Raw genomic sequence first — 105389 nt, forward strand, 5'->3', positions numbered from 1 at the left:
CTGGGCCCAGAGAAGGGGCGCCCCGGGCGGGGGGGCGGGAGCCGGGTCGAAGGTGGGCTGCAGCTCCGCACAGCCGTCGGGGGAAGGCACGGAAGCCTCCCCGGCAGTGTAGGCGTATCCATTGCCGTTGTTGTTGTTTCCGTTGTGGGCAAAGCTGAGCGCAGGGCTGGGGGGACTGTAGTCCGCCAAGCGAGGGGTGGCCGCTGCACTGCCGCCGGTGCCCCCGCCGAAGTAGGAGTCGGTGGAGGCGCTGCCGAGAGAGCTGGAGCTGTCGTTGCGGTAGCTGGAGAAGGGCTTGCGGCCCGGGGTGGGCGTGATGCTGGGGGTAGGCTTGCTCCAGAGGCTGCCCGGGCCGGACCCGCCGGACCCGTGAAGCAGATCGAAGCCCACATCCGTGCCGTTAGCGTGGAAGTCGTTCTCGTCTGTCAGCTCGATGATGCCGCCCGTGCGCAGGGCGATGTGCGCCTCGATCTCCTCCCGAGCGCGGTCCACGTTCTCAGGCATGCCGGTCACCTCGAACACCGGCTCCTTGTCGCGGCTGGGCGTCACTATGTACGTGTGCGTCTGCTGCTGGATGCGCTTGATCGTTGCGCCTTTGGGCCCCACCACGAGTCCCACCACGCGGTAGGGCACCCGCACCTGGATGGTGGTCTGCCCGGGCAGGTTGGGTGGGCCCGGCACCGCGCCGTTGAGCGCCGTGTTCTTATTCCGCGAGGCGCGGATCATGGAGAAGTGCTCGGCAGCAGAGATGATCTCCCTCCGAGCCATGGCCACATCCTCCTTCCTGCCCGTCACAACAAAGACAGGCTCCTCCCCGCGAACCGGGGTCTTGATGTAAGTGTTGGTCTTCGCCCGCAACGCTTTAATTTTACAACCTGGGAGCCAGGGTGCAGGGGAAGGAGTGGGAGAGAGAGACAGACACGCCCATTACCCCGGGATAAGCCAGGACACTTGGGACAGCCCGTGTCCAGGACAGCTGTGCGGCTGGACACTCGAGGGACAGAAAGGGGGCGGCTCCCACCCTGACCCCAGCCCGGGAGGGAAGGGGGTTCCACCCGCGAAGCGCTCGAGGAACAGCCCAGCCCTTCCCCGGTGACTGCAGTCGCCCGGAGCCAAACCCCAGAATCCCAGGAAAAGTCAGCGGGGGAGACGCCTCTAAATCCAGCGGGACACGCCGTCAGCCCTGAAGACGCGGCGGAGGGGTTCTGGGAAGGCAGTCGGAGCTGCGATCCCCCAGCGCTGGGGGACCGCTGGGAAGGGGGGCAGTCCCGGGACCCATTGTTCCTCCTCTGGGCTCCATTATGCTCTGCAGAAATCCAGAATCCTCCTCCATCCGATGCTCACTCCTCCTCCTCCCCCTCCCAGTGGACCGATCAAAGGCCCCCTCCCCCAAGCATCTTCTATTTAAATGATATTTCCCGAGGTAGGTGGGGTGGGGGGCGCCAGGGGAGAGGACAGGGGTTTCAGCAGAAGAAGTGCATCCCGCCGTGGCCGCAGCGTGGGTCTGGGAGACAGCCTGCCTGCACTTTCTTTGTCTGGGGCTCCGGCCCTTCGCGCCGCTCTTCCTCCCTCCCCAAAGCTCCCGGCTCCCGATTCCTTTCGCGCCCTCCCCGCGGGGCGGTGGCCGGAGACCCGCTCTGCTCCAGCTCCCCATCCTTGCCGGACCCACCTTGCCGCCCCACGATCTCAGCAACATGCTCCGAACTGGGCACCGGCACGCACTCGGTCATATTCACGCTCTTCTTGCGGGGCTCGCTGTCGTACAGAGAGGCGCCCTCATCACTGTCCAGCCCCAGGAGGGAGAGCTGGTCCAGAGCGAGCTGTAGGGCTCTTTGGTCGTCCAGGGTCTCTCCCCCGCCGCCGCCGCCGCCAACCCCGCCGCCGCCGCCGCCTCCCCCTCCGCTGCCGTTTCGCTCCAGGTCTGCAAACAGCGAGCTGGGCATCGTTCCGCTGTGCGCTCCGCGCCCCCGCCGGCCCTCGGCTCAGAAGCTAGGGCCACAAAGGCAGCCGGGAAGCGAGCGGTCAGGGGCGGGGAGGCCGGCCGGCTGCAGAGGGTTCCGTGGCTTCTCTCTCGGCGCCGGAAGGAGTGGGTCGCTCCGTGCGGTCTCCGCTGAGCAGTGGCTGCGGGAGCCCCGGCCTGGGTCCCCACCCCAGGTCTGCTGGCGGGTGGGGCGGGGGCAGAACTCGAGTGGCAGCCGCGCGCGCCCCCCGAGTGCCCGGCTGGCTGGCCACAATGCCGAGAGAGAGGCGAGCAGGCGAGCGACAGCAGCGTTTCTTTAAGGAGCCCCTCCCCGGCTCCTCCACTCCCTCCCTCCCGCCCGCCCTCACTCAGCGCTTTTTCCTTCTCTGCTCCCCGCCTCTTGACTGAGCCTCCGCAGCCAGACGGCTCTGGAGGGGGACGAGGGAGGCGCAACGTCACCGGCGGGAGCTGACACTACAATGCTACTGACACTATCGCTGGGGGAGGCGATTGGCGCGCGCAGGGCCGGGGGCGGGCGGAGGCCGCAGGCTGAGCGGAACGCGAGCGCCCCCAACCCCTGCTCGCCGCAGCCCGCCCGTCCTCCCGCCGGCCGCGCCCCGCCCCCACCGCCGCTAACGCCTCTCTTTGTTGTCTAATGCGGGACCCGCAGCCTCGGGACACTCGCTTGTATCAGTGGGGGACAGCCGCTGTCCCCAGGTCTCTTCTTTTTCCTGACCGAGAAGAGAAAACGGGTGCAACTCTGATGCCCGGCTCTAAAAGAGCGGTCCTTAGAAAGTCCCGTTAGTGTCCCCCAAATAAGCCACCCCTAGAACCAAAGGTGCGACTGCGAGAAGGGTCTATTGTGTGCCCAAAAGGGCGGTCCGAGCCCTCGAACTCGGAAAGCAGGACTCGAGGTACTGGTGTACGCGGACAAAGTGTCTCCAGGAGCAGGGTGCCCACCTGCGCGAGAGCGCATAAGACACAAAGGCATCCACTCGGTCGCATCACCACTCGCGCGCGCCTGCGCGCGCGCCCGCAATCCCGTATTCTTGGGCAGGACTTCACCCAACTGGCTCTGAAATTGTGGATCAGAAAGCCAGAATCTGGCCGCAGCCAGGGTCTGGCCCACCCAGCCTCCAGCAACCTCCGGAAGGCACCATGCCGAGGTCCTGCACCAGTCCCGCGTACCGGCCAGGACCCCGCGTGCGCTGAGGCGCGCACGAGCGCCTCCACCAAGGGAACGCCGGCCATAGCACCAGCCAGAGACGCGGGGCGCGCGCCCGGTCTTCGGTCCCTCCCCGCCCCACGGCCGGTCGGGCATGCGCAATGGTCAGGAGGAATGGGGGGGGTCCTTTAAGGCGGGCACCGCGGAGCGCACCAGCCCTGCCGGTGGCCCCACCCCGATGGGAGGTGAGCGCTCGCTGCGCACCGTTCTTTGTGCACTTCTCGGGTGGGGGCAACGGTAGAGAGAAGGTGCGACAGGACAAGCGGACAGGGACAGCTAGCTGCGCCCCCTCCTGGATGTCCCGGGGGCCGCTCCAAGAGACTGCAAGAAGAAAGGCGGCTTTTGAGGGGCAGGCCGGGGCTGAGACGCTGCCTCCAGCCTGCCGCTGGGCCCCCTCTCTGCTCGGTCCCCATCCGCGTAGACCCGGAGATGCCCTCTCGAGCCCGCGCGGGCTCCATTCCTTTGTTCTGGCGTCACCGAACTTGCTGCGCCCCCTACTCCTGGTCTGGCGACAAGCCGCAGAGCAGCCGGGGCGCGGTTCCCCAAGACGTCTAACATCCGCGCAGCCAGACCCCTACGGAAGACAATGAGGCCATGTGGCCTCTACAGCGGATGGGCTTACTCGGGAGACCTCTGGTGCCGCAGGGCGATCACAGGGCTCAAGGGCAGAGAGGCTCCCCAAGTCCGTCCTGCTGGACTGCTGGAAGAGTGAGCAAGCGCCCCCGGGGGAAATCACACCTCCCGACCGAGAATTACGAACGGCGATAGATGAGAGCGCGCTTCGTCACCAGTGGACAGTTATGCCAACGCCTTTACTTTTGGGAACACGAAGGCGTTCCCTTCCTCACTCGCTCACCTGGAGCTGTCTGGGGGAAGAGGTGCTGATTATTTCCTTAGGGAAATGCAGCTCAGAAGCCACTTAGAGCGGCTATTTCCTCAGGATGCTTATTGTGTCACCTTCCAGGAGCCTGGTGTGTTTTTCTTCAAAGGGAATGCCCTTTGTGGGGGGTGGCGGGGGATGGGGTGCTGCGTCCTCCCGGAGAGCCACCACCTCGCTCTCCAGGAGAGAACCTTTGTATTTTTTGACCTGGCCTATGGACTCAAGTCCAGCTCAACTGAGAATGAGGGAGTGCCCTTGAGGATCCCCGCGGAGTGGGAGGATCCTCACTTCGGCGACGGCGGCGAAGGCCACAGGGGAGGCCCAGCTTTCGGCCCCTCCCTCCACCCACTCCGCTGGGACCGGGCCTGTAAGCACCGAGGCAGGCAGGAAACGCTCTTCAAAGGCCTCGGCATTTGCATCTTGCCAGCCCAACAGGCCACTTTCTGACCTGTTTCTAGGAATTTAATAGCCTCCAGATTGAGCCAGCTGAGGTTTCTTTTTTCACATAACACAACGAAGGTGGAGTTATTCCTTAGAAAGTGAGGGTCCTTCCCCACCCCCACCCCAGGGCTGCGCGGGCGGCCACCCCACGGCCCTCCTGCCTGCAGTTGCTAGATACCACACGGGGCTCACTCGACACTCCGACCGCAGTTCACGCAAAGCTGCCAACCGCGAGGTGCCCGAGCCATTCACGAGGCCAGGTCGGCCTCCACAGACCCCGGGACTTCAGGAAAAGCTACGCCGAGATGGGCAGGGTTTCCTGCAGTTGCCCACGGGGCGAGGCTCTCCTGAGGGTCGAGAGGGCGAGGGCTGGGGGGGAAGGAGCTGTGACTCGGGCGGACCCGGGTCCCAGCCCAAGCGAGTGTGCCCTGCCAATGTGAGTGGGTGCCTGCTTTGCCCACAGTCCCTTCTCCTCTGCTCATGTCCAACACGGACTCATGTGTGAATGCTCTTGTAAAACTAATGATCTGAAAATTTTAATTCGCATTTTGTGGCTTTAATAAGCCAAGGCATCATCGAACTTTCAAGGCCCAGTTCTGGTTTTGAATAGACAACACACCCAACCCCACAGTGTCTGGGTGGACTTTCCCAGGCTCCTTTAAGACCCCAGAGCTTAACGACTTTTCCTGACCCAGGACGTGTTCCCCAAGGACGTCCCCAATATGGCCATATTTTGCTTTTTATTAGCACGTGAGAGAAGCTTGCAGAGTGTGGTCTGGTAATTGAGAACTTCAGTTGCCATAAAATAAGAAAAGGTAAAGTCATGCAAAAACAGCTAAGATTAATGAGACCACCTTGTGCTAGTTTCTAGAGGCCTCAAGCTATTTTGCACACATCTTGCTTACTTTTGTAAATGGAGGAGCTGGGAAAAGAAACAAATTCTCATGAAGAACAAGCCTGCACGCTTCCAGCCAGCTCCTTTAACGTCACGGAGCACCTAGTACTTTGTCACAAGGACAGCGGAAAGTGAGAAGAAGAAGTAACGAACAAGGTGGAGGCGCTTTCCCCTGGACCTCGGTCATGTTGCAACCCAGGCACACACCAGGGGGGAACCGCCCCGACAGCAGGGGCCCTGGGACGGTGTTCCAGAAGCCGACGTGGTATCAGCAGGAACTCGGTGTTCACTGAGTCTCCAAGGGCACAATACGGTGTTGTTACTCGTGTTACATGGCAGGAGACTAGTAAGTGCTCATGTTGTATAACTGAAACTTTATACCAATTGAACAAAAAGTTCCCATTTTTCTCCTCCGCCCCCAGCCCCTAGCAGCCACCATTCTATTCTCTGCGTCTGTGAGTGGGATAATCTTCGATCCCTCATAGAAGGGGAATGATGCAGTACTGGCTCTTCTGCGATTTCACTCGGCATAATGTCCTCTAGGTTCATCCATGGTGTCAAAAATGGCAGGATTTCCTTTTTTAAGGCTGAGTAATATTTCATTTTGTATATATACACATTTTCTTCATCCATTCGTCTGTGGACATTTCGGGTTGTTTCTGTATCTTGGCCATTGTAAATACTGCTGCAAAGAGCATGGGAGTGCAGGTTCCGTGTCTGTGATTTCAATGCTGGGATGGCTGGACCACATAGTAGTTTTTTGTGTGTTTTTTTTGAGGAGACTCCATACTCTTTTTCCATAGCAGCAGCACCTTTTGACGTTTTCACGAACAGAGTACAAACAAGGGTCCCAATCCCTCCACATCCTTGCCAACACTAGTTTTATAACAGTCATCCTAATGGGCATGCAGTGATCTTTCACTGTGGTTTTGATTCGCATTTACCTGATGATTAGTGACACTAAGCATCTTTTCATATATCTCTTGTCCATTTGTATGTCTTCTCTGGAGAAATGTCTATTCAATGCATTTGCCCATTTTTAAATTCTGGTCTTGGCAATGAAATAATGGATGTGACACCAAAAAACACACTCAACAGAAGCACAAATAAACAAGTGGACTACGTGAAACTAAAGGCTTCTGCACGGCAAAGGAAACACTCAAGAAAGCGAAAAGGCAACCTATGGAGTGGAAGAAAATATTTGTAAACCATATACCTGATAAGAAATTAATAGCCAAGACATACAAGGAAGTCCTACAACTCAACAGCAAAAACAACACAATAACCTGACTGAAGAATGGCAAAGGACTCGAAGAAAACATTTCTCCCTCATAATCATTATACCAGTTGAATTTTAGAATTACACACACACACACACACACACACACAATGTGTCCCTAACGTATGGTCACATACCATGTATCTAAATATTTCTGAGTTATAAGTCAAGTGACTATGTCCTAACCCCCTACCTAGACAAGTAGTCTGTCATAATGACCTGGAAGGCCAAGGTTAGAGTGTGGAACTCTCAGCCTCCTGCGGTGCTGTCCTGGACCCTGGTCACATGGGGAGAGGTGGCCTCGGCCACGACCCATGACCCACCCACAGTCCTCCCCCCACCCGCTCCAGGCTCCGTCCCACACTGCAAGGGCATCTCAAGCGCATGCGGGTAGACACCCGGCTGCGTCCACACCGTCCCCTGTAAGCAGCGATTACCTTGGCTGTGCTTCGCACCCAGAGGTGCACACATTTTTGGTGGAAGAGCTGGAGGGACTATCAGGGGAGAGGCCCTCACAGATGCGCCGAGGCACTGGGGCCTTGTGGGTAGGGAAGTCCAGCTATGACTTCATCCTCTGGGGAGGAGCACAGCCAGAGGGGGCCTCGAAACCACGGGGCCCGGGGCAGGGCCTCTCTTGTCTGACACACAGAATCACTTAAAAAGTATAAAATGACTGTTTGAGCTATAAAATAGCAATCGTGATAAGCACTATTATTAGCTCCACTTTATAAATGGGAAAAGATGGCAAGCAAACCAATATACTATTCGACAGGAGGGTTATAAAGAGCTCTTGTAACATTTTTCCTCAGTGACTTCCTCCCTTTTTTTCTTCCTCCCTCTCCCTCCCCTCCTACCCTGCCTTGGTTACGCAAATATCGAGAGAGTGCCCAGTGTGCCAGGCGCTGCCTGGCCTAGGGTTCGAGGCAAATGCTGCTGGGGAGTGTGCAATCTAATGAGGAGACTGGCATTGATCACACACAAATCAGCCTATAATTACAAACTGGGACAAGTGCACTGGCTGATAAGCATGTGTTGATCTGTTGGTTGCCTTTGATTTACGGTTTCCTGCTGAGACAGGGAGGAATGCAAATCTGTTTCTCCTTAAAGCCAGGGGCCTTACATATTTTCACAAACCTCTGAGATGGATGCATACCATACAGCTAACCAGAGCTGGGGGTGCTTCCTGCAATGATTTAAGCTAATTGCATTAAGTCAACTCCACTTCGCGAGTAAAACTTGACCAAATATGTCAGAGACACAAGTCCCTGCGGCGTTACAAAGCCGACTGCCCAAGGGTAGAAGGTGGGGGGTTTGGCTGGAGTCCCTGATACCAAATTCTTACGGAAATGCAGAAGGTAGGTGGGAGGGGACCTCCAGGCCCTTGTGAGGGACGACTTTTCCTCCTAACGTCCCTGCATTGCAGCCTGGAAGAGGCGTGACGGCATGGATGCCGCCTGGCATCTCATTACCTGTCTCCCAATCGCCCTGCTCAGGATGATCTCTACTAAAGGAATGCGCACGGGATCGGGCGAGCAGCGGCCACTTCAGAGGCCGGGGAGAACTCAGCGGGAGGCACGGTGGCGGCCCCAGCTCCGAACAGCCCCTCTCCCCGTGTGATGAAACTTTTATGCGATTGTTCGGATCCTCCACGTGGACTCAGGCAGAGAAGGCCTGGAAGCTTTGATTTGAGGGGGAGAATCCTAAAAGGAAAATCAGCCTGTGCTATTCACGCTGGCAACTTGGGCTTCCGGTCGCCTGCTGAGCTTCTGTCTTTTCACTAACAGTTCTCCTGGTTTCCCATAAGGAGTCAGTCAGTCCCCATGCAATTGCCCTTGGGAATGGACCGGTTACTTCTCTTCCATACACTTACAGGTCCATCAGGCAAAGGCTCCCTAAGTGGCAAAGCAACTGATCTTCCCCTCTTCTCCTACCCTGCCCTGGACTGAACATTCTGGCTTTAAAAAATTTTTATTTCCTGCAGAGGAAAACCTTACTTTGGAAACTGTGTGTTAGTACACACGCACCGGCTTTCCAGCACTCTCCCTTTTCAGGTTTGGAGGGCGCCCCTGGGAGGTGGACCCCCTGGGGTGGGTTCCGAGCCGCTCCCCAGTGTCCCTGGCTGACACACAGTCCGGGGGGTTGCACTAGGGACCGGCCTGCCCGGCTCCAGTGACTGAACTGCCCAGCCTGCTGCTGCGTCCTGCCTGTCCCGCCCTCCCCAGCCTGCTGCCCGTGATGTGGTTTCCTCTAAGTCATCTACAAACTGCCAAGGGTGGGCTGCTTTTGTTGTTGTCTTTTTTTTTTCCCCCCTTGGCAGGATTTGGGAAAACATCAAACAGCAGAAAAGGATGAGAACACGGCCGAGGAAGGGAGACTCTCTTGTCTGCAGAGCACCTTCTAGCCTATGAACCTGCAATTTTTTATAAACCTCGTACGCGCCCTCCAGCAGGGAGTGAGTAACCAGCTTGCTCAAGGCCACAGCAGAGAAAAACCAGCCTCCGAAGGAAGCTCCTGGAGCTCCCGGACTTCACCCCCAGCCCACCGCCACTGCGCTGCCATCGCTGCTACTGTCTCCACGAACTGTCCCCTCCTTGCCCTCGTCCCATCGTTACCACTCGCCTATGCTCCTGAAGCGCCACGTACACCTGTGGGCACCGCCGCCGCGCTAGCTGTGCCTGACCGTCCACGGTGCTGTGGGGGTTCCCCCGTGAAATGGGGTGGCAGCAGGGCCCCCTCAGGGAGCTGCTGTCATCGAAGCGCTTTCCCCAGAGCCGGGCACACACAGAGGGCTCCACACATGCCAGCTCTCCGTAACCGCTCCCGACGGAATCGTTTTCCTTCTGCGCTCTTTGGGCTCCACACACGTGCCTCCTCCCCACTGAAGCCCCCGAGACGGAGTCCAGAATTCAGACTGATCACTCTCCCCTTGCGCCCCTGAGCCAAGGGTGAGGGTCCCTGGCGGGCGCCACCTTCCTCCCGCCCAAGGCTCCCATTCCTGGTGCTCTCTCCTCACCTCCCCTGCAAGGCTGCAGTGTGTTGGGGGGAAACCTCCGCCCCACTTTTTCCTGTTACCTCATACCCTGCTTCACCTCTGTGCCTCAGCCTCCACCTCTGGAACACGGGGGTATTAGCTGCATGGTGCTCACGGAGTCGGCCTAAGAACTAAATAAAACTCTACATGTGAACATGCAACAGTCGCTGGCACCGAGGGACCAACCTCGCAGAGCAGGTGCTCAGGTGGTGTCTGCGGGTGACTGCAGGGGCAGCGGACGCATTGTCGGCGGAGTCGCGGGTGTGGGGCTGCGGAGGCCCGGACGGCAGGGTGCCCCGTGTGGCAGCGATGAATGCCGTCAGCAGCTGGGAGGGCCACCCATAGCCGTAACTGTCCCCGCTCACAGGGGGCGCGTCTGCAGTCACACAGATGCCTCTGTCCGCACGGCCCTGCGACCCGGGGGCGGGGCTCCCCAGCTGCAGGCCCCGCTGTGCCCGGGAGTCGCATCTGCTCCAGGGTCCTGACACCACACGCGCCTCTGCCCCAGCACGTGTCGCGGCTTCTCGGGGCCCAGGCGCCACATCTGCAAGGAAACCCAACCGCCTCTCACAGACAGGGGCCAGCTGAGCTTTAAGCAGATTCAGGAGGCATAAACAGGGAGGGAGAGCCAGCCCTCTGAAGGGGCTCTCTCATCCGGCCAGCGGGCGGTCCCCAGCCTCCCCAGGCCCGGCCGCGCCAAGGGAACGCATTCAGGAAGCCTTTCTCCCTGGGACGTTCATTTCTCCCAACGTCGGCTTTTTGTTTGGACATAATTCTGAACTTACAGAAAAGGCGCGAAAACAAGAATCGTACACAAAACACGGATATTCTTTATCTGTTGTTACCGTTTATCATAATTGCTTTATCATTCCCTTTGTAGATCTAGATGTAGGTGTGCCTACCCTCCCCCCACACACATTTCTGAGACATTTGAGAGTCAGTGTGGACCTCGTCCTTTCCCCTAAACGCTTCATCTGCATTTCCTAAGAACAGTGCTATTCTCTTGCAAACCCAAACTACAGTTACCAACGGTCAGTAAATTCAACATCGAAACCATACTTCGATCCAATCTACTGCCAATGCAGGTCAGAATAGAAACGATGAAGTCTCGAATAGAGCCATCATTATTTTAAAATCCTCAGCGTCTGGAGTACATTTTAAAACACACACAACTGGCAGTGCTCGAAGCAGCGCGCCCAAGTTCGCCCGAGAGCCTTTCCCATTCCCACCGCCGCGGTCCGCTGGGCAGGCGGGCGCGGCCGGTGTCCTCGGAAGGGAGCCCGGCAGGCGCCGGGTGCCTCCGGCAGCGGCTGCTGCGGAGCAGGGCAGCCGTCGTCATTCCCTCTTTCAGCAAGTAGCACAGAGTCCCTCCCCCAGGCTGGGCACCGCAGAGGCAGCTAGGAAAGACGGTCGCGGCCCTCAACTTGCTCACGTGGTGGACGAGAGCCCACACTTAAGGGGAGGGCGAATATGGCTGTACCGATTTGTCGTGAGACTTGGGCAGGTCACGATGCTTTGAGCCTCAGTCTCTCGGGCTGCGACCTGGGGGGATAGTGAAGAGCTGCCCTGCAGGGCTGCTACACTGTGCTCCAACGAGGATGTCTGCCCAGGGCTAGCACAGTGCCCAGCGCATGGAACTGCGCACTGAGTGCCGACTCATGGGACGGGTGGGGACAGGCATACACAACACACAAGTCTACTACAATCCGCCAATGGTTATCACGGCAGCCTCGAGCGCCAAGATGTCCTCAGAGGGGGCATTTGAACTGAGACTGGAAAGGGGACATACAGGCGGACCGCAGGGGGTCTAAGGATGTGGCTGGAAGGAAGGAGAAGGGAAGCGGAGGCATCCATGCAGAGGAATCCGCGTGTAGGAAGCACAGATGACCGAGAGACGACCCCTTCCTTCACTGTGGCTGCCCTCGGAGCCGGGGGGGAGTCAGTAGGTGATGAGGCTGGAAAAAGACCAGGGACACTATGGCACAAGGGGTTTGCAGGTAAAGTTCCTGTGAACAACTACACACCAATACAATCAGCCACACTAGCTTCTGTCACCTGTGCATCACCGGCACAGGCCACCAGGCAAGGCGAGACCAGAGCCCGCTCGGCTGCTGTGGGCAGGTGAGCTGGCTCCTCCCTCTTGCTGGTTCAACATACCCAGATGCGTCTGCATGAAAAATATTGTGGTTTTTTTTTTCCTGATGGCAAAATGAATAATGCTCACCATAGATGATTTCAGATCATCTGAAATTTTTTTTTTTAATCTGTTTCCCCACTTTCAATTAAGAACCTCTCAGTCAGTAACAGCTCTGTTCTCCGGCATGGCGAGTGAACGGAAGGCCGGTGAGCAGCGCAGTCAGTCACTGGCCGCCCTGCGGCCTCCCGTCCCACCGCCCCCTACGGTCTGTCTCTGCCCAGGAAGGTCCCCTCCCTGCCTAGCCCTGACACACTTCTCATCCCATCGTTTTCTTCTCTCCAGGGGGGAGAGTCCCCCAGGGGGGCCTAGCGGGCTGGTTTCCCCAAAGATGGCCCATTTTGCTGAGTGTAAAACTCCAGCTTTTCAACGCTACCCAGGAGCGGAGCTCCTTCACGGGAAGCTGGCAGCAGAGCCCCGCGGCGGCTCCTCGGCTCCCCGGGCCATCCCTCCCCTCTCCCACCCGCGTGTGGAAGGCCAGGTGGGGGCTGGGCCGCTGCCCTGGCGCAGAGCCTCCCCTTCGGAGTGTGTTTGTGTCCTCACTTCCCAGGCAGTGAGGAGGGACCCCAGAGGGAACTAGTTACTCGAAAGCCCAAAGCGAGAGTCCCCTCATTAGAGCTCCACTCACCCCATTGTCGCTTTAAATAGCACAGTCTCCTGGGGGCGTAGAACACAGCTCACATTCAGAAAGCAAGTGCTGGTGCTTTCTCTCCCGCACTTCCTATGTGGAGTGAGGCTCAGCTCCACGACCTGGCCTTGACTCGGCTCTGACAGCAATTAGTGACGGCGTCACAAAGCAGAAGCACAAATCACCCAGGTGACCTGTCCTATTAACTCTGTCGTTTGGGGTTTTTTTAAAAATGTTTTTGCAGTTCTGATTTTAACAATATCATCGTATACAAATGCTAACGAAGGTTGTGTTCCACTTCACAAAGGGCGTTAGGAGTACATTAGAGGAGAGCATAGGTTCCCCCCAAAGTCTGGAACTCGAGTTCAGCCAATAATCATGAGTTTTACATAAAATTCTTCAGGAATGTGGCTGTAGTTTACGCATCAGAGGCACAGCTGCCATGGATGTGGCCTGGGAGGCCCACGCTCTCCAGAGCCCACCTTCTGGCAAAAGCAGGTACCAGGCTACAGCCCGTCCCGACAGCTCTGCCAGGCGTGTCCCCCTCCCAGGCTGAGCCTGTGGCCTCAGACCCTGGACACGGCCATGCCTTGCTGTTACATATGCGCATCTCTGCACCCCTTCTCCCAACGTTCGCAAAAGATTACAAATCAAAACATTCTTGAGAAACACCTGACGGAATCCTTAACAGCAGTTAGGAAAAAAGACATTTTTCCCCTGCTTTTGTGTGTTTGTTATGTTTGGTGTTATCTGTGGTTTCTTCATTGCAATGTATCCAGGAAAGCGTCCTTAAATATCTTCAGGCGTCTACTCGGGTATGATGTCATGCCCTCCGAAAGTGATGACATCGCTGTCTCTCTTCCCAATATCATGCTTCGCTTATTTATGTTTCATGTCCAAATACATTGTCAAGTCTTTGCCTTGCTTCCAACACTCATGCAGTTCTAGCAAGTTCAGATGCTGAGTTTCTAAACTAACATTAGATCAGCAGTAACAAACTGGAAATGACTAGAAAGGCCCTAAAAAGAGAGCTAGTAAACAGGAAGTCTGTGTAGAAATCTGGGCCACGACGTGGGAAGACAAATAGCATTGCACACCTCAAGTCCAGAGGGCTCACTGTAAGGCCGTCCTGTGCGCCTGTCCAATCTTTTACCAAGCCCCTACTCTGTGCCAGGCTCCTGCTAGTACATGAGTTAGCTACTGCTTTTCATTGCTAGTTACAGAGACCCAAAATCAGAGCAGTTTAAACAAGCTGTAGGGGGTACTGTTCTGTCACCTAACAGGAAACCCAGAGGTAGGGAATCCAAGATTGGAAAGGTGAGTTCTTGATTTCACTGGTAACTTCCTTCTATCTTTCTGCTTCACCCTTCTTAGCATGCTCAAGGTCACTCCGGCTCACAGGATGACTGCTGCCATTCCAGCCATCACGTTTAATTCCAGTTGGAAATGGCAAAAAAGTCATACTTCCCATCTAAATCAACCTCTTTCAAGCAGCTTTAATGGAAGCTTCACCCAATTTTGCTTAAGCCTCATCAACCATCTCTACCTGTGAGAAAAATGGGAAATGGAGGTTTTTACTACGGCTCCCCATAATAGAGGTTTTTGTTAGCAAGGAAGAGAAGAAAATGAGGTATTGGAAAGACAACTACCACAACCGGGCTCCGTGGCTGAGGCACAGATTACGACATAGCTCTGTGTTCGAGGAGCTCAGGCTTCACGGAGAATAATTTCCTTCCAAACTGCCTCAAATAATAATTATGTCTTGAGACATAAACTTTCATCTCAATGAAGAGACTCCATAATTTAGGACAGCACTTTCCCAGAAGATTCTAGACTACAGAGCCTTCTGCTGAGTTTGTTTTAATTCCATGCAAATTACATTTCTGTCTCTGAAAGCTGCCTGGGCCCTGCTCCCAACCACCAGCATTTTCATTCCTTGTAACTCCATGGTAGGAAACGGGAGAATGTTCTGCTAATAGAAAATGTCCACAGAATTTTTGTCAGCAGATTTCCCTGAAAAACAAAATTACAAGTAGCCACCTCCGATGGTTTTCTGCCCTGGGAAGAGGGGTGGATTTCAGGGTTCCTTCTATTTCTACCTTGGCCAGCGGTGGGGATCCCTCCTAAGCTAGGCGTCGAAGAAACCAGCTCAGACCCCTTCCAGAGCCAGAAGCATGCAGGCTGAGCACTCCACCGCCGGCCCGCTTCACCTCTGCCGTTCACGTACCCCACCTGCCCTCGGCCTGCTCGGGGGCGACCTCCGGGCTCAGTGCAGGGGGGTGTGGTCTGATGGGGTGGCCCTGAGAGGGTGGGGCACCACGGATGGCCTAGGGCAGCACCCAGGGGAAGTGGGGCTGGGGGCACCGCAGCAGCATGAGCAAGGCCCAATCAGACGCTCAAACCACCTCGAGAATGAGTCACATATCGACGCACGTGTGTCCAACCTAGTTGTCATCCGTTTGCCATTTACGAAGAGAACTCCTTCTGCTGGGTGTTACGCCACTCTGGACACGCCAGGTCCCTGCCCCGTGGAGTGGGGCCATGGAAGGTACAGGAGGGCACTGTGGGAGCTCAAGAAATAGTCCCCCAGGAGGGCTGATGGGGACAAGGGCTTCTTGGAAGAGGCTTGCCCAGACTGAGTCCCAAAGGATGGATGAGGCACGCAGAGACGGGTGTATGTAAGGCTGCTGTGCGGCTCTCTGAGCTCAGCCTAAGCTGCCCCCTGGGGGCCAGGGGAGGTGGGGTGGGGCTGGCTTGGCCCGGAGCGGCAGCGGGGCCATGGTTATGGGGCCCCTGTAAAGAAGGGGACACTTGAACTCCAATGGACTCCAAGCCAGGAAGGGCTACAGGCCTGTGTGACTGGGCGCAGGGCAGCTTTGGAGCGGGCCCAGCGGGCTAGGCCGCTGCCGTCGTCACCTCGGCAGGGGCGGAGGGCCTGAACTCTCACACTGGGGCCCGGAAACAAGGGGGCAGACACACAGGCTGCGAATGAGAGAAACCTGAGAAACGCCGGTGAGTGCTGGGTGTCGGGAGGACGTCAGGGAGGAGAGGAGAAAGCGGCCGGGTTTGAGGACTGAGCGAGGCTGTGCCCCAGGCCCGAGTCCTGGCCAGGGGACGCGTCTCACTGAGCGGGGGTTCTGTGGATCAGCTCGTGGGGCACCCCTCCGATGAGCACCGTGTACGTGGATCGGCGCGGCCGGGGAGGTGGCGACCCCACCTGCTCGGCTCAGCCCCATGCGTACCTCTGAAGCGAAACCTGGTCGCCCTGTGGGCAGGGGCAGCATGGGGCCGGCGGTGCGGGGCCGGAGGGGCACGTCGTCGCCCGTGGGCTCTGCAGGGCCCGCGCCGGGCGAGCAGAGGGCCTGGCTCAGCCCGGCCTCCTCACCCGAGTCCCTAGTCACGTGTCTGTGGTCAGGCCCACAGGGCCCAGCGACAATGGCATTTCACCGTGAGCGGCACAGGCAGCAACCCCTCTGTTCCATCTCTGGTGCGGCCCTTGGGACGTCTTAAGATCTTGTTCACGTGATTGCTAGGGACCAGACGTCTTTCAGTTCTAAAGATCAAATGTAGCCTTTTCTTTTCAAAAGAAAGAAAAAATCCCGGCCACAATTCAGAGTAAACTGTTGCTATACAAAGGAAAAAAAATAGTACTTAAAAAAAATAGCCCAAAATATTTAAATATGAAACCATTATATAAATACACATATCCTGTCATAAAAAGAGTGGTTTAAGTGCATGTTTTTTCGCCTCTATTTGTTGAATGTCATTGAAAATCCACCGAAAGCCACGCTGTGGCAAGTGAGCAGGGGTAACGTGACACGGGTCACACCTCTCCCCCGATCGTGGCGGACGACTGTTGGCACGAAGAACGCATCTTAGAGCTGCTCACGGGGAATGGTGGGCTGCTGCCAAAGTTATCCAGCGACCCACCTCCACGATCTAGTGGGAGGCGCATTTCCAAACCCTGAGCACAGCCGGAGGGTGGAGGGCGGTCTGAAAGAGATCGTGCCCAAGGGCCCCCGGAGAGGGCTGCAAGGGGGGAGGGCGTGGGGAAGACCCGGAGGGCGGTGTCCCTGTCATAGGGGCACTGTCCTGCACCTGCCCCAGGACGGGCCCCGAGGGCCGGTGGGTGCGGTCCCACTCCTCCTCTGTGGCGCCCCGAGCAGTTCTACGACACCCCCGAGTCTCTGAAATGAACATGACAATGTCACTCAAAGACGAGCTGTGAGACTAAATGAGAACATGATCATATAGCCAGCAAGACACCTGGGCAGTCACTGGGTCACCCGGGGAAGGGCTGGACACGCTCGGCCCTCGGCAGTAATTTGTTTTTCCTTGTGAAAACAAAGAATTGAGAAGGGGACTAAGAAGAGCCAAGAGCAAGAAGGCACAGAAGAGAAGAGAGCATCGTGTGGCGGTAGGCACGTGCGCAGTGCACCCACTAGGGCGTCGGCACCCTGGGTCCTGGCCGAGGAGAGATGGGCCAGAGGAATACGGTGGAGCGCTGTTCCCTCCCTCGGGTGTTTCTGATAATCATCTCACATGGGGAACGAGGAGCACACCATTCACTCATTAGCACCCCTGGAAAACATCTGTTTTTCTTCTTTCTGGTTGATATTTGGAAAACAGAAATTCCTGAGTAGCTCATCTGCTCATGTGTGTTGGGGGCGGTGGTGTGGGAGAACAGGGAAGCAGCTAAGAGCAACTCTGTTTAAAATCTCCCCGCTACCGCGTCTCATGGCCCGGGCCGGGACAGCGGGCGTAGGCCCCGCTTTCGGGGAGCGGTGGCCCGCTGTTGCTGCTGTTAGGGGCCACTGAAAGGTCTGGACAGGAGGTGACAGGGAGGGATGACCATCTCCACATATTGTGGAATTTCTTCGGTGGCCGGGTGAAGGGTGGCGGAGGGTTCTGGGAAAGCAGGGGCCTTGGAGCACCCAAGGTGGGTTCGGGGGGCTGGTGACGGGGCCGAAGGAGACCAGGAAGGACTGAGGGCAGCCGCAGACGGAGATAAGCCCTTCCGGTGAGGGGAGAACGGGCGAGGACGGGGACGGGGAGAAGGCAAGGGGGCTGACAAAGGGGGAGTCTGTGGCACCGGGGGCAAGCAGAAGACACAGGTGTGCTCTTACCAGCCCCTGAGAGAGCCCACATCTGGGTTGCAGGTCTTGCTCTTTGGAGCCCTCTCTTCTTGCAGGCAGAATCCTCCCGGGCTCCCCTCTGTGGCTGCCTGGCTAGGGCCCCTGTTCTGGCAGGAATGCATGTTGTCAGCAGCAGGGCAGACCCACAAAAGACCGCAAATCCCCAAAGCAACCCTGAGGAAGAACAACGCTGGAGGCATCACACGTCCTGATTTCAGACTACATTACAAAGCTACAGTAATCAGAACAACATGGCGCTGGCACAAAGAGAGACATAGATCCCTGGAACAGTACCAAGAGCCCAGAAATAAACCCACGCATATACGGCCAACTAATATTTGACAGAAAGCCAAGAGCACTCAATGAAGACAGACAGTCTCTTCGACAAATGGTTTTGGGAACACTGGATATCAATATGCAAAAAATTGGAATTGGCTCCCATGTGTCTCTGGCTTGGCTCCCTGGCAGCAGGAGCAGTGCAGCCCAGGACAGCTCCTGGGAGTGAGAGGTGGCCCCGCCTGCCCCCACCCCTCACCCGGGCAGCAGCATTCAACGCCGTCGCCACAGAATTCCCTTGAGACCGGCAAAGAAATTCTCCAACCTGTGATTAAATGTTCTTTTCCCAGATGTGGAGGGGAAGTTATACGAGGATTTATAAAGTAAATTAAGTCCCCGCCCGCCTTTTTTTTTTTTTTTTAAACCAATCCCTTCAAGCACTTGCTTTTGTCCTTGCAGGTACCAAAAAAAAAAAAAAAAAAAGACTGCAGTTTTTTGTGGAAGGGAAAACAGACAACCTTGTAGGATAACCCTCCAGTTAGTAATCCCAGTTTATTTGAAAGGTGACCCTGAGGTTCAGAGCTGAAATAAGCTTCCATCGGCTACACAGCTAGTAACAGACAGACTGGACGAAATCCAGAGTGTGCCTGACTCCCAAGTCCATGGTCCTCGAGCTGCTGAAGCCCATAATGATACCAGAATCACCCCGAGACCGCTGTTGCTGTCCTCACTTTCAGGCACAAAATGAGCCCGAAGGTGTGGAGGGCCCAAAGAAGGGACGTCCGAGTGTGCTGGCCATCTGACCCACTTTCCAGGCGCTCCCTCCTGTCAAAGTGCCCTTGTCGCAGCTACACTCGGCCGTGCCCCCAGACGCCGGGCTTCCTGTGCGCCTCCCCGACTTGTCGGACCCCAGCCATGCAGCTGTTGTAGAGTGAGCTGAAGTCTTCCCAGCCCCATGACAGAAATTTAGAGAAAATAGTGTGAGACCTTCACAGATAACTGCACATTTACCACCACAAATGGCGGCATCACAGAGACAGATATAGAACATTTCAGAACTTGGGAAAATGGCCCAGGAGTGACCCACGCTAAGAATGGGAGCAATTTGGCTGATACATGGCCATCCTGTGATTCGGCAGAGGAAAAAACCCAGTTTCTAATTACCCAGCCACAATCCTGTATTTTGATGTAAAAGAGAGGAAATGCTGAACTCTCTTCTAGTCACAGACACGCCAAGGAGCCAAGCGAAAGCCTCCTCTGCCCAGCCGCGGCTGAGCCCGCGCTGGCCGCTGGCCCTGGCCGCCGCGGCCGCCGCTCCTCAGATGAACCCCCGGAGGCCCACAGTGGTCCCACCCCGCCCTCGGCCCGTTTTGCAGGGGCATTGGCAGTAATTTCCTCCTCAAAACTTTGTCACCCTTTCTGGTGTCAGGGCTGGAGGAAATGCAGTCAGGGAGCTCAGGTAACAACTCATTTACTCCATACTCGACCAAGTTGCAGCTCGTCCCCACGGGGCCTCTCTGCTCGGGCCTCCCACGCCTCCTTTTACGCTGTGCTTTTGGAGGCTCTAGGGCAACCTGTGGGCGTCACCCGTGGCCCAGAGGTCAGCCAAGACCTCCTCTCCTACTGGGCTGTCACAGCAGCAGAGTCGAGCTTCAGTCCTAAGGTTTTTAGGATAAGACAAGCACACGATCTCAGAAACTTGTGAGAAGCCTCAGCATGGCCAGCCCGGCATGAAAAGACGCTTACTTCTCCAGAACGGCATTTCCGCTTGGGAAGCTCTTAGCTGGGCCTCAGTTTCCTTAGCCATCCCAGCAGGTGCGCAAAGGCGAAGAGGACGTCCCCACTGCCTGGAAGGGGCAAATGTTATGGTACTTCCCGTCTTGTCATATAGAACAACGGCTGCGGCTGACAACACGCACGGAAATGCGCACCCCTGCTCCCAGTCGGCGGGCTTTCCGGTCGTTCATTTTATTTTCAGGCTGTGGGCCACAGAAGGAGAGAGACTGGACAGCAGGGAGGAGGGAGAGGAGGAGAAACACGGGGAGGAGGGACGAGGGACCCTCTCGTGCGGGTGGTGGCTTGCCCCTCGACACCACTGACGCCTGATGTATGGTTAATTTGGCTTTTCTCCTTGCTCGATGACAAGATATCATAAAAAAATCAGTGTATCAGAAAATGTGAACATAGGTAGTGGATACTTCCTCCTGCCGCAGCCGAACAGAGCAAGTTCCATTGGGGGCCACATTTCCCCTGCCTCCATGAGAGAGCCCGAGTCCCCGCCACGGTCCCTGAACCTGCTCTCACAAAACGTGGCTGTATCTTGAAGCTAAACACTCGTGGGAGTGCAAACTGATGTACTTAATTCACTTGGAAGAGGTGGGAAAATTGGTTAAAGGGGAAAAGAGGGACTCAAAGAGGAGAATGAGGGGAGTCAAAGGCCAAGGAGGCTGGATTTGGGGACAGCTTTTCCTTGGCGCTGAGGTGAGGAACTGAGGGAAAGCGGGCACTCCCCTCGGGGTGGCCTCGCATGTGGGAACTGTGGTGAACAAAAGTAAGGGAGAAAGAGGACTGGGACTTGAGGTGCTCCCTTGACAGTCTTGTGAAGACATTCAGAACTTGATCCTTGCCCCTCATGGTGCTCATTTATTCTTCAAGACCCTCATCAAAAACCACCTGCAGACATCTTTAAAATGACCTCCTGGGTCTCTGGATTAGAAGTGATCATGCGTTCACATCTACGTAATGCTATAAATATGCACAAAACCCAGCTAGAGCTGCAGAGATAAGCTGTCTATTCTAGCACTGCTGGCTACCATTTACTGAGCACCTGCTGTGTGCTGGGAACTGCAAAGAGGGCAAGGCCACCATGACTCTTAGAGTGAAGAGGAAACCAGCAGAAACCCAGGCAGGGGGAGCAACAGTAGCTGCTATCGCCGAGTGTGCTCACGTACTAGTTGGGGGAGCTTAAATCGGTACACTTTTGTCTGTGCTAATGTGTGCTGCTCAACGCAGTAGACTCAGGTCACAGAGTGTCTCCTGGAACGTGGAGAAGGCATCCCAAGCTGTCATGGGCTTAGGACCCAGGGAGGGCGGGGGGTATTGTGTACAGGAGACTCTTCCAGACAGGAAGGGGAAATGGAGGTCCTGCCATTTCCTCTTGCTGGCCCATGGAAGGAAGGGACGCAGAGCAGGAGAAACAATGGGTCCGACGTGTGCGCCACGGCTCCCCCCCGAGCCCAGCCCCAGCGGCGGGGGTGGATGTTACCACGGCGCTGAGGGAAAACCCAAAGCGGTCGTGGGGCGCCCATGCTCGGCCTCTGAGAAGAGCCTTCCTTGCAGCGAGCCTTTCCCTTTGACATGAAGCAGCCACACAGGATAAAAATGAGAGGCGGAGAGGAGGCCTGAGTTAAAGCGCCCAGCCCTCCCTGGCCGGAGAGGGCCAGAGAGCCAGAGGAGGAAAGCCATGGGACGAGCCCCAGGGGGCGGCCGTGCTACGGTGAGGTGACGCCACCATGAAGGCCACAGGGATCCAGCGGCGGAAGGTGTGTCTGACCCTCAGGAGGCACCACAGAGCGCCGCAGGAGGGGCCGCGCCGCAAGGGAGAGCAGCTGGGCCCCATCAAACCGAGGAAACAAACTTCTAGTTAATTCCCATGCCTGGAGAAGCCCTGGATCGGGGCTGCGGCCTCGGCCTCTCCCTTCCTGGCGCAGCCCAGCCTCTTCTCTGCTCCGTCCAAAGCAGCCGCACTGGCCTCCTCGAATGTGGAGGCCCTGGCGCTGCCACGTTCTCCCAGCCGTGGGGCCTTTGCACATCCCTTTTCTCCACCCCTCGACCTCAGCTTCCCGGCTCCATCACCTTCATCTCCTCCATACTTTCTTTTATAGCATCTGCCATTTTATTTCGTTGTAATGTTACATTTATCTTTTCGTTCTTTGATTAACCCTGCATCCCTGCAAAGATTACAGCTCCATGGACGCAGCCACTGTGTCCATTTTCACCCATGGTTGTGTGTGCAGTACCCAGCAGACACGGGCGAATCACAGCCGGCTGTGCCCAGCACAGAAGGACACGGTGGGCAGGGCGGGGACGGGGCCAGAAGGCAGGCAGGCGGGGCAGGCCCTGCGGTAAAGGGGAAGCAGACGCGGGCGGCCACCTCACATTGGTTTCTCCTTTACCTCGGAGTCAGAGTGGCATTTTCTTTTTCAGATGAGGGACCTGAGGACGTGCAGGGTCTTTTGATTGTTTTTACTCTTCATTCTGGAAATTTTCAGTATATATACAAGGAAAGCAAGGAGAGCATTTTAAAGTAAATTACAGACTTCATGACAATTTACTGTCAAATAATTCCATTTGCATCTCTAAAAAAATAAGGATGCTCACTTACTTAACCAAAACACTGTTATCATACCCAACAAAATGAACAGTAATTTCTTTTTATCATCGATCACTCAGGCATATTCAGATTTTCCCAATGGTCTTCAAGACGGCTTCTATACTCTGTTTCCTGGGTCCAACATCCAATCCAAGCGCTCACACAGGGCAGCGTGTTTTGATTTCATCTTAAATGCTTTAATTTGGACCATATGTTTCCCCACGTGGAACACAGAGAGAATCAGACATCTCCCGTTTGCATTTCGGGAACCTCTGTCCTTTTTCAAAACGGCCCAGCACTGGATGGCGTGCAAGTCCAGGAGCAGACAGCCGCAGAGCCCAGATCTGCGCTCACGGGGCTCCGCAGACATTCCCGGAGCCGGGGCAGCCACGGGAGGAGGCAGCGCGCGAGCCACACCACAGAGAAGGGAGGTGAGTGGGAAGAAAAGTATTTTCTTTTCCCAAATGCTGCCAAGCCTGCCTGGGAAATTTCGCCACTGCTCCTGCCGGCGCAGCCCTCGGGCAAGTCCAGGGAGGCAATTTTGAGTGAGGTCAACCCTTGAAAAGTCATCCACTTGGGGGGACAAGCATTTTCTCTGGTTTCCAGCTCTAATGCAGGCAGCCTGAGGCCAGCCAGAGAGGCTACTGACAGACACCATACCCAAAATATTTGGGGGTAGAGCTGGGGATTCTACACAAGGCTTGGATGTGCCAGTGAGATCTTTTTTTTTTGTATTTTACAAAATCTTGATGAGAATTTTGTGGTTTTCACATTGTCTTGGGGCAGGAGAGAATGTAAACTGGACAGCAGACAGGAGAACCTTGGTTCACAGTCCCCCCAAGTACACAGGTACTGCATTGTCCTTCAGGCAACTCTCCCAGGTTTCCTGAGGGACCGCCGCCTGCCCTGCCCCACCCTGGGCTTCTGTGCCTCCACAGCGAGGGACAGATGCTGGGAAGTGCCATACCAAGCAAGGGTTCCCTGACCTTCCCCTGCAACAGAGGGGTTTGGATAGAATGATACATACAGGACACTTCCCAGAAAAGCGGGAGAACTGGGCCCATCCTAACTGGTTGCCGGGGCCCGTGCACAAGCCCCGCTCACGCCTCTGCCCTCCAGTGCAGCCTGGGCCGTGGGCGCCACCCCGCACATTCTCCTGCACCCTCCACACCCACCAGGCCCAGGTTCCAGTTCCCGACAAGGAGCAGGGGAGCTCAGACAGGGTGGGAAAGCCTCCTGCTCCCCCTCTCTCTCCTGCCCCAACTGGTCTGGAAAATTCTTTGTTGGGGGCCTGTCCTGTGAGCTATAGGATGTCCCAGCAGCATCCCGGCCACCACCCACAAGACGCCAGCAGTGTCGTCGGATGTTGCCAACTGCCCTCTGGGGGCCAAGTCATGCCCAGATGAGAGCTCCTGTTCTAGGTCTTAAACAAGGGACTTGTTTTAAAAAGCCAGAAAGTTCTAGAACTGTGTACACCAGCCAAGTGTTGCACGGTGTCAGGACAACCTCAAACCAGGCATCCCAGGGCTGCCAGAAGTGCCCCGCTGCCCTCCTGTTCCTCGCGTCCCTCCGTGTGCAGAGGAAGCGGTGCCGGAGCCCAGCTTGTGGTGGGAGAGACAGCACTGTCCCTGAGAGAGGACCGACGGGCACGTCCCCCGGCAGCGTGGGCCCACGAGTCCTTTCCAGAGGCCCACACCACGTCCCCACTCCTTCCATTCTTCCTCCCTCTCACACCATGTCCCACAGCCCAGGCCCAGGCCTCTGGCTCCGTCCACCTGAGCCTGACCTCAGGCCCCAGAGCATCTCTGGCCACAGCTAGAATGGCCGTGGGTTGCAAGGTCTGACCAAGCATCTCCCTGCGTGGTCCGATGATGGCCCGAGTCACGACCCACAGGGAGGCGAGGCCCACGGCCAGGCTGCGCACGCGGAGGCCGCCCCGGCCCACTCCGGATCCCAGCGCTCCTGCCACCGGCCATCTCTCGTCACACCCGCGGTTTGGAACACGAGGAGAGTAGATCTCAACTGACAACAGTCAGGGTCAGGCCCCCAAGATAGTCACAGGGACCTTCCTTGGCAGAAGGACAGAACGATGAGACATTCCAGGTCTCTCTGAATAGTAATTTAATTTATAGAAGCCAGAATCTGTGTGATGCTGAGCAAGTTCCTTGACAAAGAGTGCCTCGGTTTTCTCACGTGTCAGAAGGGGCTGTCTTGGGGTGACGGTGAGGTTGAAGGGGCTGATCCTTAGAAAGTGCTCAGACATGCAGTCTGGTGCCTAGTGGGAGCTCAAAAAATATTTATACAGTTTTGTAGGTTGGTTTTTAAAAAATAATCCAACATACTTTGGGTTTCTGTATCATTAAGTAAAGGTCTTACTCAGACTCTTTAATCGCTGTTAAATACACCACAGTTTAATTAAGTGATTCTTCACTGATGGATACTGGGGCTTCCCCTTTGGGGACTGTTTTAATACGCGGCCTTGTTTGCACTATCTCTGTGCACACCTCGTGAATGTTTCTGGAGTCTACAACCAATTTACATTTTAACACATTGCCAAAGCGGGCAGGGCCAGTTCTCAAAGCTGCTGGTCTGTGTCCAAGTCAATGACAGAAAATGTCCAGTTCCCCTCGAGCTGACAGCATGTCCAGTTACCATGTCTCGAGCAGCTGCAGCCTATGGATGGACTCAAGGAAAATACAGCCACTGCTACCAGCATCTGGTAACAAACAATGGCAGCGAGGGTCTCCTTAGAAGGAGCTATGGGCACGACAAAGAGAGAGGCTGAGCTCTTTGTAGGAGATTCTGGGAAAATTCTGGGTGGGAAACACACTATAGGAAAGAGAAGGCAGCAAACACAATGGGTTGAGTGAGTAACAAAAGGAGTAATAATCTGAGTACGGTTAGTGAGGGCCATTTGAATCCGTCTCAGGCTAGGCCTCAGGGGCACCTGTCTGGTCTCAGAGAGATCAGGGTGCCAAGGAGCTGGTTCACGCAAAGCCCCGTAAAACCCCAGGAATCAAGGGCCTGCTGCTTCGCACACAAGTGCAGGCACCGAAGCAGGGACAGCTGAGAGGAGAGGGGCCCGTGGTGCCCGTAGGACAGCGCCCAGAGGAGGCCGGCCTGACCCCGAGCGTTTGCTGCAGCGTCTGGCAGAGCGGGCGCCGCCGCACGTCCTGCATCAGCCGGGCCAGGAGCACAGGGGTCCGTTTGGGCTGGGTGAACTCTGGAGGCGTCGGCAAGGCTCCTTGCATACTACTTATGAAACATTAACCTTTTCTGGGGAAGGAAATGAGGTTTCATAGAGAGCAAGCCGGGGAGAGTCTCAGACGTGAGGGTACTCCTGCTTCTCCAGAGAAACATGTGACCTGTAAGCACGGCCTTCTCTGTATCAAAGTCCATTTCAAATGCTAAATCCTGTTTATTGTGAAAGACCGAAGGGGTGGTGGTGACAATTTAAAAATCACTTCAAAGCCTCTGAAAACAGCCAAGTGAATTCACCTCTAACTGACATTCCCAAAAGCGAAGCTGTTTTAATAAAAGAAATGTCTTTGGAAAGGGTAGCATATAAAATGAAAAGTGTGTATTTTCAATGAGCTCATGCAAAACACCTAACAGAAAAATCTCCCAGCTGTAATTTTTCTAGAAACTCTTACCCCCCCCCCAAAAGATAAAAGATAAAAGGAGAGCAAACATTTTTAACTAGACATCTCATAAGGTCACTTTTTTTTTTTTAAATTAGGGCAAATAAAAAAAAAACCCATCTAAATCTAATGTTCAAACGTTTGCTGTGTGATCCACTCCTCTCTCCTTAAAAGTACATTTATAAGAGCCTCGGATCTTGGAGCTAGTCCCTCCCCTTCTTGTTCCTACTGGGTCTGAAAGACAAATAACATGTTCCCCCGCCCTCCGGCACTCCGACACCAATGAACGCCATCTAGGTGCTCCCTTTCACACTAACTTTTTGCTTAGTTCTCTCTTTTGACTTTTAGACCCCAATCCTAAAATAGGTGTATACACTTGAAAGCACTTCAGAATTTCTGTATCTACTGTCCAAGGTGGAAGAAAATATCCAAATGATACCTGGTTTTACTAAAAATTACATCCAAGATGCATAGTGTGCATTTTCATGTGTAAATCAGGAAGCAGTTAATAAAAATCGCAAGAAATGGAAAGTATAATTTTAAATAAATGCCGATGGAAATCTCTACAGCAGTGGTCCGACTCAGAGCGGAGTGTGGTCAGCAGCACCCGCAGCTGAAGACAGCTGGCCGGCCCAGCGCAGAGTTCCATGCAGGTCTGAGGTGCAGCTGAGAACCTGCCCTCCCACCAGCTTCCAGGGGACGTCTGGGTCCCGCAATTGGGGGCCCACTGCTCTAACACAGGTCCTCCCTATTGGGACCTCTCTCACCAAAGAGGAAGCGTGCCACCCCAGCGCCCTGGACTGAAGCCAGGAGACCTGTGCTCTCAAGGTCCTTCCTACTTACACCTATACAGTTAGCCTGTAATCAATACACGTCCACCAGGACCTGCTGAGCATCTGCTCTGTGCAAGGCAAGTATAAACCACTTTTACCCTCAAGTGGCTTTCCAAGTCAGTGGGGCAGGATGTGTACACAAACCACTACCCACTCGCCAGAACACCCTGGGTGTCATCGGAGAGACAAACGACGTCATGGGCCTCATCAAAAGATAAGCTCACTTCACAGGCAGAGAGGAAGGTGACATCCTAACAGTGACGGCACCGGGCACAGGCTCTGAGGTGGAAAGGAGACTGGACAAGGGCTCACAGCAGCACTCAGAAACGGGCCCCTCCTCGCCATCCAGCTCTGCTTTCAAGCAGCCGCTGAATTCTCTGCTGGCTGCGGCCAGGTGAGGCCAGGGAGGCACGGCAGCCCCAGGGTCCCATCGACCAGCCAGGGACCCAAAGCAAAGATGCTGCCTCTTTATCAAAAGCCTGGCAGCTGGCACTCACTGGAGCCTCGAGTGACGTGTCCCTTCCAGCAAGGCAAGGACTTGAACACACTGCTTGTCCCAGCCTGGGTCAAACCTGCTCCAACCTCAGGGACTTCGAGATGAGGTAGTTTCCCCAAAGAAAAGCAGGGTGCTATTTCTGGAAGGCCTTCCCCATGGAAACTGCAGAAGGAGATGCAGCACTGTCAGGAGGAGGAGCCCAGAGCGGGACCCCAACAGGCAGCCACCAGAGCAGAGGCCAAACTGACAGAACGTCCCTACCTGCCTCTCGGTCCTTTGCCAACGGGCTTGGCACAAGCTGGCTTCCGCCTGCAGACGCGGCCCAGGGCAGCGCCCTGTCCCTGTCCACGCTGCTCTCCTCCACAGCAGCAGGAGCCCTGCAAGGGGAGCCGTTCGACTCAGGGGCTGGGGCGGCCACAGCGGCGGTGGCTCCCCTGGCCCAAGGCCAGGGGCTCTGTGGCCTCCAAGTGTCTAGTCACAGAGGGTCTGTTCAGCCCCCGTGCCGACCTCCCCCACAGCTCTGGACTCCACTGCCACCTTCCGAGAAGGCTCTGGGCCAGCCCTGTCCCTGTGGCTTGTGTTGTGTGCTTACTGGCCAGAAGCAGAGCTACGGCTGCTCATCAAGTCCCTCCTGCTGAGCCCACTTCCACGGGCCTGGGGAAGCGCGTCCCGAGGCTACGGCAGCAGCACTGGCTGCATCTCCGGGCACAGCCTTCCCCAGGGCGCTCCCGCTCGGTGAAGAGGGGAAGGAACAGGCCCTAGCACCGCGGAATCCGAGCAGCTGGAGGGCTGGCTGAGAGGAAGCCTGGGCTCTGCCCGTGAAGGCAAGAGGCTTTGCAGACATGAAAATCATTCTCTCTACTGGCTCAGATTCATGGCTGGTAACTCTATGTACCTACCTACCTCTACACACTCCATAGTCTTAATGGGGTCCTAACAGGAGATGGGCATCTCCCCTCGGGTCTATGGAAACGGACCCAGGCGGCAGGCCCCGCCCAGCCTCCTCCTGGTGCACCTTGCGCTGGGGCCGGCAGGGAAAAGGCAGGAGGCCGATGCTGCCTCTGCCCGTCCCCTGAGCAGGACAGTTGCTTCTGGACGCCAAAGCAAACCACCCTCCAGGAGTCAGGGTTGTGGTCTTGTGGCTTCCTCAACACAGCCTTCGTCACCGCCCGAGGCCCGGCTGTCAGCGACGGCAGGACGCCACCCCTGCCGTGAGAGGAGGGGCGCCCCCAGCCCACGCTGGCACCGAGGGCGCCCTGGCTCCCGCCCACGGAACCCGGCACACCGAGGTCAGGGGCAGGGCGCGGCGCTGGGGCGGGGAGTGCAGAGCTCCAACGACTGGGGTCCCGTTACCAATGAGACAACAGGGAAGGTTACTCACATGGCAGATTAGCTATATCCCTGGGCCTGCCTCTTCGTGGTCATTTTACTGCTCACTACTGTCTCTCCTAAACGTGGAGAAGGAAGAGAGGCAATCTGTCACCTTGGCATGTCCCTCCCCCACACCAGCACATCTGGCCCAACAGAACTGCAGGGAGGGGCCAGCTCCTTCTGGGCCCTGCCTCTTGCTCAACTAAGCTCAGCATTTGCTGATCAAGTGTAGCGTTTACTAAGAATACTTTTAACAGCACATCTGGCACTTTGAATGATGTTACTCACAAACACTATAAATCGATGTGCTGGCTTTTCCTATGTGATCAAAGTTTTCAGATAAACCAACACATGGTAGAACTTCCCCAAATTAATCCAGATATTGGTACCTGTTAAACTTGAACAGACAGTGAGCTATCCAGCCACACTGTCCCCAAACTCTAGGTCAAGGAGACCTAACCAATGACACCAGAGCTCTAAATGTTAAAGGTAAGATAGCTACAACTAGTATTAAGAATCACCTAGTTTATTGAAAAAACCCATTAAAAACATTTCAAAAACAAGGTCTGCTCTGATAATTTTATGCATTTTGAAAAAGAATCCTTTTGTTAGAGACTATAAAATTTATTAGTGCAACATCAAAAATTACAAAATCTATTTTTGACTGAATTGCATTTGCTCCTTACATGGGGACCTCCCTGAATGAGGCAACGAAGATTTCAGAAAAAGATTTACAATAAAGGCAATAATCTTGTCACGTGAGCTAATGTACTGTGTCTAAGAGGAAATAGCCTTGCCTTTTTTTTTTTTTTTAAAGAAAAAGGTACTGAGCATAACTATCATTAACACTTAACTACGAGTGATGCAGTTTCCAAGGGAATGTCAGAACAGGTGAGAAGGCAAACAAATGAACCTCGAAGTGCTTTCCAGACAAACCAACCGTCCGCCGGACCAGGGATGGCAGGGGCTCGGCTGCACTAATTGGAGGTAGCTGGTCCCTGGAGCGCGCGGCCCCTCCACGTGACGCGGCGCGCTGGGACTCGATGAGGGACTGTGAGCCGTGTTTGCAGCACAAGGGCAGTGGGATGCCGATGACAGGCAGAGATGCAACTGCTGGGCGCAGAGGACGGGGGTCCTGCCCCGGCACACACCTTACTGTGGCGGCTCACTCACGGGGGTGGTAAGTCAGCGCCACAGTACTCACGGTAACATCTTGCCTTGTACCAGAATCAATTAAAAACCACTTAGGAAACACGTCCTCTAACGTCCCCTCCCTTTCAAGTACTTCTGTGGGTCGATTTTATTGACAGTGAATGCACAGAGATGATGCAGCAGAAATGAGTTTCCCAGGATCAAGCCCTGGGGGGAATCCTCCTTAATTTATTAGAAACAAAGAATCCACTGACAGTAGTTACTTATTTTTGCTGAGGGTTCTCTGCTTCTCTGCGTGTTCCACAATCTTTTCCTCCACGTAGAGACCCTTCCGCTTCCGCACCGCGTTCATATACTTCCGGGCCTGGTTCTCCGAATCTGCCTTTTCCCCGAAGTGTAAGTACTCTTCCTCGGTGGTCGGCACCCAGAAGGGGTCGCTGGGGATGACCTTGTAAAAGAAGGCCACAGAACGAGCTGGATTAGGCAAATATACTTTGTCAAGGGCTAATTCATATAGTCTTTGCTGAAGAAAAGAGGTTAAGCCACGAGCAGCTAAGCTTGGAGGAACGGTAAAAAACACGAGGAAAACGGGGGTAGGAACCAAGGGAGGCAGGCCCAATGGAACCTGTAACGTGTGTGACTCTTTCCTTATACAGAGAGTACATGCCACCAAGGAAGGAAGAAATCTATTAATTTTGAATAACATAAAAACTTTCTTTCAGTAGGATATACCTGGGTTACAGTGTCTTTCATTACATTTGCCTTTGTGCCCAGCAAAGAGCAACACGTTGAACCCATTCTTGACTACTCTGAGCTTTACCCCAAAATTCAATAGGGCACCTGGGGAGCGGGGCCAGGCGGCCTTTACATTTCGTACGGACCAGAGGCAGACACCGCAGCCTCCTCCCCCGCTGCTCCGGGCTCAGGCCCGTTACTGCTCTGCGGGAGAGGGAGACACACCCCGGGGAACGAGAGCAGTCTCCCTCTGAGGCTGCTCTTGAGGGGAAGGGAGAAGGAAAAGCAGCTGAGAAAGCATTAGTCTGGAAGCCTGACTGGGGTGGGGCTGAGGCCCCCAAGATGACAAGAGGCCAAGTCCTGAGGTCCCAGAAGGTGGTAAACTTGGACACAGACTGTCCTGAGGCCGGTCACCAAGGGAGTGGCTTCCAGGACAGGGCAAGACTGCATCTGCGGACACTCCCTGCACCCTGGTAGGAGAGGAACACCATGAAGGGTCCCACATGCCGGGGGGAGGGGGTGGTTCCATGGGCCCCACGGCTCTGCCTCCTCCCCGGCTCCCCGAGGGAGTCTTACTGATCAGTGGGGGTGGGGAAGGCGGTCTTGGGCAGCCTGGCCTCCCTTCCTCCTACAGGCAGCAAGCTGCCCACAGGAAGCGTACAACCAGCTCTCGCCTCGGCCACTCTGTCGAAGGGCAGACCGACAAGGGCTTCCTAACACAAGGGTCGTCCCGAGTGCTCGCAGTGAGCACCAGGAGGTCAGCCTGCCCACCGCGGCCCAGCTGGTCGCGGTGCAGATTCCTGGTCAGGGGGAGACCTCCCTCTGGGCCCGCTCCCAGGCTCCTACGCCCTCTTCTCCCTTCACTGCGGGCCTTCACTGTGGCCTTGCTGCAGGAAGATACAAATGACTATTTTTCTTTGACAGCAGGCATCCTTGGTGTATTCTTCAGGGGTGTATGTTGAATGAATGAATTGCCGCGTACCTGCCTTGGTTACAGAACGCTCAGCCTATTATTAAAAATGGGTGTTCTCTCCCTTTCTTCCTGAGTACTTGATACCTGTACAAGCAGACAGACTGTAAGCCTCTCAGAACAGCCGACAAGGCACCAGAGGAGAGGGTGATAATGCTCATCCAGATGGTCCCGTACCCTGCTCAGGGGCTGAGGGGCGGGCAGGGCCGGGGAGCAGGACAAAGGCAGCCGTCGGGGGGATGCTGTGGCGGGAGACGCGCAGCTGGTGTGAGAGCACCCTGAACAGGGAGGGGCTGCCCTAGTGGCCTGATGGGACCGCACCGGAGAGGCCACTCGATGGCAAAGATCGGTGGGGCTCTGGAGGGCGCGCGCGGCGTGGAGCTGAGGCTCTCTTGTCTTTGCCCCCAGGCAGGCACAGCAGCCCTCTCCTCCTTCAAGGGGGCGAGGGAGGAAGGCGAACGGTCATTCACCTGGGCAGCCGTCCACAGAGACAGTCCGTCCCCTGAGACTGGTTTTAAGCTGGTTACTGGCACCCTCCCCTAACCAGCTGGACAATAAACTCACCACAGAACATAAAGAAGCTACATGTTCTTAGTATGTCTGAGTGGCAGTGGTGAATAAATTCTTAGCCCTGTTAAAAGAGTGATAAATTTTATAAAAAGAAATAAATGAGGTGCTGGTTGAGAGACACCAGACTCAGACTGTCCAATTTAAGACCAGAGTCCCTGTTTCAAAAATATAAGACCCTGGAGTTTCAAAAAGGACCCAGTTTTGTCTGGGCCTCTGGCATGTGCTTCTGGCGTTTGCTCAGCTTGCTTCCCAAGACTCAGGACACCTTCTGCCGCAGCTCCGGCTGCTGGGGCTCCTCCGGACCAGCTGGAGCCGCCCCTCCTGGCGGTCCTGCCTGCCCCACACGGGCTGTTTCCACCTCCCCACCCCTGCGTCTGTGTGGGCCTCGTGAGGCCCCGCCTCGAGCGTGCAGGACAGGGAGACAAAGCAATCCCTGACCCCCTCCTGCTTGTCTGGAATTCCCTTAGTGACACACCCACAAGGTGACCCCAAAGGTCATCCAGGTTGTGCTACATACAGAAAGGCCCCTAGAGGCTGCGGAGCAGAGTTTGCTAACAGTTTGGAGGAAAAAGTGTTGTTTTTTTTTTAAACTGGCTCACCCAGAATTCGCCCACCTACAGCGGGAATGCCTCTGCAGCCCCACAGCCTGACTCCGATGCCAGGTTCTAATTCACCTGAAGGAAGGCACCTAAGTGTTAGCTGCTGCCCTAGGTGTTTAAAAAAAAAAAGGGGGCGGGGGCTAGAGGCGCTTTTACCATGCTTTCAGCCGCCAGCGGGTGAGAAATGCCCTGTCGAAAAGAAACTCCCCCAGGGCTGCCGTGATCGCTCCCCCTCGTGCCGCCCGCGCCCTGGCCCACCTCTGGCAGCGCTCCGTGTCAGACAGCGACTCCCGGGGTTGTGCCGAGACACATGTACAACAGCACGGGGCGGTACTATTTGTCTTTCTGTGCCTGTTATTAGCTTCCCCCCCCACCCCTTTTCACAGAGGGTAAAACACAGAAAGAGAAATTATGAGATTGCTGACTTCAAAGGTTTCCTCATGGAAAATGCCTGTAATTTTATTTTCTCTGTTTTTTTGAGACACTTTCTCTCAAAAGCTCTTGATTGTAAATTATATGGTATGGTAGAACACAAATGAAAAAAAGTGCCTTGGAGGGAGAAGCCAGATCTCAACAACTGTGTTATTTCTAAACCTCACTATGGGGGAAAACCAAAACAGCCAAAAAATATCAGATCAATGACATTTAATTATAATGCAGTTTTCAAGACTTTCAGAGATGGGACGCTTTTGGGAACAGGACTGTGACAGGTGCCAAGCGGATGGCAGAAGGACAGTATGAACCACGGCAAACGCTTCTAAACTACACTTTCCTCTAAAGTTATTAAGAGATTGATTTTTAATACGTTGTAACTAACCTAGAAACTATTTCTTTAAAAAAACTAGTATGTAAGATTACTTTTCATCTTTATTTTTAATTTTGAGAGGGAAGGAGACTGAAAAACCATCATGGTTTTCACCTTAACAAAAAATGACTATCTGGTAAAAAAAAAAAAATAAAATAAAAAAAAAAATTGCTGTTTTTCAGCTAGTTATTCTGAAATACCCACTTTCTTTTTGTTTGGTAAAAGGTATGTCAGGTGGACAAACCAGGTCACCGAGGCTTGGCACGGCTGGAGTGGGGAGAGGTGGGCACACTTCTTCCATAAACAGGCAGATTGTAAACATTTTAGGCTGCAGGCGGCATATATGGCCTTTGCTGCAACTACTCAACTCTGCTTGAAAGCAGCCATAGAAAACATCTAAATGAATGGATAAGGCTATATTCCAGTAAATTTCATTTACCAAAACAGGTAATGGGGTGGTCTGCTGACTCCTGATCTAGTTAAAGGTTACATTTTCCAGCCTCCGTGTCAGATGAGGCCTGTGCCATGCGGCTGTAGGATTGGTTCTGGGAAATGGGACGAGGTGAAGTGACTGGTGCAATATCCAGTCCGTGTCCTTGAAGGGAAGGCGTATGCCCGCCTCTTCCCGTCCCGTCCTTGCTGCCCGGAGGGCGCACGAGACGGTGGGAGGTGGGGGCCGCTCCGGACCGTGGGGGAAGCCAAGGGTTGAGAAGGACAGCAGGACAGGACGAGCCAGAGCTGTGCTCCCCGGACTCGAAGAGCATCTTCTGCCTTAGCTGAGCCACGCTTTTGTCAAGTCACTTTCAAAGACAAGACTGACTGTAAAATGATGACAATAAAATACATGAATTCAAATATATAATTCTCCCAATAATGATGCCATTACCATTTCCGCTACTTCTTACTGGTTAGTTTTTAGTACAAGGTGAGCACCATAAACCAAAGCCAAAGAGCTAGATGTTTAAATAAGTGGGAAATTACTACCCATAAGCTTGGGATTAACAAATAACTTAAATGCTGGAGCTACTGTTTTCCACATAACGAAATTCAGCAATGAGAGCCATTCAGATATAAGCCAATAACACCATTAAAAACACCATTTAATTTCTAGATAAAGATAAAATGCAAGAAAAATTTCAAAGCAAATCACTGTTAAAATGTAATTTGCACTGACCAAGAAAATAACATAAACAAAGTCAGTACAACATTGCTGTTGGTTCTATCAAGCATTAAGAGTGTGACTTTCTTTTAAGAGAAGCAGATACAACTGAGTGTTCTGAACTAACAGCTTCATGCGTAGATGACATGAATCCGCCCAATTAAAATTAAATGCGCTGTCTGACATCAAGTTGTCTTGTGCCACCTGTCTTCACTATGCCGATTCACTTGATTACAAAATTCACTCTAAAAACAAAGTTCTCTTTAATTATTCCCATTTCCCTTTATTACCTATATTTAAACAGTTCATTTAAAGTTCTAGAGACAAAGGCCAAACTGGCTAAGAAAGCAACAGAAGTGAAAATGGCTCAGCATCAAACCTAAGCCATGAGTTTTGCTTAAATGAGGTAAAAAAAAAAACAAACCCTGGGTTAACTTGTGTGAGGCCGAGTGCAGGTCCACAGCGCCGAGAGCAACCAAAATGCCTGTAACGCTGACTCAAGTGCGCTGGCAAGAAGGGGCGGGGACACCAGCGAGGGCATTCCGTTAAACGCCAAAAAGCTTTATCTCAGGGGCGGGACGCACTCAGGGAGGCTCCGCCATTTGTCAGAATAGGTGGTGGGACTAGCATTAGAACCCAGAACCCTCTGACGCCAAAGCTGGTCCCCCTCCCACTGACCCACGAACGTTCACAGGCGATGTGAAGAATGTGGAGTCACTTGCATTACCTGTGAACAGTGATAAGAACAGCTGCTTTCCCCAAACGTTTCTAGCGACATCCTGTAGTTTAACAATTCTACTCCTGACTCCAGGTTTTGTCTTGAAATATAACCCACTGTTTCCGCGCATGACCTGCTGTTTTTTCTCACTGGCCCCCCCACACCCTCCTGCTCCGGAGCTGCTGGCTTCCACCTCTCTGTCAAGGACTCACCTGCTCAGGAAGGCGGGACTGACTGCCCGGCCCTTGTTGTTATTTCCCCCCTAAGTTAAACACGTGCTCACCATCCTTCTCCTCTCCCCAGCGATGTGGATCTGTGATGTTTTCATTTTTGATCCCACATAAGGGTCCCCTCTAAATGCTGGAAGTACTACTTTTCCACAGGAAAAAAGTTCCTTTAATTTTTCTTTCGAAAATGTCTGTGACTTTCTTTTAAAAATCTACAATATACCTTTGGAAGGGATAAAAAGGATGAAATATTGTCTTAAGTTTTACACCAAATAAAAACAATAGGGGTGTGCGTGAGTGAACTGTAAGCTACGTGTAATCCAAGGCCCCCTCACTCCAGGTAAATAAAGACCATCTGCTCTCTCCTGTCCCTCTGCCGGGGCAGAGCCATCAGAAGGCCAAATGGCACGAGGAGTTTTGTTTGCCACTCTTGGTGTCACCTGCAGGAAGCACATCCGGAGGCGAGAAGGAAGGAACGGGGGGACTTGGGGCCTCACCTCCCAGTGGCTGAACACCAGCTGCGGGCTGGCCAGGCCACTCGTCCTCTTCCTGATCTCGTCAGCAAAGCCGAAGCTCTCGGCCACAGGCAGCACAGCCTTGATGATGAACATGTCCGTGCCTTCTTTCATTTCTTCCTGCAGCACCCGACCTTCTCTCTTTGACAAGACCGCATAGACCCGACCTGCAAAGCCAAAAATCTTTTGAACTCACTGAGCCACACACAAAGTCCTGATTACTCATCCACCCTGTGACAATCTACCAGTGTAGAGACTCCGTTCCCAATAAGTTTGGTTTACAACAGCATGGAAATATTTTGAGTGTTTACTTAAAAAGTAAAGCACATGACAATTACAGAAAAAGTAGAAACAAAAGATAACAAAAAGTGAAATCACCCCAAAATGCATTCTCCAAAGACAATCCCCTCACACAGCACAAGAAATGGGACTTTCAAAGGACCTTCTGATGCAGTATCACCTATGAGCTGCCTTTAGGGATGAAATCCAATGAGATAAATGTGACTAAGATAAATTTAGATACTTCAAAAATTATGAGACATTATTAAAGCCAACTGGCACAATGGCATTTTTACACTAAAAATTAAAGCCACACATATATAAATGCTTAATATTAAAAAAAAAAAAAAAAAAAGAAAACCGAAACTGACAACACTTCAATGGCACAAGTATAAAAGTTTTATTCTCTGAAAACTGATGGTCTTTGGAATTACCAGGCATCAACACCTGGTAAGAATTTCAACCACCACACCCTGAGACTCCCAGAAGTCCCCTTGGTTAACACCGCCGGCCTCCCACGCAGGGGGCGCGGGGGGCATCTCCCCCGACCGGCTCCGGCGTGCGTGGCTGCCTGTGGGCTCTCAGAGGGTCCTTCCAACCAGTGAGCAGAACAGAGAGAAACCGAAAATCAGACAGCTGTGAGGAACTTCGGTAGCTAACAGATACTCACATTAAAGACTCCTTTTCACGTAACATTTAGAAAAACCCATTTAATTATGTAAGTGATCTATGAATACAGTTTCCTTAAACGTGTAATGTACGCAGTTCAGCAGAGGAGTCCTCTGACTCCCACAGTGAGCCCCGGGCAGGCTCCTCCCTCCTCAGTGACAGGGGAACCGGATGGTGGTGTCTGCCACCCGCCTTCATTCATTTTTAAAGTGGGAGCTGAGGACTCCCAAACCGTGGTCCTAGACTCAGGTTCCCCCTTGGTGGCAGTGATTAGGAAGATAAAGGGGAACAAAGGGCAGGAAACCCCTGGTGTCGCAAGGTCTTAAGAATTTTTAAAATAACAAAAACCCTCCCCTGATGGGCTGTCCTCATGCGCAGGTTTAGCTTAAGAACAAATTAGAAATAAATTCCACTGGTGGGGAGAGGCTCCGCAGGCACCCACTGCGCGCTCCTGGCCCCCGCCCCTCCTTGCGCTCAGCCCCACTGTCGTGAGTGGCTGCCCATTTCCTCGCCTTGTGCTCTCCGGACCACGCCACAGGCTGCTCGGGCCCTGTGGGAACTGCTTCTTTGCAATTTCACAATCATGTCCATATTCCTAGCCTAAACGCCTTCTCCCGGCCCTCATTCCCCACCATTTCTCTGCGGTTTCTGGAGCTGCTGATCAGCACCTCCTCCGACAGCTCTCCGACCCTGGTGCCCTTCCTTAGGTCCCAGGCCCCGACCGCCATTCCTCATCTACTGCAGTAATTCTTAAAGGCAGATCTTCTTCCCAGGAGTGTTCCTTGAGGCCCTGTGCTGTTCTCTGAACAAACTCTCCCCTCAGAGAGCCACTTCATGTATCACCTGTGCGGTTTAAAGGACTGACTTTACGCCGGGGACTCCGGACGCTGCTTCTGAGTCAGGCCTCGCACCTGGCCTTCCCCCCGCCGACCGCGGGCTTCTCCAATCCGACAGGCCTCCGAGAGAACACACTCCCTCGGCAGAGGCTGACGCCACTCCCCGCCTCTCTAAAGTCATTTCCCCACCATCCACAGAGTATCTCACTTGCAGTGTCACAGAGCAGTGGGTCAGAAGGGGACTTCAAGGTCAACAGTTCTGCCACAGCAGTCGCTTGGAGTCTGCTTGCACATTCCTAAAACCGACCTCCTCCCAGGACAGCCCGTTCCATTTTTAGATGGCGGCCCTGACTGGGACACAATTCTCAAGCCCCAGATCCGTTGCTCTGAAGTGTCTAACCATTAGTCCGCAGATCAGCAGTTACGCTACTGGGAGACAGCTATCCTGCCTCCTCTTCTCCAGTCTACACAGCCCCCGTCTCTCTGTGGCATCAGCTTGCTTTCCAGTTCCATCCTGACTACTTTCCTATTTAAACTGCTATGATGTATTTCCCTCTCTCTTGAAATGTGGTGCCCAGAAGTGAAATCGGTACTTTCGGCAGTCTGAAAATCTCTGAGAAAAACAGGACAATGATTATCTTTACTAGCCATCTCTTCAGCCTACTATAATAGCTAGTATGTATGAACAAGTATCTTTATTTAGCCTGCTACCTCATTCAAAAAGAAGTTTTAAGGTGGTTTATGGAAGTAAATACAAAACATGAGCGTGTGTGGCAAGAGGTGGGGGTGGAAAGAGTGATTACATTGGGGGAAATGGGCTCTGATGAGGCGGGCCGGGGGCCACGGCGCTTCCCCGGCCTTCAGGGATCACACCGGCGGGCTGGGATCGATAACTGAAATTGAAACTAAATGCAATCGATCATGTAATTTTGAGCTATTCAGTTTTAATTTCACTACAACTAAATCCTAAAAGCAGGCCACAGTGACGGATTACCGATCAAAGGAAAGCAGCCGTCACAGAGCCTTGCAAAGGGGCCTGGCGCTCACGCAGGTGTGCCCGGGGCCTGGGGGCGCCTGCAGAGCCTCTCTCCTGCCACCGCTATCACTGAGGCAGTCTGAAGAGGGATTAAGGCGCTCCTACCGGCGAGGATTTTTGATCATGTGGCCTCTCACTGCAAATACTGTGATAGCCCTTCAGCGGGGCATCTATTCCAACAAACCTTAGTCCTCCTGTTCGTCCACTGACTCAAAGAAGGATCACTGTATGCCCCGCTGTAAGCAAGGCAGAGGGAAGAGATATCCATCAAGAAAAAAAAATGGCAACACAGAAGTCAATAGATTGGAACAGTTTTGATGTGGCCTCCTGTTTGAAAGACTTCCCCGTAAACGTCTCAGTCCGCGCTCAAGGCCCTAAGTTAGGCCCTGGCGGTAAGACGTCACTTCAGCTCCTGTGGCCACCAGACCCGAGAACACCCAGAGCACTAACGAGACTGTCTGTCAGCCAAGGTCAGCCGCGCACCGCCCTCAGGACACAGGAGGCTTCTCCACTCTGAGCTCACAGTCTCTTCAACCTGTGGGTCAAGTCTTTTTCATCATTTTAAGCCCATTCAAAATTAACTTGCTCCACAGTCTCCTGTGATATCCCACAATCAAAACAATCTCTTGATCATTTGGGCTTCATTGGCCCGAATATGTTCTTTGATGGCATTACAGATTCTTGAACATGTATATTCTTCTTCCATTAGAGGCAGGTTCTACAATTTTTAGAGCTAGAAGTTCAGCAATTAAAGTTAGGTTTGTTGTCGGTCCCCCCACCCCCGCCCCAAATTTAGGAGAGGAAACAGCTGTTCACAGCCATGTTTTCTCTAACAGGAAACAACGTGAATTTCTAAGTGGGGGATGACAGGAAGTAAATTATAGCATATCAAACTGATAGGATACTGTGCAGAGATTAAAATGAACATAAGGAATATTAAGTAGCCAAATAGAAGCATGCTCAGAAAATAAATAATAAATGTAAAAAGCGAAACACTAAACTGCTTCTACATAAGATTATAGCTATGTAACATGTACTCTTATGGACAAAAATTGTGTAAGAAAATGGAAAATGGCAGGTAAATTTCCACGGAGGAAGATTTTTCTTCTACCTTGTAGTTTTTGCTACTGTTGGTAACACAACAAAGAAACTGGTGGCACTTCTTATTCTTATAAACCAGGTCACACTAACCTCTCTTCCTCCTGCCGTAGAGCAACCAGACTGCTAAATCAAGCGAATGCGGCCCACAGGATGCAGATGGGCTTCGACCAAGCATGAGATAAAGTGCACTGCGGACATAACGGGGAACGCGGGCTGGTTGCTACCGCACAGACCAATTTGGCTGAGTCTATCGGATGTCAGCAAGTTGCCCCCGCCCGGGACGATGTTGTTAGTGAAGAGTCAGTGTTCTGCTCATGGCTTTGTGTCCTTACTTTGATAATTAGCAATTTAAAAGATTCAGAAGGCATGACAGCAAAGCCACAGTGGACACGAAGCTGGCAGGGTAACGACCCCTCTGACAGAATCAGGATACCTAGGTAGAAATTCAAATTTACCAAGGCACATGTGCACGTGCGCGGCTTTACGGCTGGGGGCGGCCAGCTAAGGGTCCGGGGGCTCTAGGAAGCAGTTCCTAGAAAAACAGCAAGGACGAGGTTTACTTTAAGCTCAACAGTAGTCTTCACGGTTGTGGTATAAAGAAAGCCGACTGAATACTAGTTGCTGAACTTAAAATTATTCTATCCATCAAAGCCCCTTTCAAGGTACTATCACTTTCCAAAAATTCTGTCCTATTTTCAATTTAGTCAATTTCAATTTCTCATAAAATTTCACGGGAAAACCATTATTTATTCACTAAATTCAGGGTTATTTTACTTTCTAGTTATTCTACATAACTAAATTTTGTTGCCTTAACTCATGTCCCAAACTAGGAATCACGCTTCACACAGTGTTGGCATGTACAGCTCAATAGATTTTCTGTTATCTGAATCATGAAATGCTGGTAAAATGTAAAAAGAACCCTAACTACAGAATAAGAGATTTTAAAAAGTAAATAGTGGTACTTATTAAGAATGTTTCTAATACATTAAGGCATAGATGGTCTAACAGTATAAGCATTTATCCCCAGAAACAGATGGATAAACTACAATCATAACTTATTAAAATTTCTAACACTGTCTAACAAAAAAAGATACTTTTATAGCATGAAGTTATTGGCAAAGACAATGAAAACCAAGAATGAAAGAGCAGGTTAGAAGAAATATGCAAAGAGATGATTTACTAGTCACGTGACTATAAAAAAAACACACGCCAACTGTGATGCCCATTCAAGCCCGCTGAAGACAATTTTCATGGGTAAAAGTGGTAACAGAACCAACTCTTTAGGAAAGTAGATCTTACAAGTAAAAAAGGTCATTTTCCATTTTCTTGGGATTACTTCCCCAGGTAAAATTATTGTGAGATGATTACTTTTCTGCAGAATTTCCCATTTCAACCATAAGCAATTCTTTGCATTTACAGGATTTTAATAACCTGTGTACCCAAAATACGGCAGTCACTCCAAACTATACCTCCTGGGTCACGAAAGGCACTCTGTAGCACCTTCTAACTCTCATTTTAAGAGGAAATGCACCGTGAATGAAAGAGGGAGATACCAACTAAGGGTGGACTAACAGAACGTCCAGGGTGTTAAAAACCAGAACAATCTCAGCCCCCCCAATGACAGTGCTAAAGGCAGCAAAAGGGGTCTTTTTTCATTACCGTCAAAATAAAAATGAGACCTTCCTACAACCTGGACAAGCCAGTGCGATGTTAATAAAGAGCGAGAAAGCACAGTTGGTTCTCAACACCTACGACCTCTACTCTCTTCAGTACGGGGAACAGGCACCCACTCCAGCAAGCAGGACACACACAGCGGGGGGCCAGTGACGGCCAAGACAGTGAGAGGCCTATGAGCAAGCACCTGCCTCCCTGCAGGACTTCAGGCCTCTGGGGCCAGAGTTACACCCCAGTCTTCAAGAAATCTGACCTTTTGAGAAATGGTGGGTAAAAATAAAGCCCCACATAACTTTCTTCTTCAGAAGGGGTCCCGAATTCACAGAAGCCCCTTTGTGTTGGGACTACAAGAATGTCGCCTCCCTCTTTGATCATTTTTAGAATGACTCTGGTTACCCAGACTGGTAGGGTTATTCACTTTGAAAAAAAAAAACAACAAAAACCACTGCACAGGTTTAAATGGTAACATATATGGGCCGTTTAAACCTCAGTTACCAGACCTTTCATTACAGCAAAGAGTCTATTTGTTGCAAAAGATCTTTAGTAACCAAGGCCCCCACTCCTCTCAAGATTTCAATATTTAAGGCCTGTGACTTTCAAAGATCTTAGTGCCTTAGTAAATCAGACAACAATGGGGCTTCTGTAAGAAAATAACAGTAAGCGAGGTTAGGCTTTCGGACCTAGGCGAGCCCCGGCTGCTCAGGGCTGCCTCGCTGCCTCCACTCCCTTCCTTACCGAGAACGTCACTCGTCGCCATGATGTCACACGTGTACATAGCCGCCATCAGGCGCTGAGGTTTCACCTGCAGTGCGTAGCGACATGCTTCTTTCATGGTGGCGATCAGCTGCCCCGACAGGGGTCCGTAGCAGTCAGGGAGGGAGGGCTCTCCTTTCTGGGAAGTCCTCCTCTCCGAGGGCCCGGTGTGGCCACCTTGCAGCTCTTGGCTCTCATCTCCCCCAGGACAGGCTGCGCCTTCCTCCTGTCCCTCTTTCATCAGATCCTGATCCTGTTCCTCACTTGCTCCTTGTCCCTCAAATTTACTTAGGTCCCATTTTTCCAGAACAAAACAGACGCCCATTAGCGGCTCCTCGCACATGGGGCCAGCGAGGGCGGCCAGCTGGAAGCCGCTCACAAGGCTGTTGCCCACGTCTCGGTACTTACTGGCTTCTCTGGAGGCTTTGCCAGCTGGGCCTGTCCACACAGAGTTCTGAAAATGTTCACTTTTATTTACTAGTATGTTGGGCCCACATTTTCTTGGGCCAAATGACCAGATTTGGTCAACTGCGTTCCTCCATTTTCTCCCTGGTAGGTGTTGCTCAAGTTTTCCTTTGAATTCCCAAATTTTCTCTTGGGTCTTCTGGTCAATCACCTGAGCATTCTTACCCTCATTCAAAGACGATGTCAGCTGCTCCATAGAACGAATCAAATCACTGTTTTCTTCCAGAATCCGAGTGACTTCTTCCGGAAGGGGCATGGCCCGAATACTGAGTGTGGCTAATTTATTAGGAGTTGTCATGGTGATTAGCCCATCAGAGTCCACCTGGATTCCCTCAGGGATTTTGCTTTGATCTTCTTTTGTTTGGTGTATGACTGCAACTTTCTGTTGTTTGCCTATTTCTTCATTGACCATGTCCACTTTGGGGGGTTTTGTGATCGTTTCTCTGAATGGAATAATGGGTTCAGATACACTGATTTGAATCTTTGCAAACCTACAGAGAAATTCAAGAGAAACATAATAGGTCATTGCAAAAACAGCATAAAAACTCCCACATAGAAATATTATACAATTAAGATTACACAAAAAACAGAGACATAAAGATCATTTTACAATGAAAGATAAATTGCTTTCATTTCAGATCGAAAAGACTAACAGGAACATACCTTCCGGGGGTTCTTTGCATGTAGTAGAATGTCATTGCTTTGTTCATTCTCAAACTAAATAAATCATCTACTTAGATAAGAATGTTCTGAATGGAAAACGTTTTAATAAGATTTGACATATGCAGTCTTTAAAATACTATTTACCAATTTAAAGGTCTGGAGAAGAAAGGCTCAATAATTCTAACACTAAGCAGACACAGAATCACAGAAGTTCGGGACACCTAGTCACATGCTGATGATGCATCTGGCTTTCATGAGGAGGCTCACAGCAAGGCGAGTGCGATCCAGGAGTCTGTCTTAGAGACCGCTCCTGCAGCTACTGTATCAGTATGTGCCCTGCGGTCATGGAGCACTTGAAATGTGGCTAGCACAACGGGGGAAAGAGATTTTTATTTTTACTTAGTTTTAATTAAATTTAAACAGCCCCACAAAGCTACCGAGCGTTTGAAACTTGGCTAAGTGTGACGGAGGGACTGAATCTTTGATTCTACGTGAACAGCCACATGTGGCTAGTGTCTACTGTCCTGAACAGCACATGTCTGGCGCCAAGTTCAGAAAGCCCTTTTTCACATGCTATCGAGTTTAGTTTCATGCTGCGTGTTCTTCCAAACGAGTTGTGAGTTCATAGAGGACGGATTCTAAACACCAGTGTGGAGTGGTCCTGGCGACGATAAAGCCACTCAGTCTTTTGCTCTGTCCACCTCACTCTGGTCTGTATGTGCTATTGGTAATGTGGATAAATATATGTGTAAATGTACGCACGTGTATTTGTGTGTATACATGCATATATTATATGAAATTTTGGGATCTTTAAACAGTACTCTGCCTTGGAAAATGTTACTCAATAAGGGAAATAATAGTAAAAGTTTTTGAAATTCTTTCACTTGACTCTAAATTTATTTCTGCTTTCTACATTTTTGGGTTGTGGGGCAGGTATGTGTTTTATCATTTTATACTGAAAACAATAAATAATTGTCTAAAAATAATGTTACCAACATTTATCTTAGAAAACAGCACTTGAATAGACTATAATGTGTGAAAGAAAATAAAAATGTTGCGGAAAAAAACATTTTCCAAGAAAGGTTTTGGTTCTACCAGTGAGTTTGTTCGTTTCAGGGATGAACTTATATCAAATGCTATATATAGAGTATACTGTACAATATGGAGTTTCATCTAATGTAGTAATTTAAAATTACTTTGATGCTCCAACCTGAAAAGGACAGCACACATGGACAAAACTGTAAGTTCAGACTTACCTAAGAATTCAGATATAAAATCCAAGATAAAAGAACAATGAAAAAAATGGATATATGTGTTTATTTATTTACTAATCACTTATTATGTATGAGACACTGTGCTAAGTATTTTTCAGGTATTATTTCTTCGGTTTTTGTATTATCCTCATTTTGTAAAGGAGAAAACAAGATAAGAGTAAGTAACTTCTCCAAAGTCAAAAAGCTCGCAAGGAGAGAAGCTAGGACTCAAATCTAGGTTTCCTCAGAATTCACGTTCTTCCCCATTACGACAGACTGGAAAATCAAACTGAACAGCAGAGCAAAAAATAAATCACAGGTTATAAAAACTGATTTGTATTAGATCTGTTAAAATAACGTATCACATTAGAAATGTCAAATAATCTACGTAACCATCTTTAAAAATGCTAAATTGGCATTCAATAAAATTTAGTATCTATATTGATTTAAAAAAGAAAAGCACTTAGAAATCTTAGGTATAGAAAAACATTTTTAAAATTATCATTATTTAAAAAATGCATGTCTATATATGTAGGACTGAGAAAACCAACTACACAGCTATTGAAACTAGAAGAGTGAATAAAAGTAAGACAAAGTCGGGTTCTCCTTGTTCATAAGCTCAAAAAGGCTGTGAGTCACCAGTCCTTCAAATTTCTGAGGTTCGCAAGGAGTGCCCTGTAGCAATCGCTTGCAGAATTAACTAAAACTGCTCCCCGCCACGGATGGGGGCGGCTCTGTGCGCGTGGCTGTCACACTGCCAAGGGCCTCATAGCCCGGGCTCTGCCATCCTGGCCACGCACGGCTCGCTGTCCCCTCCAGAGAAACGCGGCACAGGCTCAGACCACACCAGCTCAGACCGCCCCTGGGTGGTCCTGCCACTGCCCTCTCCGACACCCGGCCCCCAGGTCACTCTCTGAGCGCCGACAAGAACGCTAAGCTTGGGCCCGAGCTTACTTCTCCTTCGGATCGGACCCAGTGCTAAGGAAACGGCTTTTTTAGGGGGGAGGCGTCATCACGTTTCAGGTGCTAGCATTTTTTAGGAAATGCAGTTAAACACTCCAGAATTTGTAAAGTATCTTACTAAAGCAGTATATATATTTTTGAAAAACTGCTTTTATTATCCTCATTCATTCTAAATTATTTTTAGATGTTTAGATATGGGTAGTTTCCAAAAAAGAAGTTTACATAGAGTGGTTTTCATAATGAATTATTTATTAAAATGTTATAATGCCATGGTAAGGGCATATTTCTAGAAAACTAATTTCTCTTATTACAAAGTACAGTTTTTTTTTCCTCCTGAAATTATAAAGTACCCATGATGAAAACCATGAGATAAAAATAAAAAATCTAACCAAAGAAATAAGTAATTCAACTGAAATTCATTTTAGGCTTACAGAGTGGGTATTACTTGAAATATAATTCTAAGTACCAAAAAACCTATTTTTAAAGAAGAGTTAACATTAACAGCCTAAGAAATGTAGGGTTCTTTAACATGGATTATAATTTGATAGCAAAGACTGTGAAGAGAAAATAATTTAGTTCAAAGACACCCCACTACTCTAAATAACAAAATGGTTCTTAAAAATACCCTGAGAATAAGCTATTATTTTAAAATACATTATACATTGTGATGCATCCAATTAGCATTGCTATCTAACCAGTGTTAGAATCTTCAGAAACGCCAAGAAAATGGTAACGAGTGTCACAGAGATGGACCGGCTGCCTCCCAATTTTGTGCTCTGGCCCCAAACACACCCACAGGAGGCGTGGCCACAGCAGCACTTTGAACTGAGGAAAGGAAGCGAGAGCGACTTCCCCCAAACCCCTGCCCCAGTGGGCACGGCGGTGGCGGCGGCAGGCGCTGCAGCTCGCCTCCCCTTCTGCATTTTCTGAACCGCTACAATAAAGAGGAATAAGGTGGGGAAATGTTACAAAAAGTGATCTGGGCTGCTTCTTTTATGACACTTACAAACCCTCAAGACAAATACCAAGGTTTCCTGAGGTTTGCACTGCACAGACCACATTAGTATGGAGAGAAGTCGGTCCTTATCACAGCCCAGTTTATAAAAGACGATTTTGTTTGCTGTCCTGATATGCTGTGTATGTACTTACAGTAAAATATGTGGGTTTATACATATATATAAAAATATTTTGACTCAAGCTAAAAATGCAAAATTATTCAAGTATAAAAGAGAATGTATTTTTCAGTTATTAAAAATTAAACCTATGATCTAATAACAAGTAACAGTTAATGTTTCATGGCATTTCATTTCCTCTCCCAAAACAAACCACAGAGCAAGGTCAAATGGTTCAGGAAACAGTAAGCCTCCATTCACTGACTTTGGAGCTATCTCGTCTCCATCTCTGCCGTGAGCTAACCTTTCTGTTAAGTCGTCTAAGCAGCGCTGAAGGTGGACTTCCCCTGCTGTCACCAAAACGTGCTCTCCCGTTTCCTGAATTAAAATCTGCACACAGGGGTCGGCTTGGTTTAACAGCTTCATTCCTTTGACGAGCTGAGGCATTTCACCTAAGTTAACAAAATGAAACACCGATTAAATACAATATGAGGACTAACAGAATCTAATAAAGGTAATGTCCTTGCCATTGAAGGGAAAAGAATAATAAAATAAACTCTTAAAATAATGATTTATTTTCCTTCCAAATAATGCACTGATGAGAAGAAAACTACCTTCTGGTGATTTATTTGTACAGAGAGCTAATGTGCGAGAGACACCCGGCATGCTCATCATCATCATCGAGGCTCCCAAAGCCACCACAGGCTTCCTCAAATACTCAAAGCACATAAACTACCCATTATCATTGTACCTGTGACTCCACCTAAAACTGATTACAACTGTACATAGTATAGGTCTAGAAATGTAAAAGAACTCTTCCCCAAACAGTAGCTATAAAATCAACAAATAAGTAAAACAAGCATGTGCCTTGGTAATCCATTCAAGAAACTGCACCAGAGCCCCCTATTTAAAATAATTGTTTGTGAAACTGCTGACAGAAGGTGGAATTCAGGATGCCGCTGCCCTGCGGGTGGGCCACAGCTCGGGAGCCAGCCACCTGCGGTGCTCTCTCCTGCTCGAGCCCTGGTGCACAGCCGCCTCCGCCCACAGTTCCTGGGAATGGCGGCGTGGATGGTGCTTCTGGTCCGCACTCTGGGCGCAGTTGCTTTTTGGTCCCTTTGCACGGACTCCGCTGCTACTGTTCACTCAAGGCAGGCCAGAGGCAGTCCCTTGTTACTAACTGAGCAGAGACTGTGGCTTTGGAGGCGTTTTTAGGCAGCCTTGTTTCATGCCTACATTTTAAAGAACTCAGCAATTCCTCAATGCTGGGTTTTGGCATGCCAGACAAAACACAGGAGCCCTGGACAATCCGTGGTTTTCAATACATGTTACAAGGGTTGATGGTCCATAGGCAGTCCACTCTATTTTTAAATAAAGCTTTTCTAATGATAACCAACGCCCTGTACTGGCCAACAGTGTGTCAGACACCTTCCATACAGTACCTCTAACTCTGAGGCCGAGGGGGTGACTGTTCCCCTTCGGCAGAGGAGGGGAAAGGCACAGGGAAGCCAAGGAGCTTGCACTACGGCCACAGGCAGCTGCCTGGAGCCACTGCCCGAGGGGTGTCAGGCAGTCCTGAGCCACACCCTGTGACCTGGGGAGTCGTGATAGAGAACAGGGACAGGGAGGGACCTCACTACTGCGGGCTGACGGACACCCTAACTTGCTCCTTTGTGGCATACCACAGTTTTCCCCTGTCTAGTTGAGTAGACTTACAGATATTATCTAGCATTAACTCCCTTAACCTTCACAGAATTTGAAATGTGGTTTAAAGGGATTCCTGCAAAAAGACCACTGATAATATGAATAACAAACACAAGATAAAAATCAGTAAAAACAATGGCTGCTACCAGTATGAGACTGTAAGACAAAAAAATAAAAAGCACAAACACTTAAATCTGTCACTTCGTGGTAAGGGTGACCGTGTATCAACAGGCAAAGAAGAAACTTTCAAAAAAGATATGGAATATGGAAACAACTTTTTGAAAATATTTATGTTGGTTATCATCACGCTGCCAGAAACTATGCTCTGGTGTCCCTGTCTCTGCCACCGAGCAGAGTGCAGTCTCCTCAGCGAGCAAAGGCGTCCGAGGAGGCCCAGGTCCCAGCAGAGGTGAGAAGCCCTCTGCAGAGAGGGAAGCTGGAGGGCCTCCCAGGTGGGAAGACTCGTATCTGCATGAGAATTCACACAGCGCTGCTGAAACAAATGGTGAGGAAGTGAGGCTTAAATGCATGCATTTGAAAAGTGTCACGAATACCACATTCCTTTTAAAACAAGGTCATCTTACTTGGGTGTTTTGGCTCAACGGCAACCCTCACAATAGGGGTGGCTTCAAAGGTGAGCGGTATGAAGGGTGGGCAGGAGGGCAGGCTGCACAGTGTTGCGGATTTCAGCACGAAGTCTTGAAGGCCCCCTATGCCTGCAAGGAGGAAAGATCCCGGGGTCAATAAAAGGTGATAAACTCTGAATTTACATTGGAAAAATAAAAGCATCAACCCAGTATGCATGTGACAGGGAAAGCACTAAGAAAATGTTGCAAGAAAGGAGGCGGACTTGAACTGAGGTTCTGGGCCCCTGGAAGCTATGTTACTGCTGTGAAAAATACATAAATTCTGTTAGTTTTTGTTTCCCAAATGTACAAATCTGGTTCCAACAAATTGGGCCAACCCACACCTACTCAGACCACAAAAATGATCATGTCCAGGTACATATGTCTGGAAATACTATAATTACTTCTAATTATAACTCCTAGTTTTTAAAATACATGAAGTCTTAGGCAGCCATCAGCCAGGAGCCTGAAGTGCGGAGGGGGCAGGAGAGGGAGCTGCTGACTGATACTCAAATGGCATAGGGTCAGGTACTCCATAGCAACACTGAATTTTAAGTCTCTTAATTACCTTTGGCCCTATGAAAGGAGATCTGCAAACAGATTATTTCATTAGAAACTCTTCTTCATCAAATTGAAGGGTCTATCTGTCTTTGAGGAGATAAGAGAGGATGCTCCAAAAAGAAAGAGGAAGGGGCACACTGAGCCCTGCATCCAGAGTAAGAGCAGAGAACATTTTAGAACAAATTAAGAAACTCATACGAAGGCATTTTGTGCTCTTGGGTCGGGTAAAGACTGAGGAAGGCATGGGAGGCAAGGCTACCTGCTTTAGAAAAGGTGACACAGAAGGAAGGGACAGGGACACTTAGTCAGCATCCTTCTTCTGCATCCTGGGCTCAGAAGCAAGTAAGGAAAGGAAGTAACTTGGCCACCTTCAGCCAATGAGCGGATGTAACCCACAGGGCGGCAGGATGCCACCCCGAGAGCCCCAGCTGCGTGGAGGCGCAGAGCAGAGGCTCCGACGCACAGGCCTGGGAAGCGCATGCGGGTCCCTTTTGGTCAGACCACAGCGTGGCACGGCTCTGACACCCCCACCTGAATGCACCCACAGTTCACTCTCTCACTACCTGAAGGGGTAGCTTCAACTGCAAGAAAACCCTACATTACACGGAACCCTGCCCCCCACTATCTGCACACATTCCTATTCCCGTTCTCCAAAGGACCACAGAAAAGATGCTGCTTCTCCTTTTGTGAGCCGCCCTTCGGGTTCTGAAGGCGTCAGTCAAGCCCTTTAAACCTCTCTCTGTCTCACACTAAACATCATTCTCTCTTTTTGCTGTTCAGCTCATGACACAACTTCTAGACCTTTTGATTCTAGACCTTTCGTGTGCGGAGGGCTCTCTTCAAACTGAAGTTTTCAAGATGCCTCCCGTGTGTGGATTTGGTCCAGGCCTACATTTATTATTGTACCCCTTGGGCCCGGCGCGCAGAGAGCTCTGTACCTGGCCATAGCGTCTTGCTAACGCCCCCCATTGGTATCACGATGAGACAGCTCTCGGTCTGCCCAAGCTTCCACCAAGTCTATTAGATATAACACCTCCCATAAGGCCAGGGGTTTAGGAAAACCCCACAGCAAATATTCTCTTTCAAACCCCATCCATCCTGCTTCTGACCTCTGACCAGCATGCACTTCCTTCCTGCACACAAAGCACATGGTTTCAATGAAAAGACAAAGCTGGTCTCTGCTCTCTATCACCAGGGACACAGGCTGCAGATGGTCAGTATATTCTCAACACTGTCCCCTTGAACTTCTTGCATTACATTTTGCTGTTCAAATTACCAAATCTATTCTTGTTATTTGCATATACCTAGATTTGTGAACATGATTATAATTCCCCTAAAAACAGCCAAAGGAAAAAAGTCAGTACCACAATATTCCTAGTCAAGAGTAAGAATTTATGGAAAAAGTGATGCTCCAAAGATAGTCAAAAGCTACATGTTATCATTTTTACTTATCTTAAAATACAATGTTAAAATCTAGGCAAGAGACCACTGCAATTTGGGGGGGGGGGGTGAATCACAATACAATGATTTAAAATCCCTTTGAGACTCTCTCTATAAATGATTAGGTAATTATTAAGTATACAACTTGAAATTGATACAAAATGCAGTTTAATACGAGCCTTTTGTTTTAAAAATAATGTTAGCAAGTACAATTTTGAAAAAGGAACAGTATGCCCACAATCGCACCATTCTAATATGGTGAGTCTTTTCACTTTGATAGATTTCCCTTCTCTACTGGCACACATACTTTACATATCACATAAAATGCCCATATAATTTTTAATATGTTTACTTTCACTTCAGTTGCTTCAGTAACAATTAAGGAGGAAACCTTCCTTCCTATAAAATACACTTGCCAAAACATTTTCAGCTGGAGAGGGTGGTGGTGGATGAAAAACATGCTCCCTTCAAGGGGCTCCTGTCAGAATTTCTGGGACAAAAGTGACAGTTCAGGAAAAAGACACCCAAAATGAGTGTGGCTTTGATTTGTTTCAATGATTAAAGAGGGTGAAAATTTTTGTAATGTTTATCAAAAAAAGGCATGTGGCTTAAATACGAGAAACAGGCTGAGAAAACAAGACTATGGAGTGAAAGCAATTTACTGAACACCAAGAATTCCAGCCTGTTTTATTTTTTAAAGATTTTATTTATTTTTAGAGAGAGGGGAAGGAAGGGAGAGAAACATCAACATGTGGCTGCCTCTCGCGTGCCCGTAACTGTGGGCTGGGCCTGCAACCCACACATGTGGCCCTCACTGGGAACTGAACTGGCGACGCCTTAGTTCGCAGGCTGGTATTCAATCCACTGAGCCACACCAGCCAAGGCTCCAGCTGGTTTTTTGTGCACGCACCCATAACTTCTGTCTGACGGAAGATAAATGACCCAAGTTCTCTCAGGTCCTGATTCTTCTCGACACAAGTCCGCTTAGATACACAAGTACGTGCAGCCCAGCCCACACAATGGGGAACAACACCCAAGTCAACGCTGAGGTCTTCCATGGGGCACACACAGGCCCTGGCCAGACTGTGCACCACACCCTTCAAAAGCTTCTTAACCAAATATCAACATTTTGCAAACACTGTCAGGCCAAAATGGTTTCCAGGCTCTTTCTAACGTTTCCCTTTAAGGCGCATCTTTTACTGTATGAAACTAAAAATATCGTGTGGGGACTAAGAGACGGATGGCCTCCCGTTGACAACTTTTTTTATTCTTAAAAACAGCCTGTAGCACGGGCTGAATCAATCCAGGATGAGGTCACGCTGGCAGGCACAGGCGGAGAAATCATTACTGAGGTGGAACCCTGTTTCCTGGGGAGAAGCCTGTTCACTGTCTGGGCAGAACAGCATTACTATCTTTAGGAAAGTGTGGATTTGTAAAGTGCACTTTCATTGCAGGTATAAGAACATTATTAAGATTTAAAGGGAAAAAAAAAAAAACAATTCTGTGGTAAAAATATGTGAATCCTCTAGTTAGAAGATGGTCTTCTAATGACCAGAGTCTTATCTCAAGCCAGACTCAACACTCTGACACCCAGGAACGATCAACCTGTTCATTTTCATCTTTTCAATATGCCTGCGGTAATGAATTCCTTTCCACCTTCACTGTGAACGATGTTACATGTCATGGTCATCCACGGAGCCTCCAACTTGGAGAGCGTGAACACTGCTTTGGAAGGGACTTGAGGATTCAGATGGTACTGCATATAAATAATTATATAATAATATATGCTGTGTGTGCGCGCGTGCGCGTGCACGTGTGTGTGTTTTAAGTACAGGTTTCCAGGGCAGCGGGAACCTAAAACCCTCGGTTTTGGAAGACCGCCTTCTGCCCTGGGCCCTTCTGTCTCTGCACACTGAAGAAGCCAACGTCCTCGCTCCTTGTTTCATGCCCTTATTCTGTATCTTTCACTGGAACTCAGACCCTGCTCTCCTTGACTCCACTCAAAAGGGCATCAGGGAATCCGTGCATATTGTAATTCTTGTCCTGGAGACAGGTAGGCAAGTGGGTACACAAATACAAAGCAGGCCTTTGCCAAGCCTGCTCGGCTGGCATCTCCAAAAGCAGTTTAGTACTGCCTAGCTCAGGGTGTCAGAGGAGGGGTCACGTCTGTCCAGGATGCTGAACAAGCCCATAAAATCTGCTTCCCCTCGGCCTCCTGGTGCTCTAGAGGGTCCTAGGAAAAAGTGTTGCAACCATGACATCACTAGGTTGGGTTTTTTTCCTTCTCATAGGGACAGACGGGGCTCATACAGTTAATGATAATTTTTAAGCAAGTTAAATCAAGATCTGGGGCTCTTTTCTCAGAAGAAAGACCACAGTAAATGAGAAAAGGTAATCTCTAAAGATTTCCTTTTTCACAGGTGTGTAGACTGTCTACATAGATGGGGCGGGAGGGGTGCTGCGGTGGGGGGCGGGGGGCCCAGCCACGCCTGCAGCTGCAGGGGGAGCTGGGGAGTGTGGCGCAGGGCTGACAGGGCGTCTCTCCGGCGCTGCCGCGGCCAGCATTTCCTCTCTTCAGCCAGCCTATGTCTTTGCCGTGTTCCTTTTCGAATCAGAGGAACTTAAATTTAATTGCTGCTCTAACCATATGCCAGCTACCTAACTCTCCCAAGTTTAGTTTCCAGCTGTGTAACATGCAAGTAAGACATGTGGCAATTCCACAGGGTCACTGTACGACAGTCCAAGCCCCAGGTCCGGAGTCAGCACTCACTGAACGGAGGTGGCGGCGGCAGGGGTGACAACGGTCAGGACGGTAGGAGTAGCTGTTAGACTACTAGATGTTAACCAACTTAAAGAGTTTTTTGGTGTGTGCTATGAATTGCATATTTATTTTGTACATACTGTTAACTAGTGAACTGTAAAGAAGGTTGTAATAATTTTTCTGAGTCACAAATTCATTTTTGTAATCAGATCCAGTTATAAATGCTGTATCCTATGTCACTGACTTAAATTTATATTTTTTATAACAACACATAGTTTTAAGTGATGTTCCTTCAAGATGTGCATTCAATTCAAACAAATTTAAATAGATGTGGAACATAAAATGTTTAGTACCTACGAAGCATAAAATGCCTAGTATAGTTTGAAACAATGCTGAAAATTTGTTTTAAGATTAAAAAAAAAAGAAAACAGATACAGCTCTACGCAACCAGGAAATTATAACCGGATTTCTTCTACCTTTAAACTTGAAATATTTCCAAATAGAAACAGGAAGCAGGGTCACTTCTGGATGAAATGAAACTTCACTACAAGTACACAAAAGATCCTGATTGAAGTGATCAAAGAAAAAGGACTAAGAGAAACTTGAATGAATAGGAAAAGTGGAGAAGGGCACTTCAAACTATGAGCTATTTCTGCTGGAGGTAGATCAGATTAAAGAAAAACAGCAAGGGTCAGTTAATAACTCCTTTCTTGAGAAAGTAATACAACTTAGAAAACACATGCCCAAGCAGTGTAGTAGTTAGTGGTGGTCTGTCTAGTAACAGATCAATGGAAATGAACGAGGACCCCAGAGACATAAAGGTAGGACAATGGAAATCACAAAAGGGGCATCACTGGTAGAAAGGAGGGGCCATTCAGTACACAGCACTGAAACAATTAGCAAATAAAATGGAAAAAAAAATGCAATCTCATCTCTACCATGCACTCTCTAGAAAAATTAATTTCACATGGATCGAAGACATAAATGCAAAATGTAAAAATTGAAAGTACACACCATGATATGATACCATTAGACTAAAGATTAGTAAATCTTACTACATTCTAAAAACTATGACACAAATATCATAAACCAAGTTAAGAGTTAAAAAATAGACACTTCAATGTTTATAGGGCGACAAAGGCAGTAAGCATAATATATAAAGAACCAGTAGAAATCAATGAAAAAGACAGGCAACGCAAGAAGAACTTAACCAAAGAATATAAGCAGTTTCAAGAAAAGACATGAAAAGAAACGGGCATGTCTGGCTGGGGCCCACCTGTGGCATTTAGTGGGAAGGGCCAGGAACCAGTGCCCTGCAATGTGGGGACATGTCCCACACCAACAGTTTGCCAAAGATGCATGGCTTTTAAGCATTCACCTGGACAAGCCTGTTTACAATGATCTGACCTTAAATCCAACTCCATTTCAATAGCAAAGTCTTTCTGCAGTTTAATACGCACTGAATTTTCAGGAACGTTGTTCTAAAAATGAGCTGCGCACCACTTCACCAACAGTCACTCGCAGCATCCGAGTCATCACCACCACGTCCGCATCAAACTGCATCTGCAGCTGCCGCGTTCACGGTGGTTGCAAGTATCTGGCTCGATCAAGCTGTCCGGTGTAGTCAAACTGAACACTTACATACGGCAACAAAGGGGACTTTATCGTACATCACTTCCCTTTCATTTATCCTCGTAACACAGTTAAGGTACTGTGCTGATGTTTTTGAAATTAGATTGCAGGCAGACATCTTTCAATTTCATTGCCAGGTGGATGTTCACTATATTACATACTATTCTTATGATTATAAAAACATTTTTTAAATCAGAGAGTCAAAAACACCTTTTTGTGGCTTTTGTGCCTAGCATGCTTGCACTGTTGGGATTACTCAGCAATAAACCCTGGGATTACGCTCTAAGTGCACTGCATTTGCATTAATCTAAAATTTAGGCCCTAAAAACTGAAACTGTGCTCTCACCTCTGAAAGGGCAGACTTGGATTCCCTGGTGCCTGGTGTCCGCAGAGGGAGTCTTGGGTTCCTATCTGATAGGGAGCTGGAATGTTTCTTGAGGTTAATCAAGGTCCTGAGAGTGAGCAGCCTGATAGCCTTAGTTCCACAGAAAGACCCTAATCTGCAGATCCACCCCCAGGCCACGCTGGCACTGGACTGCCCTGCGTCACCTGACGCCACCCGTGTCCTTCACCATTTGTAAGGAACACCTCTCCAACGGTTAATGTTTTCCTCCAAGTCACACCAGGAATTATGGGATTTAGAGGATGCTACAGAATCTTATAGTCTAAGGTATCACGATTTGAGAAGAACTCCTGTGTTTTTTTAGGTTTATGTCCCCGGAAATCCACTGATGAGCTACGTTTACAGGTCGGTCCTGAGCCCCACAGAGGAGGTGGAGATGAAGACCCCCAAGACGCCACATTCCACTTTCTGGCCTTTTGTTACTGTAAGTGCTGCTAAAGCATTTTAAAAACTCAGTCACATTATTGCTGATAATATATTCCAACCCTTGAGCCTCGCAGCCTGAGATTTTTTGAGACCCTGGCCATGTGTCTGCATCTTGATGTGGCAGTTACTAGGGCCCAGATACAGCTTATTTACTGTTAGAACCAACTGAAGAAATGTAATTCCTAAGAGGACAAGTAACAATATTAGAATGTTACCTAAATTTTAAGCAAACATAGGTCATTTTAATTCAAGCCAAAACTTTTTTCCAGTGCATTATTTCCCTGTGAGAAGCAGCAGCTTTCAAAGCAGCTTTGTTCTCACGGACAGATCACTTCATAGATCAATGAAATAAGAATTAAACAACTACAGGCTGAGTTTTTTTTATGTTAATATCATTTTAAGTATTAGTGAAGTTTTATATTATAGTAGTGATGTATCTTAATTTTTACTATTATGAAAGCACAGTTGGTTACTACTGGCGATGTAAAGCGAGCAATCCCTTTATAAAGGACAAAGGAATTGGTACCAGATAGCTGGATTAATGGCGACACTAACCAGAGACAGGGATCCAGAGTCGTCAGTCCATTCTCATGTGCCATCCTCTTGTAAGATGACAGATGAATAAATTTCTACAGTGTAGCAGTTTCTATTAACAAGAACATCCTAAATGCCTAGTAATAGAAATTGGTTAACTAGATGAAATACCATACAGCCACGAATAAGTTGAATTTTGAAGATTACTTTGGCACAGATAAACCAGAATATAAAATTCTATGTAAAGAGAATTATGTAAAGAGAAATATAACTAAAAATTAAAATTGTAATACTGTGAGTGTTGAGATTATGATCATTTTAACATAATTAGAGAGCAGAAAGTTTAACTCAGAGAGTAGGAGAAACTATCTGTAATAAATGTATCATACCAGAAGAGTACATAGAGAAATGCCTACAAATCAATACCAAAAAGGCCGAGAATACTAAAAAAAAGAGTGACAAAGGACTTAGGCATTGCATAAATAAGTTTTTTAAAAAGCTATGGTCTATAAATAAATGAAAGGGCACTTAACTTCACTAGTCATCAAGGAAACCAGCATAAAATACTACTCCATACACATGAGAATGGCTCAAATAAGAATAAAAACAAGTGTTGGGACAAAGATATGGAGAAACAGAAGTTTAAGAGACTCCTGGAGTATATACACTGTAATACCCGCTAAGCTTGTCCATAAACCTACCCTATGATACAGCCAGAAATACGTACAAACATTCAGCAAAAGATAATATTCAAAGCCAACAGTATTTACAATAGCTAAATATGTCTCATAAGCTAATAAATGTTCACCAACAGAAGCATGGATACATTGTGGCAGACACACAACACAGCAAAGAGAATCGACTTTATCACAACCTTGTGCGGGGACATACGAATCCCACAAGAAGCTGAAGGAAAGAAGCCAACACAAGAGCCCACTCCCCACGGTCCAGCTTACCCAGCCTTTAGAAACAGGTGAAATGAACCTATGATGTGAGAAGCGAGGAGAGCGGCTGCCTTCGGGGTGCAGGTGCCGGCAGCAGCCCCCGAAGCCCACCGGGCTCGGGCACGCAGGCAGCGTGCTGTTGCTGCTCATACCACTGGCGTATGTTCAGTTTATGAAAACCTATCAAGTTCTGGTTCAAGATTTGCATCCTTTTCTATATGTCTATTATGCATCAATAAAAATTTACTTAAAATGTTATTGGACACAAATTACATGGCTATTTAAAGTGCTTCCGAGCCTTTTAGAGATGCCATTAACTACAACTAATAAAGATAAACCATTTCAGAGCTTTTAAAAAATCTGGTAGCAGAACAAAGAGCACACGGTTTGTCTCCGTGCATCTTTACCTCCACATCATCCAGTAACTGGTGAAATGTGTCTGTCATGGTAATGACCATACATGGATTCTTCTCAACATATCTGTCCTTGAACAAATCACTTCCTCATTCAAACAGGCACCACCAGCCTCATACTGGCTGCTGTTCCCACCTACTCTCTGGTACTAAAACCTCCACAAGGGTCTCTGAGTAGGGAAATGCTTCTTCCATGTGCCATACTCTCTGGGGTCTGGGGATTGTGACCCAGTGCCTTACGGAGGCCAACTCTCCCAGGTTTTACTCTTGTCTTCCAAAGGTCCCAGTCAGGTGAGCGACTGGGCTGGGCCAAAAGGCAAATCAAGGAATCACACCATCCCTCTCTCCGGAAACTAGCGCTTAGCAACTAGATTTCTCTGCCATGTCTGGTTGCTTGTTCCTCAGGAGGAGTTTCCTTGCAGGGGGCACCTCCATCACCTTCGAAGCCCTTTCTACCAATTATCTAGCTCTGCACCACATGTGAACCCAGGAGGTGATGCAGCCAATGCCGACGCTGGTCTCCGGTACCAGGGAGTTACTCTTCTACATTAAGAACACAGCTCGTGGGGCTTGGCACAGATGGCAGAAGAGCAGGGTGCAGCAACACTTCCGAGTACACTCAGGAAACGGGAAAAGCCTTCAGGGGGACAGGGACACCGGTTCCCAGGTCCAATACCGCATCAGGTTGGTAAAAGCCTTATCTGTAAAGTCATCTCTGAAAGAGTCTCTTATTTGGTTAACATCAAGGTATTTCTTTAAAGTTTTGCAAACTTTTATAGTTTGCTTGTAAAATAGCACTGCCCCTGATTTAAGAGAGAAACATAAAACGTGAATGCCAGCAAGTCCTCAGAGCACATCCCCTGTACAGACGAGGGATGTGAGGGGTGCAGCGGGGAAGGCCTGATCCCAGAGCACAGCCCCGGCCGCTCGGAGGAGGCCCACTTTCCCTGGCTCCTAGGTCGGGGATTGTTCCTCTCTGCCACGCTTCCTCAGCACACTCCAGAGATCTGTTTTTCCAAGGCTTCACTGAAGCACATGTTAACTCAGTCTGGGGAAATGAAGATCTTCAATTTTTTCATAGAACGGTGGAATTACTACTCACCTCATTCTTTGAGTTGTTTTAGGACCACAGTCCTCAGATTAAGAAAACTTGACAATTCTTTGTTTTCACGATTGTACATATTTTGGCTGTAGATTGTTTCACCCCATTTTACCCAATAATCCCTTTTCTGTCAAATTCAGAGTAATTTGAAATTGTCACCTTCTTCCTTACAATCTACCCAGCTTCTGTTTACTTCCCAATGTGGTGGGACATGCCCTGAACAACGCGAAGGGCCTGAAGGGCTGGGGACACAGCGTGGGCCGCACGAGAAAGCACGGCAGAATGCCTGTCTGTATCAACCGGGGCAGCTCCCTGTTCACCCCCTTTTAGGTTCGGGTCTATTGTATCGGTGGCTGGTCCTCCTGGGAGGGCACAGCTGGGTTCTGATTTGGTGTCCAGTGTGACTCAGGGAGAAGGTACGCTGTGGTCAGTAATCCCACCTCCATCAGGAAAGGTCAACCTGCTTCCCAGGTCACCTGATTGCAGGGTTTTGTCTTTTCCATGTTAGAGTAACGATTAAAAAGTTAATTTATGCCCTTAAGTCACTCTGAGGTTGCTGTGAATGTGTTAACAGTTATGATTTGAACTTTGCTGATGCCTCCACAGAGTCCTGCGCACACCAGGAGTGTTATTAGCTGTTCAGAATCCTGTGTCTCAACTGAAGGCCTCCTGCATAGTGATACAGCCGTTGCACCATTCCTGATCGACATGCATAGTGATGATTTTCCTAACAATATCACAGGCAAAATAACTAGATTAAGAAGAATTATTAACCACTGACTGCAAGCTTGAGTCACGCTCCTTAGCCACTGTCCTAGCCTGCTTCCCATCTCTCCTCACCTCTGAGGTCCTGGAGGGCCACAGCCTCGTAGAAAGGAAACCAAAGCCACGGGGATAAAAGCGTGACCGGCTCGAGCCACCCTTGAAAGGTGAGCCCTTCATTAATAATATGTACCGCTCGAGTATTCTGCTCTTGGACTCGTAAGATAACCTGACATTGTTCTTCTGGGCAAACTTCCAGTTTTCAGGGAATCCTGTGCTTGGTTTTGTTTTAATGTTGGCTTCAGTAACTCCCTAAGAAATTTAACCAGCTGCCAACTGACCCTATTCACAAACAGAGAACACAAGGGCCTATTGTAAACCTAGTGACAATATTCAGATTGGCTAAAAATTCAGCACCTCAGAGCTACAGAATAAATTTTCCTGGACCATCCTGGAAATCTTTGTTGTTATTACATTTCTTCCAACTCCTTCCATGAGATTTGGGGAGGATGGGTGCACTTATCACCAAATCTGTTCTCCTTGGCTGGTTTCTGACAAGAAATCTATTTCAAGCAGGCCTGTTGCTTTTTTGGTTATGCTGATGTTTTCCTTTGGAAATGATGTACCTTTCTGCATGTCCACTGATTCTTCTCTGTTTGCTCCAGGAGAGGGAAGAGGCCATGCTTGCTCTGCCAGTGATGAAGTGGTGAGGAGCTGTGCCAGAGGGCAGGCAGGCTTCTTTTCAGCTCTTTGGTTTTCACACAAAGCGGAGGGAGGACTTCGGACTCACTGTAAATGTCTTTGCCATCGTGGCGATGCACTCACCCGCACGGTGTGAGAAAGGGTCGGCAAGGAGAATGACAGAGGGGGTCTGCTTCTGTCTCAAGTAATATTGTTTCCAGATCTTAAGTAACATAAGCAGTAACGCTGACTTAATAGTGGGGGGTGTATGTGTGCAAATTGTCTTTAATGTCTGTAGAAAATTTTTAAAAGGTGCATTAGGTCACAAGCAAAATCTCAATACATTCTCCAAAATGTACACTGCACAGCTATTACTTTACTTTCTGATTCCCCTTAATCTTTTCCATCCTGATTTGCATCCCTACTGTGACAAAAAAGGAAGATTTTTCTGTGATGAAAATTATTTAAAATTCACTTCCATTACCTTAGTTATTTAAGGAAAACTGACAGTTTTCTTCACACCATCTTTTCTGTGTGGCTACATCCACAGCTTTTGCTATATATATTATTCATTACCCACATCTCAATAAATTGTATGTATTTACTAAAAAACAAACAACAACAACAACAAACAAGTGGATTTCGTTGGAGCTGCTAATTTCCAAGAAGACTACTTAAAGCAGTAAAGTTTTCTTTTACAGAAAATAAAGTTTAAAGTTTCGTTATTCATTGAAAACACCTGGAAATGATTTGAGGGTTTTCAAAGTCACTATTCTAATAGGTATTACTTCCAACCTAACCATTACTGGCCTTTGAAATATAGAAGCTAAAAGCAAACTGGACAGATCAAATACTACAGATAAAAGCATTTTGAAAAGCATACAGTGCCATAAAAACATAAGGTGGTGGTATTAAAAATGGATTTGGACATGAAATCCCAAGCTCATTCATTTCAGCGATTCCCTCAAATCTTGGGAGAGGGCAGAAAATAATGAGACTTTAATCCAGATCCAGTCCTACATCTTACCAGGGTCCTTTCAGGCCAGTCGACTTTCATCAAATTACTCTCCATCCCTAAAGGATTAGAAACGAACTGAGAGGTTCTGGTCAAGCGCCACAGCTTTTTGCTCAGAGCCATCACACTCACTTTCTTAAAGGACGTTTGAAAACTGTGTAATCAAATCTGAAAGTAACTTTTCAGGCGCTGCATGTAGTCTTTCTGACAAAGAGGGGTTTTGTATGTGGAGCAAAGTTAAAATCTCTGGCTGTAGCTAAATAGTTGGTGATAAAATAGTCACGAAGACAAGGGAAAGTCCTCATGTGAATTGATAAAGAGATTAACAATAGTAACAAATTTGAAAATATGTCAGAAGTGACAGACTGCCCAAGGGCAGAGGCGACACACAGAGCGCACCAGGCCTCTTGATGCGGTGAGCGAGAGCTCCAGGCGCAGCTGCTGACCGGTACCCAGCTCACAGTGCCGTCCACGTTAAGGTGATAAAACAAACAGAAGAGGCGATGATTATGTGTGTGCATGTATTTTATGAAGAACACCTATGGAAGGATACATGCTGATTTGGTTGCGAAGATGAGACAATTTCTGACATTTCTGTATTGTTTAGATTTTTACTATGAGCACGTTTTACTTTTGAAATCCAAATGAGTAAAATTAAAACAAAAACATATATATGTATATGAATGTGCACGTATATAAAATAAATATAGCCTTCCAAAGTCGGGTTTGGTCCGTGGTGCTGTGGGAGCAGACCGGACGCTCGGCCCCAGCTCCGTCCCGGCTCCGTTCCCTGGTCGGGCCTCCCATTACCTCCCGACCAGACAGAATTTCGACTTCATTCTGTGAGACCAAACTGTCTCCCAAGATTGGGTCCAGATACGTTTCCTGAGCACTTACTTAGTTCAAGGCATATACTAGAGACACTGTCAGAGATAAAACGATAGCTCACTGTACTAGGGGAGGGAGGTGGCGTGAGTGGGTTCAAACGCTCATCTTCCTCTCCTCTAACCCACAGGCCTATTTTCAGAATCTAAAACTAGATGAGGTATCCTGAAGAAGACAGAAAACGAAATAGGAAATAAAAATATTCTATGATGTATGCAAAGCAAATCTACAGACTTGATAAACTTTAAAATAAATTTAAATCTGGTCATGATGGGTAAGTTTTGTAAATATTTTCATATCACGTAGAGCTAGAATCAATATTCAATTTATCTACAACTAAGTACACTAACACTTTCTACTTGTTTGGCTTTTTAAAAAAGAAAACATCAAATTTTAACATAGGTTTAACATACCTGGTTTCAGTTATAAACTTGTCTTACCTCCTAAAGAGATCTTGTTTTTCAAATTCAGTATCCAAAGCATGGATTAATAAGGTTTATGAAGAAAATCAAACTTTTGTGGGTGAAACAAATCTAGAAAACACTGAAAGTTACTCAAAAAAACAGTATTTCGAAAGACCTGAGTAGGACCAATGTTATATTGCTTGCGAACTCTTACAGCTCTAAGATCTCTGGCTGTGGACAGCCTTATTTATGGGATCTCACATCTGGGCAGATTAATACATCTGCACATGAAAGACACACAGCCTCGCCGTCTCCTCCGAGTCTGCTTTTGAATGCAGGCCCTTGGGAGAAATTAATTCCTGGTGAACACAACGAAGATCAGAAGCAACAAAGAAGCATGTGACTGGTGGCTATTGGTTAGAAATTCATGTTCCTAGTACAAGCTGGACCTCCATTCTCCCTTTCTGATCTGTAGCCCCTCCATTTTCCCACATATAATCTAGAAACAAAACACAAGCAAACTAGTGAGGAACTGAAACAGTATCTCCTAGATCTTCTGAACACGCTTCCTCGTATTCAAAATTCCATTCCTCTCTGCCCAAAAGGAGCACCTGGAAGGGCAGTGCAGCCGCGCGTCCATCCTCTCACACCCGTGCTGCCCCGTGTGGCCTGGCAACATGCACCTGCTGTGTAACAGGCCTGCGCTCAGCAGCAGAGATGATCCTTGTCGCTGAGCTCAGAGACACCAACTGAAAACATGACCAACGCAATGGAATCTATGTTCTGAGAGAGATGGACTGAAAGAGTACGGGAACTCCAAGGAAGGCGCCAGGAGTATCTGCCTAGAGTTGCTGGGGAAGCCGACGACGAGGGGGCACAGCAGCTGGGTTCTGAGCCTGAGCTGACCGGGCAGTACCGGGAAGGACCCTCGAGAAGAAGAGACAGCATGTTCTGAAACACAGGAATGAAAATCCCGATGTGGTCGCTGGTGGCGGGAATGTAAGTTGGCTTATCCACTACAGAAACAGAATGGCAGTTCCGAACAAAATAAAAATACAACTATCATATGACCCAGCAATTCCAGTTCTGCGCACAGAGCCAAAATAAATAAACAAAGGATTTCAAAGAGATATGTGCACTCCCTTGCTCACTGCACTATTCACAACAGGTAAGATATCGAAACAAAGTGTCTATAAAAAACAAATGTGCAATGAAGTTGTAACATGTACACACGGGGAGACACACACACACACACACACACACACGTATTATTCAGCCAGCATAAAGAAGGAAATCCTGCCATTGGCAATAACATGAGCGGACCTTGAGGGTATTACGCTAAGTGAGGAAGTCCCACAAAGACAAACACTGTATGATATCACTTATATGTGGCATCTAAAAAAGCCAAATTCACAGAGACAGAGAGTAGAAGGGTAGTTACCAGACTGGGGGTAGGGAAATTGGGGGTACGCTGTTTCGGGGTACTCACTCGGAACCAGGAGATAAATCCTGGGGACTCAGTGCACAGCACAGTGACTGTAAATAACAAGTGCTGCATTACAAACATCCAAGTTGCTCAGAGACTGGATCTTCGCTGTTCCCACCACCAGGAAGATGCGATACTAACTGTGGCCTGATGGAGGTGTCAGCTACCACCACCTTTCCAACAATGTTCCAAACACAGACGTATCAAATCGTCGCATCGGACACCTTAAACTCAGATGTCTTATGTCAATTACATCTCAATAATAAACAAATTTTAAAAAAGCCCCGATGACGCAGTCGAGAGCAGTGAAAAGTGAGGCGGTGGGTGTGAGGCAGGGAGAAGCAGCCCGACAGCGAAGGTCCGCGGGAGGCTGCACGCAGAACCTGCCTGTGCCCCGGGGATGTGCTACCAGCACTGGGGGTACAAGGAGCCGCGGAAGGTACTCCTCCTTAGGGACTGGGGGAGGGCGGTCGACTTCCGAGCTGGGTAAAACTGACACTTTCTCTTTTGTTCCCCTTCTCTCTTCTCCCTTTGGAGCGGAGATAAGCCACCTCTCCTCCTGTCCCTCCCAACAGCTTCCTTCGAGGAAAGAGCAGAGTTCCAGTCCCAGACCTCACTGCCCACACTCAGGGAAAAACCAGTCTCTCTTGGAGTCTCGGGCTCCCTTTTTATAGGAGAAAGGGACTGGGCTGCACAAACTATAAAATTCAGGGACTCTCGAAGCAGGAAGTAAAAAGCAGCATGTTTTCATTTTAACAATCACAGAAAGGGAGGAGAATCCATGACAGCACTATCTCAAACAATCTCCGCTATATGACTGTACAGAAAACAAAATCTGGCTGGTAAGAGATGGCTGGGCTAGTACAGTTAGTTGTGTAAGTCAAAAACTTCTCAGTTTTCTCATCTGCCAAATGAAGGTAACAAATTTACCACTCAAGTTTGTTGTGAGGCTTAAATGAGAAAACATACAAAAGTGACTCTGAACACCTGGCATACAACAGATCTAAGTCAATACTGGTTCAATCTAGTTTGATGTATCTCTCAACTGAATTTAAAAGCATGGCATCCTTTGTATCGGTTAACAAAAGATATGCAAATATGATCACAGTATGTAAACTGTTTAGAAAATGAAATTTTGTAATTGTCATTTTGGATAAATTGAAGGCTTGTGGCTTTTAAGAAAAACAACTATTATACAATAAATCTGCTGCTTCTGTAGAGACCTAAAAGAACACGTTCCTCTCTACCCCACTGCCTCCCCCAGGGGAAAGGGGCTTTGCCTTTGATTTTCAAAGCATATCTGATTTCTTCCAGCCATTACAGAGTCAAAAAATAAGACGGGTTTAGATACAGTGAAGTGAAGGAATAACAACTCTTCTTACTTCAATTCTGCACTTAAACCAATAGACTCAAATCCTTTGAAATATGAGCATCAATGCAATTATGCGTTGAACTGCCGTAAATTAACAGACAGTCATCTGGGAAACATAAAACAAACCTTGTGACAATGTGCTTCTAATTGCATGGGAGATCAGGATGTTAGTGATATTTTATATTCTGCTTCATTGCCCACTAAGAAGCATATATTTTCATAATAATACTTTTTCCAAGTAGAAACAACCTAAGGAGTTATAACTCAATTTCCAAGATGAAGAGGCAACCAAAGGGAAAAAATATACAACTGAAACAATGCCCCTAGTATTTGGAGGAGAGGTGGGAGGGGCAGGAGAAAGAAAGAGCCAAAATAAATTTAAACGACTGCTTTGAAATCATTCCGCAGGTTCGAACAGCAAGCTAAACTCATCTCAACTTCCCTGTTTTAATGATTCAGACATCTCCAAACGTCCGATAATAAAAACCGCCTGCCTGCCATGTGCAGGAATCTGGGCCGGGCAAAGGGGTAGGTTACAGACCTCCAGAGGAATCCTGCTTGTTAACCACGTTCAGCTCACAGAGCAAAACATCCACTCAGCTCTCCTGTGCCCTTCAACCAGCAGTTTATCATCTTTATAAACACGGAGTTAAAGGTCAAGGCTACAAATGTCACACGCGGGCTCTGGCGCAAAGCAAGGGCTCCTGCAGGCACTCACACAGACACCCGTCTTTGTTCTGCTTTCAGACGGGACGGAAACCCGTGGGAAAGCCTGCCCCCTTGTGTTCGTCTGGGTGCAGCTGTGGCCCCCGCTAGAGTTGGAACGAGCAGCTGGCTGGCTGCACAGGCCTTTCATCAATTTGCAAGACAGGCATGACGGCTTCAGAGGTCGGACTGAGCCACTCAACCTCTGCCCAGAAACCAAGGCCTATGTAAGTGAGGGTCACGGTCGTGCTCTCAGAGAATGTGGCTCAAGAACGAGACAGCTGTCCGGACCTCCGGAGGCATAGCCACGCAGCTGGTCCTCGAGCTTTTTCAAAGCTCCTGGCTGTGAGAAGAGGTCCCTAGAGGCGTGGAGCGCCTTCTGCCTAGTTGCTCGCGGCATGTCACCTAGAGCAATCCACAGATGGAGGGGCACACAGAACACTGAGAACAGCGAACAATTAAAGGCGATGGGGAAACCCAAGTCACAGGCAGTGGGGAGGTTCCTGAAAAACCAACCAAGAGAAAAGGACGGGCCACAGAGACCACCTGACCCAACCTTACTTTATGACAACATAGATGCAGGTCTGGGAATTCCCACAAAAGCGCCCAACTTGCCAGAGATCTCAACTGGCAAACCCAGTGCTGCTTCTCATGCAAAAGGCTGCCTTATTAGCTGGTTTGGGATTAAAACTATGAAGGGCCTAGAAATGACTTGGAAGGTTAAGTTAAAGTAGCCAGTGCGGGGATCTAAATATGTAGGCAGTATAGAACCAAACACAAAACAAGCATGAAAAGACATGTGAAAGAATGATTAGGCTATAAAAGTAGGCAAATAAAGGTTTATCTTTTGAGAGTAAACAACACTTCACTACATATAAAAACCAATGCATCTTTTTTTCTTTTTTTTAAGCGACTTTGGATCCTGAAAAAGGAAGGCTTATCAAAAGCATTGATATCCCCTCCTCCCTTCTCCATCTCTCTCCATCCCAAAATCTCAAGTGAAATGTCCAAAGAAAGGTAAAAATAGGGTAAGGCTATGTCAACACACGAAAAGGTCTCATCCAAATGCCAAAAACTTTGAAAAATGGAACTAGATTAAAGGTCACCCAGGTACACTAGAATTAATTTATGCCACTGAGAAAGCAGGTGGTCTCTCCAGAAGTTCCAAGGAGAGACCCCAGACAAATACCCCAGAGTAAGAAGGCCAAGGGCAAGGGATCCTGCGGCAGAAGTAGCAGCTTTGGCTGCCGCTATGACTCAGGCCTCCAGAGCAAAGGACCTCATATGAAAACGGGAAGGTATCTCCCTACAAGAGATTAATACTGGTCTAATTTTAATTATCTGAAATGACTTGGTAATGACAAGATTTATAAACACTCCAAGGACAATGCAAGAAAGAGTACAACTGCCAACGTATGGGACAGAGAACAGGAGAATTGAAGAAAAAAGGCCAGTGAGGCTTAGGTTCCTGAGCATCGCCCCCTGAAGCACATGGTACAAAAATCTCAGCAGGCGCAGAGGGGCTCCCGAGACTAGGGGACGTCTGAGGCCTGCCGGCCCTTGGAAGCACCCCTAGCTCAGAGGATCACAAAGGGGCTTCCCGTGACTCCTGGGCACAATTCTGGCCTTAGGAAGCCCAGGACAAAGCTCTCCTCCTGAATAAACCACAACTAAGACGAATAAACTGAGACTCAGAACACCTCTGTCTTCTCTGGCATCCCAGATCCTCACCTTTTGCAGCCCAGATGGACCTGGGTGCCTGCTGGATCGCCTGGGACACGCCGCGGGAAGGAAGGAGCAATTAGTTTCTGGCACGGTGGGAGCTAAACAAAGAGAGTCTCCAGCGGTAACATCAGCTTGGCTCTGTGGTCCTGGACAATGTTATCACTTTAAAATGTCACTGTCCTGATAGCCTTTAATGAGAAATGTTCAGACTAAAAGGATTTTGCTCTCACCTACGAAATTCCAGAATGGTTATAATGAAAACAAAATATGTTCACTTAAAAAAATGTTTTCCACACCTTCTAACTTCCTTTAAAATACTTAAGAGTATTTAAACTTTGAAAAAATAAATGATGAACACTAGGTAGCTCTGGCTAGTCCTATGTTCTCCCAGTGATCTTACTAATTGTTTCTTTCATTCCACCAATATTCACTGAACATCCAAGAGATCTTCACCAGAAGCAATGAAATGCAAAGACATGGTAAAATGTATCTATCTTGCCCTGGCTAGTATGGCTCGGTGGACTGAGTGCCAGCCTAAGAGCTGAAATGTCATGGGTTCGATTCCCAGTTAGGGCACATGCCTAGGTTGTGGGCCAAGTCCTGAGTTGGGGGCATGCGAGAGGCAACCAATCAAAATGTTTCTCTGGCACATCAATGTTTCTCTCCTTCACTTTCTTCCTCCCTTCCCCTCCCTCTAAAAACCAAATAAATCTTAAAAAAAAAAAAAGTGTCTATCTCAATTGCAAGGAGGTAATCACTCTTGAATATGTAACTCATAGTTTCTGACACAAAGTCCTAATATTTGTTAACTTTGATGTCAGTATTATAATCAATATTAACACTAGTCTCCATGCAAATGAACTGGATAATCAATCTGAAATGTGTAATTATCTGTGAGAATATCGAGTACCAAAATCGACATAAGGAACAATAAAAAGAACCTGACAGGAATAACAACTGATTATAACTTTATCAAATCACAACCCTGATCACCAATCAGGAACAGCTGGTGTCATGTTAATATCAACTTTTTTAAGGACTAGAAAATTCCTGTGCCATTTAAACTGTTTCACAAAATAAAAAACAGTAAAAACCATCCCCTAATTTGTTGTTTCATGTAATTAGTATAATACTGATACCTAAACTCCACAAATATAAAATATATACAAAAAACTTCAAATCAGGCAAATTTACAAACACTTCACGTAAAAAAACTCAACAAATTGAACTCATTGCTCTATTCATGTACTGAAATACACTCAGCAAATAGTGTATTCGAGGGAGACGAAACTGGTTTGATATTAAAAAATGTACTAAAATGATCCACAAAGTGGGTCAAAAGAAAGAAACATGTGTCACCTAAAATTGTGGGGAAGACCATTTGATAAAGCTACACATCTACACACATTTTAACAATTAATCTAAAAAACAGAAAGAGGAGGATACTTTATTTTTATTGTAAGAACTATCTAGATCAAATCGCAGGGAAACACACTACGAAGGACATGGGAATTCCTGTAATGGAAGAAAGAGGCACCGTTATTACGCTGCTACTTGACACTGTCCTGGGGTCACAGCAGGTGCACTTCAACAAGGGATGGAAACTCTGGGAGGAAAGATTGTCTCTAAGGGAAAAACATATAGGTTACAACACAAAGTATAAATTTTTGGTATTCAAAACATATCAATACCACTGAACCATACTCAAAATAGTTAAAGTACCAAATTTGGTATTATATAGGGTGGGGCAAAAGTAGGTTCACAGTTGTGAGTATGCAACACAGAGTTTATTCTTGTATTATGATTTATGTTGTTAATTTCCATATGAACTGTAAACCTACTTTTGCCATACTTTTTTTTTTAAAGATTTTATTTATTTTTAGAAAGAGAGAGAGAGAGAAACGTCACTTGGTGGCCTCTTGTACGCTCCCTGACTGGTGGCAGAACCCACAACCCAGGCATGTGACCCGACCAGGTATCGAACTGGAGACCTTTCAGTTTGTGGGACGATGGACGCCCAACCCACAGAGCCACATCGGTCAAGGTCACACCCTGTGTTTCTTATCACAATTTTTCAAAAAGTATTATGTACATATATGAATATAAAAAGGCCGGTGCTGATCCCCATGGTAAGGGATAACTCTTATTTGGTGTCTGCATTTTTCAAACGGACCTGTATCATGACTACACTGTACTGAAAATCTGTGGCTCGTGGCTTCCAACAGACAGTGCAGGTCCATAGGGTGAGGAGATGGAAGCTTCGCACTTTGGAATGACCATGATACCAAGACAATATGACCAATTTTACTTATTATCCAAGAAAAATTAGCATCGAATAATAGTAAATAAAATCTAACACTGTATGAAGAGATGAGGCAACAATCAAGTGCTGTTTTCTTTTTCCTCTAGGAATAAAAGGGTATCTTAATAATCAGGAAATAATTAAATATAATTCAGGACATGAATTTTAGCAAGGAGAAGCTCTATAACTGCCTTCAGATGCTGAGAATGCATCAATAAAACTCAGTATTTACACCTAAATTAAATAAAAATATTTTTTTAGCATGTTAAGTAAGCAATATGAATCAATAGGTATCAGCAAACCTGAAACTAAAATACTTGGGACAGTTTCATTAAAGTCAGGGAGGAACCAGAAAGAATAACTGCTGTAACTACTATTAATGACCATATTTTTATAGGCAATATAAAAGTAAAAAGAAGTAAGACACACAAGTGTTAGATATCAGGAGAATAAAATCATTATCATCCCGGTAAAGGAAAAATTATTAAACTCAGTTGAAACTAAGTAAATGTTAAGAAGTTACTAGTAAGGCCTCTAGTTGTTTATTGGTTAAATTCTTTCCAATTGGTGAGGCTGCTAATAAAGTATATTTAAAAGAAATTCACTAGTTAGTGAATTTAGTATTATAAATCTATGACAAGGTTTAATAATCACAAACTGCTGAGATTTTCCTTTAAATAAATCAAATCAAATCTGTTGGTAAAACCCCACTTGCTAAGGAAACACACAGACACGCATTCAAACCACACCGACTTCTTATCAACCCAGAAACCTACCATGGCAGAACCAAAACCAGTTCAGAAAAACGCTAAGTAGTATTCATTATTTTCCTCATGTTGTAAAAAGGGGACTATCATATTTCCTCTTAAAATAAGCCCCTGAAATTTTAAAGATTTAACCATATGGAAGAGATCGGAAAGTGTATAAGAAAAGGCAAAGGATTTGGAATACTAATTCAATTTCCCCTCACATTTTAACAGGCGTCTGTAGCAAACATTTACTTTTAGAGATATTCTCAGTAGGGAACTGAACAAAAAGCTATTGTGTTTAAACATGTGAGGTCTCCCTGGTCCCATCTATACCAACTTCTCAAACATCAGGTTAGAATTAAATAATTTTAAACTTTAACTATTTCCAGACCACAAAATGTATTCCATACTTACCGGTCAGTATAAACTCTCCAAGTGAGTTATGGCCAAGTTCAAAACTGCAATCTGCGCTGCTCCAGCGCCAATAGCCGGACTCTCCTGAAGACCCTGACATCGCACGGACTCGTCCAAGAATTCCGTACAATGTTTTCATTTCCTCCCCTAACAAAGATTTTCATCTGCATTTGATAACTGACTTGATCGTGTCTGATGGAAAGCATATGGCTATCAGTCCGTCACTCTGCTACTATCTTCCTATTAAACAGGAATTATAACTTTCCCTATAAGCTAACAAGAGTAAAAAAAAAAAACAAAATGAAATTGCCCTGATCACTATAAACATCACTATGTTTTACTTTGTGATCTGGGTCCTATCATGGGTCTGCTAACATATAAAAGAAAACATGAGGTTACCCATGATTAGTGGTAGGGCCGTTTTAAAACATGTCCACAAATTCTTTGAAACGTCTCCCATTAAAAGGTGGAGTTGGTTCTCTCCCTTTGGATATAGGCCAGCTTCAGTGACTCACTTCTATCTAACAAAGACGATGTGACAGAAGGTTCTGGAGGCTGGGTCATAAAAGCTGATAAAGCTTCCTCCTTCCTCCTCCTACTGAGATGCTCACCCGCTGTGGGCAGAACCCAACCACCGTGCTGTGCGGAAGCCTAGCAGCCAGGTGGAAAGGCCACACGTCCCAGACCCAGTCCCACTCCCAACAGATGACCGGGGAGACAAACAGTGTCAACCACCAGCCATGTGAGTGACGTCCGACCAAACCCTGCTCAGCGGCAGACTCATGAGAAAGTAAGGCTGTCTGTGCGTTCAGCCACAAGGCCGCGGGGGGTTTACTGTGCAGCGGACAATGGGAACGTGCGGACTGGTTCACTCCATCAGCCACCCATCTTATGCTTTTCATTTCACTCCCCGCCTCTACCAAACTCCCCGTAAGAAGACAAGCCAGTCCTAAAATTTTAAAAAGCTGTGCCGACAAGCCTGGTCTCAGTCAGCTCAGCCTGGCAACCCGACAGCCGGGATGCCAGCATCGCAAACTTCCTCTTGGGCTGTTTGCTTTTCACGTATTACCAAACAGAATCCTTGGCTTTCTCTGTCCTGCCTTCAACTCACTCCTAGCTTTGAAAAGCTGCTATCATTTAACACCTGGCTTGTGAAACTGGCATACGAATGCTGCTACTGCTACATATACTCCAGTTTTTAAATCAATGAACAAATGAAATGTGCCTAAAAAGGTAATTCTGACTGTAAGGCTGGTAACTAGTTCCAGATGTTTTGATGGAGCCATTCAAATAGGTTACCAATCCAACGAAGTAACCAAATTAAAAATTTACTGTTCCTTCTAATGAACATGAGGAAGAGAAATATCCTAATTACTGAAGTAAGATTGTTCTCCAAGACACACAAGCCTTAACAGATTCCAATGATTTAGAACCAGAAGAGCCTTAGTCATCTGGGCTGACTTTTACGTTAGCGGGAATTCTTGCTACCAAACAAAAACACCATCGTTTGGAGCACTCACAGATTACCTGAACAGCACTCGTTTCCTTTTAAAACAACTACCATAACTCACAGCAAGTTACTGATTACTCAAAAGCACTAAGTTAAAGTCTAAGCACACCAGAAAAGAAGAACCAAACAAAAAGGGAGATCAGCCCTTTCCTTCAAAGGCGTCACCAAGTCTGTGACATGTAACCCTCAGAGCAGACACACGTGACACACAGCACCGTCCTACCCAGCACGTTGCCTGGTGGCACCTCCTCGAGATCTTGCAGCTCCCGTCCCATCAGGAGGTACAGGTGGTCCAGCGTGCAGCACGCCATGTGGGGGACTGGGGGGAGGTCATCCAGGGGAGCTGAGAAGCCTAATGGCACCTGGGAGAAGAAAAATGATTAAATTTAAGTGAAAAAAATTAATGTCTATAAAGTTACTTTTGTTCTAAAATAAGATGTGGTACAGTCACATTTTATGCAAATCTAAAACACACAAATTTGAAATGGTGTTATATGAAAATAAGTCTCACTTTATGAATAAACTCTGAAATAGTGAAACCTTTCATATATTTAAAAAGAGTCTAGAATCCCAAATAATCATAAGCTATATGGCTCAGTTAATATAAATTCTGTTGTAACCTGGTCGCATCACATAAGCTAATACACAAAAACCCCCAGACACAACCCCCTGCAGGTGTTTACGTGAACACTCACACACCAGTTCTGGTGACAACTGGGCCATTATTTCAAGTCATCACTACTCTTCTCACGTTACATTGTTTTAATTTTATTATAACGTCCTCCACATATCCAGCAACGGCTGATGCCAGTGCTCAGGAACACAAGGAAAGGAGTAACTTTTATTTAAGATATAAATATGCTATAAGGATAATAGATTGAGGAGCTCCCTGTACATTATACTTATTCTTGTGGAGATAGCATCTCAAATTACTCAAGTGTGGTCAAGAATTATTCAGTATCTTGAAGAGTATTCAAGGTACTGTCTTCAGTTCCTCAGTGACCTCCCTATGAATGCGCGCACCCCGCAAGCATCTCAATCACCAGCTTATCTCTGGCACCCACAGGGCGGAGGTGCTGTGAAAATGCGACGAAGAGAAAAGAATGTTAGGCTATAACTACTGTCACAAACACAAAGTGGGGGACAAACAAAGCAAGACAGCACATATGCTCATTAAAGCTCAGAGGAGGGAGAAGCTACTAAGTTAGGTGAAGCTCAGAAACGTCATAAAAATGATAGCCTTTCACTGAAGAGTGCACGCTCTGATTCAACGACAACTCTGCAGGGTACTCTACAGGTAGTCTGGAAAGAGGTATTAAAAAGCAGCATTAAATAGGAAAAAACAGAATGACGTACAGACACTACGAACATTCACTTAAACTACACATAAATTATAATCAGTAAGACCGTTTAACAAGGTCGCTAGACACAAGATCAATATACAAAAGTTAACTGTATATCTACAGATCAGCAGTAGAAAATATGCATTTTTAAAATCATTACCTTTTAGAATAGCAACAAAATATAAGGTAGTTAGGAATAAGTCTAATAGACATGATTAATGATCTTTATGGAGAAAATAGTAAAACATCAATGAAAAACATTTAAAATAACCTAAGTAGACAGATAGAGCTAACACACTGAAAACGCTGACTCGCGACGAACGCAGGCAGTGACCGGAAGCGACGCCAACCAGAGCCCCGCAGGGCCTCTCAGGGAACCTGGCCAGGAAGTGCCGTCTGCTGCTTCCTGCGGGTCCCGACAGGCTCCCTGGGCCCCTGGCATCGCCACCCTCCTGTGACCACAGCTGTTGTGAAGTGACCCTGCAGACAACTTGCTTATGTCCACAGACGTCCTGCCACAGCTCTGGCTGGTAGTTTCCTTCGGCCCTTTGGCTCAGGTGTGTTTGGATGCTGCTCATCTGCTTACAGACCCGCCTGATCAATTCCTGGGACCGGCCTTCCACGCAGCTGTTGCTGGTCACCTGCTGACTGCCCACGCGTTGGACCTGCGCCACCACGATTCTGGATCTCCCTATTTCTTGAATATCTGCCCTTGCCCTGGCTCTCGCATGACATCTGTTCTTACTATTTTTTCTTCTCGCCTTAAAGAGACAGCCTTAAAATTATTAAGGCCTGAAAACTTAGTTCATATACTACTTTAGCTTCCTAAATGCTACTACATGAGGCAGGTTTACCAAATGTTACTCTAAGGCAACACAAGAGGAGATACGGGGATCATCTGAATGTGCCTTCCTTGAGACGAAATAAAGCTACCAATAAGGTAATCACCAATGTCACTAATTTCAAAGACACCAAAACCTTGAAACAATATTACTAACGTTTTTCTTCCAATTCTTACCCGCTGCAAAAACTCAACAGGGCTGTATTTGGGCCCCAAGACAAAAATTTTCTTTCCTCTTCGAGCCACGCCACTGAACACCCGAGCAAACGCAATGAAAGCCTCCTGGCTGTTTTCCTCCTGTGGTGCAGGTTTAGGGGTTCCGCTCTCCACCTGCTGCTCCTCACCTGCCGGAGACAAAGGATGATGAGGGCCCAGAACGCGCTCTCCTGTCTCAGAACTGCCTGGAAGCAGGCGGAACATAACTATAAGATACATACTTGGCCCAGTTTCAGGAAAGAAGCACCAGGAACCAAGGAATATTGATAAAAGCTATAATTGCAGCTAGAAGCTCAAGAGCTAGAGGCGGAGTGCCCCAAATCGAGCAAGAACAAGTTCTGCAGCAAAGCCTGTGCAGAACAGCGGTACCTTTTGGCTCCTCTCCCTCTGGACTCGTGTCCTGGGTGCTTCCGTCTGAGGGCAACCCCGAAGGTGCCTGGCCCTGTGCTGCTGCGAGCTTCTCCGCATGCCTCTGCCTCGCGCGCTCACGCCTCTGTGCGATTTCTTCCTGAGTGAGAGGTCTAAAGGGTATCAGAAATATGTTACCATCTGGCAACATCAGGCACCTCTCAGCTGGCTCAGGTAGGATAACAGCAGGCATTAATCTGGCTGGATAAGATGACAATTGGTGCCAGGTCCCCCCTGCCGGCAGAAGGTTCCTCCCAGTCTCTCCCCAGCTGGACAGCAGGCGGGAAGGCCTAGCAGGCTTGCTCTGAGAATGCTGCGGCCCCAGCTATTCTGAGCTTACAAACCAACGGGCCGAAGCCCCACACAGAGCTGCACACAACAGCAGGGACCTTCCTCAGATACGCGCCTGCCACGAGACACACACCATTCCCAAAGCCCAGCGCCCCCCTGGCCTTACCTTGGCCTATTCTGAGGCAAAGCCTTTGCATCAACTGCAAACATTTTGGAAACAAAGATAATAACTGGAGCAGTATCTTCACTTCCACATTTCATAAAAGCTAAACAAAAGGAGAGTAAACATGTCACTATCTTTTTCCTTATTAAAAATCCAAACTTTTCCTGGAAAACAATTAAGGTGTTCCGCTTATGGCATCATCTAAATATGTAAGCAGCTTATTATCTTTTATAACTACAATAAAAATTCCACTTAGAATACTATAAAATTGCTAGAAAAGGAGAGCAAGAACAAGTAGAATTGGCAAAAATGAGGAAAGAAAAGGAAAATTAGCAGAGTGGGAGGAGGGCTGAGCGACCTCCTATACAGAGCCAAACCTAGGAAATGGGTTCACCACCCAGCACAGCCCGAATAAGTGCTCCCCTGTTTCCAGTGCAGAAGGTATCGAGGTGAGGAATGTTACCAAAGGTCAGCAGTCAATAAGGACACTTGTCAATAAAATGCAAAAAAATCAAAGAGATTTCCAAGCCCCATGATACCAAGGTAGAAAATGGGCAAAAATATATTGTCATGACAGCAATGAAAAATCTTAGAAATATCCATTATTACAAAGATGTCAATTTTCCCTAAATCTATAAATTTTATACCATTTCATAGCACGTATGGACATTTTTCTTAGCCTACACTAGAGATATAACATTGGTTAGTAATGTTTTGAAAAAATTTTCAAAATCAAAATATTTTACACGTTAAGTTAAAGAACCCACCAGTAAAACTCAAACAAGAAAGAAATCCCCCAAGTCAGAACTGAACGTGCGGCCGTAGCCTCGCCTGGGAAGGCTGTGAGAGGTTTGCGGGGTGTCCGCCTGACCCGGCCTTGTCCCAGCATCCCTGCTGCCGGCTGCCAGAGCACTAAGGGGGCCAAGCGCAGGAGCTGGGGCACCAGCTGGGAAGCCATTACAGCAGCCAGGTGAGCGGCCATGCGAGGCCCACGGAGGCAGAGGTGGAAACACTGGGAAGCAGTGAACTCTGGGTGTATTTCAAGGGGAAAATAAAGAGGATTTGCAGATGGACTAAAGGCAGGACTGTAGGAGCCATCAGTGACCCCCAGGCTTTTCGACTGAGCCAACGAAAGGGCGGAGGTCCGTGTGACGGAGAGGGGACCAGCAGGAGCAGCAGCCCCGGTCGGGATACAGAGCGCTGCCCGGTGGCAGTGCTGCTCAGCCGAGGGCGGAGAGGACGTGTGCAGCTGGACACGGCGTGCGCAGTTCAGGGAGCAGGGCTGCAGCGGAGCCACAGACGTGGCAGTTGTAAGTACAATGTTGTCAGACAAAGCCAGGACAGTGAATGCAGGTGCCGAACAGATGAGGTCCAAAGACCACCCTTGCTTCGGGGCACCCCACAGTCACCAAATCACAAAAGTGGAGACCAAAGAAACAGAGATTAAGAATAAGGAGCCAGGGAGACGGGGAGAAAAGCAGAAGCACATGGAAGCCTAGAAGTCAAGGGAAGAAAGTCTCACGGAGAAAGGAGTGACCACCTGTGTTAAATGACAGTGACAGATCTCGTCAGATGATCGGACGAAGGAGAGTCAGGAGGGGCCCTGGTAATAGCAGCGGAGGGATCTGGGGGCTAGAGATCGCAAATTCAACCGAATGGGGAGAAAAGAAGTGGAGAAGTGAGTGCACGCCACGGGGTTCATAGGGCCTCACCGAGCTTGGAAGAGGGGCGCCCTTCGCGCGGGGAGCCTAGATGCAGGGCTACCGAGGGGAGCACAACCCCTGGGACCACTTTTCTGCGGCCCCCAGCATGATGTGGCAGCTCAGGATACAGGCCTGGCTATTTAGGAATACGGGATGCAGCCTCCTTACGAGACTATGGCATGAGATCGGCGCTGAAGGGGTCTCCAAGCCTCCGGTCCCCCACCCCTCTGGCAGAGAAAACGGCGACAGCAAAACTGAAACCCTGGGAGAAAATGCAGTTGGCTGCCTGTGGCAGTGGGGTCTACAGCAGCCCTGACCTGGGACGACTGAACCGAGTGCGCGCGCTGCATTCGTTTGGGCCTCACCTGCTTTCAGCGCCTGGGTTTCTGGTGGAAGAGAGTCGAACGCCTGCGACCCCGCGCACATCAGTCTCTCCACTCTCTCCGGAGTGACATCAAGGGGACTAGGAAGTTTCCGACACACCATAGCTGCAGCCTGTCGTTAAGGACTCAAAAACCTGAGTGAGGGCACTCACCAAGGCAGACGCACGATACGGGCTACACACCGAGGTCACCATGCAGGTCTCTACAAGGAACGCCTCGGCCGCACGGCTGCATCACTGTGCATCGTCTCTCAACACATGGCTACCCCTCCAGGGAGCTCACGGACTCACCAAGCCCAGAGGGTTCTTACGACAGACACCCTAATATGCTGATGATCCACGAACAAGTGAGGACAACAGAGCCTGCTTGGTATCTTAGCTACCTGTGACCTCGAAATCCTAATGGTTTTTCACAGGGTTTAGGTCTACATAAGCTTTTCATGAAACCACCATCGGCCACCAGCTGTGACAGCAGAAAGCCCGTTATCCGAGCCTGTGTCACTGTGGGGTGAGTGTCCTCATCAGAGCCCTGGGCTGAGAGCACACGCTGGTCCACTCCCAGGACCAGCCCCCTCTGCCCACCACAGGGGCACGATTGATACACGCAGATCAATGGAAGGAAGAGAGTTTAAATTCACCTATGAAATTACTTCATGTAATGTAAGCCATTTCAAAGTAAGTCTTTTTGGAATCACTAACACGATGAGCAGTATCAACACACTAAAGAAAATACGGTACTACATAAAACAGTGACCTCATACAAACACCTAACTTATCTAATTACATGTAAAACTTAGTAAAATAAAAAGTTTATATTTTTACTAAACAAAAATAAAAATATCTTTTTAGAAATATGTTCAGTTAGGCTGGTATTGGTATAAATACTAATTCGTATTAACTATTAAATATGGTTTCACACACTAAAAAACCACAGAAGCCTTATTTTGGATTGGAATGCATCATTTCCAAAGGATTTCTTGGTGGCCAGTAACTTTTTTTTCCTGTTTTGTCAAAACTGGGACTTCATTAAACAACCACTAAAATAAAGGATACCGAGAACAGCGTGGGATATGGGCAGCCACTGGCTGCAGATGGCACTGATCTGGACTTTAGGGTCTGAGTGTCGTGCCTCGCGGGCTCCAATTTTTAATCCTAAGGAAGTCACTATTTTATCAATTTTTTCTTTGTCCCTACAGTAAACACACAACATGGCGGGGAAGGTCACATACGTACATAAAGGAGCAGTGATGAAAACAAACTCGTTACTTGACACGTTTATCGCTTATGCATTCCTCTTCTACAAAAACGGAAAACGAGGGGCAGGGCCCCCGGCACAGACGGAGGGGCTGCTCCCTCTCTGCTTGCGCACTCGCAAACGAACCTTTCTTCAGGGCCGTCCACGAAGCGCCGCCCCGCAGCCTCCTTACACAGGCCATGCCAACTGGCGACGCTGCTTTACAAAGACATGCTCAAAAAGGTATGAATCTAACTCCACAATAACCGAGAAACTAAACTTACTACAGCAAATTTTCTTTTCCACTTGTATCGAGCAAGTGTTTGCCCAAGGTCCCCAGTAGGGATCCTAGGTATCAAGCACCTTTCCTACTACCATCACCATTTTATTTTAAACCGGGGTTGTAGACAGAAAGGTCCAGTGTCTCTTCCCACCCTTTTATCTCTGCACCTTGGCACTCTATGAAATACTCCCATTCCACCCCTCCTGCCACCCCTGACTTGGGCTACGCGCGCTCCTGTACACGTTGTCTTCGAGCCCTGTGACCAGCTCGTCTGTAAAGGCTCTCTTCTCCTCTCCGCCTCTCTCGGCCGTCCCAGCATGGGAGCTGAGGCAAACTATACTGTCCCAAGACAAATAGTCTTACCGTTTCAAGACAGCGTCATACAAACTCCATATATTTTCCAGGATTAACTGTACAAATAATGGTTTCTTTCCTTTTGCCTGTAAAAAGGAATATACATGCTTAGTTCCCGAGTATTTAATAGGTATCTTAAATATTCATTATTGACATGTTTTATTATAAGTTTCATTTCTAGTAGAAAACATTTATTCAACAGTAAAGTACAGGAAAATAGTTATAGTAATACATTGTTCTCTTCCTCTGGGAACTATGGACTTCACAAACAGTGAGACCACTTGGGGGACGTATCACTTTCGTCCTCAAAAAAACCACGCAACACCCAGGCTGAGCGAAAACTTGACTCTGCACGGACAGGACTTTCCATGAACTTCGTGCTCAAGAATGTTCTTGAACATGAAGAGTACTCAATTTCAAGGGAGAGAAAATGAAAAACAAAAAAACCTACCACTGCTCTCACAGACCATGCAAATAATAGCAAGAGCCCCTTCCAATGGACACCCTCACACAAGTCAGAGGGACCATGAACTGCAACCTCCTTTTTGAAGAGCTAGTGGCAAGGCATTAGAAAATTAAGCCACTACCTTTGAACGTTTGGTTAAAAAAAAATAAAAAAGACAACATGAGACAAACATTTATGCAAAGATGCCCTCCATAGCTTTACTTATAATATCAAAACATTTGAAAATTAGAAATAGAAACTATGTCCAGTCTCAGGAGGGCGATGACGTAAAGGCTGATGCAGTCACTACATACACTAACAGCAGGGTACTTGCGCGACAGGAACTATCCTCACGGCTTTTCTTGGATGATTTCACATACTCATCACAACCACCCGAAAAGGAATGTCCTGCTCCCTCCATTTCACAGATGAAAAAACCAGGTCACAGGGGACAAAGCTGGCAAGAGCTGGAGCTGAGCTCAGACACAAGGCCAGACTCAAGCCACGCGCTTCCCCAGCTCACTGCCCAAGCTGCTTTTCACAGACACTGTTTATTTAAAGCTTTGGGTGGCTGGGGACGATGCTCACGGTGGCTTTTTCCAGACATAATGTCAAGCAAAAAACAGCTCCATTAGACAAACAGTATAATCTCAACGGAAATATATATATTTATCCAAAAAGAATAAAACAAATTAAAACCATAGTGTAAGCAGTGTTGGCCTCTGATTTTTTCCTTTCCTGTGTCTTTAGGAGTACTTTGTAGAAAGAATCTATACACTCATCAATGACAGTAAATTTATAAAACCCTGAATTTCACAATGAGGGAAAAAGCTTCCGGAAACGGATCCTGAGGCCACGGACCCATCAGCCCAGCACCGCCTCTGTCTGCAAAGGTGGGGCCCAGGGAGCACCCCGCTCCCAGAGCACTCACGGGGCTGGCGCTGGACGGCAGAAGGCCTTGGCCGACGCCAGGACCCCAGGGCGGGCCAGGCGGAGGTGCGTGGAAGAATTGTCTCCCTACGGGGAAGGCGACACACAATTGTGGGATGCAAAATGCATGTCTTCAAGTGACCAGGGTCTGAGGTTTTTCTCCTCTTAAAAAAAAAAAAAAAAAGCAATTCTTTGTCCCCTATATGTAAAGGACTCTATGTAAGGAATACCTGGATATAAGATTCATGAACTTTAACCAAATATATACAGTGAAAAAAATCCTTCCCGTCCTGACCCACACAAACCAAAGCCAAAGCACGCCTTTCTCAAAGGTGTTTCCTAAGGCAGGCCTGTCACCGACATTCAAAGGGGACATACGTGACATTACCTGATCAACCTTCATAATCTTCTTAGCCTTCATATTTATATAATAATCTCCCCACAATGTTTTCAAAAGAACTTCCTTTTTTATACCAATTTTTTGACTGTAGATTTTGGCAAAGTGCTCAATTCTGAAAGAAAAACAAGTGTTTATGTTACTAGCAACAACAGTAAGTATGAATATAGCCAACACCTGAGGATTCCTGTGCTATGTACTGTTCCAAGTGCTTCAATATGTTACTAAATGTAGTCCTTTCATCTCTTACGCAGGGGTACTGACCATCTCCCCCCTCGTACAGAGGGATTACACAGGTGACGAGTGAGGTTAGGACCCAAGCCCTGGCAGCCTGGCCCCAGAGCGCACATCCCCATCCCCATCCCTCTCTGCCCCTGTGAATCGAAGCCCTGCCGTGGCTCCTTTCTTAATTCTCTGTGTGTAAACAGTGGAGACACCAGGATACAGGCTCCAGCTGCTCATGGCAACTCTGCCGACAAAAGACTGCTTCAGCCCTTCACCGCTACAGGTGCCGTTCGCTCCTGAGGAAAGCAAACTTCACAGCCGGGACCTGCCAAAAGGGATTCTTTGCACCCCGGGTCGCAGAGGAAGCTCACACCCACACTTACTCAACTCTCCTCAGCCCTCAGAGAAACGAGGCAGCCACCTGGCAAATGCAGGTGCTGAGTACAGTGCAGGATAAAGGACCTGGAAAAAAATTTTTCTGCAGGGAATAGTGTGTTTAACCTAAGGTCTGAGTCCAACTCTCCAAGTACCAGCATCGTGAAAGACACCTGCTATTTCGCCCACTGCCGAAGGAACCCAACATTAACACACTAATTTTTTGCATGCCGGTCCGCTGGGGGACTGCCGGAATCCAGCGGTCACCTGCAACCGGGTCCAAGGAGCTGACATTCTCTGATGACACTGGGGGAGCAACAAGACGCTGGGAGAGTGGAAGATCAAGTATGGTCGGACCCAGAGCCGGGAAAGGCATCAGGCAGTAGCCTAGATGCGAAGGAGGCACTATAAGAAACAGCCACAGATGAATACCCATGTTTCACTGAAGGCCAAGAGACAGAAAAACAGCCATTCAAGAACCCAAATTCACCTGCTTCCGCTTAGACATTCTGGAGGGGCCTCAAGTGTCCACTCCTTTCAAAGTAATTCACTCCAGTAACCTTTATTTCCCATTTGATCCAACAGTTCTTTATTTAGAAGACTTTTTCTTTTAACTTTCCAAAATTTTACTATTATATTATTTTACTTGTACTTATAAGGGCTATGTGTTATTTATTTGTACATGATAATCTATGTGACTGTAAATTGTTATTATTACTCTATTATTAATTTGTAACTTTTCTTGTCTTTCTGAAGGAGGGGCCCTTCTCCACAAACCTACAGCTTCCCCCAGAAAAGGGCGGGCTGAAGGGAGCCACCCTGGTCTCCCACCTTCAACCTCTGCTCCCCAGGGGAGGACAGGAGGTCAGTGGGGGACCTCCCGGGGCACAGTTCCTGTGCCTGACAAAGGAAACAGGCGCTGTCTTGTTACCTGCTCCAGGGACCAGCAAAAGGAGAGCTCTGTATTCTTTCTTACAACTGTAGTTCATCTATAACCACCTCAAACTACAAAGTTCAACTGAAAAAGCCAGCGGAGCAGGATGTCCACAGAGGACGCCCACTCACCGCGACGCGGCCGACTCACCCGAAGCCCCAGCCGTCTATGGCACTGGCGAACACCACGCTGCCCTGGTCGGGGGAGAAGTACAGGTGCGAGTCGTCCGTGTCCTCCAGGCCTGTGCTCCAGTCGTACACCTGCTCTCCCGAGTCCGAGGGCGGGTTGCCCTGGGACTCGCTCGCTCTCTCTGCTCGCTCCTCCAGGACTTTAGAAGTGAAAAGAGTTCCCGTGAGCGCATTGATCTAGGAGAGATGGGGGAACGGCAGAATGTCATTATGATGCTTGGCGCGCCTGCGGCAGGAGACCCTGCGACGAACGCTTGTTAAGCCTGGAATCATCCATCAGTCAGTCTGGGCTCCGATTAAGTTGACACTTATAACAAGAAATAACTTCCATGCCATCAGCCCATTCTTCCTAAACCCAGCAAAACTAAATCCTAAGGCTTTTGAAGGTCACTTCTGGGATCACTGTTTTCACGCAAACACTAATGTGCTGGATCTTTAACTTGTTTGTCAGGACTGAGGCCTGCCACCCCTAGAACTCGTGGTTTTCAACCCACACAATCCTAGTTTGCAATTCAGCCAACTCCTTGGCCGTTGCTCACATCAGCTATTTGAACTCGTCACTACTGTCTTTGGGCCCTCTTCCCGACCTCGAACTCCCAACTCCTGCCCCTCTCAAGTAAGTAGCCATAGTTCTTATCTCAGAGAGAAAATGGGTCCTATTCGGCAGAAACCCTGCAAGCGCCACCGGCCCCTCCCCTCGCGCTGTAAGCAGCAGTGTCTCACCTGCGCCCACCCCGTCTGCCTCTGGCGGGCGGCAGACCCGCTGACCCGGCCTTGTTCACTGCTCTACCTTCAACATTCCCTCCCTTCAGCAAATCTTCTCAAGTTGGCCTCAACAATGGTGCCCCACTGTCTTGAAGAAGAAAGTTAAACCTCAACACACAGCATACAAGGTTCGCATAATCTAAGCCCTATATTCCTTTCTACTCCCACTCTTGTCATCGCGCAGCACGATCCGATTCTTCAGCTGTAATAAATAATCTGCAGTCTTCGAATAAAACACTGTGCTATGCTTTCCCCTGCGTTCGAGACTACGCATCTTACTCCTGTCTCGAATGTCTCTGCCACAATTCTCTACCTGGAGAAGCCCGTCCTTCTCTAATCTCAAGGCTTCCATGGCAAAAACTTTTCCGAACTCTCTCTTCCCTCCGGACCAGATCGGGGTGAGGCGGCCCTCACCTGTGCTCTCCAACCACACCAGGCCTCATCACCTCATCGTTCTCCAAGTGTCTCTTTTGACTGTCTATCTCCCCAGCCACACTCTGAGATCTTTGGAAAGAGGGGCTCTGACCTGTCTGTCATGACATTCACAATCTCTAGCACACAACAGACACCCAAGAATTCATTTATTCAACATATAACTGTGTAAATATTCACTGAATAAAATGGATGAATGCTTGGGTAAAATTTCACCTCAAGACAGGTCATAAAAAAAACCAAAGAACTTCCTAATATCGCTTCCCTTTGGAACCAAATGACAAGCTTTTACACCAGACAGCATTAAAACCTATTGTCCAAGCTTTGCCCTCAAGGATGCTTCCGAAGGAGGGGACTCCTAAGAGGATGCTTGTCTCACTGCCTCTGTTGTGGTTTGATGATCCCAGAGCATAGGAATCTTAAGCAGAAAAGTTCTGAATAAAGGAATTTTCTGTAGCAATGCCTCATACTCAACCTAGCAATTTCCTTACAACTCCTCTTTGAACGCTGATTCTTAAAATTCTAAAGAGAAGAATAAAATACCTGTTCTAAAATATTCTTGAGGTGAGAATAGGCCTCCTGTGGGGTGAATTTCAGTTCCACTATCAAGCGATCTATCTTGTTAATCACTAAGACTGGACGGATGTTTTCGAGCCAAGCTTGTCGCAGAACTGCCTGTGTCTGATTAAAACAGAAAGGAAAATAGAAAACGCATGATTGGAAGTAATTAAAGCACATTTAAAACTCTTGATTATTATCAGCTCATTTCCATATTCCTTTATCACAACTCAGACTATGCCACTCAGACCAAAGTGCTCACTGGACATCCCCAAGTACAGAACACATCAGCAAAGAACTACAGGCTAAAAATCGTCCTTGCCTTCATGGAATTTATTTAAGAAGGATAAATAAAACTGTAAAAGACAGTTTGGTGGAATTTTACACATACACAAAGATCACTGAATACATATAATACAAACACGTTGTCAACACACAGGCCAAAAGATAGGACATGTCCCCACAAGTCACTCCGTATACCTTACCGATCGTAATCCCATCTCTTAGCATTGATCACTACTCTGAAGTCAAGTGTGTTCATTTCACTTACCTTGTCAGGATACCAAAGACACTGTATATACACTAGCTTCTCAAATTAAGGTACCTATGCCCTTAGGGGAAATCAGAAGGGAAGCTACAGGATAATTATGCAATACTAATTCTTAGAATTATCAACTTTCCTCCATTTGAGTAATTTAAACTTTTATTATTGTTTCTACAAAATATTATAAATAAACATTAAATAAAGGGTGTATTAAGAAATAAGATATAAGATGACAACATTTTTAAGATAAAACATAAGGTTTCGAGAAAAAATTATTAGAAGAACTGAGATTAGAGAGCCAGTCTGAACTCCATGTCCACAGGAGCTAAATGTTCACGTTGGCCTTAAGGGTGTAACTTTCCCAACTCTGATGGAGAAGATGAGAAGCACTAGATTAAGGTGATGGACGAGGAGCGGGAAGGGGAGAGAGGGAGGAGGGTGTGTTGGTGGGTGGGGGCACAACTGTAGACTGAGGACCCAACAGAGAATTTCTCTTATCGAGGGGACAGCTAGCGCTCAGTAACCTCTCAGAATTAAGAAATCTTTTCCATTGGAGTAGAACCACCATATCGTCCCAAAATTCAACATTCCCGCTTTTGCTGAGCCCCTATACAAGAGAATACCAAGACACTTTAAGTTTCTAAAGTTAAAGTCACCCTCTCTAATATCCCTTTAAAACTTGGATGATTTAACTCCATCACAGACCGGAACATTATCGAACATAAAATGTAAAACCAATTTTCTGAATATCAGTGAAATGTCTAAGTGCACAGAGTAATCAACAGTCAGTTCCTCCTCTTTCCCACCTTCCTTAACCAGTTAAATATTTTCACATCACAATGCAGAGCCCACTTACCTGTGGACAAACTCCTTCCACAGCATCGACCACAATGATGCACCCGTCACAAAGGCGAACAGCCGTCGATACTTCGGAGGAGAAGTCCACATGTCCTGGAGAGTCTATCAGATTGATCAAGTACTCCTCATTATCTGAAATGAAGTTGGAAGAAAGACATTGTCAGTTGTGTAGGTAAACAATACTCTTCCTCAGGCACTGCAGAGAAAGGAAGTTTCTAAGAAACGACTGTAAGCTAAAGAAGGCAAAGGCTCCATCAACAGCTGTCATTCCAATCTAGAATTCCCATCGATGGAACTATTGATTCCAAATAGCATTTATAGAAAACGTTCAAAGACTTGATTATTCTAATCGTTACCACTTACTAAGAGCCTCCTGCGACCAGGCACAGTGCTAAGCAAGCACTTTTAATGTGCTAACTGCACCTTACTGAATCCTTGTAATACCCCATTAGATAAATACGTATTACTGTCCTTGCTTTACACATTAGGAAGCTGAGACTAAAACAAGTCAGTGCCTGAGAGGGAAGGCTGTTCAAAGAGACCAAAACAGGAAAAGCCACTTTGAAAAGACACAAAGCAGTTGGCCAATCATTTCCCCATAAATTCTCAAAGAGCATGTGTGAATCTGCTCCATCATGATTTAGTCAATTCCACAAAAGTTTAAGGAGTAGCTTCTATGTGCCAAGCAGTGCGCTACGTGTTCTCGCACACACTATCTCCTTCAATCCTTGCAACAGAAAAACGTATGAGGCTTAGAGCAGGGAGACCACACATGCCGACCTGCTCTGTCGTAGCCCGGAAAGCCCCCCACGGCGCTAAGCCCACGTCAGTCCCAGGCAAACCAGAACCGGCCCCCCAGGTTACAGAGCCTTCACAATGAAACATAAGCAAGTATACCACGCAGAGAAAGAGTCATTCATGAGAATTCTATGCTTGTTCCCCACTTACTGCTAATTTGCCATAATTCTCTTTTCAAAGGCAACATAAGTATCTGAATGCTCGAACACCTGCATATATACTTTGCTTTTGCTCCTCCTCTTACCTCTGCTTTTCAGCTTCTGTGGGCTCCAAAATGACCACAGGGCTGACCATCCTAACTTAGAGCCACTTAAAGGACTTTCCCCAATGCAGTTTTAACAGCCTGATGACTTGTGCCCTAAACATACTGATAATGATGAAACAGCAACAATAACCAAGATCAGGGCTCACATCTGTAGGCCGCCTATTTGTGCCTGGTATCATTCTAAGCATTTTACAGACATTTAGTGTCTGCTTACAACAATCCTTGGTGGTAGTTACAACTATTAACCCGATTTTATAGAGCAGAACAGGACAGAACAAAACGTTAAATATCTTTCTCCAGGACATTCAGCCGGAACCCGACTCTAAGGAAAACTGCCTAAGATCAAACAACGCAAAATGGCAGAATGGAGGTTCAAACCCATCAAACTCCAAAGACATACCGTTAACCATTCTACTCAAGACGGCATGCATTTCATTGCAAAAGCCAAGATGCCCCTGGGAGTGGATTCCTGAACGGCAAGTTAAGGATTTCAAGGTGCAGTGGGCCTTGCTAATAACTTGCTATCATGGGATTGTCACACTCATTCATCCCACGTTAATTCCTTAATTTTCGGAAAGGTTTCCATTCCCACAGCTCTGGCCCAACCAAACTCCTAAAACCTACCCATGACCTCTGGACAAACACATAACTCCTTCTCAATCCCTAGAAGAGTTACTGTCAAAATGACATCCTTATTTGGGGAGAGCAAGCTGTAACAATCACGGCAACCCAAAGTTATGTAAGTAAGACTCTAAACCTAATACACAGGCGGCAGAACAGAACAAGGACCCAGCCAGGGGATGGGACACTAAGGCTGAGCTGGCGCAGTCCCAGGACTCCTGACTTTCCTTCTGAAAAAAATCCACAGTCACCTGGGCAGATGGGGCGGGGCGGGGCGCAGCTGTGAAGAGGCAGTTTTTCTGCCTATAAGCCACCCAGAGGTTCCCAAGTACATCCACGTCTGGGCAGCCTACCTCTGACAACAAATCGTTTGGAGAGGCCAGAATGCAATTCGCAGAATATAAAGCAAAGAAACTGAAGCATGCAATTAATACAGGAAAAGAGAAAAGAACATGGAAGATTCAAAACTATTTCTCTTTAAAAGACAGCTCGATTTACCTTTTGCATAATGCAGTGAAATGGCACTGGATTTCATGGTGATGCCCCGGACCTGCTCATCTTCTCTGCTGTCCATGTACCGTAACTGTAAGAATGCAACACATGCATCTTTACTTCCCAGTGAATTAAAGTGTAAAGTTAAAATGGAATGATTTGGACTTTTGTTTTAAATGCTTACCTTTTAAACTATTTAAATGCCATTTGTGTTTTAAGGAGAGAGGGGTCAGAGAATGAAAGTTGTCATGGGGAAGAGACACAGACAAATTCAAATACATTACCACTTCCCAAATGCATTCAAACACCACATACCCTCCCCCAAAAGTTGCTCGTTCAAATTTCAGCTGTGAATGACTGGGCAGTCCACAAACAATTTACAGAAGGTGGTATTGGGGGTAATTTTCTTCCATTCATCAAGAACAGAGCCATTCTTTTCTTATTCATAGGCCCTTTAACAAAGTTTGAACAGAGATTCAAACAGAGTTCTCTAGAAGCAAGACAAATCTTCATTCCTTGCCCCAGATTAGATTTTAAACACTTTTTTTTTTTTAAAAAAAGAATGATAGAGTAGAAGATATTTTTAACATCGCCATTTAGCTGACGGCTTTCACGCAGTGTTAATGGCCACAGGAAGGGCGTTGCAGAGCACTGGTGCGGAGGGTGGCTTCGCCCACCTGGAGAGCTCCCTGCTCCAGCTCCTCGGCCTCGGCCCCGGCCCCCACTGACCTCCCTCTGGCCTCTGCAGAGCGGGCTGGCCCCTGCCCTGCCCTGCTTCTCTGTCGCACTTTTGAAAACTTCTTAACCTTTATATTTAGTCATTTCTTTCATTCAAAAGCCTTGAGAATAACTTACTGTCATGGGACTGCCACACTGATTGATCCCACATTAATTTTTCAGAGCCGCTTCCATTCGCACAGCTCTGGCGAACCAAACTCCTCAAAGCCACCAACAACCTCTGGCCCAGCACAACAATGCACTCAGTCCGTGCCCTTCTGGTCAGCGTGGCATGAGACACTCTGCGTTCGTCACCCTTTGCGTGTGTGTGAGCAAGCTCATGCTCGTATGTGAAATTCTTCCAGGAGTCGAAAATCTCCTGGGTTCCTGTCTCTCCTTAGGTCCCACCGCTGGCTCCTCTTCACCTCTCGGAAAGGCCTTCTTCCCAAGGCCTCAGTCTCCTGTTATTCTATAGCTGTATGTTTCTTAGTTCAGTATCCTATGTGTATTTTTTTGATTCCATTTTGCTTCTCTATCTCCTCTCTTCTCTGTTCCCAGGCACAAAGCCTGCTGATTATATTCTCAATTCATTAAGGGGAGGAACATCTCTAGTTTTGTACTGCAAGTAAATTATTCCAAGTCCTTTCAAAGCACAGCTGGAAATGAAGATGTTCTTAACTTCATTTCCTAAAACATGATTTTCATCATGATGCACAGAAGCCTTCCTTTGGTACCTGGCTTAGCCTCCAAGGTCTCTGATAACCTGACACCTCCTCTACACCAGCGTGTGTTCTGTCTCCGCAGTTTACTCGCAAATCGTCCACTCAAATCAAGCACCACTCACAAGTCAGCCTTTTCCCACTCCATCCGCCTTATTTCCCCCCAGCTGATGGTTTCTGTGCCTTCTCCTCAAACCACCCAACTCATCCACCTGCGAAGAATCTCTTCCTCTGTGAAAACTCCCACAATTATGCCAGGGTATCATCCGACTCGTTTCACTTAGAGGACCTCTAAGAACACAGCAAACGGTTCATCGCATTGCAAAGAGCCAACACGTACAAGTACTTGTCAAATGTAACAACGTACCTTGCCTGCCAGGCGGCTGGAGATGATTCCATTGCTAGATATGAGACAGTCAGCCAGAGTAGTTTTTCCTGTTAAAACGACAGCATTAATTGTATCTCTAACAGATTTAACATTTAACCACAAGAACTGACTCCGCAAACCTTTCCTGTTTACCTGGACTGAATGAAGCAAGACATGGGGGCACCCTGAAGAGTTTAACTACCGTTTGGAACACAGTCGTCACCTGCAAGGACACACATCCTAGCACTACGGAGCCCTGTCCAGGGCCCAACCCTGTCGGTCACGTCGCTCTACCTGAAACGCCACCAGGCAACTTGTTTTAAAGTGCAGAACGTCTTTTTGCATTGACGCGGAATTTACATGCGGTAAAAACGCCCAGACTCTTAGACAGTGATGAGACAAACCGCCATGCGACGCAAAATGCCTCTGCCGGACAACTTTCATGTAGGTACGCGCGCCCGCCCTACACGGCTTGAACCAAGTTTACGTCGCAATCATTCCATCCCTCGTCCAGCGTCTTTGACAGCGACAATGCCTCGGATCGTCAGCGCATAACTGCGCAAAATGACGAACCGGAGCTCGGCAACCTTTTCCATTTTATTTTCTCTGAGTAACACTGGGTCAAGACGACAGGTTTTTCACTTTACAAAGGCACGGGAAACAGGCTTCGCATTTTAATACTCAAGCCCTCCTTCAGAATAAATAAATAAATAAACAAACAAACAAATAAATGGCATTATTCGCATTTTAATACTCAAGCCCTCCTTCAGAATAAATACATAAACAAACAAACAAACAAACAAATAAATGGCATTATTCGCATTTTAATACTCAAGCCCTCCTTCAGAATAAATACATAAATAAACAAACAAACAAACAAATAAATGGCATTATTCGCATTTTAATACTCAAGCCCTCCTTCAATAAATAAATAAATAAACAACCAAACAAATAATGGCATTATTCGCATTTTAATACTCAAGCCCTCCTTCTAAATAAATAAATGGCATTATTCCCATTTTAATACTCAAGCTCTCCTTCTAAATAAATAAATAAATAAATAAAGGCATTATTCGCATTTTAATACTCAAGCTCTCCTTCAAAATAAATAAATGGCATTATTCGCATTTTAATACTCAAGCCCTCCTTCAAAATAAATAAATAAATGGCATTATTCATATTTTAATACCCAAGCCCTCCTTCAAAATAAATAAATAAATGGCATTATTCGCATTTTAATACTCAAGCCCTCCTTCAAAATAAATAAATAAATGGCATTATTCGCATTTTAATACTCAAGCCCTCCTTCAAAATAAATAAATAAATAAATGGCATTATTCGCATTTTAATACTCAAGCCCTCCAAATAAATAGATAGATAGATAGATAAATAGATAGCTAGCAACACACCAGCGGGCAGACCCCCAGGGAGCTGCCGTCCCGGCACAGGTGTGACGTCGCCCGTCACAGGAGGTCGGACTTGCTTCTCAGCGGGTGTCCCTCCGCGGACACACCGGGGAGGCACAGCCCCTTAGGTACGGACCGCAAGACCTTCAAAGGGGGTTCTTACCGTGGTCAACGTGAGCCAACACACAGATATTTCTGATGTTGGCGGTGTTTTTCTGGAGCTGGACCATCTTATCCAAACTGTTGAGCACCATGGTTCCTTATTTCCTGGGACTGACAATTGAAAAGGGGGTCACGAAGGGCACCTGGGATGAAGGGCGCGGCGTTAAAATAATTAAAAAAAAAAAAATGCTGGGAGCTGACGAGACTCCTCACGTGCGTCCCACGGGGACGCACGGACGTTTCCGGGACGGCGACACCCCCGGGGCTCACGTCCAACCGGAGCAGTGAAGCCGACACCCGATCACGACGGCGCCCCGGGAGTCGGCTGAGCGCGCCGGCCGGGACGCGGCGAGGGGACGCCGCGGGCCAGGCTCGCGGACGTCCCTCCCGCCCCCCTCACTCGCCCCGTTGCGCGCTCCGCGAGGTGAGAAGTCCCCGGCTCGGGACCGCCCGCGGAGCCTGAGGAAAGTTTGGGGCCACGTGCTCACTAACCCCACGCCGCACTGAGGTCCTCCATCCCCGCTTCCAAGGGAAACACCTCAACGCTACACCCCTTCACCTCAGCGCGCAGGTCCCCGGTCCGCACGGGGCAGCGGCTCGTCCCCGCCCCGCCCGTCTGCCGCCGCCGCCGCCGCCGCCTAGGCGCCGTGGGCCCCACCCCGCCTCGAACACCCTTCGGCCCACCAGTACGCCGAAGCCCAGGGCTGCCCGCACTCACGCGCTCGGCCGCCCGCCGCCCCGCTCGGACACCTCGTCGGGTAACACGCGCGTGTCCGAGGCGCCCACAGCTCGGCGGGTGCAGAATGCCAGAGCGCGGGGCGGGGCGGGGCGGGGCGGACGCACGACCTCTGACCCGCGCGTGCTGACGCCACCGGAAGCTGGCGCCGCGTCGGTCTCCGGGGAGGCCGCGTTGCCTTGACGACGGCAGGCGCGTGGGCACTGCGAAAGCTGCTGCGCTCTGAGGCGCCGCGGAGTGGACCCTGCGGGCGGGGAGCATGAAGAGCTGGTGCTTGTGTCAGATCTGCACCTGCGGGTGAGACGCGGCCGGGGGGCGGCGGCCGGAGCCTCAGGTGGTCGCCGGGAGGGCAGGGGACGCGGGTGCGGCTCGCTTGGCACCGCCGTCTACTGGGTTTTACTCGTTTCTGCTGTGTAGGCTCCTTGTCCAGGGTGCGCACTGACCTGCCATCTGGCCAGGCAGGTAGATAGGAAGGTGCGGCCAGATTTAAGGCTGATAAAGTGGTGCGATCGGATCCAACTGGGGGACTGGATGCACCCTTTTTTTTTTTTTTAAGGAAGGAAAAGGTCGAGAAAAAGGATGCGACAGAATGGTGTGCAGTCCCTGAGTTTTCAGCTCGTGTTAGGTTTATTTCCTCCTCCAGCTTTCAGTCCCAACCTTACACTCATCCTGTTCCCACCCAGGCAGCGCTCCTTTGGGATCTGAGTCACGGGAAAGGTAGTGGTCGCCACCTTGAGACCCAGGATTTGTCTGTGAGTCCTTCCTAGCAACCTCCCAACGCGGTCAACAGTCTTCTTCCTCGGCTTCACTGTTGACCCAGGGATTAGACCAATACTGGCCAAGTAAATATCATGAATATGTCGCTCCCTTCATATTGTAATCCCCTCCAGAGGAGAATCACTGTATGTTGATGGAATGCAGTCCTCGCCCTAGTTTCATGATAAATGTTGTTTACAATGAACAAGAAGATGTACATGACAAGATAAATTAACACTTGGGGCATGAATCCAAAAGATGTGACGTGCAGAAACTGCTTACATTTTTCCTAATGTTTATACCCAATCCCACACCCTTTCCTGCACAGCTGTCAGGAAATTCGGTCTTCATGACTGTGGGGGTTTGTCCTTCCCCCAGCAGGGCCGGGACCCGGGAGCCGAGGCGTTGCCAGTGTAAGCGTCCTCTCTGGACTATGAACACTGGCCAGGTTCCCACTGAATGGCTCTTCCCGTGACCCTTCAAGAGTGGTGCCACCCTCGCTTTCAGGTTAATGCTTGAGACACAAGGTTCCCTGGCAAAGCTGGGAGCCATGACTGGTTCCTTTCAGCCGGGCCTTCTGAGGTCTGGCAACCTCCTGGCACACTCATACCAAGTGCTGCGAAGATCCCCCCACTTTCCTATGAACCCCTCCCTCTCCTCTTTTTACCTTCCTCCTGTTTTGGGGGGAATCTTTCCCCCTTCCTTTTTTTTTTTTTTTCAGTCCAAGACCATCTCCTTCCCCTTGGAAACCTAAGAAACACTCTCTTTCATCTCTAGAGGGACACCTGTTTTCATCTCTTCCATGGATTGTTTTTTAAAAAGATAGAATAAATATTTTGACTTCAGATAGCGTCTATTCTCTGCCTGGCAACAAGGAAGTACAAAGGTCCCGACTAACTGCTTGAAATAAAGGGGGGCGGGTGGAAACAAGGAGAACAAACAGTAATAAGTCAATATGTTGCCTGTCTCTAGAAGGATCAAGATTTGTCTCAAGACCTCTTCAAGGAAACTGCTGCTGCTACTTTTTCATCTTGCTATTTGAATCTTTTTTTTTCATACCATGTAACTAAATATTTTCAAAATTCTACTTTTTTCACTCTTACCAGTCAACACAAACCATCTCCTAACATAATTTCCTCTGCAGTGTGTATATACAATTGCTCGTGTGAGTGAAACTGTGATGGAGTTATTTTTCTGTTGGAAAACAAAGTGGGAGGATGCTAGAAAACATTGAGAAGTGGTGACAACAACCAACTCTCTTTGCAAACTTGGTCTGAATGAGATTTGGAGAGAGGAGAGAACAGATGATGTTCACAGGATAGGAAATTATTTGACTTATGTATACCTCAAGCTCCCAATGGAAGATTAAAAGAACATATTTCTTTATTCAGTACATCCCTAGAATCTACTGAAAGAAAATTATAGAACCCAAGGTAGAAGTAAACCCATATTATTGAAGAGAATAGAAAAAGGACTTACTAACAGACAAAATTTTAACAAATTTTTGCCATATAGAAAGATGGCAGAAATGCTGACAGATAAAACATAAAGAGATAAATTGAAGTAAATATTCTGAAGTAGACATGGGTACTTGTCTGTCAAACAGGGCCCGAGACAGACTCTGCTCTAAGTCTATAAGGTTAACAGAGGACACATAGAAGGGTAGGGTGTATTAAGAAAGAATGGGAGGGCTGAATCCAAAACACCGATATTGCTGAGCCTTCCCCTGTCAGGCAGCTGACACCCACCCCCAAGAGCAGGGGGGATGAATGCTTCTGCAAGGAATTTAAATTGAGGGTCTAGGAACAGTTAACGCTCCAGACTGGACACCTGCCATGAAAAAAAGAGGATGCAATAAAACAGACTGAAAATTGTGAGTGTATGTGAAACGCAAAGAATATAAAAGCAATAAAGGTCGTAGACACTTCAGGAAAATAAAAAGCTATATGGTTCAAACATGAAGTAAAGTTTAGACTGGTTTTTAAGCATGAAAAGTTGAAAGCACGAAAGACAATTCAATCTCGAAGGTAGCAGCCTCTTACTCTGAACGCTCTGAGGGGCACAGTGTTGAACCCACAGAAAAGGCTCCCCCTGCACTCACTGAGCAGCCTGCGTGTGAACAAAATATCACAGTCACTGCAATGTCAACACTGTGTGCTAGCTTTACAACTTTTCAAAAAATGTTTTTTTGTGATTATAAATAACATGAGGCATAGTATAAAAACTCAAGAAACAAAATCTATAGTATAGTGAAAATCCCTCCTCATCCTACTCCCCATAAGTAACCAATGTTCTTTAAGAGTTGTTTCACATCTCCTTTTAAAAGGGAGAGCGAAAGAGCATACCATACACACTATTCTACAACCCGCTTTTTCATTGTTTACCATCTGCCCATCTTCCAGCAGTTGGAAGGATCAACCTCATCCTTGTTCACAACCACACACTGTCAGCCAGTATGGGTCAGGGTTCTCAGTTATGGGCACTATAATCTACTCTGGCTAGTTTAGGCATAACGGACTTTATGAAGGAGTAGCTGTAGCTCACAGAATTGTGGGAAGAACCAAAGAAACAGTTTTTGACCTAAGCTTTCAGGAAAAACTCCCAAAAATCGCACCGCATAACCAGGCTGCCAGGGGAGCTGCCACGTCAGGAAGCCGCTCTGCACACCAGGACACCAGCTGCCCACTGCTGGCTGCAGGCTGTCTGCCGCAGCCCACCCGCGCAGGCACACGGGATGTCCCCAGGCAGCGCTCTCAGTTAGACTCCCATGTGAGCACCTGCGGCAGGTGGGCAAGCGGCCCCGGAAATTCGCTTGTTAGTTTTTCAGCTTCTGCAGCAGAAGACACACCAAACTCTTGTCAGAGGGAAGCCAGGGTTTTCGCCACATAAGGATACACGTTAACTTTCGCACTGTGTTTGTGAATGCCACTGCAGAGAAAAGAGAAAACGGAAGGATTTTGTTTTTGTGTTTGTTTTTTGTAACCCTGCTCTTAAATTTAGAGATACTGAGTTTATGGAAGGTCTCTGAGTACCATGTAATTATCACACAAAGTGGTTTTGAGGTTGAAAATAATTTTTCAACTTATTTATGTTTGCAGGCGACATCATTGTCCACATGGGACCACGAGGATTTATGAAAATTCTGGCGTGTACTGCCCAACCACTGAGTACTTGGAAAAATATCCTACATATGGCCATGTTCTTCCAGCTCAGAGTCTCAAACCCAAGCAAGAACTTCGAGCATACCGTGGTAAAATGGAAGGAATAACAACATTTAAGTAAATATTGAGAAACTACTTGCTTTACTTATTTTTCTCCCGAGTCTTCTGCTCTGAATAAAGTTGTTTAACTCTTCAAGTTGAACGCTTTCGTGGATTTAAGTTGAACCAACCTCAGAAGCAAGAAACTAGTTGAGTTACAACTTGAGAAAAACAGAATGATGAGAATTAAGTTTGAATAACAGACAGTGAAGAGGGAAATGAAAAGTTCTATTGATTTTTTTTCCCCCTGCTACAATCTCTGGTATTCGCCTGTTTCCTACGGTCAGCCTGACCTAGGGAGCGCGGAGCTTCCTAACTTCTGTCTGCGTCTCCTCTGCTTTTGCGGGCACTGAGCTGGTTCTACACATCGGCCAAGGTGACCTTGTAACATGCAAATCTAATCCTTTCACCTCCCTGCTTAAAATACTCTTATACTTTCCCATTGTACTTATTTATGTATGTATTTTAGAAAAATCAAACGCCATCTTTTTTCCAGTGGCAGCCTGCAGATCTCCGTTACCGCTCTGCAAAGCCTGCCGCACACACCCGTTTCCAGCTGGTCAAAGTCCCCTGTGTCAGCTCCCAAAGCAGCTTCCCATTATCGTTAGATCAGCCTTCTGCTCCCGGAAAGCAGGGACTACGTCCAATCTCATCTCAGCATTCCGTTTCCAGAAACCTAGTACAAACCAACACGTAGTAGGCACTCGATAGTTATTCAGCGGGTGATGAAAAAAAGAAAAAAAAAGTCCTCCTAGGCCGAAACCTTTCATTCGGACCTAGCCTTTTTGATCTCTTTATATATTTGCCAGTGCAATGGGTTCATTATTTTCTTTACTCTGCTAATGGGCGCATTAGATTCCCAGCACAGTCGTAGGCATTAAGTACAAAAGCATCAGTAAGAGGTTCCTACTTACAAGGAACTCATACTTGAGATTTCCCCAGTTGCGGATTTAAAAAATGTTCTCGACGACGACTTCCACTTTTAGCCTTATCCATTTTCTTTTCCTTTCCACCAGAGCTCATTCTGCTTACATAGCACGGGTGACGGCAAAGTCGGGCAGGACATCTGCCCTGAAAGTGTGGCTCTGGACTCGTCAGATGTTTTGGGACATGGCGGGTGAATAAAAGTGCACTGACCCTTCACTGCTTCTTTTTAGAAAGCTGCTCTGGCGTTGGAGATGCGCTTTTTAACTGTTAACTGACCTGCCTAGAGAAACCCGGACTTTCTAAACTTTCTCTGTCCTCTCCCTGTTCTTCTACTCCCCCACTGCATTTTAGCCTGTTGCCCTCTAGCTGGCATTTGGGAAGAGCAAAGAACAACACACAAGTCTGGAGAGGCAGAGGTATGTGATCCCAACTACTACTCATCCACTAAATAACATTTATGAAGCTCCAGGCACTGTACTAGGCACCTGGGAACACAGGAGTGAACAAAAGCAACATGGCCCCGAGCGCTCTGTGCTTGCAGAGGTCGCATCTGGTGAAGGTGGCAATCAGAAACACCCCTCCAAATAAGTATAAACTTCCAACGATGGTAAAACCTATGAAGGCTAGCACAAGGTCGCTTGAGAGCCAGAATAAAAGAGGTTTGACGTTATCAGGGAAATGCAAAGAATGAGCTAAAGCATGAAGGACGTGAAACAATGACCTGGATGAAGTGGGTAAGGAAGCACGTCCCAGGCAGAGAGCAGCACGAGGCAGGAGGAGCCGGGAAAGGAGGACCTGCTGCAGCGGGAGCAGCAAGAGCCGGGGAGCACAGTGCGCATGAGGCGCGTGAGGGAGGCCACGGGGGCCTTTCCTTCTCGGTTTGTGTGTGTGTTTATTTGGGGGGGAGTGGGATATAAGGGAGTTAAAGAAGAGACTAGGGAGAGGAGAGTAAGAATGATCTGCAAAAACTTACATGGGACAGGATAACTCTGGGTGCAATGTGAGAAAGGACTGGGGAGAAGCCTAGAGGGCGTGCAGGCGAGTGCGTTCAGGAAACGGCTGGATGGAACGAGCTATGATGAAAGCTCGGGATGCTATGCTGGTGATGAGACAGGGACGTGGTTAGGTTTTAGAGCTGCTCAGGGGGCGAAAAGCAAGAGGAGTTGGTGGTGAACTAGACGCAGGAAGGGAGTGAGGTGTGCAGGTGAGTCCTAGGTTTCTGGCGGTGCAGCTGGAGGGATGGCAGTGCATTCACTAACTTAGGAACAGGCGAAAGGGCCACGGTTGTTGGAGGAAAACCGTGCACTTGACGAGGGGCCTATTAAGTTTTAAGGTGCCACTGACTATCCGAGAGGCCATTGTAAGCGCTGGTATGGAGCTCAGAGAAGAGGTCGGAGCTGAGGTAGAAATCTGAGCGTCATTTCTATACAGGGGGGAAGTAGACGACTTGTCCTCGGGAGTGAACGTGGGGCGAGAAGAGGAAAGGAGATGAAGAGAGGATTTCCTGGGAACAGAGGGGGCGGGCTGCAGTGGCAGCTACTGCTGGAGAGGCGGAGTGCGGCAAGGGCGAGAGCTGCCTGCGGGACTTACTCACGCAGACGTCTGTGTCCGGCCACCGTGCTGGGCACCAGGCGGAAGTGCGTCACTGGGGCGAGGAACTGGAGCCCACAAGGTGCGCTGTGAACAGGAGAGAGCATTCAGTGAGTCTGGTTTTGTTTTTTGGAGCTTATGGACAGAGAGAGAAAATACTGATTAATTCAAGGTGGTTTAAACAAATCATAAAATGAGAGACACAGTCAGGAGAGTCCAGAAGGAAAAAAAAAAAAAGCAATTCTGAAGAGTTGTGGTCATAGGAGTCGCAGCTCACACACGGCCCTTCCTGTGCTCCAAGCACCTGTGTCTGTGGGCGTCAACCCTTGAAACCGCCCGTGAAGTAGGTGGTATCGTTGTCCTACTTTTTATATTCGAGGAAACTGGGGCCTGGGCAGGTTAACTAAGATGTTGTTCACGCACCTCATGTACAGCAGAGGCAGGGTCTGGGCCCAGGCAGTGTGAGCCCTCAGGCTGCGGTGCCCCCCGCTGGCCCCCGGCCCCCGCCAACCGTGGCGGCTGCAGCCCCAGCCCTGCCGCACGATGCCACACAAGGCCTAGTGCAGCAGCATTACCAGGCGGCCCCGTTCACGGCCAGGGCTTCGGGGGAACCAAGGATGAGCCAGACTCACGTCCGTGGCAGGAGTGCGAGTTCTGTCGCGAGGCCAGAGCTGATGAAAGACGAGCAGGAAGACAGCATGGCTTCCACGAGCAGAAGGGATGCCCCACGGCCTCCTGGAGTCTCCGAGTAGGATGAGTAAGGATGTTGACAAAGCGGACCCGGGGGATACCTTCAAAGTTTTTTTAAGTTCATTAAGCTTCTCACTTGAGATTTCCTTCCAGGTTAGGAAAAAAATCAATTACAGAAAGATTTTATGTATGTAAGATCTAGTAAACTAGGGACCCGTTATAACGATGTCTTGAAAACTAGGATTTTTGATATATTTATTTCTTGAGGCATTTAGTCACTGGATAGGACATGAAGGAATTCATTTCTTTCTTTCAAATCGCTTGTCACCTATCACTATTTTAATGTCTTCTTAAACCTTTCCAGTAAAACACTGGAAAATTCCAATACTGCATTGAAATAATTAGAAGTAAAAGAATCTATGAAGCTATGTTTGAAATTTATATATTTCAGATCAGACTATCGTCCTTATGAAACGGTCCAACAGCCTCGCCACGTACCAGAAGAATATAAACCAAAACAGGGGGAGATTGATCTGGACACCACCTACAAGCGGGATTTTAATTCTTATAAAGTGCAGCCTGTGGCAATAGTGCGGCCTTTGGAGAGACCACAAGTTAAGAAAGGGAAGTTGGACACTGTCCCAACCTATAAAGGTAACTTGTCATTTCAAAAAGAAGGCAACCAAAAACCTAGAACTCATTTCCAGCTTTGACCTCAAAATAACATCAAATCATTATTTTGGTGCATTGCCAAACTTCGTCCTCATGGCTTAGGAAAAAAATTTTTCTCTTTGGTCAAAATAATATTGTATAGTGAACAAAACACCACATGCCTGATTGAGTGTTAAGAGACCTGGATTCCTCCCCCCAAATGCAGCCAAATGCAGCCACTTCCTTAGTTTTCTCTACCTCAAAACATACAAAAACGAAGGATGCCCTTGAACACGCATTGTGTCATATTTGCCACGTGAGTCCACATTTAGTCGGTACCGTTCCTTTCCTTCCATCCCACACCGGGTATGCTAGCAACCGTCTCCAAAGCCAACAAGAGTATAGATTTTAATTCAATGATATCATAACAACATTAAAGGGACGCGACCTAACCATGGTAATTAAAACACAAAGATTGTCATAGTACATGAAGAAAAAAAAGAACCAACTACATGCTGTCTACATAAAACCTATGTGAAATGCAAAGATATAGCTAAGTTAAAAGAATACAAAAACGTATGCCATGCAAACTCTAGTTAAAGCAAGATGTAGGATGGACTATATTAGTATCAGAAAATGTGGCCTTCGGAAATAGTAATATTACCGGGGATTAAGAGGGACATTAGCTAAGGATTCAAAGACCTGTTGCCTCTCTCTCACCAAATCGAGGTTCACAAAAATGAGAATGTGCTGACCCAACTCACCTTCCCCTGCCAGGCTGTCTCACAGGTGTCTGTAGGCCAGCGATTGCCTGTCCTTGGCTCAGGCATCTGCTCTCACCCAAACCTCAGTAGCTTGAGGTGGGAGTAACCGTTCGGTCCCAAACTTGGCCATTTCAGCAGAAATATCTTATAGATGAGGAATTTTTCTCTTCAGATGAGGTATAATAATAAACATTTGCATTTTGGCCTTTCACGTAAACAAGGCAATGGGCTTGAGACTCTAATGCTTTATCTTGTATAACTTCTCTTCTTTATAAATCAATGTTTGCTATTTAGAAGTACAAATTTTGGGGTGAAGTCAATTCGATAGTAGTTCTCAGCTTTCCGCCTTTCTCATCTAAAAATAGAAATCCCAAATGACCCTCAGCTGAAGTGTGAGCACTTGTTTCCCACCCAGGACCCAGGTCAGCAGGCAGGAGTAGAATTAAGATGTTTAACACTAAATCTCACAGCAAGCTCTTACATGTCACTTCCGAGTTGTACACACAACTTCTAACACTTCCAAACGTACACAGTGCAGGTCCCTGGCCTCTGGTTGGCCGTGTCTTTGGAGGGCGCCTTGAAGTCCGTTTCCTGAGGAGGTACACGGAGACCAGTGATCTTTGGGGGATAGGACGAGTCACCCTACGTCTGCCCAAGGGGGCCCGATGATTCCTGCTGCACGAAGGCGCTGGAATTCTCTCTCCTCTGAGGGGTCCCTCCAGAGCACACAGCAACACCCACCTCGCCTTTGCCACGCAGCCGGCCCTTGCTCCTACCTAATGCTGGGTTTTATATAAGGTTTCCTCTAGCATTTTATGAGTTAGAGCAAAAATCCCAACCAGCTCCTGGGTACACAACCATATCTCCTAACTTGTCTCCACCCAAAACACGATCCTTTGGGCTTTCAAAAACTGTCAACACACAGACTCTGGCGTTCCTTTCCTGGCGGTGCGATCAGATGGATCGAATGGAAAGCCGCACGTGCTAAGGGGGTTCGGGGGGGGGATGGGCAGAGCAGAGGAGAGGGACCCGAAGAACAAGGCTGCAGGATAGCAGGGGAGCCCCGCGCTGGGCTAGTGTTTGGGTTTCCAAAGGGGCCGGGTATTTGGCAGTGAAAGAATTAGGTCAGGATACTGACAAGATCGTGGTTTTTCCTAAGTATCTAAAAATTCTCTCTCTCTTTTTTCTTCCCCCCCCAAAGACGATTACAGACCTTGGGACATTCAGAGAAGTGAACTTAGTAAACCAGAACAAACTTACTATCCCCCAACTGTGAAATTTGGAAATTCCACTACATTTCAGGATGACTACGTTCCCCAGGACGTGCAGCCAAGGCAAAATTTTAAACCCGTCTCTGTGGTCCAAGTGCCCACGGCCCCTTTTCATGGTGACACGAGCCATCGCCTCGATTATGTGCCTTATCAGCTCGAAGCCAAGTCTGCTCGGCCCAAAGAAGCTTACAGGCCACCCAACCAACCCTTTGAGGGCCTCACAACTCACCGATGTGCCTTCCAGGGGCTTGTTGGTGAAAGTGCAAAAATCTGCAGGCCTGCCCACGCCGGAGTGACCCGAAATGCCCCGTTTGAGGGAAGCACTGAATTCCGGGAAAGTTTCCAGCCTTGGGAGATCCCACCCCCCGGAGTCAAGAAAGTACCCGAGTACGTCCCCCCTACAGGGGCCATGCAGTTGCAGAGCACCAGCCAGCTCGACTACGTCCCCTACCAGGCGGCGCGTGTTGTCCCCATCAGGCCCGCATCCCACAGGAGGAGTAACAAGTGTCCTTTCCAAGGAAGAAGCACCACGAAGGACGATTTCCCCGCGTGGGAAAGTTGTCGCCGAGGGCTCATTAAAAAGCAGCAGCAGATTCCCCACCCGTCTGGAAAATTCGACGGTTTAAGCACTTTCAGATCTCACTACGTGCCGCACGAGCTCGTTCCGACAGAGAGCTGTAAGCCCGTAAACACGTCCTTTCGGAGTTCCGGTCCATTCGATGACGTGACCATGTACTCCACTGAGTATGCCCCGAAGAAACCGGAGGTCTGCCCTGCCAGCTTCCCGTCTCCCCCGGGCTACGTCTACGAAAACACAAATTCCCGAGGCCACAAATTCTTCCGCAGGATGGTGCCCGCGGCGGGGGCCTGCTAGCCGGCGAGTCCCGTGTACAAGGAGGCTCGCTCAGTGATGTTGGCTTTCCGAGGGCAAAACCGATTGTTTACAGCAGAAAAAAAATTAGGAGAGCGCCAACACAAATCATCTTTAAATTTTTAATCAAGAAAGTCGGAACATTTACCATAGGAAATCAGGACCTCAAAATCCATTCAGTGCTGATACTGTAACCCAAGACTGTGCTTTGATACGCGTTTCTGAAAGCTGCATGGCATGCGTTCCCATCGGAATCAACCTCGAATACACTGTTTAGCGGCCTGTCTCCCACCCACCGTCACTCATATTTGTGCTCACAATCACAGCAGCTGTGTGGTGCCTTACAAGCCAGCTGTCATCCATTAAAACGAGGGCTGTCTACCCCACCACTGAAAAGGAGACACGGGTCACTCTCCCAAGACAACCTCCTCAGGCTTCAAGGCATCTACACAGCGTACAAGGGTCGAGTTTTGGTGGCTGCTGCTCGCTGTGTTCAGGCTGTTAAGCGCCACCTTGGTGTGACAAGGAGAGGCCCCGCCAGCGGGAAATCAGAGGATCTCAGTTCAAGTTCTCATGACATCCGATTCTATTTGTGCCACCTGGGGCCAGTGACGCATGTCTTTGAGCCTCGGTGTCTGCATTTGTAACAGGGTATCTGCCCTGACTACCTCCCCCCAACTGCTTTGTGCACCAGATCATAGTATATACATCATAAGCCCGAAAGTCAAAGTGCTGAACAAACGTCAGGGGTGGCTACTAGGCCGCTCCATCTCTTCTCGTACCTGCCTTCTCCTTTCCCGAGTCAGGGCGGCCATCATCCCCTGCCCTGAGCGAGGACTGTGGAACGCCCACACTGGCGTCGGACTCGTGAGCGGCACGGTTTCCACAGCCACCCGAGCGGCTGTTACAGAGAATGGAGAGCCTGGATGGGGGGACGGCGGGGCGGCATGGTTTGAACAACAGTGTTTCCAGGCAGGAGAGAGCACCTGC

The 105389-nt window shown here is 48.2% G+C and overlaps 3 protein-coding genes across 5 annotated transcripts in view; 1 reads left to right on the forward strand and 2 right to left on the reverse strand.

Annotated features, from left to right (window-relative positions):
- MEX3B (mex-3 RNA binding family member B) overlaps positions 1-1943 on the reverse strand; it is a 2516-nt gene extending 573 nt beyond the window's left edge. Inside the window, exons 1-2 of the mRNA XM_054589078.1 lie at positions 1670-1943; positions 1-875 (exon numbers count right to left, since the gene is read on the reverse strand). The exon at positions 1-875 is cut by the window's left edge and continues 573 nt beyond it. Of these exons, the coding sequence (XP_054445053.1) occupies positions 1-875; positions 1670-1943 (1149 nt within the window). The remainder of the gene's footprint in view (positions 876-1669) is intronic.
- A 26730-nt stretch (positions 1944-28673) lies between these two features.
- EFL1 (elongation factor like GTPase 1) lies at positions 28674-93713 on the reverse strand. 2 transcript variants are annotated; one of them, XM_054589057.1, is made up of 21 exons: positions 93602-93713; positions 92885-92994; positions 91316-91383; positions 89519-89603; positions 87335-87468; positions 85920-86057; positions 84142-84356; positions 82449-82572; positions 80695-80771; positions 79868-80004; positions 78798-78920; positions 76733-76832; positions 76237-76388; positions 75829-75995; positions 73691-73829; positions 49200-49331; positions 47216-47363; positions 42438-43411; positions 36090-36274; positions 30073-30257; positions 28674-28734 (listed from the first exon to the last, which is right to left on the reverse strand). In XM_054589057.1, exons 2-21 carry the CDS (start codon positions 92973-92975, stop codon positions 28713-28715), a joined length of 3396 nt encoding a protein of 1131 aa, XP_054445032.1. In that variant the 5' UTR covers positions 92976-92994; positions 93602-93713; the 3' UTR covers positions 28674-28712. The 2 variants fall into 2 exon arrangements, with proteins under 2 accessions (XP_054445032.1, XP_054445041.1); XM_054589066.1 differs by lacking the exon at positions 28674-28734 and having other exon boundaries at positions 29880-30257; positions 93602-93707.
- A 123-nt stretch (positions 93714-93836) lies between these two features.
- SAXO2 (stabilizer of axonemal microtubules 2) lies at positions 93837-104533 on the forward strand. 2 transcript variants are annotated; one of them, XM_054588448.1, is made up of 4 exons: positions 93837-93916; positions 97474-97653; positions 101294-101496; positions 103459-104533. In XM_054588448.1, exons 1-4 carry the CDS (start codon positions 93879-93881, stop codon positions 104400-104402), a joined length of 1365 nt encoding a protein of 454 aa, XP_054444423.1. In that variant the 5' UTR covers positions 93837-93878; the 3' UTR covers positions 104403-104533. The 2 variants fall into 2 exon arrangements, with proteins under 2 accessions (XP_054444423.1, XP_054444430.1); XM_054588455.1 differs by lacking the exon at positions 97474-97653 and having other exon boundaries at positions 93846-93916.
- Positions 104534-105389: the final 856 nt, after the last annotated feature.

Source organism: Pteronotus mesoamericanus, unplaced genomic scaffold (genome assembly GCF_021234165.1).
Source record: "Pteronotus mesoamericanus isolate MK-2021 breed Mesoamerican mustached bat unplaced genomic scaffold, CSHL_Meso_final contig_1242, whole genome shotgun sequence".
Classification (NCBI taxonomy): Eukaryota; Metazoa; Chordata; class Mammalia; order Chiroptera; family Mormoopidae; genus Pteronotus; species Pteronotus mesoamericanus.

Bases quoted from the DNA above. Each gene is read 5' to 3' on its own strand.
- EFL1 (XM_054589057.1), bottom strand. From the start codon at position 92,975: ATGGTGCTCAACAGTTTGGATAAGATGGTCCAGCTCCAGAAAAACACC. The intron at 80,772-82,448 runs GTAATGTCACGT...TCCTTTTTACAG, and splicing joins AGATTATGAAGGTTGATCAG to GCAAAAGGAAAGAAACCATT. The intron at 49,332-73,690 runs GTAGGACGGTGC...TCCTCCTTGCAG, and splicing joins GCCACCAGGCAACGTGCTGG to GCATAGGGGGCCTTCAAGAC.
- SAXO2 (XM_054588448.1), top strand. From the start codon at position 93,879: ATGAAGAGCTGGTGCTTGTGTCAGATCTGCACCTGCGG. The intron at 93,917-97,473 runs GTGAGACGCGGC...TTATGTTTGCAG, and splicing joins TGTCAGATCTGCACCTGCGG to GCGACATCATTGTCCACATG. The intron at 101,497-103,458 runs GTAACTTGTCAT...CCCCCCCCAAAG, and splicing joins CACTGTCCCAACCTATAAAG to ACGATTACAGACCTTGGGAC.